Source organism: Magnolia sinica, chromosome 6 (genome assembly GCF_029962835.1).
Source record: "Magnolia sinica isolate HGM2019 chromosome 6, MsV1, whole genome shotgun sequence".
NCBI classification, from domain to species: Eukaryota; Viridiplantae; Streptophyta; class Magnoliopsida; order Magnoliales; family Magnoliaceae; genus Magnolia; species Magnolia sinica.
In genome coordinates this window covers 61,236,289-61,380,467 of record NC_080578.1, presented here as the reverse complement: position 1 = coordinate 61,380,467, position 144,179 = coordinate 61,236,289, and the positions used below count along the sequence as shown (strand labels likewise).

Sequence of the window (144,179 nt, the reverse complement as noted above, 5' to 3'; positions counted from 1 at the left end):
GTTCCTAAGGTTGCCTGCTTGGTTGCCCACACCACTTTCAAAGCTATAAGCCTTTCAAAGTGGTACCTAGATAGTGGATGCTCCAGACATATAACAGGTGATAAGGCTTTATTCACCGATCTTAAAGATATGACTGACGGGTCGGTTACTTTTGGTGATGGAAGCAATTGCAAGATAATTGGCCAAGGTACGATTCAACTCTATAACCTTCCTTTGTTTAAAAATGTTTTGTATGTTAAAGGTCTGAAACATAATCATCTAAGCATATCTCAAATTTGTGATAATAACATAGTGTACGGTTTTCTAATCAAAGTTGTGAGATTCTAAACAACAAGGGTTCAGTAATATTAACTGGACATAAAATGTCTAAAAACTGCTATATTGTTAGCGAATCCAGCTCATCTAATCAAACGTGTTACATGGTCCATACAGACGAGACTGATTTGTGGCACAAATGTCTTGGACATGTGCACTACCGAAATCTATATAGATTGAGCAAACGGGAACTTATAAGAGGTCTACCCAAACTACAAAAATTAGATAAAATATGTGGTGAATGCCAGATTGGCAAACAAACGAGGAACTCACACAAAAAGGTGAATTCCGATACCACATCAAGACCACTCGAGCTTCTCCATATGGATCTTGTAGGACCTACCAGGATGGAAAGTCGAGGTGGCAAAAGATATATCTTGGTAATAGTAGATGACTTTACCAGATATACATGGGTTGTCTACTTAGGGGACAAATCAGAAACCCTTGAAGAAGTGAAAAAGGTTCTCAAAAGGATTCAAACTGAAAAAGGTTCTCAAGTCAGTAAGATTCGTAGTGATCATGGATCTGAATTTGAGAATAGCGGTTTTGAGAAGTTCTGTAGCGACCAGGGAATATTACATGAATTCTCAGTGCCCAAAACTCCACAACAAAATGGTATAGTTGAAAGGAAAAATAGAGTGCTTCAAGAAATGGCTAATGTCATGTTGAATAGTATGAAGCTCTCTAAGAATCTTTGGGCTGAAGCAGTCAATACAGCCTGTTATATCATTAACCGAGTTTACACTAGTAAAGGTAATAATAAAACGGCTTACGAAATGTGGTTCGACAAAAAGCCTACTGTCAAATATTGTAACGCCCCATGTTTTCAGGACCCGAGTATATGACTCGTTTCCCAAAAACCCGAGTGTTAACCTTAAAGGATGGTCAAATTCACGTATTTTTTTTCTCCTTATCAGAGTAAGCAGATGAGCGTAGAATGGACAAGTAAGCTAAAAGGGAAGTTTAAATTTTCATTTAGAATATACAAGTGGTTGCCCATAATGACTTATACAAACCAATGTCCTCATTCTTACGAATACAAAATGACATAATATTACATGTGAAACAAGGTAAACTACAACAATCTTGAACTGTAAAATCATGTAGCAACCCTTAACAAATAGAATCATGCACCCTTGTCAACCATAGCCTGCTCCTCACCAATATACGGGGCCACCTACACTACCTGTACGGTTGTATATTGGATGGATGAGTGGCCAGCTCAGTGTGAATTCCCCTCAAGATTACACACTGCCGCATTAGGTAAGCATAGTTATAAAACAACAAGACAATCAAAACAATACATGATGCAATCTTTTTAAATGCATGGATGCATGTATGCACATCGGCCTGGGGATGCACATCCAGCCGGACTTAGGCTCGTCACCCATGCAAATCATCGACCTGGGAAAATCATCCAGTCGAATAGGGGTCGATAGTCGGTGGTCTGGGAGCTAGCGAAATGATACCCCAAAGATCCTAGGGCACGTGCTACAGCATCCAGATTAGCCACCCGTCATCGCTAACATGCTATGGATGCATGATTAGCCAAACCGTTATTAGTCCAGTTACAATCAATCAATTTAGGTAAGCTCAAGGTCACTACGGGGAGCTCAGAGCCCAGCATAGGCCAACAGCTTGGGCATAGTGTCCCATTACCACCATCCCTGGCTCATGAGGCTACCACCTTAGGATTTTTAATGGAAAATCGTCAACTAGTGGTCAATCATATTACAATATATGGGGCTTGCCATCGCATGGTTGCACAGTATAAAAACATTGAGCCCATATAGGGAAAATACCAGGACAAGGACACATACGGCGATATCAAAGCAAGACACATAAGGCACATATCAAAATAAGCCACATAGGGCGAGTATCAAAATCATGCGATAAAAGACCATCCTTGGAAACCGTTGGACACAACAACCCTGGATGGTAGGCCCACATCACTAGTTAATTTAAACCACCATTCAATAACCACTAAGCCGAAGGTCCATTACTATCACAACCAGTCGGGTTACATCCCAAGTATGGGTGTACACATATAGGTGGGGGTTTCCCACTGGTGTACCAATTCAAGTTCCATAAGCAATCCACAAATAATCCATGAACAATTATACAAGATGAACATTAAGTAGGCAATATAGCAATTCAATTTCCACCAGCTAACACATGTGATTATAAGAGAGAGATATCAAATATAAATTTAAATAAAAACTATAACTTAAGCTAATGAGAAGATGGAAAGCTCAAGGGGAAGAATCATCACCTTGTACTTAGAATCGCCTACTAGTGTTGCTAGAAGGTGCGTGTTTCCTTAGAATCCAACCCTATCATGAATTGTGAAATTTGCACATGAGATCAATGTTCTACCAAGTGTATATGGTTAAGATTTACACAACCTAGGGTTTGGATTACTTTTAGGGTTTTAATATAGAATTAGAACTTCATCCTAGGGTTCGGTCCTAGACTTGGATCATAGGATTAAATGCTAATGGATGTATGGTTAACCGCGATGTTAGAAATATATAAATAATTGTAAAGCCACTATTAATATTAGCAATGTAATCGATGTTAGGTACATGATAATAATAATTGTTATGTTGACAGTAAATATTTTAATCTACCGTGAATGATAATATTAAAGAGCGATAAATAGAACACTACTATACGGTAATTGAAATTTTGTTTATGCTAACTAGTCCTAGCATGAATGACTTACTAATGGCTAATCATTATTAGTATTAATAGTACTAATATTATCAATCGCAGTAATACACTAAAATGGGTAGTGAATACGGTTATTTGGGCCCACATTAGAGTGAACAGGCCCATCAAATTCTGTCCCAACAAGTGGCCTACATTGGGCCCAAAATTTCCCAACTCCATGGCCCGAACTAGGCCTAACTTTGGCCAGGTCTGGTCCAACTCCTTGCTGCCCACAGATGGCCCAAGGTCTGGGTTGGGCTCGGCCCAAGCCTGTGGTCCTAAAGGTGGCCCACTGAGTTCATCTACCGACCCATTGTTGGGCTGAGGTGCGGCACATGATCTAGTTGGGTGAGGCCCACGGGGATGGAATCTCAGGTGCAGCACACCCTGTTCATATGGTGTGGCCCACCAGATCCAAAGTGGGGCCCACAGTGATGTGTAGAGCGGCCCACCAACTGATTGCTTGGGCCAGATAACAACCCAAACTGGATAGCCATTTCCAAACCGTTGCAAGGGCCAGAAAAAGGCCTGGCTTCGGCTCATTGCACAACCTGATTTTCGGCCCATATTTCAGTCATTTACAAGTCAGGATTTCAGCTGTTATCAGGCTGATTTTTAGCTCAGATAACAACCCAACTGAGGGCCATTTTTCAGTTCAAATCGCGGTCCTGCTGGGGGCCATTTTCAGGTCCATACATGGCCCATTTTACGGGCCATATTCAGCTCATTTCAGGGCTCAGATAAAACCCGTTGTATGGCCCTATTGGTGGGATGCTCATAGTCCAAATCAAATCCTAGTTAGGGGTCTATTTTCAGCTTGAACAAGACCTGATAGAGTCTTAGTTTTATCTTAGCTTAGAGTTCCAAGAGGAGGTGGAGAGAAGGGTTACCGACTCGGTCCGGTGGTGCAGCAGCCGCACCACCCTCCTTTTCCTTTCTTCTTCCTCCTTTTATCTGCTCCTTCCTTCTTCTTTTCTACTTCTAGGAAGTCCAGAAGTGGTTGGACTTGACTTAGGGACGGCCCAACTGACGGATTCAGTGGCCACACAACCCATACGATTTCTACTTCTCACCGAGGAAGGAGATGGAGCTTTAATGGCGGATTGGAAACGGGGACTTATTTCTCCTAACTGATGGTTGCAGATGGCATGTATAAGCTCAGAGGAGCTCAAAGGATGGCTGGAGTGAAGCTCCAAGGATGTTTTCATGGTGGGTTCAAGGGAAGGAAGAAAATGGCCATTTTCGGGCTGTCACAAGAAACGGAAAGGGGATCCTGCTGTCATCCGATCCTCTCCTATATAGAGAACCCTAGTCCTTCTTAGACCGTTAGATGAAGAATACACGGTCAGGACTAAGCTGGTTTGCATCGGTCTCTAGATACAGCTGGCAAAACCAAACCGCTAGTGTTTTTTCTTCTTTTTTTTACTGTGGTTAGAAACTCCCAGGAATGGATGGTTAGGATGCCATCAAAAGGACGTCCGAGATTGCTCTAGACGCCCCTCCCGCGGATCGCTGACGTGGAGTGGCAATAGTTCCTATTTTTGAAAAATGTGTGTTTGAAGGGTTGGTTTGCAACGAAGATTGTGCGTCCACACATGCATGAAAATCTGATATGAAAGTTGGGTTTTGGCGGAGCCTAAGCCCTGGACACGATGGACGGTTCGGATCATCTCACAGAATCACCATGGTGGGCCACGGACGTCGCAAACGGATGCCCGTCCGTTGGTAGAAACAAAGAGAGAGACAGAGGGACGGCGCGGGTCAGCGCTGGTTGGCCAGCATAAGACGTCCCGTGCACTTCGTGCACGAGTGGCTTTGGTGCACGCCCACTTCATGTGGAGCCCGCTGTGATGTTTGTGATAAATCCACTTCGTTCACTGGGTTCATTTACTCGTGTAAGGCTATGATCTCGAGAATGGGGTTGACCTAACTCTTAAGTGGGCCATACATCTAAACTTCTACTCCCAACGGTGGGTTTCTGTTATTCTAATGGTCGGATTGTTCCTAAATTGAATGTCAACGGCTAAAATGGTCCTCGAAACTTATTAGATGACTGGGTTTACATGTTGTAGGGACATGGGGGTGAAAGCCAATGTAATTTTAGTTTCATCGTACACTGTTACCGCGTGCAGACAAGTTCTTTTCTATCTTGTTGTTCAAAATAGATGGGGTTCACTTGTGATGATCTTCCAGAAGATCCACTCCATTCACTGTCTTTGGCACGCCGTGTTAACCCATGGTCTAAAATTTGAAGTAGATCCAAACTTTAAGTGGGCCGCACGATCTGTTAATGTATTAAATGGTATTTACCGTCAAATCCCATGCACGTAGAAATTTGAATGAATTGAGATATTTTGTGAGAAGTCTACTTTACTACTTGTAGTTGTACGATCCGCTCTGTTAATTGTGTTTAACATGCCCTGCTAGGATTAAGGTCCAAAAATGGGGCAGATCTGTTGATCGGGTGGGCTGCACGGTATGTTTTAGCTTCAACGGTAGTATGTAATGAAATTCATAAATATTTACGATCTTGCCATTCATTTCTCAACCAGCGTCCGACGTCCATTACGTCGTAGTGCGCCGCCCGAATTTCTTGAATTTTGGCGGGCATTCTTCATTTTTTCGTGCTCTTTTTCTTGGTCCAGTTTGGGCCCCGATCTCCCTAGGATGTCTAAGATGCTTCTTTAGTGGCCTACACACTCCGTAATTCAAAATAACATTTATATACCTCCGATTAACAAGTTACCAGGTAGTTAGGACCTAAACCCTAAGATCTTCATGATGATCAATTTATTCTCATATTCGGATGACCCATTTGGCGGATCCAATCAGGATGGGTGGTCAAATGACTTGTTAAAAGTATGGAAACTTGATAGTATGCACTCCAGCCATGTATGTGGGTTGATGTACGGTTAGTTTCGTAAACGGATAGACATAAAATAGGTTTCTGGAGTGATTAGTGGTAGGGCTTATATTACGTTAGATTCGGGTGACTTTCTTACACGTGAAAGTTTCTCAGATTCTGATTCTAATGGTAGGTTAAGCATATTCATATGGTGTGAATAAGATGGACGGATCAGAATCTTGGTCTGATAAGTGTACGGATGGATGTATGGATCAAGTAGCTAAATTAATGTGATCTAAGGGCTGAAATTTGATGTGTACGGTTAATTTATAATAATTAGGCCTGGTATAGAGTTTTACATGAAACGGATCATGAGAACCTTGTGAGTTGGAATTCAAGATATATGTTGATGGCATTTTCGTAATTATTGCTGATCTAAGAGTTTTGTGAAATCTAATGGCTCCACATAATTCTAAGTACGTTACTAAGCAATTCTTACAAAAGAACGTATATTTAAATTGTTATGGATAGAGAGTTATTTGTCAATTCCTTTAAGAGAAGACACATACGTTAGATCTCATGACAGAGAGTCTTACCTTGAAGTCTACAGTCAGATAGCTTGATCCATGAAAGAAGATCATTTTCAATGGTTCAATTTTTGTTGGGGAATGGATGTAGGGTTAGGATAGCTAGTTAGTGTTGTACACATGTACGTATCAAGTTAAACTTCATGGTAACACTCGAGGACTTTCAATACTCGGGTATTGAAAAGTTCGGGGTGTTACAAATACTTTCGAGTTTTTGACAGCAAGTGCTATATTTTACGAGATTGTGAAAATCTGGAAAAGTTTGATACGAAGAGTGATGAAGGGATCTTTTTAGGATACTCTTTAAACAGTTGAGCTTATAGGGTTCTAAACAAAAGGACCGGTGTGATTCAAGAGTCTATCAATGTAGACATTGATGATCACTTAAACACACCAGTCTCAAGTTCAGATAATGATGAAGTTCTAGTAATTAATAAATTTGATACCTCATCTAATCAGACTGATTCTGAACTGAGGACTGTTAAAGATCATCCAACCACACAGATTCTTGGAAACCCTCTCACTAATGTTCGTACTCGTAGACAACCTAAGGATATATGTAATTACGTATGTTTTACATCCCAGATAGAACCATCTAACGTAAAAAAAAGCTCTTGTTGATGAAAACTGGATGTTGCGATGCAAGAAGAACTTAACCAATTTGTGAGAAATGATGTTTGATATCTCGTACCTAGACCTAAAGATAAACACATCATTGGAACCAAATGGATTTTCAAAAATAAGTCTGACGAGCTTGGCAATATAATTAGAAACAAGGCTAGGATAGTGGTACAAGGTTACACTCAAATTGAAGGTATTGATTTTGATGAAACCTTTGCACCAGTAGCACGTCTTGAATCAATTAGACTCATTATATCCATTGTATGTTTTAGAAAGTTTAAGATTTACCAAATGGATGTGAAAAGTGCATTTTTAAATGACGATCTGCATGAGGAAGTCTATGTTGAACAACCGATGGGTTTTGAAGACCACAAAAATGCTGATCATGTGTATCGCCTTAAAAAGGCACTTTACGGTTTAAAACAAGCTCCTAGGGCATGGTACGAGAAACTAACAAAGTTTCTATTAAGCCATAATTTTCAAATGGGATGTGTTGATAAGACTCTGTTTATTAAAAAACATAATGTTCACATTTTAAAAGTACAGATTTATGTTGATGATATCATTTATGGATCTACCTGTACTAACATGACTATTGAGTTTGCAGATTTGATGAAATCTCAGTTTGAAATGAGCATGATTGGGGAATTGAATTATTTCCTTGGGTTGCAAGTTAAGCAAAAACCTGATGGAATGTTCATTTCTCAATCTAAATATGCTTTGAATTTGATTAAGAGATTTGGATTTGAGAATGGTAAGAACTTTGATACTCATATGAGTACAACTTTGAAACTCTCAAAAGATTCTAAAGGTAAAAATGTGGATCCGAAATTATATCGGAGTATGATTGGCAGTTTACTGTATTTAACTGCTAGTAGACCCGATATCGCTCTAAGTGTTGGTATTTGCGCTAGATATCAGTCTGATCCTAAAAAGTCGCACTTGACTGCTATCAAGCGGATTATACGATATGTCGCAAGTACTATTAATCTCAGTCTCTGGTATCCACATGAGACTAGTGTTCAATTAGCTGGGTACTCGGATGCTGACTGGGCTGGTAATCTTCATGATAGAAAATCAACCAGTGATGGTTGCTCTTATATTGGAAACTGTTTAGTTTCTTGGTTTACCAAGAAACAAAATTCTATATCACTTTCAACAGCTGAAGCTGAATATATCGCAGCTGGTAACGCGTGTACACAGCTTATTTAGTTGAACGTATGCTAAGTGATTATGGAATTAAATAGGATTCTATGTTATTATATTGTGATAATTCCAGTGCCATAAATATTTCAAAAAATCCAATTCAACATTCTTGTACTAAGCACATTGACATTAGATTTCATTATATTCGAGAATTAGTAGAAGAAGAAAGGGTTATATCTTTGGAATATATCCCTACCGAGAATCAACGTGCTGACATTTTCACTAAACCGATCGATAAAAGCAGGTTTACCAAAATGAAATTTAATCTTGGCATGTGCATTTAAAATGAGTAATTATGCCGATTTGTATTATATTGTATATAATTGCTTGATTAGATTTCAATTTTTGTATATAATGCTGAAATTAGATTTTTGACCGGTACTCGACCAGTCGTGGGTATACACGACTAGTCGTGCTACGACCGGTCGTGTACATCCACGACCAGTCGTGAATCGAGTGAATCACTTCAAATTGGGAAAAATACTTCATCTTCTTCATTTCCTCTTCACTCTCCAGCGGGCCGACGCACGACTAGTCGAACCCTTCCTTCAAAATCTTCAAAGTTAGTGCTCCATTTGCATTTTTCTTGTAGATTTGAGTCTAGATTTCTTCTATTTTTCTCTTGAAGTTATCTATTTCAAATTTCTTTGAGATTTGGGGTTTTTCTTGGGTAAAATCTGATTTGAGAAAATCCACTTCTCAATCCTTTGCAACTCTCTATTTCCTTTAAATCCTTGTTGCAAATGGCATCTAGAGGGAGAAAGACAACATCCCGTGGTCCATCTTCTTCCTCCAGATCATCCCCTATCACTAAGCGTCATTTTCGAGCTCCCGAGAACGATCCATCTTATGTTCGGGACATCAGATTGCGTAACGTTATTGTTGAACATCCTGTTGATACTAATCATGTTGCTCCTTTTGATATCCTTCTTATGCTCCAAGCTGTAGGTTGGGATAACTTATTACATTGGGGTGGGCCAACATACCGGTCCATTGCCCAGTCCATGTTCGCATGCATATGTGATTTTTCATTGGAAAATTTATCTTTTAAGATAGCCACAAGAGAAGGACCATTTGACGTTGATCGTCATTTGATTTCAGCTCTTATGAAAATTCCTGTGAATGATGAGGGCATTCCTATCCATACCTTATCTGAAAAATCCTCAGTATCTGAAAAACATATTCTCACTAAAGATTTATGCAATTTGGATGTACAATGGACACATAAAGGTAATGCGCTTCCCTTAAAATATCTATTACCCAAATACAGAGTTCTTCACAAAATCTTTGTGTCTAACTTGTATCCTCGATCGGGTAATAAATTTGAATTGACTTCCTTCATGATCCGTGTTCTTCATGTTGTTGCTAGTAGTGCTCATGTTTGTCTACCATCCTTGATTTGTTACTCCATTATTCAGTTTCGACTCCATCCAGGTCACAGTGACATTCCTTTTGGTTATTTGATGACTGTGTTGGCTACACATATGTTAGTCGATATGCCGGTTGGAGAGGCCCCAATCCATCATCTGATATTTAACAATTCTAATATCAATAAGATGAAGCTTGATTTCCTTCCTGGTAAAGGTGCTGGTGTTGGCAATGCTGAAGCTGAACATGAGGAAGAAGCTAGTGATCTTCCTCTTGATGATATCAACATGGATGATATTTTTTACGAACTTGAATCTGACTCTGCAACTGATCCAGATTATGAGCCTTATGAGTTTGATGCACGTCTGCGTGCATTGGAAGATAAGGTTGAGAATATGAATGTTAAGATGGAAAACATGTCTGTTGCTCATGATTTACAATTCAAGTATATGCGCAAATATCTTAGGCGCTTAAACAAGGGCATGCATCAACTTGATCCTTCCATCCCCACTCCTTCATCTGGTTCAGATTAGTTCTTTTAAGTTTGCTAGTATGTTATAACTTTATTACTCTTGCACTAGCTTAACTGTTTTTGAAATTGTAGCTCTCTTTGACTTAACTCAGTTTATGAATTGTGTGAGTAGTTTTTGCTGGTTACTCACATATTGTCTTGTTATCTCTCTTTACTTCTGTCTCCACAGTCATCTGTTCTGTGCTTCCTTTGTCCTCTTGTGACAAAAAGGGGGAGAATGGATATGGATGTGTCTAATGATTATATTATGAGGAGGGAGTAGCATTGCATTGCGTTTAGGGGAGTTTAATGTATGTTACTCAGGGGGAGTATGTGCAAAGAGGTGGACTGTATGTTATGTTGAATATTGATTTACAGGTTTGCAGGATCATGTTAGTATGTTGGTTGATAACAACTGGTGCATGATTCTTTAATCAGATATTCTGCGCTATGTAACATATCATGGAAGTGTGTTTTGTCACTAATTTGACAAAGGGGGAGATTGTAAGTGCTATAGTTGATAGCCCCTTTTTGTTGTCAAATTTGTGGTGCCAAAGACACTGTTATGAAGCTTGCATATGTGAATAACAAAGCTCTACTCAAGAAGCTTTCGAGTTCAAGTCAAGATCTCAAGAAGCTTTCAAGTTCAACCTCATGATCTCAAGAAGCTTTCAAGTTCAAGTCAAGATCTCAAGAAGCTTTCAAGTTCAACCTCAAGATCTTAAGAAGCTTTCAAGTTTGAGCTACATCAAGACTTTAAGCTTCATTATTTTTAAAGGTCACTCGTCTCTAAATTTTAATCTCCTTACTTCACTATTGAGGTATGACTGACCTTAGGTTGACCTTTAGAGTAGGCCATTCTGGATACATAATTCATATGTTTTATATAAGTGAGTTTAGGTTGTTCTAAGACTAGTCCTGGACCTTGTTCGACTAGTCCTAGCACTGCTTCGACCTATCTAAGAATTTCCTAGATCAGTCGCAAGTTTGTTACAAAATTCAAAAATTTTCTGTTAGGCTTCGACTAGTCTTAGGGTCTGTTCGACTAGTCGTATGAATAGTGTCGAATGTTGCCTTCACCAGTCGTACACCTATGACTCAAAATATAGTATTGAAATTCGGCTATCTTCGACTAGTCGTGAGCAACCTACGACCAGTCGAAGGAGACCTACGACCAGTCGTGAAACCGCCAGATCTTATCGCGCCCGAATTTTCAAATATCTGTTGGTTCTACGACCAGTCGTAGAGTTCTTTAGACCAGTTGAAGACATGATTTGTTCACCTATAAATAAAGCACGAATCTCAGAATTAAACAATGAAATTCAAGCTAATTTAATTCGGCCTTTTGAGAGATAAGTTTGTGCTCCATTTTAAGCTAAGTGTGCATATTTAATATTCTCTTTCTTTAGCTTTTCTTATTTGATTTTGTTCCTATATTCCAATCTTATTTGAAAAGAGGAATTGCTATATTCCGTCTTCTTGGAATCAAAATTAAATAGAGCTATGCCCCATTTGGTTTAATTTAAAATTTATTAGAACCTAGAACCATTATAAAGTGAGTATTGGACATTGAACTTTGACATTCAAATCTCTACTCCGACTTAGTTCTTATGGGCTGCTACAACGAAGGAGAAATTCAGGTATTTTACGTTTAAGTAATTTACTGTCATTTGGTTTTCTTTTGGGATTTGCCAGAAAAATCTCATTATATTGGTTATCTGAGGAGAGCTAGGAAAACTCAGAAGAGGGGTTTTTTTAATTGTGTAAGCCCATAGAGAAAGACACAATTGTGAAGGTTTTGGGTGAACCCGGAAAACCTATCTTTGATAGTGAACGCTGATATCCCCTGTGTGAGGATATTAGGAGTGGAGTAGTGTTGTGTGGCTATTTATTAACAGTTGGTGTACACACAGGCGAACCACTATAATCCCTTGTATTTTGTGGTTGTGTGATTTATATTTCATATATTTAATTATTCATTTGTGGGATGTATATGTGGATGTGAATGTTGTAATCATTTTATTTCAAGCTCAGTGGGGAATGTTGTAATAGTTTAGATTTATATTTTTGTAATTTATTCCTTGCTATCTCTTTATTAGTTTTAGCTTTAGTTTCTATAATTGTTCTAGTAAGGTTGCCCTGCCATTTTTATGGTGCATGGTTGTCCTTAGAACAATCAATATTTTGAGATTGCATTTCGCATTTGTGTATTGATTTATTTGGCTATCTCTCTTTCTTTATTTCTGCTGTATTTATCTTAAATTTGGCATAGTCCTATTCACCCCCCCCCCCCCCCCCCCTCCTCTAGGACATAAAGCTTGGCCATTTCAGTATCTAACTAAAAATTGAATGATCATTCACTCCTGAGAGATCATTAGCAACTTGTAACAAAAGACTATTCCTAATCTAGTTTAGAGATGGAAAGCTCAAGGGGAAGAAAATCATCACCAGACAGATAACAATGCGTCCCTTGATCCGAGTCCTTACGTGTAATGGGTGACTCCAAGTTACTCAGGCAGCTACCTAGAGAACCGATATACATTAGACCAAGAATAACTAGAGAGTTTGGGCCTAAATTGGGGCGAATAGGCCCACCAGCCATGGCCTACCCAACGTGGCCTAGACTGGGCTGTTTCTGGCCTAGCAGTTTTCTACCCAAAGGCCGGTTGGGTTGGGCTCATTCTGGCCTAGCTAACCAAACGCTATACTAGGACTGGGCTGGTGTAACACCCCATACCCTCAGTACACGGGTGTTACCTCTTAAACCCAGGTTTATGAAAAATTGAAACCAATTAACTAAGTGCCTTGAACTTAACACGTGCAGGATGGGACTTCCAAGCAACATTAAGGTCATTCATCACGAAGTCTAGGAGCTAAAAGGGGCCCTACATCAGTGCTGAGGGTAAGCCTAAGTAAGCACTTCAAGTTAAAGATGCCATAAATCGCCTATACCGGCACAGTACACTTACTATCAACCCACGAGGGTTAAATTAGTGACCAACTAGGCACTAGAAACCTCTCAAATCCCCGTTCAATCGTCCAAACAAAATCTTGGACCCATCAGACCATTGAATGGTGATGTATGGGCCAGATAAAGCCCCAAAGAGTTTACTATGGCCCACTTGGGCCTCAGTTGCACCCCAAACTGGGCCAGGACCCCTGGGCAAGGCCCCCAAACCGAATGACAGAGTGGATTCGTCACAAATGTTAATATGGACCATACGCAGGGTGCATGTGCACCCAACATACCCGTGCACGATGTGCACTGAACTAAGCTTGTTGGTCAAATGACCTTTGACCAAGCACTCATGCGAAAACAAGAGGAATCCCTCCCGCCATTTTAGAATTTGAATATGATGAGCTACATGCCCCAAAGTGGACCACCTAGGGTGTTTTCTGGACAATCCAAACTGTCCATTTCACTCGTGAGGGTCCACTGATCAAAACCGTATAGGTTCTTGGACCCACGCAAAGGGGCGGGGGAGATCGGTCTGAACCGTCCAATCCCTTCATGTGTGGCTGAGATCCAAGGGAGGGGACATCAGGTGGCTTCTCTTACAAGACAGCACCTCCATTAACCAAATGATTTAGGCCTCCCACAAGCCAACTGGAGAGAGTCCCTTCATGGCAAAAAAATGGCTAGGAAAGCCTTAATGGTGGAAAAGGTAAGTTTTCCATTTTCGTCTGAGAGAAGTTGGCACAGTCGTCGGAGGCTTCTTTCCCTTACTTATAAATGGTCACTATTGCCCTTCATCTCCCACACAGAGAGAAAGGAAAGAAGGAAAGAAAAAAGGAGAGAAACAGAGGGAAAGAAAAGAGAGAGAAATAGAGAGAGAAATGAGTGAAACAAGGGGTGTGATTCCGATCAAGTGGGCTTAGTGCACACTGCCCCAACTCAGCCCGTAATAAGTCGGACCAAGTCAAGTCAGTGTGGGCCAACAGCTCCACAACTAGAGAGAGAGTGAAAGAAAGGAGAGTGGGTGCATGTGTACCAACCCAAGCTCAAGTCGAGCTCGACTGAAGTAGGTAGACCCTTCCCCTCCATCCTTTTTGGAACTCCAAAACAAGCTTAGACCGAAACTCCATTGGGTCTTGTTCAAACCGAAAACAGCCCCCTACACAGAGCTCTGTTTTAGGCTGCAAGCGCCCCACCAGCAGGGCCATGCAGAAAGCTAAAAACAGGCTCTATCTGAGCTCTAAAATGAGCTGAATATGACGGTAAAGCAGACCATGTATGGAACTAAAACAACTCCCAACGGGACTATGGTTTGGATCAGAATGTGGCCCCAACAAAACCCTGATCAGGGCTGCTGAAATCGAAGCCGAGTTTGGGGCTGTGCATTAGACCATGAACAGTCCTCCAACGGGACCGAAAATGGCCTGCAAATGGGTCGGGTCTAAACCAAAAAAAATCAGACACCATAAGGCTGTGCAAACAGACTAAGGCCCGACCTGCATCAAGTTATGTATTGGGGTTGGAAACAGGCACTCACCAGACCGTGGATTGCTAAAAAAGGGTCCTCAGTTGGGCCGGAACTGTGATAGGAAATAGACCCTTAGCTAGGCTCTGTGATGGGCCAAGAACGATTTCCAGATTGAGCTGGGATCAACTTCTGATCAAGCCAAAAAAATGGCCACTTTGATGGACCGTGTGGCTGGGCCGAAACTGGTTTTTTCTCAAGGCTGAAAGTTGGGCTCAAAACCACCTTAGGTGGGCTGTAGACATGACCTGCACGCTGGCTTCAAGCCCCAAAATGGGCCTTGTCCAAAATCAGTGGGCTGCGCAACATCTAGTGGGAGGGCTGTACATGAAGTCCAGCTCAGTGGGCCACCCTGAAAAATAGGTGGGCCACCCTAAAAAATAGGTGGGCCACACCAAATATCAGGGTGGGCCGCACATGATCTGTGGGCCTCACCAAATATCAATGTGGACCGCACCTGGCCAACGGGCTGCACCTGTTAAACAGGTGGGCCGCACCACACAGTCTAGTGGGCCCTGCACGTTTGCAGGCTGGCCGCACATGATAGCTGTAAGTGGGCTGCACCACATACAAACCAGGTGGCTTACACCCTAGCTGGATGAAAGTAGGCCGCACCCTATAAAGAGGTGGGCGACATCCCATGAATCTGGTGGGCCCTTAGACTTGGTCGAAGCTATTGAAATGGGTGTATAATCATAGTGAATTTGAGCAAGTTATTGCTACCTATATGGAGTCTGGTGGGCCGCACCTTGCTAATGGGCTGGCTGCACCACATTCAAAATAGGCGGGCCACACCACACTCAAAACAAGTGGGTCGTACCTCACTAAAGGTGCAGTGGGCCTCACCATAAACCTGGAGGACCTGGTATAGATTGAGCCACCCTTGGAACCACCAGGCTAGTAACATGTGGGCCTGGTCACGCAAGTGCAAACCCAGCCTCCACTTGAGTGAGCCTTACTTATTTTGAGCCTTGAAAAGTACGTACCTAACTCAAGCCTTTATTTGGGAATGGTCCTAGGTGGTTAATCATGTGGTGCCGGACCGTAAACTAGCCACGAGAATTTGGATCAAGGAGGATACGACCCCGCAAGTGATGATTTTCTTCCTCTTCAGCTTTCCATTACTAAACTAGATTAAGGGTAGTCTTTTATAACATTTGTTAATGATATCCAAGGAGTAGATAATCATTCAAATCGTTGGGTTAAAATATATGTTCTATTTAGCCATTGGCCAACTAATGCTTACAAAATTTAGTAGTGATTAAGTTCTGTATTTATCACATGTCAGGGGGTTAATCATTTGAGTTGTTTACTCCACTATACATCTTGGATTCCGTTAAATTGCTGATTTGCTTAACTTGAAAACATGAATCAAGCTTATTAAAATACCAATTGCTTACTTTATGACTTGATAAGACAGGAATATATGATTCTTGAACCAACTGTATACATGAGTTTTACTTCACATATCAAAGCATGCCTGAATCCTCATAAAATTGTATTGATCGTAAGTCGTACATCATTTGAAACCTCTCTATGGAACTCCTATTAAAAGAGAGTCCGAGCTTAGGGTGTAATGGAACAGATGTGATGAATAGACCCTTAATATGGAGGTTATGCTTAGTGAAAGTTGAATTATGGGGCTCACCATCTATGGAGTGATTTCACTTACCTGACTGAGGAATGATCCACGCCATGTTATACTCACCTCTGTTTACTCGCATTGATCCATACACACCGTCTTGCTTAGTCATGATTTCTATATTTTATTTCAAGTTAGCATACGGTGGTAGTTCCCTAACATTGAGAGTTGATTAGCCCCGTGTTGATGGGTTCTATACACACCCTAAGGCAGTAGCCTCATGAGCCCAGGATGGTGGTATGGGACTTATGCCCAAGCTGTCGGCATATGCTGGCAACTAGCCCCGTAGTGACCTTTCAGCTTATTTAAATTGGCTGATTGTAACTGGACTAATAATGGTTTGGCTAATCATGCATACATGACACAAACCAGTATCTATTGCTATCGTACCTGATGTACGTATTTGTCCGACTGGATGTTTTTACCAGGGGCACAGACCAGCATCTATTGCTATCATATGTGATGTACATATTTATCCGACTGAATGTTTTTCCCAGGTCGATGATTGCATAGGTGACGAGCCCAACTCTCGCACGGATGTACATCCCCAGGGCGATGACTGCATTCACGCATCCATGCACATAATGAGACTGCATCTGCTATGTTTTGGATTGCTTGTATGTTTTATGCTATTTTTTGTCTAGGGCAATAGTGTGTAATCTTGATGAGAGATCACACTGAGCTGGCCACTCATTCATCAATGTTCAACCGTACATATGAGATAAGCACAGGCGCTGAAGAACGCGGGGCGAACCCGGAACCTGCTTCCGCTAAGGAGGAGAACGATGACGAGGAGTTGGAACAGGAGGCGGCCGCCTACTTCTGTTTAAACGAATAGTTTAGTTATCATGGTTACTTTTTGAGCAATTATATTTTTGGGATTTTGTATATAGCCCTAGCTGAGTGGCCCTGAATATTCATTTGAGTTGGGATATATTTATGCTACGCTTGTTTCCACAAATCGCAGTTTAATAAATTGTCTAGTTTGATCATTAATTAACACCAGGTTATTGAGAACGAGTCGAGTACTTAGGTTTTTGAAAACCAGGGCATTACAGCTGGGCTCGTCCTGGCCTAACCACAGCTCCATGTACACAGCCTGGTAGGTGGGTTGTTAAAGTTGATAGTGGCTCAACTCTAGGCCCATAGACTGAGTGTGGCCCACTGAGATTTATCTCAGGTGCGGCCCACTGTGGCTTAAGGTAGGGCCCATTAAGCTAGGTGGTGTGGCCCACCTGAGGTTCAGATAAGGTGCGGCCCGCTGCAGGTGAGGCCCACTATTAAGTGGGGTGTGGCCCTCCTGAGTTTCATACCTGGTGCGGCCCACCTGGCAGTGCAGCCCACTAAGAACTTTCTCAAGGGCGGCCTACTGTAACATGGTGAGGCCCGCTAGAATGTATTTCAGGGGTGGGCCACCCTGATCAATGTGGCATGGCCCACTGATGTGAAGTTGGGACTACGTATGGGCTGACTCTAGCTGCATTCAAGGCCCAACTGCTGGAGCTCCTGCGGCCCAAGAACAAGACCTCTCAAAGGCTTGTTTTCAACTGGGTTTTAGAGCCTATTTAGGCCGATTTGAGCCCATTGCAGGGCCTAGGTAAAGGGCACCTGCAGCTCAGTTCAGGTCCTGTTATTAGCTGAGTCGAAGGCCCGATTTGAGACCCATTTACGGCCCACCAGAGGTGCGGTTTCTGCCATGGTTTTGGTCCAAAACGCCGGCATTTCTTGGCCCCGTCTCGGTCTGGAACTAACTTGTTACCTAGCCTCTATTGTGATCCAAATTACAGCCATTGATTAGCTTGTTCTCTACCTGCAACACGACCATTACTTAGCTTGGTTCCAGCTCAAAACGAAGCTTCTATCTTACCGGGTTTTAGCCCGAAACACCGCCATTTGTTTGGCTCAATCAGAGGCTGCCTTCCCTATGGATTATAGCCAGATGTTCGGCCCAAAACACAGCTACGATGTAGGCTAGCTTTGGTTCTTAACCTGGCTAAGATGAAAGCTAACTTCGGCCTAAGACACAGCCATTATGGAGGTTGGACCGGACCTTGCTTTGTTGTTTACATGTATAATAGCCGGGTGTAGCTGAAGGGTAGATGGTTACCTGGTAGTTTCGGCTCTAGAAGGAGGCACAGTTCTTACCTCCTCTCACTTAACTGAGTCGACCCACAGACAGGCTGAGTTGTCCCACAGACTCAGCTCTCCCTCTCCCCTCTCTCTCTCTTCTCTCTCTCTCTCTCCTTTCTCCTTGATGCGAATCCCAAGGCTACAAGGCCCTTGCAACGGTTAGGAAAGAAGGGTCACCCTTGCAACGGTGATGATAAAAAAAATGGCCTTGCATGGGCCCATCCACATGCTAGGATGTGTAGCTGACACCCAGGCCCACCAGAAAAGTAACTTTCTGATCTGGTGGGGCCCATCTCGTGGTTGGGTTCGAATGGTTTAACGAAGAAGTTTAGGGAGCCATTAATGGCAACTCCTCAGATGTAGTATATTCCTAAGATCTGGTCCGTTTGAATGGACCACATGAGATCTCTGATTAATGTGGGGTCTACTTTTTGGACCCCAAATGTTAGTTTCAATATATCTCACGAGAATCTCCATTTCTCGTGAGATGATACGTTCCCTCTTCTCTTTCTCATCTCGTCTAGAACCAGCGGCAGGGATGGCACCACATGGCCCCAGGAATGGCTAGAAATACACCAGCACTCCCTTCCCAAAGAGGGAAAACTTTTTTTTTTGCTTTATCATGGGCAGGCCTTACTCGGCCATTTTCGAAAAAGAGAGAGCACGACTCTTCCTGGCATTGGATGGTTGGGATGGCCTGATCAGGACGATCAGGAGTGACCCATGGGGTCCCAGATGGGTCCCATCTCACGGATATCCGCCACGTGCAATGCATTGGACGGTTGCAACCTATCTTCCTCGTCCCTTTGCATAGGCTCAAAAGCCTATACCGTTTTGTTGAGTCAGGGCCCCTGAGTCGATTAGAAGGCTCAAATTGCTCAGAAAGGGGCTGGGGTGGGCCACTTTGGAGCTCAAAGATCAAAAGTTTGAATTTTTGAACGGGCGAGAATGGTCCATTTTTCTCTTTTTCGTTTAGGCTCGGTGAAAGGGGCTTTGACCGGTCCTAACGTCCCAGTGCACATCGTGCACCATTACGTGGAGTGCATACGCACATTGTGTGGGGCCCACCAAGATGTTCGTGGCAAATCTAATCCATTCATCCCTCTGAGGATCCTTACCTAGGGGTTCCTGCCCAATTTGGGGAGGAACAAGGCCCAGGTGGGCCATATCGTCCATCTACACCCTCTTTTGGCCCACCTACTTAGATCTCAAGGTTGGATCGTCTTGAAATCAGGTTTCAATGGTTAATATAAGGTCCTGGTCACAATGAGGGCTTGAGTTGACACCAACTGATTCTCAAGGGTTGGTTGTAGGGGCGGTGCTCCTAATAGGTTCAACTAAATGACATAGAGTTTCCATAAGCTAGGGTTTTTAGTTGATCTTACCTTCCCGGCCGTCGTGAAGCTCATCTCAGCTACTAGGGCCCCCTGATGGATGGCTTTAACGTTGACTGGAACTCCCATCCTGCATACGTTGAGTCCAGACTATCTAATTAATCCATTCTGATTTCGGTTGATGCAGTTTTAAAAAGGGTAACACCTGTGTACCAAAGGTACGGGGTGTTACAAAATCCCATAATCCAAAATGAAATATCTCCAAGGAACCTAGTCCCATCCTCTCATCATTCCCTGAAAAGGGTTGGGCCCTGGCTTAAACCCAAGGTCATCTATCAAGCTAGTAGGGTCCGCCAAAAGTCTGGAAGTATGCTTGCTCCTCTTCATCGTCGACACCGGCATCTTCCAACGTGTCCCGCTCCAGTGTTCCTGCATCTATGCCAGATTCTGGTTGGTATTTTAGAACACCGTCCCAGAGTGGGAGTGAGTAGCTAACTTAGTGGTACCATTAGCAATAGATCGCACAATCATCATACATAGAATAGATTTAGTAAACAACATTCATCATAAAACCCTAAGTACTCTTAGTTAATGAAATGCATGGTTTAATGAAATGATGCATGCCCTCACCACCAACTCTCCCTCGAGTGACGACGTCTAATGATCGCAATGACCAATCCTCCCTCAGTTGCGACCTCAACTGCTAAGTCACCACAATAAGTAATGCAATGTTATGAGAATATTAGCTAAGTTGATTAATTAGGTTCATTCATCCAGCAAGTTGGGGAAACCGGAATACCCTTATCAGAAACATTGCCCTAATCTGATCGCGTGGCTCAAAGCCGTGGTCATACGGCTCTCGCGATCCGTCTTAGTGCTCATTGGTCACTATGGGGAGGATCGTCACCCTAGCGCAGGCCGACAGCATGAGCATAGTGTCCTATATTACTGTCCACAGCTCATGAGTCTTGTGGGCCAGAATTTATAATTAATAGTGGGCGCAAAGGTCTCAAGGTATCTCGGGTTCATACAGAGGTGTGCAACCATGGTTAACATGCAAGGATGGCCGATTGTGGGCCAATATGCCCCCACTAGCTGCACCATAAACTAAACGGCCTGAGAACAGTGTCTCATGTAGTCCAACTACAGCCGACAATATGCAACTCAACTGGTCGGGCCAAATTTACTCGTGGGCTGAACCAATGAAGGGTTTCCCAAATAATTCTGATTGATCGGCCAACCCATGAGAGGACAATTTCGCAGGCAGACAGCATAAATTCAACAATTTCAGGAATAATTACATAATGACAATAAAATCCAGCATTCCAAGTACATGAACAGCAATACACTAACCACCACCAAGCTACGAGAATCATGTTCGCACATTCCAATGATTTCTACAAGTTGGACAGTCATACACCTATTCACATCAATTCAATTTCGCATATGCCAACATGAAGTATGTGATTCAGCAATATCAGAAATTTGGAGCAATTAATGCAGAAATTTAGCAAATTAACAACAATGCACTTCTCCCATGCCTAACAGATTTCACATGTAACTAAATTCGACTAATCAATTCAGCAATGTTCGGGGAAATTGAGTGTATATGCTCTAATTTAACATGTAAATAGCATTTCATATATTTGGGGATGTTTGGACCTAAACCCCTTTCCACATTTGGGGAAAATTCTAAATTCACAATCCCAAATTAATTAATTCAAAATTCAGCAACATGCAAGGACAAGACATCATGCACATTTACTAAAAACTATGCTAGGCATGAAAATCGTCCATCTAAAGGTAATGGTCCGCACCTATTGTTGACCGAAGGCCTTCGCAATCGACCTAACGTCGCCGGGTCTACAAACTCGACTCACCGGGGCCCTGCATTACATGAAAATGGCGGTAAGGTGCATGCATGTGGTTGGTTGCTAAGGAAAGGTAGGTTTGAGTTTGAATCTCACCTTAGATCAGACGTATATTGGTTCTATGGCAATCGGGTCAGAATTCCCGGCAATATAAGAACGTGGGTGCGGGAAATTTCAATCCCCAAGCACCACTTCCACTCTCTCTCTCTCTCTCTCTCTCTCTCTCTCTCTCTCTCTCTCTCTCTCTCTCTCTCTCTCTCTCTCTCCCCCTCCCTCATATTTCAACTATTGGAATCTCAGCAAATGAGAGAGGGTTTGGCATTAAATACCCTGGAATTAAATCCTTTGGCCCTGAGTTTCATAAGGTGCCTTCAATGGCTCTGTGGGGCCCATTTCTGGCTATTGGGGACACTCTTATGGGCCCCTGGCCCATCTAATTAACAGATAAGGTGCCCCATGGCCAGATGAAGGGTCAGATAAACTTTGACGGCAAATGTATGCGGGGTTTTGTCGTAGTGGTCCGGTTCGCGATTAACGATTACCGGTTTTTGATCAACGGTGATATTTTATGAGCGAGGGCAGGGAAATATTTCTAGCCTTCAGTGTAAATTTAGAAGAGATCTGATAGCTGGAATGCCCATATTCACTAACTCAAGAAATGGGGCCAATTAATTTTAAATTTCAGATTTTCACTCTTTAGGCCCGGTGACTTGCGTTTTTCAAGCGCCGATTGGACAACACAATTCATCCATTTCTGGGCACTGTCCGAGCCTGACACCCGCGATGGACTACAAGCCCAATGAGGCCTATGCCCCCCCCCACCCCCCCCCCCCCCAAGAGTTTTAGAATTTTTTGTTCTTCCTTGGGCGGTGCACGGCTCGCACGGGCAGACGCCAAGTATAATTTGGTCGTCTGGCTTTACGACCCATGTTCGGCCCGAACATAATTGGATCTGACCATATTAGTGGCTTAATCAGGATTAATTTATCAAAAATAAGTCCACACGTGCATTCGAATCGTACGATCCTACGTCAATTCACACGTGAGCGTCTCAGGACACTATTCTGACTTGGGTCGGGTGTTACATTAAGTGTGATTTGTACGGGTACGCATGGTGTATTAAAAAATCTGCAAATATGTATGAAAAAGATTTCTTGATAATAGTAGTTGGAGCATAAAAAATGGTACCGCGAATTATTTAAGCAACCAATGAAGAAGCAATCATGTGAAAGTAGTTACAGGACAAATGACAAGAGGAGAAACAAAGAAGTTCAAGTAATCGTAAACGGTTATGGTAACCGTCAGAACGTGAGAAGGATCTAGATAAGTAAATCGAGGATATAAATAGAAGAAGAATGCAATAAGAAAAATCGTCTCATATCAACCCAAACAAACAAAATCTATCTTTCAATTATCCTTTCAATTTACCATTCAAATTACATCCCATAGTGTAATCTTTATTTTTACTGTCAAGCAAATTACATTTTTTAGTATAATCTTTTACTTTCAGCCTATTATTTACATTTCGTAGTGTAATCTGTAGCGGTAATCAAGTAGCTAGTAAATTTTAGCTGTAATTTGAGTATATCTCGCACGCTAGATTCAATTCTTCAATCGAAAAGGTGCTTTGCAACTACTCTTCGCGATTAACTGTAAGAATCCCTTCCTCATTTCATTTTATCAGTATTGAAAAATCCTTTCATGTGAAAGGCAAAGGTGCAACCCATCATCAAAGGATGAACCCCACCCTCTGAATATTTTCTGATCCAATTTTACACATTAAGCGAGTAGCTGAATAGGCGACTGATCTCACCAAATCTCAGTCTTACACTATGTGTTTACTTATCTTGGCGCTTGGGGTCATTATTGTTTGGTTTGAATTAAAGTCGTAGTTTCAATTCTGGCACGCCCACACACCAGTGGTAAAAATGACGGCAACAGTACTATCATTTTTTCTATATGATCTGTGCATCTAAGTTAGCCATGAATGAAAGCTTCCATCTTTTTATGAGTCCCACAAGCATCTTGGATGGCCATACAATGGTTGGACCACCCCAAAGAAGCATATTGAAAGAATTTTACAAGAATCACATATGTGCATTGCATAAAGGTCTACGTATGGGACTACATTCAATGGCGAAGGAAGTTCTATCGACAATGCATCTCCGCTACCACCCATGCCGCCTCTGCAATGGAATCCACTACTGGTCCCCATCCAGGAGATAAGAAACACTCCACCTCCTGGGGAAGTCAGGCAACATGAGCGAAAGGCTAAGAACTTTATACCTAAAAACAAGAAAAAGGAGCTGTTAGGAGGATTCAATCCCCAACAGTTTCCTAGATTCTAGGATAATGTGAACTAATTTGGCCCATACCACCACTAGTCTTAAAACCTCAGCGGATGGATTGCGAACAGATTATACAAATTGTCCAAGAAGTTGTTGGTTAAGTACTCAACCACAACACTATCCTAGTGTATCATAAATCATACCTCAAATGTATAGATCAAAAAGAACTATCAATGACTATCATTGCGAAAGAACTATCAACCGGATTTTGCCTTATTTTCAGGCGAGCTCGGTCAATCGACCATTAAACATGTTAGTCGTTTTACAATGCAATGTGGAGAATTGGCCAACAATGACTATCATAAATTATAATTATTTGGTCATTCACTAATGGTAACGGCCTTCACATGGTATTCAAACCTATTACGGATTCAATACACACTTGACAAAGAGATGGAAGAAAAGTTCCACACTCATTTCTTTTGAAGGAAGAAGGGTTAGAAGCCATGAGAGCAAAGTGGAACTGTGAAAAGAGGTTAGTATGAATTCAAGTAAGATTTAAGTCCGTTTAAATAGGTGATTTCAACACCTACAATCTAGAGCGATTAAAGCCAGAAAGTCAATGCATGTTCTAAGTAATCAGGAACGTGTAGAGGTTAAGGCTTTAAATTTGAAATAAGCCCACGATGTACTGAGTTTTAAGGGCCAAGTCAGCAATTAGTTACAAGCACAAAAGAGTGGGAAACAAGTTAAGGCATAACAAAAGTACAAAATAGGCTTGACGGCAAATTGTCTTAATAAGTTAATACAAGTTACAACTCATAAGATGAAAAGCGTTGCATCGACCCCATCATTGTCTCTAATTGGTTTTTAGATGCTTGTAAAGTAGCCATCTGTTTAACCACCAATTGATGTAGTCGACCGATGGTAACTGTTTGGGACTTAACAGACGTAGCTAATTGCTTAACCGATTCCTTTCAATGTATGTGTTTAACATGTGCCTCTATGAACTCCTTCTTTAGAGTAAACAGCTCTACCTCGAGAGCTATAATTCTCACCTCCATATTCTTGTGTAACACCCTGAACTTTTCAATACTTGAGTATTGAAAGTTCTCGAGTGTTACCATGAAATTTAACTTATTATGTACATGTGTACAATACCAATCTATCTATCCTAACCTTACATCCATTCTCTGACACGAATTTGACCGTTGGGAATAATCTCCATTCATATATCATGCCATCTGACCGTTGATTTTGAGATAGGATCATCATATACCCAAGTATTCTCACTTGTCCATCATAACCAACCGTTTAGTCAACTATTTACCGCTAGGTAAAGATATCTGACCGTCCACTCTGAGTTTGGACCACCTGACCATAATAAACTAGCTACTTGATCTCAGCATCCACTCGTACATATATCAAATTGAGATTCTGATCCGTTCATCCTGTCCACCCCTATAAATATGCTTAACCCACCATCAAAACTACAATCTGAGAAGCTTATACATGTGAACAAGTCACTTGAATCTAATGGTATATATGTTCTACCTCTTGACTACTCCAAAAACCTACTTGTGATCATTTGTTTACAAAACTGACCATACGCCCACTTACATACATGATCAAAGTACCAACCATCAAGGTTTTCTATTTTTAACATGTCATCTGATTATCCATTATGTTGGTTGATATATGTACATTCCCTTAATTAGTTTGGTGAATAATTACTTATTCATAATAATTTAGATAAAAGTTCTTTTGTAGGAATTACTTAGAAACGTGCCTAAAATCATGTAAAACCATTAGATTTCCCAAAACTCTCATATCAGCAATAATTATGAAAATGCCATTAACTTTGACTCCTAAATTCTAGATCACATGGTTCCCACAATCCGTATGATGTGAAATTTTATATCATTCCTATGTATTATAAATTAACCATGCATGTCAAATTTTGTCCCTTAAATCATTGTAAAAGTGATCCAATTAACAAATCAGCCCTGTAACCATTGATTTTCGTGTCCATCGAGTAAAGAAACCTCGTGGGTAGTCGTACTATGATATTTTTCTTCATATAAATGATTTGAATTGCCCATAATATGGACCAAGTATGAAATATGAAGACCTCACTTTGGTAGGCTTTTCCTTAGGCGCGAAGTTATCCTTTTAAAACATACCAACTCCCTATAAATATGGATCTTCCGATTTAACCACTTCCTTTCGTCTATCACAACTCAAATTTGGACCACACTCTGGTCTCATATGACTACGAGGTTATACAAAATTTAGTCTCTGATTTATGATCCGACACCGTTGAAGGTTGAAGTCAGTTCCTTTTTTTTGGTACAAAAGGTAAAATTTTATATTTAGAATGTTTTCACCATCGATTAACCACTAAATTTTGTCCAACCATTTGTCTATCCTGACTACATATTTTTTCCAAAATTAGGTCATGATCATTAAGTGTGGACCGTTAATTGAGATTAAGTTCGTTTTGGCACCCGTTAGGAGAATTTTTAAGATAGGCCTATCTAAATTTTAGATCACCATGAAAATCATATACCCTACCTCTATTCGATAACCCCGACATAATAGACAAATTGGATTTAAAGAAAGATCGTCAAAAAAGAAAAAATTGGAAAAACACACCCCTCTCACACGCCTGCTCCTTTTAAAAAGGAGTGTGCTTTCCCCTCTCCACTCACATGCCCAATCTCCCAACGCCCAAGGAGGAAGAGAGAAAGAGAAAGAGAAAGGGAAAGAAAGAGAAAGAGAAAGAAAAAGAAAAAGAAAAAGAAAGGAGAAAGAGAGAGAGAGAAAGGGAGAGAGAAAGAGAAGGAGAAGAAGAAAGAGTAGGAGAAGCCTAGACGCCCTCTTCCTTCTCCATATGTATGGTGTCTCCCTCTTGCTCAAGCGATGTCGTGATTCATGTAGAAACTTTTCATGTATAAGCTTTTCTACATGGATATCTACCTAAGTTTAGATCTAAGGTAATGGTGAGGGATTCCTTTAACCTTACCTTGATTTATGTTGCCTTTTTCATGCTTTGCTCTCATGTTAATATGATTCTCTCTTTATAATTGTTTAATTTACCACCAACAATTATTTATCCATTGGGTTATGGTTAAAGTATAATTTTAATTATGCGTGATCCTTCTTAATTTATGTGGGGCGATGGATACAAGCCTTGCCCTTGCCTTTACCAATTTTGTTGAGTTAGCTCTTGTTACTCACCTCTTTGTTGAGTTAGTCCTTGCTACTCTTTTCTTTGTTGAGTTAGTCATTGCTACTCTCCTCCTTTATTATGTTAGCCCTGTGCTACTTCCCATTATGGCTTGGGCATGTGTCTTAGAATTCTAAAACTCTCATGATTCAAACTATTTCTCTATCAATGTAAGTGATGTGTTAGGGGTATCACCACTAGTGATTCATATATATTATGGCTTGGGCATGCGTTTCAGGTAGTGGCCCTCTTAGTTGACACGTAATTTCATGAGTTAGTTGGCGTGGTGCACAATCGATGTAAGTAAATCACCATACGTGTTACATCACTTTTCGGGATTAGATGTCACAAATAGTCACTCCATGAACATATCATGTCACGTAAATCCTCCAAACGCGTTGTTTTGTCGCCTTGAGATGTTCACATAAATCCATATTAACGTTTAACATACCAGGAATCTTCGTGGCTATGGGATGCGGGGCGAGTTGGATTTTCTATGAATTATATTCCACATTGTGATAATCACTACGTATGATGAGCCGCACACTTTGCCAGGCATGTATTCATGTAGATTGGTTGCTCATGCTGATACCTCTCGTAGTGGTGGAGTACGTGACATATCAGAACCCTTACATTCCTTTATAAATCTCTTGAATTATTATTAATCTTAAAGGATAACCATCACTATGAGTAGGGTGTTGACCCTCTCTAACCGTACAGATGATATAGGTGATGCACAGATCGAAGACCCAGAGGACTATCTCCCTATGGAAGATTATACTAAAAAAATAGGAAGATAGTTTTTAAGATTTAATTTTATATTTCTGTTACAAACTCGATAATGTAATAGGCTTCTATTGAGAGGGCATTTGATAATTTGTTGAATTCTTTTACCCTAATGAAATAACAAATATAGTTTATTTTATTCTCATGAATGGTTACCTTCATAAATGTAATTGGATGTGATTATGATGAAAAAAATAAGGTGTGATTTTTGAAGCATCTAATTTATACATTATTAACACTTAGAATTCTCGGGCACGAGTATGGACTCGGGCTGCAGAAATTTTCAAGATGTTACATCTTGAGCTTGATCTTGAAAGTCTTTAATTCAGCGCTCCTAATAGGAAGATCCTTGGCAGTGTCCTTTGCAGATGTCATTTGGGACTTGGCTGCGGAATGCCCTGCTTCGATCCGATCAATAATGGCACGAATGTGGTGGTGTGCCTTGATAAGTCCCAAAAACTCTTAAAGACTTGGTACTTTATCTACCAGATCGAGATCATACCAAGAGCAAACATGGTATGACTCGATCAACCAATCGAGTCTATCGACCATCTCGGCATTTAGGGATCTGGATAACCCATTTGTAGGAGGCTTTAGAGCTCTGTCTTAAGATCCTACAGGCTACTTAAAAGAGAAGGCGATTTAGCCACAACAACCTCTCTAGCAAGAGTCTCTTGAATGAAGAAATGATATCATCGTATGAAAGGTCACCCTCGTTAGGAGCAACATGAGTCGAAGCCTTATCCATCGATACTAGTATTGGAGCGCGCAACAGATGAGAGTTGGATTCCGTTACTACGATTGTTATGGCTCCCTCAACCATGACAATAGCTTCTTCATGGACTAAAGACTCTTTAATCGTTGGAGAAGCCTCTTCCTCACGAGGGGGGACTATTGGCTAGGAAGATGGTTTCTCGGTTGAGTAATGAAGGAGTGGCACTTCATCTTCTCCCTAATCGGCCGCAACAGGAGGACTCGAGTGTATGATGATCATGTATTCGGTATCAGTGGGAAGAGTTGTAACTTTAGGTGGATTGTGAGAAGGGAGGGCCTCAGCACTGACCGTTGTTTTAGAATCAACGGTCTAAACCTCGATAATCTCAGGAATGTCGGCTGCTGGTGGGCACTGTTGCAGCGGCTGTGCCACAGTTATCTGTTTGTCGACAGCTGTCGGTTCCTGAGTAACTACAAGAAAAAAATGGATAGTCAACTAATGTGAAAATAAAATGATTTGAAATAGTATATAGGTAAGTAATTTCCACCTAAGTTAGATTGGATGACATATGTGATGGATCGTTTATCCACAACTCAAGGATTTTTTATTATCATCGCCGACACTTGCCTTGAAGTAGGGATGCTGATGGATTGGAATGATAAGGGGTAAGGTACCTTTCATCAAAAGGGAGATCAGGATCATTTAACCTTTTCTTATCCCGCCACAGTTTATTCTAACATTTAGTATAATGAGCCTTCGGGTGATGTTTCAAGCCTTCTTCGATTTCCTTTGAGTAATAGGTGATGGAGAAATCTAGCTAGTACTTGGTTTTAAAATATTTTTCAAAAGAAGATACAGTCTCAGCCGAGAAAGCACTTGATTCCCATCGAGGCCCTGAAGAAGCTGGCAACGGTCGATCCTCGGTTGTTGGTGGAGGAGGATCGACAAGTCAGAGAACCAAGACAAGAGGCTTTAGAGGTGAACTAAGTGGGGCTCGTAAGTCCAAAATTCTCTTTGGAGCTAGTGGAGGTTGTGGAACTGGTGAGGATGCAGGAGTGGTAAAAATCCTCGTCACAACCTTCTGTCATGTTGGAGCAGCAAGAGCTTTGATCGATGGAGCTTGAGAAGGGGATGTCGTGGTTGATCTTGTCTTCAGTTTGCTTATTTTTCAGCTCGGTGTGCAGGTCAATGAGGGTGTTGCCCTCTTCTTTCCTTTTAGCTCAAGCTTTTTGAAGAACACTAAATTATAATCTCCTTTGGAGATTTCTTCAACAACCTTTTGTAATGATTCTCCCACTAAACAAGGAAACTATCCATCACTTGTGATCGATTTGGATAACAGGGGAGGTCGAGAGCATGATTGGCTTCTCGGAAAGAATAGAGAAGAGATCAGTAGAGTTCTGAATTGTTTGCAACCTGCTGACTAAAGGGTGGTTGGTTGCAGGACTTCTGAGTAAGGGGGTAGGGTATACATTGAACAAGATCGAGATGTCGAGTGAGCAAGTTCGGATAGCATTATTCGATCTCAACCTTGGCATTCTTGCCACACTTGATCGAACCTCCATAGGGAAGGTCTCGACTGATGAGATAGCTCTCATAGGCCAGGAGTGTTTGGGATGCTGCATCATCATCCTCTGATACATATCGGCTGGTGAGCCAACCGGGATCATACTCTCCCTTAGAGAATGGCATGAATGAACGATTCCTCTTACCCTTGTCAAAGAAAAGAATAGTGTATCCATGTACATTGCAAAGGGGTGGGTTTTTTGGGAGGAATGGATGACGTGCTCGCCATAAGAAGTATAGATGGCTTCGGAATGGATGGAGTGGTGTACAAGAGAAGGGCGAAAGTATTCATATATCCACATCTGAAGAAGCCACTGCGGTCCTCCTCCAAAATACAGACTTTTGTTGGTGACTTCATAAATCCCCCTGTATAGATGGTCGAGCACGAAAGGTGTTAAAGTAAGCTTTCAATAGTGAGAACGGGCCTCGGCTAGTGACACATATTCTGTGGTGATTTACAGGGCATTCACACAAAGTAGATGTCGATAGTAGGAAGGCAGCATGCTCTTTATAATTGACTGGTCCACTGTGGTTACGGTAGGCTGTTATGAAGTGAGAATAGGCTTTGTCAGCCTTGTTCGTGAAGCATTTAGCCTCTTTTTGCGCAAAGCTTGAGTAAACGGCTTCACTGAAAGGGAGTAGTTGGGTCAGAGCCGAGACATCAAATACGATTGAACTCATGAGACCGCAGCCGAAGAAGAATGTGTTGATCGATGAGTTTTAAAAGGTTAAAGTTGTAAGAAGAAGAGTCGGATCTATTGGATAGTCATAGACAGAGAGTTTAATGCCCTCACAAATGCCCGATTCTCTCAATGATGCCTCATGTTGAGAAGATACAAGAGCAAACCAAGCCTCCCATTCCGAGAGTGGTTTCAGCCAGGCCCGAGGATTCTTCAAGACATTCGCAACGTCGGGGATGGAATAAGACTGGATCAATAATGTCTCGTTGGGACACAGAGGAAAAGGGGATCCATCATACTGACTTCCTCTACTTCCGTCGATGGTGAGAATGTTGGACCTAAACAAAGATAATCACCGATGTGTGATTGGAATACTGACTTATTGACGCACTTATCAGCAAATGCATCCATCACTGCGATCAAATCTTTTTGGTGGAATGGAGTGGAAGATGAAGATGCAGTCATTGCTTGAGAAGTAAATCGAAAGTTGGGATTTGCTTGGAAGAAGAGTAGAAATGAAAGAGTAAGAACGAAAAGAATTTGAAACGACGCTTATATCTTCTGAGGAAAGGGAGCATTTATTAGGGCATCATTACAATTTTGTTAGAAATAATGTAAGAACACGTGTCGGCACGGGGTTCATCCCCTATTTTGATAAAGTGCAGCATCACTGACGTGTTGCAGTGAATCGTCTGAAGTTAGTTATTGTCTTGCTACCACGTGTAGACAATAGATGCCACATTAATGAGGGGTCACACATCGTTTTCACCTTTTCCTAAAGGCGAAGCGACGTGGGGGCAATGTTCATCCCCATTATTGTCATTCCCTTCAAGAACCAATTAGGAAGGATTATATGTGATCTGTACGAGTTCGCATGGTGTATTCGAAGATATGCAAATATGTACAGAAAAGATTTCTTGATAATTGTAACTAGAGCGTATCAAATGGTGTTGTGTATTGTTTGAGCGACCGATGAAGAAGTAATCGTGTGAAAGTAGTTACAATACAAATGACAAGAGGAGAAACAGAGGAGTTCACGTAATGGCGAACAATTATGGTGACTATCAAAATGTGGGAAGGATCTATATGGGTAAATCACGACTATAAATAGAAGATGAATGTAAGAAGAAAAATCATCTCATACCAACCCAAACAAACCAAATTTATCTTTCAATTATACGTTCAATTTACTAGTCAAATTATATCCCATAGTGTATTCTTTACTTTTCCTGTCAAGAAAATTGCATTTCTTAGTGTAATCTTTTACTTTTAGCTTGCTGTTTACATTCCGTATTGTAATCTGTAGTAGTAATCAAGTATCTGGTAACCTTTAACTATAATTTGAGTCTACGCTTGCATGCTGGATTTAGTTATTCAATCGGAAAAGTGCTTTTCAGTTGCTCTCCGCGACCGACTATAAGAATCTCTTCCTCATTTCATTTTTCAGTATTAAAAAGTCCTTTCGTACGGAAGGTAAAGGTACAACCCATCATCAAAGGAAGAACCCCACCCTCTGAATATCGCCGATGCAATTTTACACATTGAGCGAGTGGATAAATAGGCGACCGATCTCACCAAATCTCTGTCATACGTTACATGTCTGCTTATCTTAGTGCTTGGAGTTATTGTTGCTCGGTTTGAATTAAAGTTGCAATTTTAATTGTGGCATGCCCACACACCTAGTGATGAAAACAATGGCAATAATATTATCATTTTTATATGATCTGTGCATCTAAGTTAGCCATAAATGAAAGCTTCCATCTTTTCACAAGTCCCACAACTATCTTGGATGGCCATACAACGGTTGGACCACCCCAAAGAACATACTGGAAATTTTTTACAAGAATCACATACGTTGCATAAAGGTCTACGCATGGGACTACATTTAATGGTGAAGGTTCCAATTAATGTCTAGGATTGTGATATTTGATGTAGTGGATCATCCATTGTAGGGCCCAAGCAATGAACAGTTAGGATTTCGCACATATGTATTGTAAGATCCGTAACCTAGCGTGTACTGTTTCGTAGCCTTCTGCGGTCCTCTCGGTCGAATTCTGGTGACCCATGATGCGTAGACAGCAATTGCGCACAATCCCGAGTTGTATCCCGTATTATAGAGTCGGTTCGACCCGAAACTTGTACCTCAGCGATCGCGCCGTCGCCGCGATTCGCGCACCGATCCGATACCCAAGCCAAGAGATGTGGGCCGGCGTTCATTGCGAAGAAACGCTGCGCGTTGGGAATTCTGAGAGAATCTTTACAATATGTCCCATCCATCAATCAATCATTCAAGTGAAGTACACACCATACCTCAAGTACAAGCAACCCTTACTTTTTTTTCCAAAGTCAACTCTCTCTCTCTCCACCCATCCCTCTTTCACACAAATTTCAACCTAACCCATACCTTCCCATTCCCAGCCCTTACAACAACCATTCCATTCATCCATTTCATCCATTATTTCCCTCTCTCTCTCTCTCTCTCTCTCTCTCATTTCTCAAACCTCCCAAGCAACACCCAACGTCCAAGACCTCTCTCCCAAATCCAAGTGTGGCCCACTTTCCCACTCTCTCATCTCCTATCTCAACCATTCATTCATCATCTATCTCCATTAAAATTGAAGATAAGGAGCATAAGAGTCAAAGGGACCAAGGAGGAGTATAATAGGTGGGTGATCTACCGTTGATTTTCAATGTGATGGCCCACTTATAGTGGGACCCATCTTGATGTATGCATTGTATAGGGAGGGCCCATAGTGGCGGGGCCCCTCCCGTAACCGATCTCTATCTCTCTCTTTCTCTCTTTTCTTTTATTGGTGATGATGATGTGTGGCCCACCTAATGTACACAGCACATCTCGGCTGTCCAAGGCCAATAGGCCCACCGTGATGCGTTTTATCCATTTTGTCTGTCCAGCAGTGGCCAACAACGACCAGCAGCTAAGTAGCTGATGGACTGGTGTCACCTAGTTCTATGGGTCTCACACATGAGGTATGTGATTTATCTACACCATTCATCCATGTGGGACCCACTAGATGTACTTTATCCACCCGTCCAACACTGGATGGTAGGGGTCCCATTTGATGAATGTATTCTGTGCACACCGTCCGTCTGGACGTGGTGATGCATGTGTTGTCCGTCCGTTTGGGGACCCACCATGAAGTATGTGTATTACCATGTTGTCCAGCACGTGGATTCCACCCTGATGTATGTGTACCGCCCAGAGGTGGTGTCCACTGTGATGTATTTGCTCCATCTACACCGTCCAGATAGTCTGGACGGTGCCGGACTGTTTGGACCATGCTAAAATGTCCCACCACGATGTATGTGATTATCCACACCATCAGTCCATTGTGTGGGGCCCTACACGTGTGGTGCATCTGCACCATCTAGACCTTGGACGGTGGGACCCACCCTACACGTGGGGCCTGGGATGGAAATGGACTAGCTCGTGTACCTCTCACAACACCTGTTGTGATTAATGGCAGCAATTTCTATGGGACCCACCCTGCACGTGTGAGGGTGGGGACCACCTTGATGATGTGTTGATCCACCGTCCAGCCCATGGACGGTGGGTCCCAACCTTAATGTATGTATTCTATTCTCACCATCCATCTGGACTCGACGGTGATATGCAGGGCTTACCGTGATGTATTTGTCCAGATGGTGGGATGCAACTGATGTATGCGTTGTATCCCGATCATACAAACTACTAGACCCCACCTCCTATATGCATTGTATATTCATACCGTCCATCTTTTGGTGATCCACACCGTCCGTTTGATGGACGGTGAGCCAGCAGCCGCAGATTAGCTGCCATGTTGATGCCTGCAAGTTCTGTGGGCCCATCACGATGTATGTGTTAGATCCAAACCATCCGTCCATTTTTAGATCATGGGTGTGTGGATCCCACTGCAATGTATGGGTTTCACCAAGACCGCTCACGTGAGGCCCACCTTTGTTACATGTATATGATCCACACCGCCCATTAAGAGTGGGACCCACCTTTGCTGTGTGTTTATACACACCGTCCATCTAGGACCCATGTGCAGCATAACTGCTTCACCACGTCAGCAAGATCCATGGGTCCCACAATGATGTATGTGTTTTATCTACATTATCCATGGGTGGTGGACCATGATGTATGGGTATATCCCTACCGTCTATCCATTTTGATGGACGTATGACCCACCTTGATGCATGTATTTTAGCCACACTGTCCTTCTATTTCATCTGCGCCATACCCAGCCTCGTGGGACACCATGATATATGTGTTGTGCATCTATGCTGTTCATTTGGTGAGCCCATTTGGAAGGTGTAGGCCCACCTGCTGGCTATGCAGGGCCCACCCAATATGATATAATTAGGCCCATGAGATGCGGCCCACTTGATGTAATGAGGGCCCATTGATATATACTTGAAGGCCATGTGCAGGGCCATCGGTTGTGTATTTTAGGCCCATGTGATAAGGCTCATTGTGATGTATTTTCGGCCCATATGGCATGGCCATTGTGATGTTTTTGTAGCCTATTTAATGAGGCCCATTATGATGTGCATTAGGCCCATGGGTTGTGGCCATACGATGTATCTGAGGCCCATGTGTAGGGCCCACCTGTTATCTATGTAGCCCTTATATGAGGCCCATTACGATGTATATTAGGCCTTTGTGTGAGGCCATGGGCCCACTTTATGTTTGGCTTTATGTGGGCTACTGCTTGGGAGTGATGTTGGTTGAATGTCCACATTGATGGGCAATGATGGTTGGATGTCTACATTGTGACCTTCCCTTAGGCCTGGTTAGGCCCATTCTCGTCATTCTCTAATGAGTTACCCCAAACGATTGGGCCCTATTGATATTGCTTGGTCCATTATTGGCTGTCCATTTATGGATTCTGCCTTGCGTCAAGGCCGATTCCGATTCCGATTGCCGAGGCTAATTATCGAGGCCGATTCCGATTGTCGACACCGATTCTGATTGTTAAGGCCGATTCTGATTCCAATTGTTAAGGCCGATTCCGATTGTAGATATCGATTCTGATCGTCGAGGCCGATTCCGATTGTTGAGGCCGATTCTGATTATCGAGGCTGATTCAGATTGTCGAGGCCGATTCAGATTGTCGAGGCCGATTCTGATTATCGAGGCCGATTTCGATTGTCGAGCTGATTCTGATTGTCGAGGCCGATTCTAATTATCAGGGCCGATTATCAAGGCCGATTCTGATTGTCGTGACCGATTCTGGTTGTCGAGGCCGATTCTGATTATCAAGGCCGATTCCGATTATCGAGGCTGATTCTGATTGTGAGGCCGATTCTGATTGTCGAGGCCGATTCCGATTGTCGATACCGATTCCGAATATCGAGGCCGATTGTTGAGGATGTATATGCGACCCGTATGTGAGGCCCATTGTGATGCGTATTCAGCCCGTGTTTAAGGCCCAATGTGATGTATATGAGGCCTATGTGATGAGGCCCATTGTGGTGCATTTGAGGGTATGGCGATGGAGCCCATTGTGATGTATATTAGACCCATATGAGAGGTCCATCGTGATCTGTATTAAGCTCTTGAGTGAGGCCCATGGTATTGTATATTAGGCCGTTGTGTGAGGCCATGGGTCCACTATATGTTAGGCTCTATGTGGGCCATTCCTTGGGGGTAATGTTGGTTAAATGTTTATATTGTCGAAGCCGATTGTTGATGCCGGTTATTAATACCGATTATGAGTATGTGACAGAATAACATCATAATACATGCCCATACGCATCATCTACATGTTTGGTTATGAGATGTGGTTAACCATTGCATATGTCATTGGGCAGGTAGTTATGAGACTCCCTGATAGGCGGAGGTTATCTCACATGAGCGCACGGTATGCGCAGGATTGATGCGTGACTGGATTGTATGACTCATGCATCTTGCATTGTGTGTTGTGACTATTATACGCCCTAGCGATATCAGGGCCATAGCCTCCACAGACATATCGTGGATGGCCAGATGGGACACCAGAAATGTTTGGTTCTAGCATACGGGTGTCATAGATGTCCTTGGGTGAAAATTCCTAAACCTCCATGGCCAGGAGATGCCCCAACGTCGAGACTGAGTGAATATATATGAGCGTATGAGGGCCGAATACCAGGAGGCCCCGTCTCTCACTATGTCGTGGTCGGTTGGGAGGGGGTGTGGCCTTACCCGCCCGAGAGTAGGGGGCATTGCTAGGCTAAGTTTGACCAGCTCGTGAATGGGTCCGCTATCAACGTGCCGGGTAGATATTGGCTGACTACTGGCTAGGCGGATGTTGAGGTCTCTTCTACTTGCATGGTCACGTATCAGTGGGTAGCGATTTGCATGTAGAGTGTACTAGACCCTGGTGATGATCCCAGAGAGAAACCGTACTGATATGTGGACTTATCGAGTAGGAGTTACATATTCATTCATTCATTCATTCACTATCCACTCGGGTTGGTGGTGCGCAACTAATTATTGTGTACCTTTGTAATGACAATGATTTCGGTTGGGCGCGTGACTAACCTGAGATCAAGAGTCTACTACATTGAGTCTGGCTATCCGAATTTAGGTATGGGACTAGTTTGGATAGAAGTCCTTTGTGATGGACCCCATAGCCTGCGATACTACGTACTATCATCCCGACTTCACTCTAACTTGGTCATTTCATTTGCACCGCACATTGCATTGTACCATCAGCATCTGATATTTGGCTTACTGTCCCCACATTACATAGCTGATCTACATTGCTTCATCAATTTATAATATTGTTTTTATTATATTTTTACATCGCATAGCCTGGATAAGGCTGATGGTATTTATAGGCCTATTAGCATGTTTTCGCACTACTCTGATATTGTATGATTTATGATCTTGTCAGTATTTCTGATATTGTATGATTATGGGCTTATCGATATTTCCGCTTACTCTGATTACTCTGATATTGCTTACTTGGCACTTACCTTGTGTACACACTTTCATCACCTACTAAGCTTTTTATAAGCTTATGCACGATAGATGCGTGCAGGTGGCGTTAGGTTGCAGTAGCATTGAGCTTGGAGCATGTAGCTGACCTCTGGAGCTTTGATTTTGTCATATGTATTTCTCTTTCAGCACTGTATTCAAATATTTATATTAGTGGATATATGATGATGATGTTGCCTTTGTGATTTGGGTAAACTTGTGGTTATGCTTATTATGAGTTAAATGTAAGTTGAAAAATCCTCCTTGTAGGATCCTAGAATTGGAATCTAACGTATGGACTGGGACCCGAGAATGGGGTACTACGGAGGCTGTTGGCACCGGATTCGGCGATCGGGAATTTTGTGAGCCCGGTTTCCGTGTTTGGGGCGTGACATGTGCCATGCATTTTACTTGATGAATGTTAAGTGAGGGTTAAACCAGTTGCATATTTAAGGCGCACATCTTGCACACATGGCAACTAAGTATACTTTTGAAAGATTTGATAAGCTTGATAGCTTGACACAATAGGTAGATGCATTGCCTAATTTCAACATACAGGTGTGGCCAGATTCATGATTAGTATCTTCAGTTTTTTCCCCTTATGAGGATAGAAATGGTAATGCATCATACTTGATGAGCCGCTTGGATGATGCGAATGTAGGCCACATTGGCAGAAGAGATGCAAGTGGAGAAAAGAGAACGGGAATGCAAGGGTAAGATGGGATATTTTTTCAAATTCAAAAAGAGAAGTGCATGTACGTATGTATGTGTTATGGGTAAAATGAAGCTAAATAAATGAATGAGACAGATGAGTCGATCGGCCAGACTTGATGACTATAAATTGCTTGAGGGCAAGAAAATCACCCCAACCTTTGGTGTTAGCTACTTTCTACATTGGCTTCAGTTGTCATTTTGGCCCTTAGGCACCGACCTCAATCTCAAGGGACAACCTTGAGCTCAAAGGTCGGCCTTGGATACCAACACGACCTCGACCTCAGATACTGGCTTCGGCCTTGGGTACTGACCTCAACCTCGGATATCGACCACCACCTCGGGATAGAAATATCCTTACCCTTCAAGATCGCCGTTGAATATCACACCAATCAAGGTAAAGTCAGACATATTCTTGAAGTTAGAGTCTGACTTTAATACGACACCTCCAACATGTCCAGCAAATTAACTTGGATATGAGACCGCATAGAAAGCATATAAATACACCCCCACCATGTAACAAGGTATAACAAATATCTCGATTCTATGAGTCAATAAGCCTGACTTAGGCATCAGAAGGTCCTCAACCTTAACCAACACCCCTAGTGCATTCTATTGTTCTTCATTAATTGCAGGTACTCAACGGCTCGTAGGAGGCGAGGGCATGATCGACCAGATTTTTGCATAAATAGTTTGGCGCCGTCTGAACACATTGAATCTTCCAGGTCTTTGATGGAGCTTTACGGTGCATCCAGCTCCGTAATGTGCCAAACATTCTCCTTGACTCTATTAGGAGAAACGCGAAAGTGGTATAGACAACTGAAGCCAAAGTCTATCAATTCTTTCATCCAGCTCAGTAAGGCTTTCATCACTCAATTCATTGGTAAGAAAGATAGGAGAAATCCATCAACCCACCTCCTAATGATTACTCAAAGGAAGGACAAGCTGTTGAAAGACTATATCATTTGCTTCAATGAGGAAGTAGTACAGGTGGATCACTATTCCTACCAAATAGCTTTCATCGCCATGGTAGCCGGTCTTAAACAAAGAAAGTTTATCTTCTCTATTGGTAAGAATCCCCTGAATACCATCGTCAACCTACTTAACCGAGATAAAAAATATTCCAATGTCGAGGAGTTCTTTAGTTCATGAAGAGCTACCCGAGAAGGAAATAACTTGGCTAAGGACAAGAAGTGAAGGGAAGAAGGGGAGCCCTCTGTCACTAACGCCAAAAGAAAGAAGGAGGATGACCAAAACCGAGGCTAACGTACCAACCAATATCCAAAAAGTCAATTCCATCGATATACTCCCTTGAGCACCAAGCCAGAGCAGGTACTTAAAGAAGCTGGCAAAGCAAGAAAACTTGATGACCGAGCTAAACTAGTCAACCAAGCTTCGTAATAAGGCTTGTTGACCAACACCGACCTTGACATCAAGTACTGAGGGACGTATCGACTAAAAGACATGAATGATAAGCTCTTACCTCACCCATGGAATGCCGATCATCTAAAGATCTATTACCCATGAGGAACTCCGATGGGTGAAACGACTGTGCTCAATTGATCGTCTCGGTAAAAGAAGGTTCTCCCCTTTTATTTATATTGTCTTATCTACCATTTTTATCTACATGTTCGACTGTAAGTGACCTTCCTTTGTAAAAATGAAAAAGGCACTCGTGATACTACTATCGTTTCTCATCTACTATTTTATGAATTTTACACAAGGAAAGACCTTCCCCAAGTCAGGGGAAGATAAGTTCTTTCAAATCCTGACTATCTGAGTTGTATGATCGACCATAATGACTTCCCTCAATTTAAGGGAAGAAAGTCCTTCTTAGTGCTTGGCTTACTACTACGTCTACAATTCGACAGTCAACCTATTGATTCTACCGTGCACGACCTATCACTAGATGCTCAACTTCATGACTAGAAAACTACATGCTTGACTATCATATCTTTTAAGTCCTCATACACGACCACCTACATATAAGGTAACAAAATTGAGGAACATATATGGAACGATTTGACCTTCTCATTCATTAGTTCAAAAGTTACTTCTCAAGCTTATAAAGTATAGAGCTCGGAAGTATGGGGCCAACGTTATGGGTAAACATAAAGCTAAACAAATGTATGAGACAGATCAATGATCCGAGCAGCTAGACTCCATGACTATAGATTGCTTGAGGGCCGAAAAATCACTCCAACCTTTAGTGTCGGCTACTTTCTACCTCGACCTCAGTTGTTACTTTGGCCCTCGGGCACCGACCTCGGTCTCAAGGGACGACCTCGACCTCAGAGGTCGGCCTCGACTATATACATCGACGTAGGAGTCGGCCTCGGATACCGACCCGACCTCGAGTACCGACCTCGACCTACCGGCCCCGGCCTCGGGTACCAACCTCGACCTCGGATATCGACCACCATATCGATATATAAATATCCTTACAATAGATAAAGATATGATAATTTTATGAGATCTCCACCGAAAATCATGTCGATCGAGGTAAAGTCGGATATATTCTTGAAGTTAGAGTCCGACTCCAATACAATACCTCCATCATATCCATCAAATCAACTCGGATACGAGATTACTTGAAAAGCCTATAAATACATCCTCCCGCCATGTAACAAGGTATAACAAACATTCCGATTCTACTACGCCTACTGCGAGTCAATAAGTCTGAATTAGCATCAGACGGTCCCCGGCCGACGCCCTTAATACATTCTTCGGTTCACCATTAATTATAGGTACTCAACAGCTGACCGGAGCTGAGGGCAAAGATAGACTAAATTTATGCATCAACAGTGCGTGTGGTTTTCATTAGTTGGTTGATTGACTGAGAATGTAGTAAAAATGCCAGGTGTGGAGTACGCACACCTCTCATCACAGGCGATGGTTGCAACTAGGAAATCTCCTCTTTTATTAACAGCCCCCTCTTTCCCGGTTTAGCCGGTTACCTCATCCCCACCTCATCACCCCTTTTCGGCGATCCTCACCCTGCCGTACGCCGCTCGCCCTCCCCTCCCGGTAACCAAACGACACGAGAGGGAGAGAGAGGGAGGGAGGGAGTCTTTCCTTCTCGTATTTCCTCTATTTTATTTTTCTTCCTATCTGCTAGCTCGGTGGCTTGCTCGCTCGACGTGGAAGAGAGAGAGAATCCGCCATGGTGACGCGGCACCGTAGAAATGCTGCTCCCTCAGAACGGTAGCCGTCTGTCCGTTCCGATCTCGACCGTGGGCCCCACGGCCGCCGCCTCATCACCATCAACGACATGGATTTGGATACGTCCATGGTGCCGGAATCCACCGATCCCGATCAGACACCAAACCAACACGACACCTCTGAGGTCGCCTCCCCCTCGATCTCCGAATCCGATCCGCCCCCTCCGTCCGACCCCTCACCGTCCCCACCTCAACAGCCACAGCAACCTCAGGCTTCCATCGCAGGTCCCCGCCCCGCTCCCACTTACTCTGTTGTCAACGCCATCATCGAGAAGAAAGAGGATGGTCCTGGCTCCCGATGCGGCCACACCCTAACCGCCGTCGCAGCTGTTGGTGAGGAGGGGACACCCGGTTACATTGGCCCTCGCCTCATCCTCTTTGGTGGTGCCACAGCTCTGGAGGGCAATTCGGCCGCTGCGGGCCCCCCATCATCTTCTGCAGGAGGCGCTGGCATCCGTACGTTAATATCCCCATCACTTTCCCAATCTTTTCATCTCAAAGGCCATCTCTCTCTCTCTCTCTCTCTCTCTCTCTCTCTCTCTCTCTTCTTCCCTAACTTTTATCGGAAACTGGAATAATTCAACAATATCTATAATTCATACATAGATTGTTGTCAGCTTTGAATTCAATGAAACATGATAGATGGGAAAACACAGGGCTCCAACATGATAATTCTTTGTTTTCTTGTGTCTTTTGAATTTCAGGACTGGCCGGTGCTACTGCTGATGTCCACTGTTATGACGTGTTGTCGAATAAATGGTCGAGGTAAAGTCACAGATAATGCTTAAATTTGAAAGTATTATCTATCTTTTTCCTTCCTATTGGGTTTCCTTGTTACTGCCTGCTGCTCTTCATCTTGCAACTTTTAAGTCTACATTTGGATGCTCAATTGAAAGAAATTGAAATAACCGTATTGCATAAAGAGGAAATGACTATTGTGGGGCTGGTCCCGTTCCCTTCCTGGTCAGGGCATACCCCCAAGTGACCATTTCAGGCACTTCAACTCCAGCTGAAACACATGAACTTGCCATTGAGGGTTTTGGTCATTGCTGTGAATTAAAACTGTTCTGTCCCAGTTCTATTTGTTTTGGTCATTGCTGTGAATTAAAACTGTTCTGTCCCAATTCTATTTGTTTCCATTATATATATATATATACACACACGGAAACGCTCACCTGCGAACCAGTTCGTACGTACTACGTACGAACTTTTTTGAGAAGCCATCATACGTGATGTGGATCCAAAATCTGAACCGTTCATGTGAAGCAGCACCTCCTGAAACCCCCCGGGCCTAAGTTTTGCTTTGATCTAAAACCTTGATGGGCCATGAAAAATGGAAACATTTTCCTCCCTTGATTTGTATTTCTCTTTGCTATGGCCCACCAGAATATTAGATCGGGGTGAAATTTTGTCACATGAGGTTTTATGGGATTCCGCATCACATGGACCGTTCAGATTAGACACCCATGGCACGTGTGCAAAGGTGCGCATGTGCGTAGGTGCGCAGGGGAGCATGACTCTATATATATATATATATATATATATATTGAAGTGCAGGGAGAGAGTCCTCAATTAACATCATTTAAAAAAATAAAAAAAATCCTCAGTTAACAATGATTGGAGCTGGACTTCAAGCCTCTCTAGTCCTTCAACTACCCCATTTCTGTAAGGGCGTCCACAAAAGAAACTGAGAGAACCTTGTTGTTCCATAGTTTCATTTGCTCATATTGCCAGTCTTTGAGGATAGCCATCCAGAATTGATACTCACCTAATCAAATTAGAGTAGGCTCTAATAATATTGGGTAGCAGTTATACCTTTACATTCACTAATATCGACACACAGAGCCCTCAGTTGAGTTTCATTCCACAGTTGAAAACTTGGGCATCTCTTATGATCCGCTCAATCCCAGCTGAGCTTGGGTTCCATTGAAATGTCATGTAAATTGATCTTCCACATGCTAGTAGGTGGGGGAGCCCAAGCTGCAGGAATGAGTGAGGCTCCTCGAACATCTTCAATAATCTCCAACCGAACATCTTCTGAGGTCGTCAGTATAGACTCAACGAATTCCTTCCACGCTAGAACCCAATGTTACAATACTATCCCGTACTCTTTCTGCCCCTTGTCGGTTGTCCTACACTTCCATTCTTGTTTTTGAAGGCCCTATTGTTCGGTTTGTATTTTATTGAATTCATTTATTGTAATGTCTATTGAATAATATATCGAATCATACCCTAAAGAAAATGGTGCAAACTCAATTGCATTGCAACATCGATTGTTATCATCTCTACTCTCTCTCTCTCTCTCTCTCTCTTTATATATATATATCCATGTGCGCACACACAGAGAAACATAATGAGACAAACATAAGCACACACACATGTAGACAGGGAATGATCTCATTGAGTTAACGATACCATTCAATCAACTCAATGTGGGGCCTATTGTGACAAGTGTCAGACATCACAGATGGGGGAAATGATCCCATAAAGTTGACTATACCATACAGTCAATTTTGTGTGGAGCCCACCATGAAGTGTGTCAAACATCCAAAACATGTTTTAGATGTTTCCTGTCTAGATAGCCCAAAAATTCATGAAATTGAAGCTTAGGTGACCACATCATCAGGAACAATGTAAAATCATGCATAAAATCATGTGGGATATGATGCATAAACCGCTAAATCATGTCGCCCACCTGAGCTTTGGAATGACCTACCTAATTTTTGAGTTCTTCCTTCAACCATGTGGGGCATCTTAATGACATGGTGGACTCCAAGCTTGTCAAAATCGTAGCCCCAAGTCACTAATTCACATGAAATCATACGATTATTGTATCGAATTGTATGATAATTTTGGACTACGTAACTGACGCCCAAAATTTCTTGAGATTTTGATATTCAAAAACCTAAAATAAAGAAATCAAGATATCTTTTCATTTTGTTAACAAAATCAAATGCCGCTTTTTCCAACTGGGTTCCACACTTAGTAAAGGTACAAAGAACAATATTATTAAAGGATTCTTGTATGTTTTTTAAGGTGAATTTCTTGAAAGATAAAAAGCAAAGGATAAAAAGGAATCCTTTGCCATCATGATTAGGGCTGAAATTTGGACAGGTTGGGTCGGTTGGTGCTCAACCCTAGCCCAACCCAAGGTTCCTATACCTCAACCCTAACCCAACCCAACCCAACCCAATCTCGTGTTGGGAATTCTCACCTCAAGCCTATTGGTCAGGTGGATACATGCTAATATTTTCGTTATTACATTAGTCTATTATATTTTCAATACATGTCTTATTTTTTGTACCAATGATGTTATTAATTATATATGTAGTTATTTATCGTAAAGAACTTCATTTTTTCTAAACAAACAAGCTAAAATATGGGACTTCTCCTTTAAAAGTTGTGTTGTGTAGCATGCAATCTATTTGGGAGAGAGAAATCTAGTGTATCTTGTTAGCTTGAGTCATCGGAAATGATGTGGACCAATGAAACCCGATGGCACTGGAATTTCCTGTGCCTTCAACACAGACGATCCGCACTCAATTACAATTATTAAGTAACTTATATATCGATCGGGTTCGGGTTGGGTCGGGCAACCCAAGACCTCAACCTGAGCCCGACCCAAGTTTTATTGGGTTGGTGTTTGTATAGCCCAAGCCCGAGACCGAACTTGATACATTCTACCCGAGCCCAACCAAATGTTGGGTCAGTCACGGGTCGGTCGGGTTGAACCCGCTCGACTTTCAGCCCTAATCATGATATGTATTGCTTTCTTGGTGCATATTGATGGCAAATGGATGATTGATGAGTTTTTAATGTTTTTGATGTTTTTTTCATTTTTTAAGCAAATTAGAAAAATCTTACGATTGCAATTCGATGCGATTTGGCCCCTATTATGATTTTGTGATATGATGATGATTTTGAAAACATTGGTGGGCCCACAGACAGTTTGACAACTTTAGTGGCCTTTACCTCTCCACTGTTTCCTGTGGTGTGGCGCACTTGAGTTATGAATTCTGCTGAGTTTTGTGCTCTAAGGCCTAAAAATGTGGGCATAATTGGAGGACAGGTTGGATTTTTGGTAGACATGATGGTGAGGGTCCACAATGGTCAACACTACCATAACTTATAGTAGTGCCAACATCGTGTGATCATTCCCCATGTAGATCATCATCATCATCGTCATCTAGTTTTATTTCAACTAATTGGGGGTCATTAGTCACGTACACACATGTACGGTAGTGTCAACATTGTGTGATCACTCCCTATATATATATATATATATATATATATATATATATATATATATATATATATATATATATATCATCCAAGTCTTATTCAACCAGTTGGGGTCACTAATCGCCGCACAGACATGTTGACACCACACATACTCAGAGGAAAAATGGCCCCATGGTGTCGATGGTACCATGAGCTATGGCAGTTTCAAATTACGTGGGCCCCACGTGATGCTTGCATAATATCCATTTCCTCCATCGGACGTGTCCTTCTGCGGTGGGCCCTAAGCCTAAAAATCCGGCCAATCCGTGACTCTAGTGGGCCAGCCCACCATTGATTGCGTGTGGGGTCCATAGTGCTACTTATATGTCATCCAATCTAGTCGAGTGGTGCATCTCGTGTGGATGAATGAAATGCTAAAAACCTAGCCATTCACAACTTAGGTGTGTCCCCATGGAATCAAGGGTGGGCATCCCCCTGCCCACCCCCACAACTGTTTCCCTGTGTTGTGACCCACCTTAGTCATGGATTGGCCTGATTTGTGGTCCCCAGGCCCAACATAACAAGCGTGTTGAATGGACAAAGTGGATTTCATACCAACATCACAATGGCGTCAACAAAACTCGAAGCTACCATAGCTTAAAGTAGTGTTGAAACTACTGTTTTTTTTTTTTTTTTTTTTGGGGAAAGATGACTAGATTCCATTAAAACAAAGAACCAAAATAGCTTAATATAGCGTAAGAGGTGCTCTACTTATCACCAACTTGAATAAAAGGAATTGAACACAAAAACGTGAAAAACAGAAACAGGCCTTGCTACTGACATAAAACATCAGCTGGTATCACCAAAATCTCCATCTCAATCCTTCATCAGGCCAAAAAATGAGCAGCCGTTGAAATTGGCCTCACTAGGGCCCAATTAATAATCGTTTTGATATGTTTCTTTTGAAAATTATATTAGGAACCAAGGTGTTCCGTAACGGTAACGGTAGCCATAACGGCCACCACCGTTACCTTTACGATACGGGGTATAACGGCTGTTACGGCCCCATAACGGTCATTACGGTCTCTCTTATTTATTTATTGAAAACCCCCCCGAAAAACTTGTATATGCCTCATAATGTTGATTAAAAAGCATGAAAAACCTGTATCTGTCCCGTAATAGACCATTACGGGGCTATTATGGCCTTTATAGGGGACGTAACGTGCCGTTAACGGCAATTACAAGTTATTTTTTCCCATAACGGCTGTTACGGCCGTTACGACCCCATTACGTAGCGTGTTGTGTAGTGTTCAATCCTCTATAACATGTTGCGTAAATAGCATAGCGTGAGCTACAAGATACTTCTATTTTTTAATTTAAAAATGGAAAAAACATGATAAATAGTAAGAAAAAAAGCAAAAAGCATAAAAATGTGTAAAAGATGATTCATTTTTCAAGTATAAGCATGTTCAAAAAAGTTATTAATTATCACTTATCAAAAGCCAATCTAGATATATAAAGTTATAAACCAAATCAAATAATTATCACATCAATAACTTTCTAAGCAGACCACTTTAATTAATAGTCTAATCAAAACTACAAGTCACAACTCACATGTATAAAAAAGAAATAAAAATCCCATAGGTTAAGAGTATTAAGTTGAATACAAATGTCATCAATATGAAGAGGGGTTTTAAAAAACCCTCTTTCAAAAGCTTTTTCTTTTAAGTTTAGTGATGCAAGACCAATGCATGAAATCAAATAAGGTGTGAGATCAATCAATAAAATTAAATTAATTAATAAAAATCACAAATCTTGCTAAAATCATCACAAATATCAAGATTCTAAGAGGAAAGCATGCATAGTTTAAGCCTAAGTTGTCAAACATCGTCCTACATGATCATTAAACATGGAAAACTAGGATCTAATGGATGTAGAGACATCCAAGTAGTATAGGGTTACGTCTATTGTAAAGGGAAAGGTTAATACTACCTAGGGTTTACTAGATTTGGGTGTGGGTGAAGCTAGGGTTAGGGAAGTTTGGGGAAAAGGGTGAAATTAAGGCTAAATTGGGGAATTGGATGAAGGGATTAAATGATTTAGGTATTATGAGATGGGTATTGGGGTTTTTGGATATAGGGAAATTAGGGAGTTTAGGTTAATTGAAGTATTTGGAGATACAGGGTTCAGGAATTTGGGGAAATTGGGAGATTTGGGGGTTTAGGGTTAGGGTTTTGGACAAGGGATGACATGGTTTTGAGGGAATGATCAAAAGATGCAAAGGGGAAGAAAAGGTGGGCTGTATGGACCAGTCGTGGGGATCGCACGTGTGTGGCCCAGACGGTTAGGGTTTGGCCCACGGTAAAAGGGTTTGATAGGAAAGGGTAATGGGAAGAAGGGAAGATGTTTGGAAAAGTTTTGAATGGCTTGGGATGAAGAGAAGATGAGATTTCTACAAAATACTTCGAAGGAAGAAGAACGAATCAATGGTTGATAATTGGAAGCCTCGTACTCCCGCAATTGAAGATGGGCATTGCATCAATCTTCGTTTCAAATCGCATTGAATAAGTCTTCACATCGCATGAAGAAGAAGAAACATAGGAGCTTTGTTGTTTCTTTAGAAATCTACCATTAGACAGCCCCCCACCCCCCATAGTCTTAAGAGCTTTAAGAAAAATTACAAAATAGTCCATGCTTTGTCTTTTAATCAAAATAACCCTAATATAAGAAAAAACATATAAAACTACTCATAAAGTGTTCAAAAGCATAAATCAAACATAAAACTAGATCCTAAAATATGTCCTATGATGAAAAATGGTCCACGATCAACTTTCTGATCATGTGCTCCATGCGATGCGACGGTCTAGATCACTCCTTAAAGCAACCCACGTGCATCTTCTCAGTGTGGGGTCTTCCAGATGCTCGTTCATGCACTATGGGATCTTCAACACAGATACTCGCCTAGCCATAGAGAGATTGGAACCCACCTCCTCAGATATGTGTGCAAAGGCATACGTAATGATGTCCTTATTATTTAGTTTTAAAGGTTGTTTAATGTGTGAGTTTCACACCAACTTTAACAAAGGATTACCACCATTTTAAGTAAAAGTAAAACAAAGAAAGGTTTGATTTTAACTTTACATTTTAAAATTTTCATGATGTGAGTTTTAAACCATTTTTAACAAAGCTAAAAAATAAATAAAATTGTACCGTGCGCTACAAATGCCACACGCTACGTAGTTGTAGCGTATGTATGACCCCCATAGTGTACGCTACTGGGGATTTAGATTATTTATCTACACGACGTAGCGCTATGGCTATGCTAAGTAGCGTACGCTAATGCTACGCTACAAGTGCTATTAGAAACACTACACACAGATTACTGTTGTGTTGACCTATATGGGCCTCATGATGTAGGACAGCCTAATCCAACCTTAAATGAATGTGGTATTTGAAAGGGGCAGATTTATGCAATCTTTAAAAGCAAATAAAAAAATTCAGCCTTATACATCATAAACATAAGAAAGAAATAAGGTTAATGTAGCAATGATTATGGCCATCCATTACAAACACAAAGTATGGAATCTTAAAATCTGAATTTAGTAGGATCCGGCGAAAGATAGAACTTTCGTCTTGCAATGGGTTGTCTAACGATCCAAGTGGATTTTCTAATCCAGAAAATATGAATTTTCTGGATTAGGAAATCTGAAAAATTCAGAAAAAAATTCGTAATTCTTCAAATTTAGGCTTTGGGTGATGGGTCTTGAAGAATGTTAAAATATGTAAATGTAGGGATGAAAATCTTTTAAGATCTAATGATTTAGATAAAAAGAAACAGGATCGGCTTCTAGATCTAAAGATTTTAGGAAAAAAAGAAGAGAATATGGTTAAAGAAAAGAATACCTTGCGAAAAGAAAGAAGGAGAGAGAAGTAGAGGATGATAAATCACTTCCCTGGGGCCTCACGCCCTCTTCTAATAACTGGAAGTCGAAGACGAAATCATTAGAAGCAAAAGCTCTCTTTTTTTTTCTTCAAACATAACATAACATTCTTTAGGTTTATGGTAAAACACCCATATAAATTCGTAATTATATGAAATTATCAAAATACCCCTACTAAAAAAGTTAAAAAAAAGAAATTCGCACAAAAAATTGTGCGCAAACTGTCTCAAAACTTAAATAGCTCAATTTTTCATAAACTAAATTCAAATTCAAGATGCCCAATGGGCCCCGATGATAACGCCGTGAGGGTGGCGGAATGAAGGTGGGCCGTAATGATCCAACGGTCCCGATCACACCATCCTCGTGATCCAATGGTTCAAATGTCTCCTTTAAGCAACTTACACATGTCACGAACACATGTGTAAGGTCTTCAACCTCTAGAGACCCGACCCGTACCCGTTATCTAACCACATTGACACGGGTTACATACTTTGAATGGCCTGGTGTTTGCATCACCCCACCACCATAAATGTGTGTTAGATCCACCCGTTCACTAGGTCACCCATTGATGTTAGGCCATGGCGTAAAGCATCTGCATGATAAGGAACTCAGGTGGGCCACATCACATGGAAGCTGGGAGGGGAAACCTAACTAATAAAACCTAGTAGATTGTTTGTGGGGCACACTGTTGCATAAATGCCATCCAACTGGCGATCTGGTGTTCGGCGTGTGCCCCACAAGGATGAAGGAACACACCAATAATCAAGCCATTCAATGACTCAAGTGGCCACACCACGTGATTCTAAAGGTTTTAGGCATGATTTCACATTGTTCTGTTTGGTGTAGTCCACCTAAGTCTTTTGGATCGACCTGATTTTTTTGAACCCTGTTCAAATCTTTTTTTTTAAATTTTTTTTTATTTTTTATTTTAAAATTCCCAAAAAAGGACTATTTCTATTCTAAAATGACTTTCTAAGCTTCCTCTATGTTTTTAATGAAAAAAGAAGAAAATAAAATTTAAAAGAAAAATCAAATTTGGGCCTTTATGGTTGTATTAGTGCCGATACAGACAGTATTGGTGGATACGGCCTGATACAGGACATTTTTTTTCTCTCCCCAGGCTGTTTCAACACATATCATGTTCCGTATCGAGCCAATATGGAAACGAAATGGCTGTATCGGCCAATATGATACAGATATTACAGACCATGGTTGTGAACATGTTGATTGCTGGTTTTCCTTCGCATGTGTGCTCTAGTGCTGTGATAATGCTGACAATGTGCTTCTCTGCAGGCTGACACCACTTGGAGAACAACCCTCACCCAGGGCCGCACATGTGGCAACTGCTGTGGGTACCATGGTGGTTATTCAGGTAAAATTGGAGCTAATATGCCCACGCTTTTTGGTTCGCCAATGATGCTTTCTGACAGAGGTAGTCCATCCAAGCTATATCACATTCCTTGATGTGACTCAGGGTGGAATTGGTCCTGCTGGTTTGTCTGCTGAAGATCTTCATGTTCTTGACCTAACACAGCAACGACCACGATGGCACAGGTAGTGGTAATATCTAACAGAGCTGCTTGTGTTCTTTTTTACTTCTCCTTTTATATGGTTGTGGTTTTTATTAAATAATACAAATTTCATTCATGTAGGGTAGTTGTCCAAGGCCCTGGTCCAGGACCACGATATGGGCATGTGATGGCACTTGTAGGACAAAGGTTTCTTTTGGCAATTGGTGGAAATGATGGTAAATACCCTCTTGCTTATGCTGCTGCGTGCATATCAATTGGATGCTGCATTGTTTTTGTTTAAAGTACTTTCTACAAGGATTAGGACAGTGACTTTTTTGATGTTTCCAGGAAAGCGGCCTTTGGCTGATGTTTGGGCCTTGGACACTGCTGCCAAGCCTTATGAATGGAGGAAGTTGGAGCCAGAAGGGGAAGGCCCACCTCCATGCATGTGAGTGCCCTTGGATTTTCTTTCCCATTTCATCCACAATTTAAATGCGCTGTTCTTCTAGTTTATCTTGTGGAACTTGTATTTGTAGTCCATGCATTTTTAGCACTATTTCCTTATCTCAGTTAGACCCTGTAGTTGTGCCTCCATAATGTTGTGCAGTTAAGGAAAAACATATTCATGGGACGGGTGTTGCCAAGACGAGGAAGGATAGAACTAGAATTGAATGCATTCGAGGGAACTTAGGAATAGCACCAATAGGTAATAAGATGAGGAAAAGCAGACTAGATGGTTTGTTCATGTGCAACGGAGATCAAGGGTTGCGCCAATTAGGAGTGGGTGGGTACAAGTTGAAGGCTCTAAAAGGGCAAGGGGAAAGCCCAAAAGGATACGGGTGGAGGTAGTACGAAAAAAACTTGATTACCTATGGTCTAACTGAAGTTGTGGCCCTTGATTGAGTGGAATGACGGAACATGATTCAAGCAGTCGATCCCAGTTAATTGGGATAAGGATTAGTTGATGACGATGAGTTATTCCTCCATAATGTTGACTGCTTGTTCTACTATTGCCTTCATGTGTTATTTTAAATGACTAGGGTGGCATCGCATGTGCATAAGCATGTGCCAAGAGTAGTTGCATGGAGCCAAAGAAGTTTTGGACCAGGCTGTTTCCCTTATGATTGGGTTGAATGGCATATAAACATCACAATGAGTGCTAGGACGGTTTCATTGATGGGCATTTCCATCCCCACTGTTTTCTGTGGTGTGGCCCACTTGAGCTTTGGATCTGCCTCATTTTCTAGCTCATCATTTCTTAATGTAAACTGCTAAAACTAATGGATGGAGTAATATCACACGGACATTGTGGTGGAGCCCACAAAGCTTTTGTTTACATTGGCTCCCTGTAGTACGGGTCACATGGGTTGTAAGAAATTTGCGTCGGAGATTGAGAGCACAATAAGTGGCATGCGTCTGGATGAGTGAGAAAGATTGTAGAGATTTCAGCCCCACACGCACTTATACTTGCAGCACACATACCATTTGACAACTGTGGGGAACATCTGAGTGGTAAAAGTATCTGATTTTCAAGCAAAAAGATCTAAACACTTCCAAACTAGATAGGAAGCTTAGTTATTGTACACATGCTCCACATTCACACATGCCCCTTTGTGTGATGGGCAGGACCCCACACGCCCATGGAATAAGCAAAACTTCACGCCAGTAGAGCATGAAGTTGTTATGGCACGTGTGAGGTATCAAGGCCTTGTATCGAGTGGAGCTATCTGTGAATAAGTCCTCTCCCTCATGTGCTTCTCATATAGGCTGTTGGTGATTTTATCTTTAACTTCTCATCTAATAAGTATGGCACAGCTCATGCTTGGAACCATATGATTTAACATTCTTCGGATGATCGTAGTTAGTTCCACCTAATGATTGGACATGATCACACATTCAAGTGCCATGTTGATGGAGTGGATGTCACAAAGACATCTTGATGGGTTGCAGTTTTTTTTTCTTCGTGGCTTGCTGTAACAGTTTCTGTAGGAAAATTGCCTCCCAACAATGCTACACATGCATCAAAAGAGGTCAAGTGTCATATGGCAAGGGAGTGGGCACTTGCAAGTCATCATGCTGGCTCTACGACTGCCATTATTGTAAGGAAAACACATGGGGTACCTTGTGTGTTTTTTTTTTTTTTTCTCTGTGGCTCGCTGTAACAGTTTCTGTAGGAAAATTGCCTCCCAACAATGCTACACATGCATCAAAAGAGGCCAAGTGTCATATGGCAAGGGAGTGGGCACTTGCAAGTCATCATGCTGGCTTTACAACTGCCATTATTATAAGGAAAACACATGGGGTACCTTGCACTATGTGCCTGCTAGGTTGACTTTCACTAACGTGGGAGAAATGACTTAACGTGCATGAAATCCATGCAATCCATCACATACACCCCTCTTGTTAGTACTTGATCCCAAAAATCAAGATGATTTAACACTTAGGTGCCCCATCCCAAAAAAATTATACCTAAAACCTCTAAATTCACATGGCATGGGCCACTTGAGTTTTATAATACTGTGATTTTTGGGGGAGTCTTTCATCCAATGAGACTTGTATGATGAATGAATTGGATGGCATATAAACACCATGGTGGGTCCTACACAAAATTAATTGTAGACGTTCCATCCAACTGTTTCCTATGATGTGGCCAATTAGAGTTTCATGATTTTTGGGTTCAATGGTTAAAATGAGGCAGCACACCTGATGGGGTGGATCTTATGAAAGTTCCACCCATGTGGCTCTTGGTTTGCAAAAATAAGGCTGGTAGGTACCTAGCCCCAATTACCTTAGCGCGGCTCTTATTAGTTATTATGAGCAAAACTCTCTTGTTAGTTAGCATTATAGTAGTGTAGTGGTGTTGTGTCCTTACTCTTGGTCCGGTGGTAGACTCTCAGGAGTTTCAACGCCTGGTCAAGGGTTCGAGTACCCATAGGTGGTGAAATTCCACTACGGTGTGAGTGTGTGGTGGTGTTGTGTGCATGTGTATTTAAAAAATAATAATTTAGCATTATATTATGAATGGTGGTGACTCATCCTCGTCACACGTGGCATTAATGTGTTGTTGTTGTGACCATCGGAATTATGTGGGTCCCACAGTTGATGAAACATATATTTAAAATCATACTGATTAAGTAATCTTATAAATGCAATTAACAGATATCAAATGGATATTCAAAAGTAAAATGGTGAGTGGTCCAAATTTGGAAAAAAAAATCAGATGGTTAATATCATCTTCACAGTGCAATTTTCCGGTTACGCTCTATCCATAGTTGAGTCATCCATTTGAATGGATTGGATTGCTGTACAACTATACATGTGTACTATTGAAGAGTCATCACCGTTTTTTAAACTGTGCATAACTAACATAAGCTGGAACAAGTGTAGAGGGTATAGCCATATAGGCCATGTACACGGCCAAGCAGCATGCACAAGATATGAAACCTTAACCGTCATCCAGTAGGTCCCACGGTGCAAGACAGGAAAATCAAGACATTCCTCTCATCAAGTGGTTCACAAATTTTGAAAGAAATGGATGGCAGAGAATTTCCTAGTCAAATTTCTTCATGTCATTTGTTAGTTTCCAAGGGGCTTGTTTGAATTTGTGAGAAACATGAGAAAGGAAATACTGTTTCTTGGGAAACCTTACTTATGGGAAACTGGGGGGAGTGAAACATTGTTTTCCTTATTTGTTTTTTGACAAGATTTTCATATAAATTTGGGACCCGTTTCAAAATTTGTTGCTTGGAACAACAAGATTTTCCTATGAAATTGGTACATATTTCAAAATTTGTTGTTTGGAACAACAAGATTTTCCAATAAATTTGGGACCTATTTCAAATTTGTTGTTTGGAAAAACAGAAATTTCATAGTGCTTATTGGCATGTGCTAGCAGATGTGGCACATGTAGGACGCTTTAAGATGGACAATTGCACGTGGCATACTGCATATGTGAGGTGCTAGAAGCTGCATAGTGGCACATGTGGCACAAGAGACACATTGGCACATTTGACTCATGTGGGCACTTGAAGCTAGAGCCTAGATGGTAGCACTCACGCAAATTAGCACTTAGGCACATGTGGCATACGTGGAGCAATTGAAAATAGACGATGACACTTGTGAGGCTTAAGAAAGGATGGATGGTGGCACATGTGGTACATTAGTTCATGTGGGTCACAAGAGAAGATGGATGGTGGCACATGTGCCACATGTGGGATGCTTTGCACATTAATGGTGTGGGATGCTTTGCACATTAATGGTGTGGGATGCTTTGAACATGCGTGGCATAGGAAGAGATGGATCGTGGCGCATGTGGCACATTGGTACATATGGCATGGTGGCACGTGTGGCATAACCAAAGATGGATGATAACTCATGTGACACATTGGCACTTAGGCACATAAAGGTGCTTAAAGATGGGCAACGTCGCATTTTGATTTAGTTCTTGAAAAACCCTTTTTCCTTCCATTGTGGGAAAATGCCTTTCTTAAGGTGGAGGTAGGAAAATAAATTTATTGATATTTCAACAAAATAAGAAAGGTGGAAAAGGTGTTTCCCCCAAATTCCCACAAAGGAAGGCTTCAGAAACAACAGAAAATTAGTTTAATGGAAAATGGTGTTTCCTTTCCTTCACTTTATATGAATCCAGATAGGCCCTAGGTTTATCGGCCAAGGCATTGTTAAAGTTCGGGCCATCCAATGGAGGACATCAAGGGGATTTTACCCTAAAGTTGCACAATGCTCTTTTAATGTAGTGTAGGTTATAAGTGCTACTAATCTACCAATTGCAAATGGAGGCTACTAAACACATACTGCCCTAATTTTCTTTCACATGTGAGGTTGCTGGGTTTTAGGTAGGGCTGGGCATTGAGTCGAGTTGGACCGAGTTGGGGCTGACTCGACTCGATCCGATTTTGAAATAGGCCTGACCCGAACTCGATCTGACTCGATACCGATTCCAGCATGCCTGACTCGATCCTAGTTCGGTTTGGCTTGGACTGATCTGGACCGAGTCTGATCCGGTCAGAAGTACCGAGTTGGGTTGAGTTGGCACTGAGTCAGATTGAGAGATGAGGGAGGGAGGGAGGGAGGGAGTGGAGAGGAGGAGGAGGAGGGTGATGGTGGTGGGTGGTTGCCAGGCTTGGAGGAGGAAGAGGAGGAGGTGGTTGCCGGGCTTGGAAGAGAAAGAGGAGGAGGATGAGGGAGGGAGGGAGTGGAGATGAGAGAGAGGAGGAGGGTGATGGTGGTGGGTGGTTGCCGGGCTTGGAAGAGGAGGATGATGAGGGAGGGAGAGAGAGAGGTTGGGATCGGGTTGGGGTAGGGTTAGAGAGTCGGGTCGAGTCGAATTTCGGATCGAGTCGAGTCTAACCGGATCAAGTTACTGGGGAACTCGAACTCGACTCGGTTTGTGTTTGGATTGGGCGAAGCTTTCTCGGTTCGGACCGACTCACCCATTCAGTTCGGGTTGAGTCGGATCGGACCGAGTCGGACGAGTCGAGTTAGCCGGATCGGGTCGTCCCGTGCCCACCTCTAGTTTTAGGGGATGAATGCGTGCGTAACAAACACATTATAATTTGTTCTAATGGGGCCGTCTAGTTGATGTTATCTCTCGTACCTCTAAGAAATGCGCTTTTGTGGGTCTTATTAAATTGAAGAGCTGTTTAGCTGTGCTATTTTTGTCCAACTTATATTGATGGGGGCTGACTCAAATGGTGGAGGGAGGTGCATTCAGTCCATTTTGTTCTTAGTGAAATATCAGGGATGGGGGCTGACTCCATGTACATTCAGTCCATTTTGTTCTTAGTGAAATATCATGGATGTGGATATGAGGGAGTGAAATTTCAAATATTTTTATGAGTTATGACACGTGAGGGCCTATAGTTTTTCTTTTGTAACATCTCTTTTGGCTCGAGTCGTGGAGCCTAGCCCCTTATCTAGTTATTTCGATTTGGTTGTTGATAAATCAAAACTACCAATAAAAAAGAAAAAGAAAAGAAAAAATGTACAGCTTCTAATTCCTTAAGTTTGGATGGTGCTCTTGATAAATCCCTAACTTCAATCATGTTATTAAGGCTCATATTCCTAACCAACAGCATGTCATTGTGGAGCGGAAGAGGTTGTGAATGACCTCTTGATTCACTGTCATCTGTCTAATCTAATTTGGTTGTATTTCCTAAAGCTTTATGAGCTGGACTGGTTATGCTGAGCTTGGTTCCCAAGTTCTAGAAGCTTGGCGGGTTGGTCTTTATCTGACATTGTTAGAATTTTGTGGGCCATCTCAGACCATGCCATCTTTTGGGATATTGGGTTGCCCCATGATTAGACTATTTTATCTTGAGCAATGTAATTCTAATGAAGTTTTCAATTGGGATCAACGAGCCACAAGGGCTGACTTAACTAGGAGTTAAGGTTCATTTTTAATATTGTTCCAAAAAAAAGAAATCTTGAATATTACTCTTTCCCTTAATTCGAAAGCATGCATTAATTTTTTTTTTTTTCACACCAATACACACTTAAAAATAATTAAAAAAAATCACAAAAAAAATGCACGTAATAGGTTTCCTTTGTATAGGGTCCTAATCGATGCATTGTCTGACTAAAGTAATGCAACTATATTCAAAGTCAATTCATAAAATTTATAAATGTAGGAATATGTGTATGGAAACACAAGTATTACATTCAAAACCAAAAGAAGCAGAAAACTAGAAATATCACTGTGGATCTTGAATTCTTTTTCTAACATTTTTTAATTTAAAAAATATTTTTTTCCAAAAAATTTCCAAATTGCCAAGAATGTGTAAATTAGGTTATATACATGTTCGATTTTGTGTTTGGATACTAAGATTGCAACCAATTTGGGAAAAATTGGGGAAATTTCAATTTCTTTTTTTCTAATTTTCTGTAACTCGGCCCATCTCCCCCCAAATCTCGAAATCGAAGCTCCAAATCCTAAATTTTCATGCACAACATGAAGAATCATGGATTTCTTTCCATCTGATACTATTTGCAACATATAAAAACGATTCAAAATAAATAATACGCACATTTTAGAATCCGGCCCCATGAAACTTCCGATCGTTATTTCAGAGAAATTTCAGAGATTTTTTTTTTTTTTTTTTTTCCCGAGATACTAGAGTGGACTGGTCAAAATCACCTTACAATGTATTAGGATTTTCTAGATAAAACAACGTTGGTTTCCTTTTATCCCTTTTGATATTGCACGATACATTAAGAATTTATAAGGGGGACTGTGGATATATTGCATGATATCGCGATATCGTGCGATATATTCCACGATTCCATGAAAAATGCATATTAAAGTTGGGTTTCGTTTCGCCAACTAACACAACAAATATATTGTGGTATATCGGTGATATTGCAAGATATTGAAAGCACTGCATTTTCCCTTTTTAACTTTGTGATGGTGTGATTGGAATATGTGAATAATTCAGAAGATCCTTTTGAGGATTAAAGTTGTTTATTTCATCATGAACCCACTTCCAACTTGGTATTTTTGTAGGTATGCGACTGCAAGTGCACGCTCCGATGGCCTTCTTCTACTTTGTGGAGGGAGGGATGCAAACAGTGTGGTGAGTTAACATTGTTTCATTTGAAGTTTGTTTAGTATAAGTGGCTATCAAATGTAAGTATTTCACTAGTGGCTTTAAGCGTGATTTGTCATTTATAAAAGATGGTAGTTGATTTGTCACTTGTGCTATTATTTATGTTTCTTGGTCCCTTAATATTCACCTGCTTTACATTGATAGTTATAACACGGTATAGTATGAAAATTTGTCCAAGTTGTGGCTAATGTGGAATGGGTCAGTTTTGCGTGGCTTCTAAAGAAACCATGTATGCCACATGGGAGTGCAGGAACCTTGATGTTGTCATTTGCATAATTTCTGCATCAACATCCTGAAACAACAGATTAATATTCGAAGTAAGGAGAGAGGTCGAGAGAAGAGACTAAGAAGTGATCTTCATTCATTGCGTTGGTTGACCAACCCCATATGACATAATGGCATTTGAAACAATGAAAAATTTCCTTCATAAGTAGAGCATACAAATAAGAACATCTTTAGTGACTTGATTGTCCTTCATCTACATAAACGCGTGTTTAAACGTAGGGTTATGATGATTTTGAAAGAAAATTGAGTTATTGAAGATGGTCTTCTTTGTGTAGTAGAATAATGGAAGTTTATTTTGGTAGCAGATCAATGGGCAATTATCTTATTTTGTGCATGCATTCTTGTGGGTGGATGTTACTGGTTTGTGCGGTAATTCTGCAATGTGGTATGCTGATCTTCTCAGCTGCAATTATCTTTCTTTGTTTTGAAAACTAGTTGCATTACCATGTTATTATCCATTACCACGTCTGCAACTCACATTAAGGCTGCAACTTTTGTGGGTTCAAGATCTATGAACCTTGATACGGACATGGACATGAATATGTCATTATCCATCACCACGGCTGCAACCCCCCCCCCCCCCCACAAAAAAAAAAAACTAAAAAAAAGAAAAGAAAAAAAGAAGCAAACCTTGATACGAATATCAGCATAAGGCTTAGATGATGAGGTGCGAATTCCTTTGGAAGGGCTCTAGTGGAGGGAAGAGGTTCCATCTTCTTAGATGGGATCAAGGTGTCCTGTATTGGTATCGGTTGGCGTAACGGTGCCCTCCGAAACCGATACGGATACAGGGGCATAACGGCCCGTAACGGCGCAATTTTTTTTTTTTTTTTGGCCAAAAAAATATGAAAAAATATGGATTAAATTCGGAATATTCTAAGCATTCTAAATATGCATTCATTTATAAATTGGAACATGTTTATGGTGGTGTAACGGTCCACTCTTTGGTGAGAAGTTGTATCGGACTGTCTGATTAATTTTTTAACCAGGTAACTTGAATTTGACTACAAAATTCATATATTTAATTTTTTAAATATGTAATTTATATACTTAACAACTTGATATCATTTCTCCCAATAGTTCTTTAAAAAAAATGAAATTAAATTCAGGTAGATGGCGTTGCCAATTTGGGGCTGACTTGGAGGACCAATCTATTCTCCAAATTAGCCTCAAAGTCATGCCATTTATTGTCATTATCCCACTTATAAATTGGTGGACATTTATTGGATAGTGAATCATAAAAAAAAATAAAAATCAAAAGGCCCTATTTTAAAAAATAAAACTTCACAAATTAACAATTAAAACTATTCAAATAATTTGATTTTGGCATTGTGAGTTAGCAATTGCAGTCCATAATTTAATTGTCAAATTTTAAGTTAATATATGTCTCGTGTACAATTTTTTAAGGCTTGAATTAGGAGGGACTCGGATGTAAAGTGCAGCACACGTGTCAAAGTTTTTTGGGCCCCACCCATGATGAATGTGTTATATCCACACCGTCCATCCATTTTGCCAAATAATTTTAAATAATTTTAGGGCATGAGCCCAAAAATGAGGCACATCCAAAGCTCAAGTGGATTGCACCATAAAAAACAACAATAATTAAACGTTCACCGTTAAAATTTTATTGGGGGCTAGAAAAGTTTTAGATCAAGTTGACATGTGTGTTTTCCCTTCATCCACGTCAATGTGACCCAATTAATAGGTTAGATTGAAAATAAACATTACAGTGGACTTTAAGAAAAATTTAATGGTGAGCATTCTATAACCACTATTTCCTATGGTGTGGTCCACCTGAGATTTGGATATTACTAATTTTTTTGAATCCTGACCTAAAATGATGTGGCAAAATGGATGGACGATATGGATAAAATATATACATCATAGTGGGGCCCACTTGGGTCTGATCAGATTGGATGGAAAATAAACGTTACCGTGCGCCCTACGAATTATTTAACCGTGAAAATCATTATCTTTGTTGCTATTTTTGGTGTGGTCCAGATGATCTCTGGATATAATTCATTTTTTGGGTGGTGCTCTAAAATGATCTCTGAAAATAGATGAACGGTGTAGATGTAATAAATACATCGCTGTGGAGCCCATATAACTTTGATCTCCTTTGAACCGTTCGTACAACTCGGAGCTCGAGGAGTGTCAGCACTCGTCTTTGCGTGACACGTACCTACAGCAGTCAGCAGCTAGCTGCTGCAAATTTAAAAAAAATGGAGAGAGAGGGAAACGAAAAGAAAAAAAGAGGGAAAGAAGAGAGAAGAAAAAAAGAGGGAAAGGGGGAAAGAAGAGATTGAGAGAGAGAGAGAGAGTGAGAGAGAGAGAGGAAGAAGAAGAAGAAGAAGAGGAAGAAGCCGCAGCAGGGCGCAGCCGTAGCCGCTCGAGGAGAAGAAGAAGAAGAAGAAGAAAGAGAAGAAGAAGAAAAAAAAGGTAAGTTTTTTTTTTAAAGGGCCCGTAACGGCCGTTACGGCCACAGAATTCCGTAACGGACGTTTCGACCTCGTATCGCATAACGGGTCCCGCCGTTACCGTTACGTATCGACCGTTACGGCTGATACGTAACCGATTTGGGATACCCTGGATGGGATGAGGTGTGTAGGTTGATCAAGGAGGTAGGGCAGGTTTTAAATCTCTGGGGGACATGAATACAACTCTGCTTGGGAAGTGGATTTGGAGATTTGGAGTGGAGGAGCGAAGAATGTGGAGGGAGTTGGTAGCCCTTAAGTACAATACTAAGGAAGGTGGGTGGTTCCTTAAGAGCTCTTCGATGTATAGGGCCTCGACTATTTGGAGAGTGGTTGCAGCTACTGAACACATTGTTCGCTGGGGAATTTCTTTTGCCCTTTAGAACGGGCACCACATCCATTTTTGGGTCGATGTTTGGTGTGGTGATAATGCACTTCAGGTTCTGTTTCCGAGAATCACCCACCTCGCTCCCGATCGCTTTGTCGATGTAGCAAAGTGTTTCTTAATTATTGTGGTTCAATAGTGCGTGCTCCTTATCGAAGGAACCTTTTGGAGGTTAAGATTGTCAAGTTTGCAGGCATTCTCGATGTCCTTTTGAATGCTAAGTTTGTCGACCAGGTGGATGATTCCATTATTTGGGCTAGAAATTCTTCAGGGAAGTTCTCCGTCAAGTCGCTCTACAATTTGATTTCGGAGCCTACGAGCCACCTTCCTCTTCATCCGTTTCATCACTGGTTCTATGGGGCTCCCCCTCGGGTGGCTATGTCTGTGTGGTTGGTGTGTCGCAAGAGAATTTTTACAATTGACAACTTGCAGAGAAGAGCCATGATCCTTCGTAATGTATGTCTGATGTGCATGGACAATGAGTAGTTGATCAATCATCTTTTTATCCACTGTTCCAAACCAATTGGGTGATGCCGTTGACGGTGAAGGACCTTCTTTGGGCATGTCATGGTGGAGTGGGGAAAAGTGGCAAAGCTATCTGGAGAATTCTGATTATGGCTGTGTTTTAGGCTATTTGGGGGTCTAGGAATGGGTGCTGTTTTAGGAATATCCATGTGGGGATGGAGGAGGTTATTTTGAATGTCATAAACCTTTTAGAGAGTTGGGTTATTTATGTAAAGGTCACTTTGGCCGTTGTTCGTTCTTTTTTATTTCGTTTGTTTCGCATTGTTGTTTTTCATTCGCTTCCGGCAAGCGTCTTAACAAAGTGGTTGTTATCTTTAAAAAAAGGCTTAGATGATGATGATGGCAAATATCAACATGCCTTCTATCTTTTGGGAAACCAGTGTCACCATCGATCTTCAAGTGTCCCACACATGTGCAACATGTGCTACAATCCATATTAAATCGCCACATGTGCAACGTGTGCCATTGCCATCTTCAATTGCCTCACGTGTCAATGTGCCACATGTGCAACACGTGCCACCATCATCTTCAAGCACCTTACATGTGCAAATTTGCCACATGTGCCATTGTCCCTCTTCAAGAACTTTGCATGTGCCACCGACCATCTTCAAGCACTCCACATGTGCCACTGGCCATTTTCAAGCAGTCGTGCCAATATTTCACGTTCCATTGTTCATCTCTAAGGCCTCACATGTGTCACACTTGCCAACATGCCACATGTGCCACTGTCCATGTTCAAGCGCCCCACATGTGCTAATGTCCTACATGCACGCATTGTTTCGAGTCTCGGTATCGCCGACTCCGCGACACCAATAACACAGAGTATAAAAAATTCCAGTTATCGACGATATATTGTCAATATATCGCAAAGTATTGCCAATGTATTGTGATATTTTTAACTGTATAAATTCTAGATGTTGCTTGAATCGCTAGTGTATTGGCGATAGTCCAATGTTGTTAAATCGCATATGCAATCATGTGCAATTGCATATGCTTGTGCGCATTTGCGATCGCACAATCGCATATGTGGTCGCACATTTAAAAAATAAAAATAAAAATTTAATTTATAAATTTTTTCAAAAAATTTAAAAAAAATCAGAAAAATAGGGATCAATTAAGAAAAAAATGAATAAATTATTATATGCTATTGGCCCTTCCAATTCATTTAATTTAAGTAAAATAAAACCAATTACATAATGAATTAAATATTAAGTCACCATTCATCAACAATTTTACATTCTACAATATAGTTAACTTAACATTTAACAAATATGAAATATCAACATTCAACAATCAACACTACATCAACAATCAACATCAACACACTTAGTAAACAAAATGAAGAAGTTATTTATTTATTATTCATCTAATCATATATTATATACATTGATCTATTTGCCATTGTGGCAGATCACCACCACCATCATCATCACCACCATTCGAGTCATCTTCTTCTTCCACATACACTTCTTCCGTTTCTTCATCATCTGTATGTATCAGTGTATCAAATAGCATTGTAGTGTAGCGTACAAAAAACGCTATGTAGCGTATGAAATAACGTAAATATGCAATAGTGTACGCTATAATGGCTGTAGCGTATGCTACACATACATAGCGTGTAGCGTACATAGCGAATGCCTCAGGACTATCGTAGGGTTTTTAAAATAAAAGTCCTTTTAGTTGAAAAGTTGTTTTTAAATAGTGGTGACTGGGCCATTTTTCCCTTTGAGTAGGTGGTTGGAGACTCATATTATAAGAGTTTTGTTTTTTAACTTAAAACAATCGAAATAGGGCTTTCGAACAGCCCTATTGCAGTGCTGCAACAGCCGCAGGTGCTCTATTTTTGAATCTTTGATTCCAAACTTTCGAATAGCCCTTTCTCAGATCCGATTTTTGGTGTTCAATTGGAATTACAAGAGCATCATCTTGCTGGATTTTCAAGAGCATTGAAGCCCAAATAAGGGAGAAATCACATATCCCTCTTTTCGCAGCCGTGCGGACACGTAGCTCCCAAAAATCCATTTTCAGTTGATTAAATCTCTATTTAAGGTATGTTTTGGCCCTTTAATCATTGCCAATGAGTTTTCTTTTTATTTATGCTGAAAAGTTGTGGTTATTTTTTCATTTTTTTTTCTTTTTTCTTTTTAGGAGGTCAGTTCTCATGTATGGGGGTTGTGGTGTGCATGGCATGGATTTGACCCATCCAACCATCACGTGGGACACATGTGTGGGGTCCACTGTGTTCTATGCCACGGCCCACATGTGTGGGGTCCCCTGTGGTGTTTTATGCCATGGCCCACATGCGTGGCCATGGCCCGCATGTGTGGAGTCCATTGTGGTGTGTGTATGGCATGGCCCACATGCGTGAGGTCCACTGTGGTGTGTGTATGGCATGACCTACATGCGTGGGGTCCACTGTGGTGTGTATGGTATGGCTTACCTGATTTGTTTGTGACGTTTTTTATTTTTATTTTTTAGTTAAGTGAGAAGAATGTTTGAAGAAAAAGAGAGATTTTGCATAGAAATATGTGGCTGCTAATCTACTTGGACAATCTCATAGAAATTATGTGCAATGCAAATTTTGTGGTCAAATGTGTACGGGAGGCATGACTCGCCTAAAGAATCATTTGGCCGGAACCTACAATAGGATAAAGCCTTGCCAAGTGATGGAAGAAGCCAAGGAGGAGTGTAGAAAGGCTTTAAAGGAATACCACGACGGAAAAAATAAAAGAAATGAGGTATTTCGAGATATTGGGAGAGGGGGATCGACATATCTTTCTGGTTCTGCAAGTGATAGCGCTAGTGTGGGTAATGATGCTTTCAGTGGCAGCCAACTTGGTAGTGGATCTTCTGGTAATCAACCAATGGCAAGAGCAAGGGGTCCTATGGATCAATTTGTTAGCAGTGAGCAACGTCAATCCACGTTGAATTCAAGGTGGAAGAAAGAAAGAAAAGAAGTATGCAGGGTGATTGGAAGAATTTTTTTTTTTGGGAATGCTTTGTCGTTCTACCTGTGTAATAGCCCGTACTTCTCAGCATTGTGTGAGGCTAATAGAAAGTTTGGACCGGGATTGAAGCCACCATTCATGCATGAGATGAGAACATGGATACTAAAAGAGGAGGTTGCTAATACTGATAGTTTAATGAAAGCATACAAAGATTCTTGGAAAAATTATGGATGTTCAATTATGTCTGATGGTTGGACGGATGGAAAGAATAGAAGCATCATTAACTTTTTATTAATTCTCCGATCGGAACAATGTTTTACAAGTCTATTGATGCTTCAAATTCAATAAAAGATGAAAATTTGTTAAATATCTTGATGAAATTGTGGAAGAAATTGGGGAAAAAAATGTGGTCCAGGTTATCACGGATAACCATTCAAGCTATGTGAGTGCTGTGAAGAAGTTGATGGATAGGAGCAAAAGGATATATTGGACTCTGTGTGCTGCACACTACATAGATCTAATGTTGGAGGATATCGGAAAAATGAAAATGTATTCTGAAACGCTTGAAAAGGCAAGGACAATGACCAAGTTTATTTATGGGTGTGGAATTGTATCAAGCATGATGAGAAACTTCACGAATAATAATGAGCTTCTACGGCTGGCAGTGACACGCTTTGCAACATCATACCTCACCCTCCGAAGTATTTACAAGCAAAAGAATGGTCTTATAGCCATGTTCCCATCGGAACAATGGTGCTCATGTTCTTGGGCTAAAAAACCTGAAGGAATAAAGGTACGGGCTATTATAATGTTTGATCAGAAGTTTTGGCTGAATGTTGCCTTATGTGTTAAGAGCACCATGCCTTTAATAAGCATTTTAAGAGAAGTAGATTCGGAAGAGAGGCCAGCAATGGGGTTCATTTATGAATTGATGGACTCAACAAAGGAGAAAATTGCATTTAATTGCAATAATGTAAAAAAGAGATATGTTCCAATTTGGAACAAAATAGATGAAAAATGGACTCCTCAGCTTCATTGTCCTCTTCATGCAGCAAGGTACTATTTGAATCCTCAAATACAGTACGCAGGTAAGTTCTCTACACACCCTGAGATAAAAAGGGGGTTGTTTTATTAAAGTGCATGGATAGAATGATCCCCCATGAAGAGCATGCTGATGTTGATATTCAGTTGGATGAATATGAGAAGAGAAGAGGGGATTTTGGCTCTCGCCTTGCACTCGAAACCATGACAAAGCGTTCCCCAGGTAATTTATAATTTTATAATTTGATATTTTCATTTTTATGTAAATTATATTTTTATAATTGGTGAAAGTATTTCATTAATTTATAAATTATAACTAATTTGTGTAGCTGATTGGTGGGAACGCTTTGGAGATAAAACTCCACAGCTTATGAAGTTTGCAATACAAATTTTAAGCCTCACATGCAATGCTTCTGGCTGTGAGAGAAATTGGAGTACTTTTGAGCAGGTGACTTTTGTACCATTCAATATTCTAAATTGGCTAATTTTTATTTAGTAGATTAGCAAGTGTTTGATAATTGACTGACATAGATCATCATATGATCAGATCCACACAAAGAAGATAATCGGCTAGAGCAACAAAAGCTCAACTGTCTAGTATATGTGATGTATAATATGAAACTGAGAGAAAGAAGCATGAAGAGAAGGGCGGCAATGGATCCAATAATGGTGGACCACATTGAATCAGATGATGAATAGATTGCTGAGAAAGAAAACCCTATTCTCCCAACTGATCCATCATGGCTCGAAGATCAAAATATGGCCTTTGATATTAGTGCCATTACAACTATTCCGGAGTCTGATGATCCAGCTGACAATAATGCACCATCAACATATAATATTTTTTAAGGAGTTTGCCCCCCCACCTTCCTCACACAAAAGGAAGGCAACTAATTTAAGTAAGTGTTTATAGTTATAAACTAAGTGACATGAACATTTTTAACAAAGAAAGTAAAAGACCAATGAATCTCTCTCTCTCTCTCTCTCTCTTTAAATTTTTTAAATGTGTAGGTGGTCCTATGGGAAGATTTCTTACTCCTATAAGAGTGGAAGGAGATATAGGAATGATTGTTCATGGTGTGGATGATGTACATGCAGATGTAGCTGCTAATGCTGATGATGAAAGGCCTAGACCTGGTGACGAAGTGAATGAGGATGACGACGACAATGATGATCTATTAGACGTAGATGACCTTTAGACATTGGAGTGTAGAGACTATCAATTGAGAATTTGAGATATTGATTTATGAGGAATGTGACATTTGTATTGTAGTTGATGCTCTTAACTGTGGGATTTTTATTTTGAAGAATGTGACATTTATATATTTTTCTTTTTTTCTTACTATTTATCATATTTTTCTTTTCTTTTTTAAATTAAAAAATAGAAGCATTGTGTAGCTTACGCAATTTTGCTACACGCTATGGAGGGTTGAACGCTACGCAACACGCTACCGCTATTTAAAACACTGGTATGTACTAATATTTCATAAACATCCAATGGTGGATCTTCATCTTGATCATTATCACTATCTCCTTCTTCCATGTCCTCAATCTCTTCAATGGGTTGACGGTTACTACTCGCTCTCGGCTCCCCCCCATCCTTCCCCTTGGTGGTACCTTCACTAGGTGTCGATCTGTATGCGGTATCTTCAACTTGCGCCCCATGTCAGGTCCTCTCCAGCAAATATCGGGTCCTCCGTCTCTACGAGCCGCTCGTTATCTGCATCCAACTCATCTAAGCAAATAGGGTCAAAGAAACGACGCTTTTCTTTCCTAGTTTGGAATTGTTCTCACAATTTTTGATTGTATTGAATGAAAACCAAGTTGTTGAACTTTTTTTGCTCAAGGCAATTCCTTTTCTTGGTATGAATCTGTATGAAAGAAAGCGCATTTGGCATTAGCTATTTAGGTAATTAATTTAGCTTAAGCCTTACACTAAAAAATTGAAGTTTACAATTACTAAACTTACCGCCTCGAACGTGCTCCAATTGCACTCGCAACCACTGACAAAACACGTGAGTCCAAGAATCCTCATAGCCAGCTTCTTTAGAGTTAGATTCTTCCTATTCGGGTCCACTCCATAGGTAGCCCACCAGTCAGCTGAGAAAAACAGTTTAAGTAGGTTAGAGACACTTTGTAGAAAAACTATTTGTAAGACACTAAGACTGACATTCATAGTAGTACACTAGTACTTACTTGATAATTTCATTGTCCGATGCCTTATTACGATATCCCTTGAGAATATCCTATCACTCTTTGTATAGAAGTCCAGCAAAGTTGAGATCTTGTCCCGTTCTTCTCTATCTGGAATCATTCTTTTCAAGACATCAATAAATCCAACCATATGCATAGTAAGTACTTCTGCTGGATCAGCAGAAGTGAATAAACAGGCTGAGTTAAGGATGTAAGCAGCCGAATATAATGGAGATGACATTTGGCTGCCCTATCTTCTATCTATAATATCTATAATTGGCTTGTAATCACGGTCTCTATAGTTAAAATGGTCCATGATCTTATTTTTCGCTCTCCATCGCATCATATATGTAGCCCATTGCAAGCTTCTCATCCCCGTCCACCAATCACAACACAGTGACTAAGGGCTCAGATGCTTTTAGCGTCTTTACCGCTTGTGTTTAAAAACTTTGTGAAAGGATTGTTCGTTGAACCTGTTTCCCTTCAGCCTTCTTTGACCAAAGCCCACTTGTAAAATCGGCCAACACTACAAAGCTTCTAAGTTCTGATTTTTTTGCATGTAATCTTTGTAGTGTTAAAAAGGTTGTAACGAAACGGGTGACTGCTGGACGTAGCAAGTTACCCCCAATGTGTTTTCTCATTCGACTGAGAAGAAGGGCGTGTTTGTACATAAAGACCGTGAATTTTCTAGCCCTTTCAATCACACTTATAACCTACCTATATCTTCTAACATAAAATCAACACAATGGGCCGCACAAGGGGTCCAAAATAAACGACACATCTTCTCCATAAGAAGACGTTCGACCATTACATACGAGGTTGCATTGTCTGTAATTACTTGTATAACATATTTCTCACCTATTTCCTCAACTACATTATCTAGTAAATTAAACAAGTATTTTCCTGTGTGTGAATGATCCGATGCATCTACGGACTTCAAGAACATTGTCCCAGCTGGACAATTTACTAAAAAGTTAATGAGAGACCGACCGGATTTATCGGTCCATCCATCGGCCATTAGTGAACACCCATATGTTTTCCACGATTCCTTATATTCAATTATGAAAGATCGTGTATATTCAACTTCAGTTTTCAGGCATGTCTCCCTCATTTCATGATATGAAGGAGGTTTTAAGCCCAGGTCTAAATTGACCTATAGCATCAACCATTACTTCGAAGCTTATCGATTTAACGGCGTTGAAAGCAATGCCGGTTTGGTAAAACCACTTAGCAATATCTTGAATAGTGGTTTTCCTATCTTTTTGTTTATACTGGTTCTCTAAAGTTGTTTGAGCCGGCCTTTGCCTCGACCCCATTGGTCGATCACATCCTCGGGGTGTGGTCTACACCATCCATCCATGGGCTCATGCCCTCGATCTCCTTTTGAGACTGTTGGTTGTACTTGTGGTCTAGACCGGCTTGTCAAAGTAGGGGGAGTGAGACTAGCTTCATCTACATTAACTACGTTTATATCTTCATATGCATCTTGTTCCAAATATTCTTCCTGACGTAGGGCACTATCGTATATCTTTCTTAACTGTTTTTCCATATACTCCATGATCTCCCTTCGGATTTCGAGAGTAATTTTGTTGCATGCCTTTGCATTTGACCCCGGTAAATGTGCAAGGTGTTGCTTGTGCCTTGCAATGCCACTAGAACCTACATACCCACATAACTCACATACTATGTGAGTCTTATCTGAAACACTACGGTAGTGCCCATACTTCCAACCCGGGTCATTCGACTTGGGTTTCAAAGAGTAAGATTGGGAAGAAGAAGTTATATTGGTGGTGTGTGTGTATTGATTTCTAGTAGCCTAGTATTAAAAAGTAACTAGAAAATAAAAACTAAAGTAAAGTAAGAGACTAAGAGTGAAAAGGCTATAGAGAGAGAGAGAGAGAGAGAGAGAGAGAGAGAGAGAGAGAGAGAGAGAGGTTTGTGTGTAAATCTCTCTCCCCTCTCTTTTACTACAAGTGTAACTCAAGTTACAATTACAAATTTAAAAAGAGGTTCCAAATTCTTCAATCTTCACTTTTTGTCTAAGTTGTCTTCACTTTTGCCTTGAGTCCTTGACCCTTGAGTCTTGATCTTGATTCGTGAATTATGTAGAATGTAGACTTGTAAAGTTGTGTTGTTGTAAGTTGTAACACTAAGTCACTAACACAACACTAACTTGTAACTTGTAACTTGTAACTTAGTAACAAACTAAAAAAAATGTTAGAAGTTGTTAGAAAACTTAGAACTTGGATATGATTATGAAACTTTAAGAGAGAATGAGATAGAAAGAGAGATAGAAACTAGAAAGAGAGAGTGGTGGGTATGTTGTGTGAATATGATTATAACTTGGAAAAATTAGAAACTAGAAAGAGAGTTCAATTCAATGGATGGAGAGCTTGGTTGTCTTGTCTCTTGAATCCTTGTAGATGTATGTACTTGTCCCTTGATTGAAACTTCAATCTTGAAAGAAATATGGATGGAGGAGTGGAGCTTGGGGCTTGGAATTGTGTAAGAGAGCAAAATAGAGATAGAGAGAGAGAGAGAGAGTTTGAGCTTTGAGTGCATATAGGAGTGCTTAGAATCCCTTTTTATAGAGAAAAAAAAATCAAGATTTAAAAAATAAAAATAAAATTCCAACAGTCAGAAAATAGTCAAATTTCTGACCGTTGGCAACTGTGAACCTCCGAAATGTGCTTGACTTGGTCCAAAGTTTGGACATGTGCCCATGGAAGGCATTTGAGCCTTGTTGGTACGACCTTTCTGGCCCGGGACTTATAGCTAAGCCCAAAGCTAACTGTGAACCTCCGAAATGTGCTTGACTTGGTCCAAAGTTTGGACATGTGCCCATGGAAGGCATTTGAGCCTTGCTGGTACGACCTTTCTGGCCCGGGACTTGTAGCTAAGCCCAGAGCGTTGAACATACAAAATTAAGGCATTACATACCCAAGCGGAAATGGTACACTATCAATCCAAGCCGGATAGGGTTTACGATACCGATAAGATGGACGAGACACGTGGTGATGGAAATCTTGAACGTTCTTGAGAATGAAATCTCGCAGCTCCGTAATACTATTCGGCACCTACATCACTCAGAAGGCGATCAAGGGGCAAGCAGTGGCCGATTGTTTGTCCAACCTCCTAGAGCCATCGTACGAGCCAGTTCGTTCGAATTTTCCAGATGAACCTCTTCGCCACTGAAGGAGAGGAGAAAGTCCTTCTCCCCTGCCAAGGGTTAAAAGGCGGAGAACCATTAGGAATTTCATTCCATTCCCTTCCTCCGACGCCTAGAAGACAAAGAACGGGGAAAGTCAAGCCTGACTTCCGATTCCTTCCATCAATTCCTTCCCAGAAGAGTGGAATATGAGATCACTGCACATGTGATCGCATATGCCACATGTGCGATGATATGCGATCACATATGCTGTATGCGATCGCATACAGCATATGCGATCGCATATCATCGCACATGTGGCATATGCGATCACATGTGCAGTGATCTCATATGCCACTATCGCATATGCGATCTGTGCACATGTGTGCGCATATGCGAATGTGCGATCGCTCATGACAACGTTTGATAACATTGATAATATTGCCATTGTATTGATATAGCCAAAAATCTATTTATTAAAAAAATTCCATTTCAATTTTTTTATTAGTGCATGGTTGTATGAGTATGTGCATGTATGTATGTGTGTATATGTACGCATGCATGGATGGATGGATCATTTATGTATGTATGCATGGATGGATGGATGGATTGATGCATGTGTATTTATGTATGGATGGATGGATGATCATGCATGAGTGTATATATGTATGTCATTTTATGTATATATGTATGCATGCACGGATGGTTGGACAAATGGATGCATGTGTGTTCATATGTTTGTATGTGCATGCATGCATGGATGGATGGATCCACCATTTCCCCCATGTTTCCCCAATGTTTTCCTGAGTCCACGATACATGCTTTTAGTCCCCCATTAAACGAAACTTTTTATGTATGCATCACTTTTGCTATTATTTGGTTTCTAAATATGTATATTTTAGCATTTTTTGTAGTATTATTGAGAAATTCCACCATTTTCCCCATGATTCTCCAATGTTTCCCTCAGTCGGCGATACATTTCCGAGTACTGGCGATAGTATCAACTATATCGATACATGTTTCTGTATCCCTAACTAACATGTAACGATACTAATACTGTGAACTTTTACATTGTTCTGACTTTTGAGTATCCCTGATATTATTGATAATATCCTCGACCTTATCTTATCGCCAGCTCAGCGATACTGGTAACACTGACAGTATTAGAAATTCTAGGTATTGGCGATATATCGCCAATGTATTGCCGATATTTTCGATTGTGTAAATTCCAAGTGTTGCTTGTATCGCCAATGTATTGGCGCTATTTTAATAATATCGCCAATTGTATCAATATCGCCAAAAATTTGTTTATTAAAAAAAATCATTTCAATTTTTTTTTATGGGTCCTTGGTTATATGATGAAATGCATGTTTGTATGCGTATATTTATGCATGCATGTATTGATGGATGGATCATGGATGTATGTATGTATGTATGCATGCAAGGATGGATGGATGGTTGTGTGTGTGTGTGTGGATGGATGGATCATATGTGTGTGTCTACATATATTTGTCATTGTATGTATGTATGTATGCATGCATGCATCCCTGGATGTTTAGATGGTTAAAAATGGGTAGATGGATCATGCATGTGTTCTTGTATGTATGTATGTGTATGCATAGATGGATGGTTGGATGGTTGGCTCAACCATTTCCCCCAGGCTTCCCCAATGTTTCTCTAAGTCAACAATACCTGCTTTTATGCCCTGATTAAAGAGAAACTTATTATTTGATTCCAAAATATGCGAATATTCTTATTTTCGCTATTATTTGATTCTAAAATATGCAGATATGTGTATTTTAGCATCTCTCGAATTACCATTGAAAAATTCCACCATTTCCTCCATGTTTCTCAAATGCTTCCTTGATTCAACGTTACATGCTTTTAGACTCCCATTAAAGAGACTTATCTTGTACGCATCTTTTTTGCAATTATTTGATTCCTAATGAATGTGTATTCATCATCTCCTAAAGTTTCATTGAGAAATTCTACCATTTCCCCATGTTACTCCAATGTTTCCCTCAGTTAGCGATACATTTCCAGGTATTAGCGATAATGTCGATGCATGTTTTCATATCCTTAGCTAGTGATACATGTAACGATACCAATACTATGAACACTACTTGCATATGACGTAGTTTTGATTGACAAGACGAGGGAGGGCATAGACACAAAGCCAGATTGAGAGGTTCTTCAGAATCTAAATTATTTAAAATTAGTCAGACTAAAACAGAGTGTATGAAGTGCAATTTTAGTACAATAGGAGTGGGAACGAGGAATTAGTAAGGATCGCTGACAAAGGAGTTTCCCAAAATGACCACTTTCGATATCTTGGGTCGATAATTCATAAGTTGAGAAATTGAGAAGAATGTTGCCTATAAAATTCAAGCGGTGCAGAAGAATTGCAAATATGCCTCTAGAGTTTTATGTGATCGTTGCGATGTTGAGATGGATGAGTGGCAAGATAAGGAAAGATAGAACTAGAAATGAATGCATTCAAGGGATTTTAGGAGTACCACCAATAGGCAACAAGATGAGGGAAAGCAGACTTAGATGGTTTGGTTATGTGTAATGGAGACTAAGAATTGCTCTGGTTAGGAGTGAGTTGGCATAAGTTGATGGCTCTAAAAGGGCAAGGGGGAAAGCCCAAAAGGACGTGGATGGAGGCTTAACGCAATTAGTTGGGATGGGGCTTAGATGATTATGATGTATCGGGTATGAAATAAGTACATTGAAATAGAAAATTGCACTCAGGGTTTTTAGGCTTGTGCCTAGGTGTTTCCAAGCATAATGCATTCATCTACACTACTAGTGATGGTGTTATAAGCAATCTGACGAGGATATCACTTCACGTACACCCTTGCGTACGTATCAGAGGAAGCGGGCCACACCAATTTCCCTGTGGCTGGGCGAGTATCCGCGATCATGCTGAAGACCCCATGTGCATGTGCGAGCATTTGGAAGACCCCACACTGGGAAGATGCACATGAGGTTCTTTATGGAGTGATCCAAACCGTTGGATTGAAGGGACGCAGCGATCGGGCCATTGGATCTCATGGATTGCATGATTGGGCCATTGATCATTGATCGTCCACATCAGTTTTAGACTTTATCATATTTTAGGATTTAGTTTTTGCTTATTTTATAATTGGACACATTATGAGTGTTTTGGTTGATTTTATTTAGACTAGGGCTATTTTCGTTAAGATTCACAAGACATGCAGATTATTGTAATTTTTGAAACTTTTTGGATCTATAAAAAGAGGGGGACGTGTGACCTCTCTCCCATTGGATTTTGTGATAAAAAAGAGAGAAAAGCTCTTGCTTTTTTCTTCCATCTTCATGCGATTTGAAGATACTTCCATGTGATTTGGAAGGGAGATTGGTGCGAGGCTAATCTTCATCAACGGAAGTGCGAGGTCTCCCTCTATCCCCACACCATCTTCTCTCTTCTCCTCCATCAAGGTATTTTATTTGAATCCTTCGATTCTCCCATCCTAACCCTTCATCCTTTCATAAAACCATCTTTCCTTTACCTAGTGTTCAAAATATCGGTATCACTCAATGTATCGCACACTTGGGATATAGATACGTATCGGTTATCTCACGATATATATTGTTTGTATCACGTAATTTATCGCGCTTTTTGGGAAACATAGGGAAACATTGGGAAAATGTTTGAATTTTTCAATGAAACTTCGGGGATTATTAAAAATGACCTTAATATACTTTTAAATCATAAAATCTAAAAAAAAAAAGTGCACATAATAGGTTTCCTTTGTATAGGGTCCTAAGTTATTCGATGTCTGATTGAACTTAAACAACTATATTGAAATATGTTGCATAACATTTATAAATGCATCAAGACATGTATATCCAACACCGTCCATCTGTTTTGACACCTTAATTTACGGCACCATACCAAAAATGAAGCATATCCAATTATCAAGTGGACCATGCCATAGGACACAATATCGATTGAAGGCCCTACCATTAAAACCTTCTTAGGGCTCACCTTAATGTTTTCATAGTGTTTATTTACCATCCAATCTGTTGATAAGTTCACATAAGCTTGGATGAAAGGAAAAGACAAATATCAGATTGATCCAGAACTTTTGTGGCCCATTAATAGTCAATCACAACTTTTTCCTTTGGTATGGTCCACCTGATAATTGGATGTGCTTTGTTTTTTGGATAATACACTAAAATGATTTGGAAAAACGGATGAAGGACATGGATACATAAGACATACATTAAGGTGGGCCTTGCATTAAGGGCCGCACCGTCTTGGGTGAGTATTGGGTCTCATCGAATCCGCTCCCCTATCCCCACTTAGATATCATTTCTTTTTGATAGGTCTTAGCTCAAAAAATGAGGCAGATTGTGTGGGCCCCATGCATTGTATCCATGCCGTCCATTCATTTTTTTGGATCATTTTAAAGCCTGAGAAGAAAATGGGGCAAATCTAAAGATCAAGTGGACCACATCAGAGGATGTACGTAATATAGTGGGACCTTGACTGTGGGGCCGCCCCAACGTAATATGGTGTATATACACTGTCAATTCATTTTGGCATATTATTTTAGGGAATGGGCCAAAAAATGAGGCAAATCCAAAAATGAGGTGGACCGCACCACATGAAAAAGTGGTCATTGAATGGCCACCATTAAATTTTTTTTTTAGGGGCTACAAAAGTTTTGGATCAAGCTAATATTTATGTTTTCCCTTCTAGGTCTGTCAGACCTTATGAATAGATTGGATGACAAATAAACATCACAATGGGCCCTAGGAAAGCTTCAACGGTGGATATCATTACCTCCACGACTTCTTGTCATATGGTCCACTTGAGCCTTATATTTAACTAAATTTTAGGCTTATACCCTAAAACGACCTATCAAAATGGATGGACGGTGTGGATAAAACACATATATCATGGTGGGCCCCACAGAGCCTTTGACAGGACCGTCCATCTCCAACGCTTTCAATCCGCATCGGACGCGGATTTCCTGCAAAAGGCTTCGCAGGAAGTTCCTGTGCTTGGATGCTAGGTGGGGCCCACTGTGATGTTTGTGAGAAGAGGGAAAACTGGGGAAAGAGTTTCCTACCGTTGAAACTTTCCTGGGATCCACCTTGATGTTTATATGCCATCCAAACTATTTATGAGGTCGTTCCCACTGGGATGAAGTGAATACATAAAAAGCTTATCCTGATACTAAACTTATGTGGCCATAAAAATGTTTCAACGATGGTCACTGAATCCCTACTGTTTCCTCTCGTGCGGCCCACCTGAGTTTTGGATCCACCTCATTTTCGGTCGCATGTCCTAAAATGAGCTTGCAAAACAGATGAACGTTGCGGATTTCTCACAAACATCATAGTGGGCTTCACCTATCATCTCTGCGCAAGTACTTCATGCGCGGATATCTTTCGCATGAAATCCACATTCGACCGCACGATAAAAAAAAGAGGCTTGGAAGCCCTATTTGGAAGCAGAGAGGGTTTCAGCCCCTAATACCCTAATTTCTCTACCAAATCTCCGGATTTCTCTGGATTTTTTTCACATTATCTTCCGATATCTTCTGAAATCAATTCCCTACAAACTTCCAAAATCAATTCCCTACGAACAATGCACTTCGATTCGAATGGCCCACTAAATGCAGCTTCCGATCAGCGCAAACTCTTCTACATGTGGAAATCCACATTGTTGTAAGTTTCTCTCTCTCTTTTTTTTTTTTTTAAATTTTTTTTTTTCCGATATTTACATACAATAAAAAAATTTCTTGGTATCTTTTGACGGGTTTTGTATAGCTGGATTACGATACCGATAATATCGGCCAATAGTATCGATATTGTGAACACTGCCTTTACCTATCCACAATCCCAAACCATAACTGACCTAACCCGTCCATCCCACGCCACACGTGTGACCGTACGACCACACTTGTGAATCCTTCGGGTTGGCCGTACAGCCACACCTTGCCCCCTTTGGCTTTCCATCATCCTTATGTCAAAACCCCTTTCTTCCATTCATGATGTTCTTTTAGTTTTCATGGGATTCGTGATGATTATGGCAATACTTGTGTTTTTTTTTTTTTTTTTTTGTTAATTATCTTAATTCTGCTACTTGATCTCACATGTTAATTGGTCCATGCATCGGTCCTACGTCACAATCTTTGAGGGGAATTATATTGGTACAAATATATGATACAAAAGTTTAAAATTGCTTGTATTTGTTTTAAGCATCTATGGAGTTTCAAGACTTGCCTAGAACATCTATTATTTAAAATTGGTTTTCAAAGTCCCAGGTAATTTCTATGGTTCATGAACGCATGGGTTGGGATAGATTACAGCAAGAGTCTTAGCATATTTCTGAGAAGAATCACAATAATTACAATCTTGCCTTGGTAATACTATGTATATATGCATTCACTATCTCATGTATGAGTCACCGACTCACATGAGTCAAGCCTTCTGATTTTTTGTTGTGTTCTTCTTTTAGCCATTGTCAAGCGCATATGGCCTTGCAAAGCACAGAGATGGTCGTTGGGAATGGGCAATTGCTCCTGGTGTCTCGCCATCTCCTAGATACCAACATGCAGCAGTGGGTTTTGGTTGCATTTCTTTTCCTGAGATTTCCTTCCTTAATCCATATAAGTTTTTAATTTTTTTTTTGTCTAAATGTTTTATTCATTTTAGGTTTTTGTCAATGCACGGCTCCATGTTTCTGGAGGGGCTCTTGGTGGTGGCCGCATGGTGGAAGACTCCTCAAGCATTGCAGGTATTTTCTTTTGGTGCTCACGAACATGAGACTAATGGATCTTCTTTATGCCATGGGAGCTTATGACCATTTATGTGAAATTTGGTCACAAGGACAAAATCACTCTTTACCTTCCCAGAAAAAAAGAAAAGGAAAAAGAAAAGAAAAGAAAAAAAATCAAAGGATAAAATCACTCTGTCACAATCACAAATAGACAAATGATAATAATAATATTGTTAGTGTTTGTACATTTTTTTAACATTAGTGTAGGATGGAGACATCAACATCCTTGAGAGGAAGTATATTATACATGACCCACATCTTTCAACAGTACACAGAATTACCATTTCTGACAAGTGGGGCCATGGTTCGGTAAACCTGACAATTGATTTGTTATATATCATCATGTATGGACTGTGCTGTAGAAATCTCCTCGATAGGACAATCTTAAATATGGCCTACAGATATTGTGGGCTGTAGGAACTTTTTTGTTTCTCCGTTTTTCAGGTTTGGTTGGCTGTTTTTGTTTCTTGTATTCTTTTTCGCCTGTTGGCACCTTGTCAATAAAATTTCTGTAACTTCTCCAAAAAAAAAGAAGTTAGTGTTTGTACATTTTTTTAAACATTAGTGTAGGATGGAGACATCAACATCCTTAAGAGGAAGTATATTATACGTGATCCACATCTTTACAGAATTACTATTTCTGACAAGTGGGGCCATGGTTCAATAAACCAGACAATTGATTCGATATATGTCATCATTATGGAATGTGCCCTCGAAATCTCCTCGATAGGACAATCTTAAATATTGCCTACAGATATTGTGGGCTGTAGGAACTTTTTTGTCTCTGTTTTTTGGGTTTGGTTGGCTGTTTATGTAACTTCTCAAAAAAAAAAAAAAGGCCTACGGATGGTTACGAAGAGACATATGACAGTGATTTACATTCAACTGCAAAAATTTCCAAGATTGGTGGTTAGGATCTGTGAATCTATGATATTTTTCAGTCATGGTCCATCCACAGAGGTAAAGCAAGTCATGCAACAAGCCAATGATCCAGAATTGAAAACCTGCAGATACCGAGCAAAGAGGTGGATTCATGTGTTATTACTTCCTTCTTTGAAGTATGAATAGAATTCCTTCGTATTTTAGAATTAAACTAATAAAGAGTTGAGCTGCCTAGGGAATGATGATTTCACAAGGCAACATGATTGCTGGTTTTGTAGAATGTTTTAGGTAAGGACCCAGGGTCTTTGAGGGTCTCCATGAACTGCTTTGTTTCCGGCTAAAATGCTACAGTAGGCTTCTCTTGTAGCTGAAGCTTCTAAGAGACTTCTAATAGAATACTCCACATTCTGGACATGTATTTTAGATTTAAATTCTCATATATAGGCATATAAGTTTTGAGTTCGACATGTGATACTTTTGGCACATCTTGTATGGTGAAAGGAACCAAACCAATTAATGAAAATTTCTCTCTGTTATCCTTTGCACCTGGACTCTTATCAGACATATTTTGAAGCATCCAAATGGCTGCTTTACACAATACAAGGAAGCGAGACCATGCAACTGAGTAATCAACCACCTCATCTCCCTAATGCTTGGAATGGCATGCATCCAAAAATGAAAGGATAAATCTTGGTGCTATTCTGTTGCATTTTTCTGGTTTTTTAGAAATTGTTCTCTCAATTAAATAGTTAATGGAAACTTTATAAATCACAATCTGAATATTCGATGTTTTATTGATTAAAAGCCTGTCTTGTTCTGTTTAATTATTCTTGAAATTGAGATCTTACAATTGCATTGTGTATCTGTATGTTTAGTGTTGGATACTGCAGCAGGAGTTTGGTGCGATACCAAGTCAGTTGTTACAAGTCCCAGGCCAGGCAGATACAGTGCTGATGCAGCTGGAGGAGATGCTTCAGTTGAGTTAACAAGGCGCTGTAGGCATGCAGCTGCTGCAGTTGGTGACTTGATCTTTATTTATGGTGGATTACGTGGCGGTAAGACAAGGATCTGCTTTTGTAACCCCACATTCTCAGTCCATTGCTTGTTGCAATATCTGTTGAAGTTTCCAACCACTTCGCTTGGTGCATTGTTTCCACTTTAATGGCCAATCACAATCTGATTCTCTGGTTGGAAATCATATGCTTCCAATATCTTTTTCATGAAACTGGGAGATCATCATGCAATTTAAATATGCCATTTGATTATGCTTAGAAGCATTTGATGCCCTCAGTTACTGATGAATTTACTGGTTACCTACTCCCAGTTCTATTTGAAATCCATGTTTGAAAACTCAAAGAGTCAACTAGGAAATACATCTATTGATTTCTGAATTTGATTTGGCTGAGAATGAAATCTTGCTGTTTTTTTTTTTTTTTTTAATTAAAAAAAAACCTTTTGGACTGAAATCTTGCTGATTTCCGTGCTGAATTCTTCCATTACAAAATGGAGATTGGACTGGTAGTTGGAACTAGTGTTCGAAATATTGGTATTGTGTTACGTATCGCATCCTTGGGATACAAATATGTATCGGTTATCACACGGGATACATCATTTGTATCGGGTAATTTATCGCACTTTTTGGGAAACATGGGAAAACATTGGGAGAATGGTTGAATTTTTCAATAAAACTTCATCGATTGTTAAGGACCTTAATACACACTTTTAAATCATAACATCTCAAAAAAGAAGTGCACATAATAGGTTTCCTTTGCATAGGGTCCCTAAGCTATGCGCTGTTTGACTGAACTAATGCAACTATTTTCAAATTGAATTCATAACATTTTAGAGTGTATGTGATGATTATTTCATCAAACACTCCTAGATACTTCGAAATTAGTATCAATTGACAGCTGGTTGAGGGAAATTTTGAAAAAAAATTAATATTTTAATATTTTTTATTAAATTTAATTAAAAATGAATATTATTTTCTGAAAATTGACAAGGACTTAACATATCAGTAGATCAACCCTCATACATGCTTGATTTCATGTTTAGAGTGCAACATTGTAAGCAATTTGGGGAAATTTTGAAAATTTCCCAAATTTCCACAAATTGGACCACCTATACAAATTTTGAAATTAGAGTGTATGTGATGATCATTTCATCAAATACTCCTAAATACTTTGAAATTAGTCTCAATTGATAGCTGGTTGAAGAAAATTTTTTGAAAAAAACACGGAGAACATGAAGAACCAATGGATATCGAAATCAAAGTGTCAACTCCATGATATTTCATGCAAAACATGAAGAACCAATGGATTAGTAACCATTTGACACTGATTTAACATAATTTCAACAAAACAAAGGGGCTCGGAAGTTGAAAATGCTCACCGGATCAAACATGTGGGATATATATCAGCACTACTTGTGCGTTTTGTATTGCGCAGGTGGGATACAAGATATATTGTGGGATATATCGGCCGATATCGTTGATATTAAAACATGGGTTGGAGCTAAGCCAAAAAGAGTTAACAGAGCCAAGTTCTATCTATAAAGTTTTTGAACATTGGTGAACCTTGCCACAACTCGTCTTCTTCCTTGTTTCTCATAAGACTGCTTTCTAATTTGTTCTTGAGTTCCAAAATCTGAATGCCTGGCCATATGCCTCAGTGAAATGAAATTAACTGCATCACTGTCAGCTATACATCTAAAAGAGAAAAGAAGATCCAGAAGTTTTTAGGGTCATGCTTCACTGTTAACTTTGGTAGCCCACAGGAACCTCTATACATGCACTTTAGAATGGCCCAAAATTCATGCAATCTGTGGGATTCATCCCACTAATACATATCCCTAAGCATTTGGTACCATTTCCTTCAGGAAATTTAAGGAAACAATTTAAAATTAAATTCAAATGAACATTGGTGGGGCTACTTTGGGTTCATGAATGACTTCAAAATGGCCCGAAAATCATGTAATCCATGTGATTCATCTCACTAATGTATGTACAATATACCTAACCATTTGACATCATTTCCTTAAGAAATTTGAGGAAAGAACTAAAATTAAATTTGGGTGAATAGTGTTGAGCTGATTTTGGTACACACTCGTATGCACTCCCAAAACGGCTTGAAATTTATGCAATCTATGATGTTCATCTCACTAATGTGTATCCCAAATCATTTGACACCATTTCTCTCAAGAAATTAAAAGAAAAGGCTAAAAATTAAATTTGGATGAATAGTGTTAGGCCAATTTGGGTAACACTCAAATGCCCCCAAAATGGCCAATTTATATTTATTGTAGGATTCATCCCACTAATGCATATTCCTAACCATTTGACACCATTCCCCTCAAGAAATTTGAAGAAAACATTTAAAAAAAAATGTGACTGTTTATGCCCAAAGTTGCCAAAAATAGAAAACAGTAGAAAAAGAGTTTAAAAACACTGATGGTAGTACATTCATGTGTAGATCTAAACTCCATAGATATAGTTGAACAATCTAAACTCCAAATAATTCACAGAAAATAAAAAATCATGAAACTTTTGGAAATTATAAAAAATCAGCAAAAATACAAAAAATAGAAAAATTATACAAACACTGCCAAATCAAACACAAATTTAGCAAGATTTGGTCATTTGGCAATATTATTTTGGATTGATACTTTTAAAGCAAGAAAAAACAAAATAAAAAAAGGAATTTTATCCTTTTTTTTTTTTTTTGAAAATTCCCAAATCCAGCTTTGGATCTTTGATTTGTTGAAATGGCTTAAATTTGGTATTTTAATTTTCAAAAATGGCACAAATGCGGTCGAAATGGCTTGAAAACAATCTCAAGACGGGAAACTGTTGAAAGAGGGGGAAAATGGGTGGGAAATCGATGGCAGCCCCCATTTGGGGCTTATATATGTGTAACAACACTGGGCAATGATGCTGTTACGGGTAGAGGTGGGCATCGGACCGAGTCAGACCGGATTGGGTCCAACCCGATCCGATCCTAAATCTCAACAGCCTGACCCGAATTCGATCCGATCCGAGACCGAGTCCCGGTCACCTGACCCGAACAGATTCGAAGTATATATGGCCTGATCCGATCCAGGTCCAACTCGGTCAGAAAAACCGATCGGATCGGATTGGGCAAGGTTCGGATATCCTCGCTGCTATTGTCGGTGTGGTCCATTTAAGCTTTAGATGTAATTAATTTTTTCTTCAAATGCTCTAAAATGATCTCTAAAAATATATGAACGGTGTAGATAAAACATATACATCAAGGTGGGCCCCAAATGGCTCTGAAAGCACTCCCCATTTCGGTATATATATTTTTACTGGATATATATTTATGTGCACTGCACGAAAGCCGGTGAATTACGTTTCACAAGAATCACAACGATATACTAGCTGTAACCACGTTAGCAAGTTCCGTGGGTCTAATCATGGGGTATGTGTTATATCCAAACTGTCCATCCTTTTGGCAAGCTCGTCATAAGGCTTGAGATGAAAAATAAGACAGATTGAACTATCAAGTGGACCACACGAAATGTTAAACGGTGAAAATAATTCTCTGCTGCTATTTGCGGTGTGGTCCAGATGATCTTTAGATATTATTCATTTTTATAATAATGCTCTCCAATGATCTCTAAAAATATATGAACGGTGTAGATATAATAAATACATCACTGTGGGGCCCATATAACTTTGATCTCCTTTGAACCGTTCGTACAACTCGGAGCTCGAGGAGCGTCAGTCTCATCTTCGCACGTAACGTTACAACGTACTTGCTGTAATGTTGTTAGCAAGTTCTGTAGGTGTGATCATGCTATATGTGTTATATCCAAACCGTCCATTCTTTTTTCGAGCTTGTCATAGGGCTTGAGACAAAAAATAAGACAGATATAACAATCAAGTGGACCACACGGAATGTTTAATGGCGAAAATCATTTTCTGTTGCTATTTGTGGTGAGGTCCAGATGATCTTTTAATATTATTCATTTTTTGGATAATGCTCTCCAATTATCTCTAAAAATATATGAACGGTGTCGATATAATAAATACATCACCGTGGGGCCCATATAACTTTGATCTCCTTTGAACCGTTCGTACAACTTGGAGCTCGAGGGAGCGTCAGTGATCGTCTTCGCACGACATGCACCCCAGCTATGTCGTATAGCCTGCATCAGCTATCCCATCTTACAGCGGTTGTATAGCTGTGTATGGTACTCTAGCAAACCTCTTAGTATTATACTAAGTAAACTCTGTTGGGGCCCACCGTGAATGCATGTGTTTTATCCAGGCCGTCCATTCGTTTTTCCATAGCATTTCAGTGGTTGAACCCAAAATTGATGGGTATCCAAAGCTCTAAGTGGACCATACTACCGGAAAACGTAAAATTACTGATATGAACCACCTCGGATCGGGTCGGTCCGAATTGACCATGACCCAATCCTGATCCGAAAAAGCGTCGGATCTGAATGGTCCTACCCGATCCGCACCGATCCAGGCCGTTGGTTCGGTTCGGAACAGGTCGGATCAGGTTTGATTGGGTCGGATCTACCGGATTGGGTCAGATTTGCCCACCTCCAGTTACGGGCCTGTGACGGCCGTAATATAGATGGTATAGGCCCGTTATGGTCCATAATTTCTGAAATGGGCCGTTATGCCTTGTATAATGTAACATTTCGTATTGTTACCGGCAGTGTTCGAAATATCGATATCGCACTATGTATCGCACCCTTGGGATATAGATACGTATCGGTTATCGCATGGGATATATCGTTTGTATCGCATAATTTATCGCACTTTTTGGGAAACATGGGGAAACATTGAGAAAATGTTTGAATTTTTTAATGAAACTTTGGGGATTGTTAAAAAAGCCCTTAATACACACTTTTAAATCATAACATCTCAAAAAAAATATGTACATAAATAAGTTTCCTTTGTATAGGGTCCTAAGCTATGCGATGTTTGTATGTACGGATCATCGGATGAACCGTAGATTTTACATTTACAGCATGTTTTACCCTATAGAGCTGTGAGTGTTTTATTCCCAGCATGTTTTCACTTCATATAGGTGTGTATATGAACATATCAACAAGTCGGATGGAAAGTAAATGACATGGTGGACCCTGAAGTGACGCACCAAGTTCTGTGGGGCCCACCATGATGTATGTGTTGTATCCACACCGTCCATCCATTTAGAGATATCATTTTAGGCCATGAGAAAAAGAATGAGTCAGATCCAAAGCTCGAGTGGACCCCACTACAGAAAACAGTGGAGAGAGTGACGCTAACCATTAAAAATTTGTAAGGGCCACGAAAGTTTTGGATCAAGCAGAAATTTGTTTTTTCCTTTCTTTCATGTCTGTCTGAACTTATAAACAGGTTGGATCTCAGATAAACATCATAGTGGACCTTAGAAGGGTTTCAACTGTTGGCGTCCCTCTCCCCACTGTTTTCTGTGGTGGGGTCCACTCCAGATTTGGATCTGACTTATTCTTTGTCTCATGCCTTAAAATGATATGGCCAAATGTATGGACGGTGTAGATACAATATATACATCATGGTGGGCCCCACAGAATTTGGTGCGTCACTTCAGTAGCCAGTTTGGCTAGGCAACTTGTCAGTATCTTCTACGCACGAGGAGACGGATTGGCTACTCCCCCTGACACCGGCCTCATGGCTAGTGGTCGGTGCTCTATGAGCACCACCATAATGTATTTGTTTCATCCATTCCGTTCATCCATTTCTACGGATCATTTTAGGGATTGATACAAAAAATCAAAGGGATATAAATCGCAGATGGACCACACCAAAGGAAAACAATAATGATTGGATATCCACCATTAAAATCCTCCTAAGGCCCACTGTATTGTTTATTTGACATCCAATCTATTGATTATGTCCTAAATACCCAGATGAAGGGAAAAAATAAATATCAGGTTGATCTAAAGCTTTTATGGCTCCCAAAATGTTTTTAATGGTCAACGTTCATTCAACACTGTTTCCTGTAATGTGATCCACTTGAGTTGTGGATATGGTTCAATTTTGGGCTCAACACCTAAAATGATCAGTAAAAACGGATGGACGACGTGGATAAATACGTGTAATCACGGTGGGCCCAACAAATAGACGCTGCCTTTTACCCAGCGTGATTTGGCGACGTCCCAAAACCTTACGTTACGAAGGTAGACTTTAGGACGAAATTGCCCCTGTTTTTTTGCAAAAGTGAGTAGAAAGTTGTTAAAAGCAGGGGTATTTTCTTATTTCTGAATTAGTCCGTACGAATGAGGTCTGCTTTCGGAAATCGGATTGCGTACTGAGTTACTCAGTACACTCTTATCGTACTAAGTAAACTCTGTTGGGCCCACTGTGAATTCATGTGGTTTATTCACGCTGTCCATACGTTTTTCTAGATCATTTTAAGGGTTGAACCCAAAATTGAAGTATATCAAAAGCTCAAGTATTGATTTCCACCGTTGAAACATTTCTAACGCCCCCTAGTGATGTTTATTTATCATCCAAACTGTTCATAAGATCACGCAGACATGGATGAATGGAAAACACAAATCTCATCTTGATCTAAAACTTCTGTGGGCCTCCAAGAACTTTTCAATGGTAAACTTCAATTCACACTATTTCAGGTGGTGTGGTCCACTTAAACTTTGGATATGATTAATTTTTGGCTTAAAGCCCTAAAATTATATGATAAAGCGGATTTACGGCGTTGATACAATGCATGAATGATGGTGGGCCCCACAGAGTTTACTCAGTATGCTTAGCGTACTAAGTTACTCAGTACGCAATCCGCTTCCCTGCTTTCGTGCTTAAGGTTTTTTTGCGTCCGATGAAAAAAGGTGGGTAGTATGTTCGGTCTATATGACGCAAAAGCCTTTACCCATCTGCGCCCCTCTTTCACTTTCCCTCTCCTCTTTTACCCCCATCCACGCAGTCCGATCCGTCTTTCACACATGCAGGGGTTACGTCCCCTCAAATCTCGTTCCGGAAGGAAGGGTTCATCGATCCGGCCTGATTCCTCGCTGGAATCTCCGAAAAAGAGGGAAGTTGAAGAAAATGGCAAGAAAATCGTACTTACCTGTCGAATGGCCCACCTCTGATCACCGCTATAGCCAGGTACTCTCCGATTTCTTTCTTTCTTTCTTCTTCTTACGATAATATCGGCCGATATATCGGCCGATAGTATCGATATTTCAAACACTGGTTACCGGTATGCCATGATTGTTGCTGCTATTAAATTACAGTTTTTTAATACCTTGACTCCAATGCTTTTATATCTTTGATGACCTATGTAAATCCTTGTCCTAGTTTCATTTTGCACCTTGTTATTCTTGACTGAGTTCTCCTTACTAGGTGGTGTGGCATGTGCAGCGCACATGGAGGGAGTATGGGGGAGAGAGAGGGAGGGAGGAAATCTGGCCCAACAGATGTATGGTGCGGATATTATATAGTCATACAGTGGGCTGTATAGAGCCTTTGTTGCATGGTCCTCCTTGTATCATGCTTTTGCGTGGGCTATACGTGAAGACGAAGAGAAGTGGCAGTGGGTTACTCATCAATGAATTGAAAAGGCTGTAGTACCCCTCTCAAAATCAGTAATTAACATGTGTCCCCGCTACTAATTGCAGAGGCAAAAATATAGTTCGTTGACTTGAAGGCCTCATGCAGATAAAGTCTCCACTGTATGACGGACACCAGCCACACTTTGATAATGATAGAAATAACCTCATGCTTTTTAATTCCTTCCCTTGTCCTTGGCAAATCAACCACTCGGACGACTAAGTGTGGGGGGCAAATATGTCCAATCACTGCTTACATTATATATAGTAGAGATTAAATGCTTCCCTTTCATAGGTGAACAAAGTTTTAATGCTAGCCAAGAACACACAACACATGCTAACAAGCATATGCATGCGTTAAGTCTTACATGAATTTTCCAAGTAGGATGCCACACTAATTTCAAATCTAGTGGGTTATAGTTGCATGCGTCTTCCAAGTAGGATGCCGCTCTCATTTCAAATCTTGTTGAACTCCCAGGGGACCTTAATGTATCTTATTCTAATTTATGTGGCTTCTTGTTTACCAACTTCCACTTCTTGCTGTTTCTGGTAAATGAGATTTATACTTTGTTTCCATAATAACTGTTTTCTTTAAGGATGTTTTCAAGGTTGTATATAACATGCTAATTCTGTTTAATTAACAGAGATTAATTTGTAATTTTTGTTGCTGCTTTGACACCAACTCCCTCTTCCGTTCTTTCTGGTAATTTAAAATTTATGCTTGTTCCATGGTACATTTACTTTGAGGATGTTTTTGAAGTCATCAATAACTAGTGTTCGAAGTATCGGTATCGCTACAAGTTTCGTTGACTGGGGATACAGAAACAATATTAATAGGAATTGTTGGGAAACATGGGGTAAATGGTGGAATTTTTCAGTGAAACTTCAAGAGATGCTAAAATACACATATTGCATATTTAGGAATAAAAAAATTGCAAAAATAATGCATACATAATAAGTTTCCATTTAATGGGGGCCTAAATGCATGTGTTATTGTAAGAAACCAGTCCAACCATCCAACCTTCCATCCAAACATCCATTGATATTTCATAATATCGACAACACATGATATTTTACCGAGAAATCTTCGACAATTAGAAAGGAAACAAAAGATTATGGTCTCGATATCGCCCATGTTGCGATAACAATAATATTGCGACATGATCGATATTATCATCAACAATTTAAACATTGGATACAACCATGCACCCATAAAAATTGAAATGGATTTTTTATTTTTATTTTTTATAATAAACAGATTTTTGGTGATATCCAATGTTTGAATTATCTCCGGTATTATTGAAATATCTCCGATATTATCTTTATCTCCAGCTTAGCGATACCAATAACACCGGTAGCGATACTGATAACGCAGGTAGTATCCGAAATTCCAAGTAATAGCAATGAATTGCTAAGTATCGCCAACGTATCAATATTGCTAATGTAGTCGCCAATATTTTCAACTTTGTAAATTCTAAGTGTCGCTTGTATTGCAAATGCATCAATATCGCCAATATTTTCGACTATGTAAATTTTAGGTAATGCTTGTATCATAAGTGTATCAACGATATTTCAATAATATTTCTAACGTATTGATATCATCAAAATTTTGTTTATTAGAAAAAAATTATTTCATTTTTTTTTTTTTAAAAACTTTCATGGCCACATGGTTGTATGTAGTGTTCAATTTGTCATTGATAATATTGATAATATCAGGATATTATTGATATCTCAACATGCGCGATTTAGAGACCACAATCTTTCGTTTCCTTTCCAATTGTTAATGATTTCTTAGTGAAACACAATATAGATAGATGTTTGGATGGAAGGTTGGATAGTTAAATAGGTCAGATGGGATGGTTGAACTGATTTCTTACAACAACACATGCTTTTAAGGCCCCATTAAATGGAAACTTGTTATGTATGCATTCTTTTTGCAATTTTTTTATTTCTAAATATGCAAATATGTACATTTTAACATCTCCTGAAGTTTCGCTGAAAATTTCACTGTTTTTCCCATGTTTCCCCGAATTTCTGGTTATCAACGATATTATCGGCGATATCGATATTGTTTTCGTATCTCTAGCTAACGAAACTCGTAGCGATACTTCGAACACTGGCGATATCGATACATTGGTGATATTATCGACATATCGTCGATATACTAGCGATACAAGCAACACTTGGAATTTACATAGTCAAAAATATTAACGATATCGATACATTGGTGATACAAGCGACACCTAAAATTCACACAATTGAAAGTATTGGTGATACAAGCAACACCTGAAATTTACACAATCGAAATTGTTGGCGATACTTAGCGATTCATCGCCGATATCCGGAATTTTTTTAGACTACCAATGTTATCGGTATCTCTACCAGTGTTATCGTTTTCGCTATCAGGGATACTTCGAACAATGTCTATAACATTCTAATGTTGTTTAGGACCTTTATTTTTTCTATTTTGGGATTAGGGAATTATTCTAGGCATAATTTGATTTGGTCACCTAGTTATCCACTTTGGATGATGGTGAAGTGCTTATCTTTTCTCTTTCTTTAACCAATAATGATGAAGAGCTTATTGATTAGAAAAAGGATGATGAAATGCTATACTCAATTTCTTGTATGCTCATTATAGATTGTGTTTGTGCTACAGGGGTGTTGCTTGATGATCTGCTTGTCGCTGAAGATCTGGCTGCTGCTGAAACAACCAGTGCTGCTTCACATGCAGCCGCAGCAGCTGCTGCAGCTAATTTACAAGCCGGGAGATCACCTGGAAGATATGCATTTATTGATGAAAGAACGAGACAAGCAATTCCTGAAGCAGCTGCTGATGGTGCAGTTGTGCTGGGAAGTCCTGTTGCCCCTCCTATAAATGGGGATATGTACACCGATATAAGCACCGAAAATGCGATGCTTCAGGGACAAAGGTAAGCTTTAATTATAATTATGGGTATCTGCCTCTTGATAGACAAAGCTTCATATTGGCTAATTTCTAATGATGTATTGCCCCCCGAGAAGTTGATGCAAGTTTTTGAATGGTATCTTTTCTTTTCTTTTTTCCCCGGTATTTGCCTGGATGCAAGTTTTCTAGATAAAGGAACTTAGCATACATTATGCTGCAGGAGACTGAGCAAAGGTGTGGAGTACCTGGTTGAAGCCTCGGCAGCAGAAGCTGAGGCTATCAGTGCTGCATTAGCTGCTGCCAAGGCACGACAAATTAATGGAGAAGTTGAGCAACATCCTGATCGGGATCGTGGAGCAGAGGCTACACCAAGTGGAAAACAGATTTCTACCCTGATTAAGCTGCCAGACGCTTCCTTGTCAAATAACATCCCACCAGCTGGAGTTCGTTTGCATCACAGAGCTGTCAGTATTAAAATGCCATCCTTATTTTGATCTTATGTTTGTATTCTGTGTTCTGATCAATTGATTGAACGACATAATCCTGCTTCCGGTACTGTATATTGAATTTGAAATCTGACTCCATTCTTTTTATAAATATCTGCAGGTAGTTGTAGCGGCAGAGACAGGAGGAGCTTTGGGTGGTATGGTTAGGCAGCTATCCATTGATCAGTTTGAGAATGAAGGCAGGCGGGTTAGCTATGGTACTCAGGAGAGTGCAACTGCAGCTAGAAAACTATTAGATCGGCAAATGTCTATCAATAGCGTGCCTAAAAAGGTAGATAATGAACTCTTTGAATTATGACAATAATTATAATCTGCATATTTGTGTGTGAGTATGTGTCTTATATCCTTCATTCACCTTTGGAAATGAAATCATCTCCCTTACTGGTTTTTGTTTCAAAGGAAGTTTGTACACTGATAACATACGGCAAGTGTTCTATAGAAAGAAAAGGCTAGATCCTATCTAATGGTGGCCTATCATTTTCTTTTCTTTGTTAAGAAACTACAAATAAGAAGATGGATGTCCAACATATTGTCATCATCATTGTCATCTAAGCCTCAACCCAATTAATTGGGGTCAGCTAGATGAATCCTGTCCACCATTCCACTCTATCATGGGCCATACCTTCAGTTAGACCGGATGTCTAGAATATGTATATGAAATTATACTAGTGGCTTTGTGTGGTTAAAATATGGTAGAAAATAAGAAAAGATTCAAACAAGGCAACACTGTGATCTTAAGTTGCAGTACTCTGGTTTTCTTTGGGTTTTGGAATTTAATTCATTGTTTGTTAAGTTCTCCAATACACAATTTCACCCCTAACTGTGGTGTGTGGTGCTTGTGGATTATCCATCTTCTATTAAACTTATTCATTGGCTTTTCTATTGCAACAATAGCATTCATTACTTGTGAGACTACCATTCTCATGTTCCCAATTTTTTCAGTGCCCTACTAATCATCCCTATCAAATATCAGGTCATAGCGCATCTTCTGAAGCCTCGTGGTTGGAAGCCTCCCGTCCGCAGACAGTTCTTCTTAGATTGTAATGAAATTGCAGATCTTTGTGATAGTGCAGAGCGAATATTTTCCAGTGAACCAAGCGTTTTGCAGATTAAAGCACCTGTAAAGATTTTTGGTGATTTGCATGGTCAGTTTGGGGATCTCATGCGTTTGTTTGATGAATATGGCTCTCCTTCAACTGCCGGAGACATTGCGTAAGTCTCTTAGTTTATACATCTTCTTTACATCACAGACTTCATGCAAGTTTTGTTGCTCTGCACATGCTTCAGTTTGGAATACTGGGTTCATTCCTGTACCTTGATATTTCCCTATGTGCTTTTTCCCCCCCTCTTTCATTTATCTTTGTAAGATTGTGAGTTGCTAGGCATCCTGGTAACTGTGCTGGTGGCTCTGTATTATCTGAGAAAACTGAGTACTGAATATTGCAGCTGTTCATGTTTCTGTTGTTTGTAGAACTTTCTGGTCCCTTTTTTCTGTGGTGGGTCTATTTGCATCAGACATTCTTATTACATGCTTTCCTTAACAAAATATTTCTGATATTCTGTTGCTGGCAGTGGTATTTGCTCATTTTCCTTTTTTCCAGTTGCCTCATACACTTTAGACTTATGCATGTTGTTGTCTATGGTTATTGATTGACAAATTAGTTTATATATTCAGGATGTATGCCTCAAGTGTCATATTATGCTGGCATCATTGCTAATTCACTACTTAGCTCTTTATGTCAATTTTTTCTTGAAGATATTTTTTGTTGCCACCATTCTTTTGCGGTTTGATGCATGTCACGTCATGGCTGCATTGTACCTTGCATTAAGACTGAGTATTATAACATCCATGCTGATTTCATGTATATGATTTCAGTTATATCGATTATCTCTTCTTAGGAGATTATGTTGATCGGGGCCAGCACAGTTTGGAAACTATTTCTCTTCTGCTTGCATTGAAGGTACCATTTCTCAATGACTGCTCAGATTATGTCATTTATCATTCTGACTAGCCTATCCTTTTCCTGAACCTTAGCCTAGTTTTTTCTTTGCATTTGTTTGATGTTCCAGGTTGAGTATCCACACAATGTACATTTAATTCGTGGGAACCATGAGGCCGCAGATATCAATGCTCTATTTGGTTTTCGGATTGAGTGCATAGAGCGCATGGTATTGCATTTGTTGTTTTTTTAATGTTTATTTTGCTTATTTGGTTTATTGCAATTTATGAATTTAACCCTCTTGGGAGCAGGGAGAGCGAGATGGAATTTGGGTGTGGCACCGCATAAATCGATTGTTTAATTGGCTTCCTCTGTCTGCCCTAATTGAAAAGAAAATCATTTGCATGCATGGCGGCATCGGTCGGTCCATAAATCATGTGGAACAGATTGAGAACCTGCAACGCCCGATTACAATGGAAGCAGGCTCGGTCGTTCTTATGGATTTGTTATGGTTAGTTTATGTCCTTCATGTGCCCAGTTTACATTTCTTCTCTTGCATCTTTTTAAAATTTTCTGTCATTCTGATTGTGTTTCTCTTTTCTATAGGTCGGATCCAACAGAGAATGATAGTGTTGAAGGATTGCGGCCAAATGCTAGAGGCCCTGGCCTAGTGACATTTGGGGTGAGCTTTTTCTTTCCATTTACTAGTTATTTTTGTCCTTGTTTTTGTTTGGTCAGAGAAATAACATCATCGTTACCATATATTTCAATGTCAAAAGTAGGAAATTCATATGTTTTCCGGAAGAGGGAGTTGGGGGGTTTGACCTGGTTTGCCTTATGTTTAGTATTGGTAAACGTGCAGAATCTGCTCCTTTTGTATTATATTGATTGCTCCCTGTTCTGCAGTAGGGTTTTCCTCTTGTTGGGTTTCTACGAGGGGCATAACGGGTAAATTGGAAAGGGAATTGTATCCCCATGTTTGAGGTTCTTATCTGAAATTTGTGAGCCTTTGTGATTGCTTGTTTCAGTTGTATTGCCAGAGTTTCTATGCTTTCTCTAATATATTGAAACTGCCTCATAGAATTTCTTTAGTTGAATATTTTTTATCGCTTGTTCTTCTTTACTCCAAACCGAGTTGGAAGCAGGGACATAACAAGGGATGTCCAACTGGGATCAGCGACTCTAACAAGGTTGACGTGGCAGTGGTTAAAGGAACTTATTCATGCCCAGCTCCCTCATCTATTATTGAAGGTGACTTGGCCAATGTTATTTGTTGGACAGATTCTTCAGGTGCGTAGCATTGGCCCTTTTCAAGATGGGTGGGGGAGAACATAGAGTTGAAAGGGACTATTTTAGTGACCTTTTCTAATGTTGGTACAAATGCTAATGTTGTAGTGGATGATTAAGCCAAAGAGGGTTTTAGTCTCCATAGCCTTGTTTTGGGATCTCCTTTCCTTTGTTGTAATTTCTTGTTTTCTCTTTCCAATTAAATTTAACATGATCTTCAAAACAAAAAGTCACCATGTGTTTGTTTAGAGTTAGACTCACACTTCCCTGCCTCAATTGAGTTCTCTTTGTTGGGTAGCTCGGCCCACACCTATTCCAGTGATAAGATTTTCATCATAAAACACCGGCAACCTCCATGTCCCCTTTCCTTCAATCCTTCCAACCCCTCCAACTCCTATTCTAGAGATGCCTCCACCTCTATCGTGGTTCATCGTAAATGCGGGCTAAGCCATTCAGGTCCCCCCTTTTGCTTTCTTTTACCCGACATTGAAGCTCCTTAACCTCGCTTTAATTTGTCGCTTTCCTCCAAGAACAAAAGTTAAGCTTGGTATTAGGATTTGGGAGGATAAAAATAAAAATTAGGCTTTGCTTGCTAAAATGGTGGTGGAGGTTTGGTGTCAAGTGCAGTGATCTTTGGAGGAAGGTTATTGCTTGCATATATTGGTAAAAGAAGAGTGGATGGACTCTAGGAGATATGGTTAAATGGGGAGGATCTTAAATTTGGAAGATATTGCCAAGTTTGGGGATGGGTCGGGACCAATGTTTTAAATATCGACGATATAAGCCAATATATCCCACGATATGTCTTGTATCCCACCTGTGCGATACGAAACACATAGGTAGTGCCAATATATCCCACATGTTCGATCTGGTGAGCATTTTTAATTCCCGATCCTTTTTTTTTTTTGTTGTTGAAATTATGTTAAATCAGTGTCAAATGGTTACAAATCTATTGGTTCTTCATGTTTTGCATGAAAAATCATGGAGTTGGAGCTTCGATTCGATATCCGTTGGTTCTTCATGTTCTCCATATTTTTTTTTTTCAAAATTTTCCTTCATCCAGCTATCAATTGAGACTAATTTCGAAGTATTAGGAGTATTTGATGAAATGATCATCACATACACTCTAATTTCGAAATTTGAGTGTGGTTGGTTCGATTTGGGAAAAATTGAGGAAATTTCTAAATTTCTCCAATTTCTCCCAAATTGCTTGCAATGTTGCACTCCAAACATGAAATCAAGCATGTATGAGGGTTGATTTGCTAATTTGTTAAGTTCTTGTCAATTTTTGAAAAATAAAAATCATTTTTAATTAAAATATTATTTTTTTTGGAAATTTCCCTTCAACCAACTGTCAGTTGAGAGTAATTTAAAAGTATTTCGGAGTGTTTGATGAAATTATCATCACATACACTCTAAATGTTATGCATTCAATTTGAATATAGTTACATTAGTTCAGTTGAACAACGCATAGCTTAGGACCCTATACAAAAGTAACCTATTATATGCACTTCTTTTTTTGAGATGTTATGATTTAAAAGTGTGTATGAAGGTCTTTTTTAACAATCCCAGAAGTTTCATTGAAAATTTCAACCATTTTCCCAATGTTTCCCTACGTTTCCCAAAAAGTGCGACAAATTACCTGATACAAACGATATATCCTCGTGTGATAACCGATACACATCTGTATCCCAAGGATGCAATATGTAAAGCGATGCCTATATTTCAAACACTGGTCGGGACAAGTGGGTGAAGTCTTTACCAAGGTGATGATACTTGAGATTGGTTCGTGTGATAGAAGCTGGTTCCATGATGGGGACATCTCGCGCACACGCATGCCCCCCTACGCACGTACTCAAGGAGGGCCGCACCTTCTATCTGGCTCGATAACGACATCCATGGAGGGCCTCCTAGTTAGAGGACTGTGTTTTGGTTCCTTGGGGTGGACCCGATCATCATGTGGATCCCATCAATGGATCTCATAATCGTGGCCCACTACCCTAGGTGACCTAGTACTTTGGGTTTTGCTTATTATTGTTATTAGGAATATCATGGACGGTTTAAATTGCTTTGATTACTTGTTATTTTTGATTACTTGGTCTCCAAGTAATAGGTTATGCACATGCCGCGAGTTTTGGGGTATAGGGTTTTATTATAAATAGGCACTCCTTGTAGTCTTTTTCCGCATTGAAGATTAATAAAATTGCTACGTTTTTCTGCTCCTCTAAATTTCTGAGTTGTGGAGATTCAATTGGGTGTGAATCCCTTTCTTCCTCGAAGGGCTAACTACCGTGGTGCGAAGCCACACCTATCCCGATTTGCCCCCGTCTTCTTCCATCCATATTTCTCTTCTCCTACAATCATCTACGCTTCAAATCCATCCTCTATTGCAGCCGTTTTTCTCTCTACAGCAGAGTTCCAGAATCTGGCTCTGCAGGAGGGTTGAAACTTCGGCGGAGTACCACGCATAAACCGTTCATCGGATCGAGCTGAGATTTGCGGGTTTTGGAGTCCATCCCTGGTCAATTAGGGCCAAGGTGGTCTTTTTCTGAATAGTGGGCCCCACACACGTGCGGCCGGGATCATACGTACGTGCATCTAGGCCATTGCTGTTGTCCACACCTGCGGTACTTCTTTGGTTCGTTTCTCTTATCTCTTTCACTCTTTCACCCAAAATCCCTAAACCTAACCCTAAATTACTCGAATCCCCAATTTCGTACCCTTTCTTCAACCTTAGGGTTCCCCGAATTGAAATTTTTGAATCCCTTGGATTGGGGGAATTATTTCTGTGCATGTGTGGATGAATTTACCCTCATTTGATTCTTGTTTGGTCTATAGTTTTGATTGATCTAGCCCTAGCATGTGTAGGCCTGAATCCGCATAAGATTCCCCTTGATCGAGTGTTTGAACTTTTGTGTGGAATGTGGAATTTTGTGTGATTGTTTCTAATTTAGTATGATCTTAAGCTTGAATTTTTTTATTTTTTATTTTTTTTACATATCATGTTTAATTTCCATGTCCTGCATCATTCCAGGAGAATGTTTGGGTTGGTGATGCTACACTTCCGGTGTGGTTTTTAGTATAGTTCTCTCTTCCAGAGAGGAACATCCTTGCTCAGACTGTTTTGAAATTTTGGTTTATCAATTGGTGTGGAGTTTGATCTTCAGCCGGAACTTATGGGATTTTGAGCTTGAGGCTTTGTAAAACCTCAAGGAATTAGACTAGGCAAACCTTCCTTGAAATAGGGAGGATATATGATATATGTGTCTGGCTGTATATGCCCCTCACAAGAAGTTTCTACTAGGAGTTTCATCCCGCTCTACATCCTTGTAACCATGCCAAACCTCCATGCTCTAAGGTTTGGAACTTACACACTCCTTGAGTTGAAGTTTTCTGCTGGAGAATGGTTGCGAATAAGATTCTCCTGTTGGATCGCTTGCAGTGGAGGAAATTTTCCCTTCTTAATGTGTGTAGTGTACCTTGAATCAATGGATCACTTGTTTCTACACTGTGATATGGCTAGGGATACCTGGATTGTCTTTTTCCATCTATTCATTATATCTTGGGTGCTGCCCTCGATGACAGTTATCATGTTAGGATGTTTGGGCGGCCCTTTAAAGAGGAAATGATTTTTTTTTGGTAGAGGTCACATACCCTCGCAATTATGTGGGGTACGTGGAAGGACAAATCTTTGTCAGCTGTTCGAGTTCTCAATCCCTGGGAGAGCATATTAAATTTCTTGTAAGTTGGTCATCATCATCATCGTCATCGCTGTCATCTAAGCCTTATACCAATTAATTGGGGTTGGCTACACGAATCCTGTTCTGTCATCCACTTTAACAAGGGCCAGAATTTTTCTTACTACCATCCACGTCCTTTTTGGTGTTCTCCTTGCCCTTTTAGAGCCTTTAACTTGTACCAACTCACTCCTAACCAGTGCAATTTTTGCTCTCCATTGCACATGACCAAACCATCGAAGTCTACTTTCCCCCATCTTATTACATTTTGGTGCTACTCCTACTCTCCCGCCCGTTAGATGAGCTGGTAGAGACAATGTAGTGTGTGTGAGTGATCCAGGGTTCAATCACTAGTAGTGTTACCTTTCGGAAAAAAAAAAATGTTGCTACTCCTTAGTTCCCTTATTCATTTCTAATCTATCCTTCCTCGTCTTGCCCCTCGACGATCTCAACATCTTCATTTCAGCTACACTTATCTTGTGAATATGTTGTTCCTTAACTGACCAACATTATGTCCCATAAAGCATGGTTGGTGAATGGGCTATCGAATCAAAGGCAATCGGGGAGGATCGGCTTGGTGAAATTTGGGCTGATTTGTAATTTCTATTTCCCTTTTCTTTTGTGTTATTTCTTGTAATTCTTTAGGCCTTTGGCCTTTTGCAATAAAATTTATCACCGTTAAAAAAAAAAAAAAAAAAAAAAAAAAAACACAAAAAGAAAACATGGCTGGTCTTATAGCTATCCTATAAAATTTCCCATTCAATTTGACTGGCACACAAAAATCACATAAAACTTTGGAGGCACATCTCCATTTCTTCCTTATAGCTTGAAATCTATGGGCAACATCCTTCTCAATCTCTTCGTTCTCATGAAATATTGACCCAAGGTACCAAAAGTGGTCATTTTGGGAAACTTCCTGGTCAGCAATCTAAACTAATTCCTCACTTTCACTCCTGTTGTTACTAAAATTGCACTCATATACTTTGTTTTAGTCCGACCAATTTGAAATCCTTTAGAATTCTAAAGGGTGAGGGGAACTAACCTTTGAAGTAGTTGGGCTGAAGTTGTTTAGGGTGGTCTTCAAGCCTTAAGAGGTTGGTCTCCTGGATCTCTTCTCCCATGCAGTTAAAGTTAAATGTTGACGGAAGCTCTATTGAGAAACCTGAAAGTTCTAAAATTGGAGGGGTCATTCAGGAGCATCTTGGTGACCAATGGCGATTATTGATACAAGCTATATGTAGATGTTTGCAGCTACAGTGGGGGTGGCACTTTTTAAAGAGTACTTTTGTGGCTCCTTCATTGTTGGGGTGATTTTATGCAATTGCTTGTGTTTTCGGAAAATGTTCTGCTCCTTAGAAGCTGCAATTCCTAAATGATATCTTAAATAACTTTTTCTTTAAGACTTGGGTTTTAGTCATATTGCGAGAGATGCCCCACCCTTTTGTGAACTTCTCTCGCAAAGGTGGATTTTTGTATGTGCTGCCTTTACCAATTGGACCTGTTTTTCCGATAACATAACAAAATGATGATGAGGATGATTTATATATGTATGATGTATATGTTTCAGATACTCTCAGCCTTCTGTTTAAAAGATGAGAAACATTAGGTACAATTATATAAACTGATTATTTTAGAGAAAATGTGTTTATTCTAAGAGTAGAATTTTCTCTGATCATTTGTTGTGGCCTTTATGAAGGCGTGAACTCCAACAATCCCTTTGTCTTGAGGATTTCCCCTGATTTCCTTGCATTAAATTTTTTTTTTTTTTTTCGAACTATAAAAAAGAAATGATTGTTACCTCTAAATACAATTTATTGCAGTAAACTGCTTCTTCTATTGCAATATGACTCGATAATTGATATTTATGCCAAATTGATGGGCAAAACCTTTCTTCCATTTTTACTACTATATTAGTACTTGAAAATTGGAAGTTAAGTAAGGCACTAGAGTAGAGTGTTGAGGCTTAAAATAGTGGAACTAAGGTAGAGTCTGATATGGAACACAATTTTGCAGGAGATTACTTGAAGTGATTGGTTTCATTATCTAAAAGGTCCCAAGATCTCAAACAGAAGGAAAAAAAAGGTTGGAGTTAAGAGGGGCATCATCATGAAACCTGAGGAAGCAGTGATGCCAAAGAGATCAAAGATGGCTAGACCATGGTTTGTCCCTGAATGCTCCTAAGAAGTTGGAGGTGTGACGAGTACCGTAGGACAGTCATAATTGTATTCAACATTGACCCCATATGGCAGAAATCTGAAGCCTTATACATTTTCAAGAATTATGGAATGTTGTTTAGGATTGTGATGCAAAGAAATTAAGTTACAAGCTAACTATGAAGGTTTGCTTTTGTTTATTTCATATTTAGGGATAAAGCAGAGAAGGTGGTTGATATCTTGAATGGGCAAAGGTCAAACGGTTGAGACCAATGGTTCATTTTTGTTGTGTGTGTGTGTGTGTGTGTGTTTAAGAAAGGAAGATTGAAGCTTTGTCTCACTGACAGGAATGACTTGTCAATCTTCATGATCGATGAGTTTTCTAGGTTGGTAAATTAAAATTGAGGATTATAATGGTACTAAAGGCTATTATGTAAAGGGATTGTTAACCCTGTTATGTGATATGGGGTTCTATCCATTATAAAGAAGTGGGTCATAATGATCCCTATCGAACGATATAGGCTGATATGCCCCATATTGGCATTGTTAGAGGACTGATGCACCGTTATCGGCCAATATGACCATAAAAGCCCATTTTGATTTTTTTTTTTTTAAATTTTTATTTAAACCCGGTTTTCCACTTTATTTATTTTAATCATAAAGGAAGCTTAAAAATTAAGTCTAGAACTAGACGTAGGACTATTTTGAGGATCAAAACACAAAATTTGAATGGGATTGAATGAATGGAAGCTGATTGGACTATTTTTGGAAATATTGGAAGCAAGGGGTAAACTATAAATTATTATTTATTTATTTATTTTTTCATTTTTCCATCTTTGTGTTGTACTTATATGTAATGGGCCCTAATGCACTAATTCATTGCTTGACTTGTGTTCAATTAGGGCCTATTTGGTCTATTTTCAGCATGTCAAGTTGACACTAACCGACAATTAACATATTTACTAAACAATGGCCTGTTACACCGTCAGTCAAAAAAAAAAAAAAAAAAAAAAAGAATATATATTTGGGACCCTAATATTTTTTTAGAATTTTACCAATAAATTTTGAGATCTTTTTCCCAAAGAAAAACAGTTAAGGCCATTACAAAGCCACGTTGTCCGATACGACTTGTATCATATCGACCATTTGACTGTCACCATTACTAAATACCTTGAAGGCTATTCTCCTAATGGGAGTTGAGAAGATGGATTAGGAATATTTCTTCCGATGTTGCTATTGAAGTTGGAGGTCGATAGGGTTCTACAAGATAATGGGAGAAAGGCAGATGGACCTCTTCTCGATATCGAGTGCAGGAAAGTATCATTGGATTCTTAAGAATTAAATAATGTGGCTTACGGTGTTGATAGTACCACTTCAATGCATGGGTCATCTAAATGTTTAAAGTCATTGGATCATGCTATGGGGTTGTGCAGGAGATGGATTTGAAGTTTGTATGCAAGGAGATCTTGGATGTGGGAAGGGTTGGAAGTCCTCTTAGATGGTGGTTTGCCAGCGGAGTTTACAGTTCCATGTATTGTTGAGGGTTGTGCTTACTCTATCAGGATTAGAGGACAAAGAGGAAGCATCTGGATTGATGAGAGGAAAGCTTTCTGGGGAGGGAAGGTCATTGTTCTCAGTAGGAAGTAAGGGGGAGAAATGGATCGATTTGGTCAGTTGAGGAAGATGATGATGTAGAAAACGTATTCTACCCATAATTTATTGTAGTAGTGTGCTATCAAGGGTAAAGATGGTGACTTTACACAACTGAAAGAGGAAGATCGATCCTGAGGTGGCCTATGGGACTAGCTAGAGTGGAGTTACCAACAAATGGTCACCTCTCCATAATGATAGTGTGGGGATAATTGAGTACTCCCAAAAAGGTGATGGTACAATTGGTTGCTTTTACAAAATTTAATTTTTTTTTAAAAAAAAGGCTATGAGATTTTTACGAGATAATTCGTGAGTGAATTTCATCTCATGGGTTTCAAAACCTACGAGATTTTTACGAGATAGTTCGTGGATGAGTTGTGGCTCATGGCAAGATTATCTGTTGCTTTTACAAAATTTAAATTATATTTGTTTAAAAGCCTACGAGATTTTTCCGAGATAATTTGTGAGTTTCACAACTCATGGCAAGATTATCTGGAAATCTCTATGGTCATTGCATTATGAAAATATCGTCAGTGAGACAATTCTTTGAACCGAGTAGGGATAAGAATGTAATTTTGGCAATAGATGAGGGAATTGATGGAATCTTGAAAAAGGCATCCTTTTTATGCTAGATGTAGTTAAGTTGACAGGGTTGACATCAAAGGAGTATTTTTCATCTAAGGTTCCAATGTTGAAGGCCTCATTTATGGCGTTCAAGTGGAATTGAGCTAGATGCTTTGCAAGTGGGGCTAGAGATAACTAATTGTAATATCTCAAGGACTTTGGGGAGATCAATCGGTTGGGGGGACTCGGGTGTTGGAGGATTACTTCAGGAGAGTGAAGTAGACATTGAGATTTCTTAGGTGCAAATGAACTCGCATGGTTAGTGAACTCTTTCATCTCTTCATCCACTAAGACATGAAAAGTTGGAGGTTGTGAATGACAGGGCAATCTTGTAGGTTTGACGCCTTGTGCACATAGGATTTATTGTTTTTGGCATGGGGTTTGGTTGGTGGAATTATGGGGAATAAGGATATGATCATGGTGTAGATGATTTTATGGAATGAATTTTCGGTGACACTTCAATACTCCCTTGTGTGTTTGTGTATGGGTGAGATAATTTTCTTTGGTCTTCAATGTCGTACATGGGTTGATTGAGTCAAGGAAAAGGCCCAATTTTTGGGTAGAGCTTAAGCGACTGATGGAAGGTGAGATTTGCTATGTTGCATGGGAGGTGATTTTAATGTGTTTCAATTATCCCAAGGCAAACTGGTGGATGTAGATTGAATATTAGTATGATAAGTTTTGTTGATTTTACCTTAAAAACAAGATAAGTTATCATTGATATTGTCTTTTCTAATGATCTAATCGATCTTCCTTCTTGGGTAGTGTGGTGGGGGAGGGATTGTATACTTGGTCTAGTTATCATCGAAAGCTGATCAGGTGTAAGCTTGACTGACTCTTGATTTTTATCTAGTGGGAGGCATTATGATGAGGTGGATTAGATGGCTCTCCCTCGTTTTGCTTCCAATCATAGCCTGGTTCTTCTTGAGGTTATGGCTTTGCCTTTTGGCTAAGTTTTATTTTGATTCGAAAACTGGTGTGTTGGAAAAAGGATGAAATTTACCATGAAGTTGCTAATGTCAACAAGGATGAAGAGATGCAAAATCTTAATGATAGTCTGAAGAAGGAAAGGGAAATGCTAAAGGAGTTTATGGAGGATTTGAGGGAAGAGTTGTTGTGGCAGTAAAAGTCTAGGTCTACTTGGTTTAAAAAAAGGGAGAGGAATTTGATTATTGTGGCTTTCCAGAAATGGTTAGTTGGAGGTAGGGGAAAAGTAAGGTGTATCGAAACAGTTACGTAATGGCTTGAATTTACACAGTCGGCGATATTATTGAAATATCGCCAATACACTAGCGATACAAGTGACGCCTGGAATTTACACAGTCGAAAATATTGGCAATTCATTAGAGATATCGATACATTGGTGATACAAGCGACACCTAAAATTTACACAATCGAAAATATTGGTGATACATTGGTGATACAAGTGACACCTAGAATTCACATAGTCGAAAATATTAGTGATTGGCGATATCGATACATTGACGATACTTAGTGATACATCTTCAATACTTGGGATTTCTGATACAGCTGGTGTTATCGGTATCGCTACTAGTGCTGTCAGTATCGCGGAGCCGAAGAGAGAAATAATATCGAGGACACTCAAAACAATTGGCGTAATGGCCCAGGGTCATTATGCATAGTAATCGAAGAAGGAAAAAAGCATACATGTTGCAACTACTCCTTTCATTTCCCGTCTTTGTGCTCTATAAGCAACAAACTAGCAATACTCTTCTCCAAAGGGGTAGAAAACTCTCTCTCTCTCTCTCTCTCTCTCTCTCTCTCTCTCTCTCTGTGCCTTTCCAAAAGCATATGATAACATGGCTTCTTTATGTCCAAGCATTTAAAAGAGAAGGTTCAACCTGTTGGACCATAAGTTACAGTGCAATGGCGGATAATTCTAACCTTGTATGTGTGTGAGACATCCAATCCATCCAATAGGTTGGCTCTATCATGAGGATCACCTTTTGCAAAACTCAGGCATATCCACTTATCGAGTGACCACACTTGTACTTTTTGCTATTTATCACTGGCTAGAAATTTGTCTATGGTGTGGCCCACCTAATGACTAGATATGGATGATTTTTGCATTAGGTGACCCCCATTTTGGGGCCAATCTATTGGAAATGTTGGATTTCACATGCATTTAAACGGTTAGAAGTTATATATGCTGGGTGGACCATAGCTTATGATCTAACCTGTTGACCTAAGACCTTTATTTTAAAAATTATATGATACTCTAGTGGTGTATGAAACTTGATACACTTGTAGTCCGAAATTTGTGCATGTAGCATTTATTAAATCAAGCTAAACCCATTAAAATGTGGGTCCCGTTGTTGTTGAGTTACAATCCCAAAATTAGATTGTTTGAATGATCGTAATCATTGATTTGCGGACACTTGTTTGTTGACAGAGGACCATTGGGTATTTTTATTTCTTCACCATTCCAATAAATGTCCTTGATCTGGTAGTTGAATGATGAAATAAGTATAATTTTGGGTTGATTGCACTAGTGGGATGAGTGCCATAGATTGCATGAATTTTAGGTTGATTCGGGGGCATTCAAGTGGTCTCCCAAATCGGCGACACTATTCATCCGATTTAATTTCAATAATTTTTTTCCTTAAAATTTCTTTGGGAGAATGATGTCAAATGCTTAGGGATATGCATTAGTGGGATGAATGCCATAGATGCATGATTTTTTTGTTGATTTGGGGGAACCCCAAATCAGCGACACTAGTAATTTAATTTAATTTTTTGCTTAAAATTACGTAGGGGATTGATGTCAAATGCTTTGGGATGTGCATTAGTGGGATGAGGGCCATAGCTTGCATGATTTTTATTTTTATTTTTATTTTATTTTTGCCAATTTGGGGTCAATCTAAGCCTGTCATGTTAATAAAATCATCAGATATGCCAAGACAACATTCTTACTCAAGAGTGGACCATTACACCGTCATAAACATGTTCAAAACCACAAAAGAATGCGCATTTGCAATTCTCTCAATATTTTGTATTTTTCCAACTTTTTTTTTTGGATTTTTTTAGCGTTATCAGTTGTTATGCGTATTAGTAATGGTGGGGACCATTATGCCCACTATTGGTGTTGTTTGAGATGGATAGAGAACTCTTAGGGTATGATGAATTTACCTTGTTCTTTTCTCCCCTCAAGAATGTCAAGATGTCATTAAGTGACTTGATGAAGTTTTTGATGAAATTCCATGCTTGGTCGAGGCTTAATAAAATTTTAATGCTTCATTACTTTTGTTCTAAAAGTTGAAGAGCTGTGTGCGCAAGGACTTAAAGCCTTAATTTGGAGTGTGCTCATAAAGTTTTTGTGAAAACCTTCTTTGGAGAATAAGGGAGGTTTTTGGGCTTTGTTATATCCCATTCGTAAGGTCCTTAATCATTCATCAAGGACCGCCAAATTTTTGGATGGTGCACTTGTGGCAAACAAATGCATAAAAGTTTGCCATTGCAAATGGATATGGAAATGGCTTTTGACCACAATGACGAAATTTTTTCTAATTGCAAATGGCTTGTAAATGGAATTGTTAGTGGGAGATTGAGATTCCTCGAATACCCTCTACAAAGGCATCATGGTAACTAGAATTTTCCCACCTAGTCCATGGGTTGGATGGGATTTGGGCCGAGGTGGATAGGGTGGATTATGAAATGCATGTTGATGGTTTTTTTCTCCATCATTGTAAATAGGGCTTGTTGTTACTTCTATAGCCTTAGATGGTTAAGAAGATGCTTTTCACCGTTACTATTCTCCATTGTGCCAAAAGCCTAAGCAAAATTCTTACCTAGGCTCCAGATCTTGGTCCTATTAGGGGATTCTTAGTGGGTATTTAAGGAATCTCACTCTCACTCACAAATTTTTGGTGAAACCTTATTATTTGAAAGCTTCCTTTGAATGAGTTGAGAATCTTAGAGGTGTCTTGTGGTGCTTTGTAGCAATTATAGACTTGGTGTTACCAAAAGTTCCATGGCTCGTGTGGCTTCTATGAAAAGGATTGTTAATTGTCGGTGCTGTGGATGAATGTAAAATGGCTTCTTTCCCATTTAATTATCTTGGGCTGCCTTCAATTAGAAATCAGAAAGCAATGGCCTTCTGGGATTTTGTAGCTAAGAGGACAGGGAAAGAAGTTGCCTCATGGAAGACAAAATGCCTATCCTTGGGAGAATGACTCTCATCAAGTCAACCCCCCTGAATCTCCCGATCTTCCGCTCTTAAAATGACAATGAAGGTGATGAAGATGTTGGGATCCTATTCAAAGGAATTTCTTATGGGTAGGGAGGGGGTGGGTCCTAAATCGAAATTCATGAATTGGAAAGAGGTTCAAAAGCTAAAAGAGGAATGAGGGATTGGGATTGGTAATACGAAGGAACGAAAATGGTAGAGCTGCTTAGATGGTGACCAATCGTTGAGGAATTTGAATTTCTTTAAATGGATGTCATCACGAGGAAATGTGGTGTTCTGGAATGAGGTTGGTCTTTTGGGAGCTTAGATGGTCCTAAGAAAAGATGGGTGAAATGTTTGGTTTTATTTATTTATTTATTTTTTATTTTTACACACACACACACGCACACCCCACACACTCATGCTAGTGGAATTTCACCACCTATGGATACTCGAACCCTTGATCGGGTGTTGAAACTCCTGAGAGTCTACCACCCGAGCAAGAGTACGGATCCTGAAATGTTTGGTTTTGATAGATACACACACACACACACACACACACACACACACACACACACACACCATGTGCATTGGGGGTTTTGTGTGTAAAGATGCCTGATTGGGGTTTAATACTATTTTTTGGAAGATGCTTAGGTCTAAGATGAACCCCTCCTTTTTCATTCCCTCATTCTATAGCTCCCATTAGAAAGGAGGCCTTGTCAAGAACTTCTATGATGGGGAAGGGTGGAAGATACCTGATTGGGTTTGGGAATTGTTCTTTGGAAGATGCTTGGATGTGAGCAATGTTTTTCGTATCGTTATTGCGTAATGTATCACACCTTTGGGATATGGATACATATCTGTTATAGGATGGGATTTATCGGTTATATCGTGTAGTTTATTGTTGTTGTTGGGAAACATGGGAAACATTGGGAAATTGGTCAAATTTTGCAATGAAACTTCATGGATTGTTTAAAAAAACACACCAATATACTCTTAGACATAAAAATTAAAAAAAAAATCACAAAAAACAAGTGCAAATAATAGGTTTCCTTTGTATGGGGTCCTAATTTATGTGTTGTCTGACTAAACTAATGCAACTATATTCATAGTCAATACATAAAATTTGTAAATGTAAGAAGACATGAATACCTGTGGATATTGATTTTTTAAAATATGTTTAATTATTATTTTTTTCCGAAAAATTCCCAAATTGCCAAGAATGTGTAGATTAGGTTATATACATGTTTGATTCATATTTAGACATTAAGATTGTAACCGATTTGGGAAAATTTTGGAAATTTTCGGTTTTTTCTTAATTTTCGGCAACTTGCTCAATCTCCCTCAAATCTTGAAATTGAAGTCAAAATCCATAATTTTTCATGCAAAACATGAAGAATCATGATCATTTGCTACTATTTACAACACACACACATACATACATACATACATATATATATATACATACATACATATATATATAAATAGATATATATATATATATATATATATATATATATATATATATATATATTATATGATATGTGAGGGTGGGCCCTATGTGGGACCCATCCAAAATACGTAACCGTAACGGTGGTACCCGTTACGCGATACGGGGCCGTATCGGCCGAGTCACTTTTTTGTACACGTAACGGCCGTTACGGGCCCGTTACGGGTGTAATGGCCGTTACTGACCCGTAACGGCTGTTACGGGCCTTGGAAAAAAAAATAAAAAAATAAAAAAATAAAAAACCCTTACCTTTTTCCTTTCTTTTCTTCCTTCTCTCTTCTTCTTCTTCTTCTTCTTCTTCTTCTTCTTCCTCTTCTCGGCCTGCTACGGCCCTGCTGCGGCTGCGGCTGCGGCCTCCTCCTCCTCCTCCTTCTCTCTCTCTCTCTCTCTCTCTCTCTCTCTCTCTGTTCTTTCCCTCTTTTTTCTTCTCTTCTATCCCTCTTTTTTCTTTTCAGTTTCCCTCTCCTTACTTTTTTTTTTGGGCAGCGTAAGCTGCTGTCGGTACGTGTCACGCTGAGACGAGCGCTGACACTGCTCGAGCTCCGAGTTGTACGAACGGTTCCAAGGAGATCAAAGTTATATAGGCTCCACAGTGATGTATTTATTATATCCACACCGTTCATCTATTTTTAAATATTATTTTAGAGCATTACCTAAAAAATGAATCGTATCCAAAGATCGTCCGGACCACACCAAAAATAGCAGCGGAGGTGATGATTTTCACCGTTAAACAATTTGTAGGCCCACCGTAACATTTATTTTCCATCCAATCTGTTCATAAGGTCAAAAAGACCCGAATGAAGAGGAAAAACAAATTTGATATTGATCTAAAAGTCATGTGATCCCAAAAAAGTTTTCAATGGTAGACGTTCAATCCCCCATTGCTTTTTGCAGTGTGGTCCACTTGATAATTAGATCTGTATTATTTTTCGTGTCAAGTCTTAAGACAATCTCGTCAAATGAATGGACGGTTTAGATATAACACATTCATCATGCGTGGGGCCCAAAAAACTTTGACATGTGTGCTACACTTCACAATCCAAGTCTCACCTAATTTGGGGCCATAAAAAATTGTACCAAAGACATATTAACTTAAAATTTACTAATTAAATTATAAACTGCAATTGCTAACTCACAATGCCAAAATCAAATTATTTGAATAGTTTTTAATTGTTATTTGGTGTACTCTTATTTTTTAAAATAGGGCCTTTTGGTTTTTTTCATGATTCACTATCCAATAAATGTCCACTAATACATAAGTGGGATAATGACAATAAATTGCATGAATTTGAGGCTAATTTGGGGCATAGATTGGTCCTCCAAGTCAGCCCGAAATTGGCAACGCCATCTACCTGAATTTAATTTCATTTTTTTAAAGAACTACTAGGAGAAAGATATTAAATTGTTAAGTATATAAATTAGATATTTAGAAAATTAAATATATACATTTTGTAGTCAAATTCAGGTTACTTGGTTCAAAAATTAATTAGACAGTCCGATACAACTTCTCACCAAAGAGTGGACCGGTACACCACCATAAACATGCTCCAATTTATAAATGAATGCATATTTGGAATGCTTAGAATATTCCGGATTTAATACATATTTTTTTAAATTTTGTTGGCAAAAAAAAAATTTACGCCGTTACGGGCCGTTACGCCCCCGTATCGCTGTTACGACCCCGTATCCGTATCGGTTTTGGAGGTCACCGTTACGCCAACCGATACCGATACGGGACACCTTGATGATGACAGGGTGTCTCCGCCCCTTTTAAGGTGAGACTATTCCCTGCAGATGCAAGCAATCACCCACCAACCACATGCCTTAGGTAATCCATGGGGAGGGGAATCGAACTCATGTTTTTGGGGAGAAAACCCACTACCAAAGCCGTTCGCCCAAATTGTGACGGGTGATACTATTTAAAACATATAAAAATGAAAAAAAATGAATCAAAACTAAAAAGTATGCACTGTTCAGAATCTGGCCCCAAGAAGCTTCCAACCACGATTTTCGATAAATTTTGAAGATTTTCTTCCAAAAAACCAAAGTGGACTAGTTGAAATTACCTTATAATGTACTAGGAGGAAGTTATTATTTTTTTTTTTAGCAAAAAAAAATAGAAGAAAAAACTAATTTTGTGACTTAAAAAAAAAAAAAAAGACAATAGGCTATCCCCGCCCCTTTTGAAGGAGAGACTATTACCTACGGTTGCACGCAATCATCTGCAAACCACGTGCATCGGGTAAGTGTGCGGGAGGGGAATTGAAACCGTGTATGTGGGGAGCACACCCACGACGCTGGCCGTTCGCGCAAACCCACGTTGGAAATTTTTGAGGATTTTCTAGGCAAAACAGCATCGGTTTCCTTTTATCCCTTTTGATATTGCGTTCAGTATTGATATATTGCACAATACATTAAGAATTTATAAAGGGGGAGTGGATACATTGCATGATATCGCGATATCCATGATGTATCGCAATATCGTGTGATATATTGCACGATACCATGCAAAATGAATATTAAAGTTGGGTTTTGTATTTGCCCATTTGGGATAACAGATATATTGTGGGATATATTGGTGATATCGCAAGATACTGAAAACACTGGGTCTGAGATGACCCGCTCCTTTTTCATTCCCTCATTCTGTAGCTTCCATTAGAAAGGGAGCCTTGTCAAGCACTTTTATGATGTAATTGGGAGTGTCCTGGTGTGAACCTTACTTTTCGAAACCTAGATGATGATGAGATCCAGTTTTGAGTCATTGATGGGTGTTTTGTATGAGGTTCATGTGAATGTGATGTGCTAGATCTGAAGATTTGGAGGTGAAACAATTGCTTTTTTTGAGGTCTTCTTTCTACAGTTGTTGTAATTCAGTTATTTTATTTCTGTTGCCAATATGTGGAGAATTTCGTACTGTGGAGTGGATTTGCTTGGACGGCCCAGTAGGTATAAACAGTGGCTCCTGTATCTTTTTTTTTTTTTTTTTATAATCAAAACATCAATATCATCTCATAGATGGCAAAAGCTGTCACTAAAACAATATATAGTTCAAACAAAACCCAATATCCATCACATCAAACTAGAACTAGATTACCATGATACCTTAAATGACAAGTTCTCCCAACAAAAAGAAATATATCTAGAAACAAAACCATTGATGCCTCATTTCCATTTAGAAACAAACCCCATGCTCAACTCTAAAAATGTTCACACCCTCAATCTCCCTTCCTCCTAAAAGAGCATCCCTCTGTCAGCCTCGCACGCCCTCCAGTTGGCTGACACAACACCGTCTGGCAGTTCCCACAGACCACAACAGTCTGCGAGTGGCTAAAGACAGTCGTGATATTGAAGCATCCCTGGCACTTCACATCCATGAAGAAAGAGTTGGGAGACTGAACGAGGCGCTTGAGCTTGTGCCTCTTCTTCTCGAGCTCTGCTGGAGGATTCAGCAGATCGATATCGTTTGGCAGCACCATCTTCGAGAGGAATGAAAATGGCAGTAGCTTGAAATGGCAGTGGCTCCTGTATCTATCACACAGGATAGATGCAAACTGTGGGCTCCTGTAGATTTTATTCTACACTACACAATTATTATCACGCATATGCATCATTTTTTTTGGAAGAGATTCCTTCTGTGTGCATTCTCATATGTTAATTTGTATAAAAACTGCTTGATACTACAGCCTGATCGGGTCATGGAGTTCTGCAACAACAATGACTTGCAGTTGATTGTACGGGCACATGAGTGTGTGATGGATGGCTTTGAACGTTTTGCTCAGGGACATTTGATCACTCTTTTCTCAGCCACCAATTACTGTGGTAAGTAACATTTTCAGCCCATGCTGTCCTGGAACTTTTTTGCCAGCTCTTTAATCTAATTTAATTCCTCTGTTTACAGGGACTGCAAATAATGCAGGTGCGATTTTGGTTCTGGGAAGAGACCTAGTGGTTGTTCCAAAACTCATTCATCCCTTGCCACCAGCCGTTACATCACCCGAAACATCACCGGAACATCATATTGAAGATACATGGATGCAGGTGCTATACATTGTAGAGTCATGCTCATTTCACTAGTCTCTACCCCCAGTTCCTCTACATGTGACCACGTGTTGAACATATGAGTTGTCCATCGGGTGGGGGCATCCTGTAGATCCCTGGCAAAATAATAATCAGGCTGTCACTCCCATTAGGTACACCAGTGTACAAAACAAATGGACGCCTGACCATGCTTTTAAGCCATCCACTTGTTTCTTGCATCATGGTCACTGGTTTAACTTTGGATGAGGTCACCAATATGGTGGAACCACCAGATGGTTAGATTGCAGCTCAAACATGTGGGCCATGTGGCTAGGGATTGGGAAATGCACACAGCTGGAATTAGCAAACTCTTTTTCCCAACAGGCAATGATTGCATTTTTTTTTTTTTTTAACACATGCACAAACACCCCACACACTCACGCTAGTGGAATTGCATTTAAAACATTGCATCTGCTCTGCAATTGATCTATTTGTTGATTTCATGCATGATCAGGAGCTCAATGCCAATAGACCACCCACGCCAACCAGGGGACGCCCTCAAGTTGCAAATGATCGGGGTTCTCTTGCATGGATTTAAGATCTCCACTGGATGTTGATATTCACTGAAGCTAACTGTATACTGCCCGAGGGCCACACCACCCGCTGGAAGTGCTGCAGTCGTTTTCATTAGGCACAGGGTGTTGGTAAAGAGGAGTTGACATTTCTGGGCCTGCCCTTGGGTTGTACCACTTTCCGGGTTGGGGGACAGATGGATCCAAGGGTATATTAATCTCTACAAAATAACCTGAGATGCAGGTGTTGAAGTACTAAAGAAATGGGGGGGGGGGGGGGGGGTGGGCGGTGCTGGTTTGGAAATGACGTGTCACTCCAGTTGTTGCGTTGCCTCTGTAAATTGAGCTGCAGGCAGATAGGCTTATGGTCTCCTGTTTTTCCTGTTGCAATGATGATACTAGGTAATCTTCTTCTTCAGATAATTCTTTTTTTTTTTTTTCGTTGTTTAGATGTTCTTATCGAGAACACATATGGTGGAGCCTCGGTGAGACTATATATGTTTACATAATTAACCTTTGATGGGGTAATGAATCATTAATCATGTATCATAGACGGTTGCCATGTGCAGCACATTTATGTTTATGTAATTTGGATTTTTTCTGTTTCTACAATGTAAGTTTTGTGTGAAGAGGAGGACAGACATTCAGAGGTTTGAAAATTTTGCAGAAATTTGTTTTGTGTGATTTGAGAGCTAATAAACTTTGCATATATACTCTGTTGATGGGCTTATGCTGTCAAGTTTGAACCCAACACTTGAGATTCACTGTGTTTTTTTTTTTTCCCTGTCTATATATTACAGGAGAAGGCTGGTGTAAAATAAATAATTTAATAAATATATAAGGAAACATTCAAAAACTCAAAAGAGGGTTTTAAATCATGTGGCTTTGATTATAGCTAGTGGGGACATGTAAGTTGTGCAGGCCGAATTAATGCCCGTTCGGGTGGGAATGTAAAACTACTTTGCATCATACCCCACCATATTCACAATGGCTGATCTTGGCACAGTATCGACTGTACACCTGGCATGCATATGTCAATCCCCAAATAATGGTAAGCTGGTCATTTTCTTAGTGGCCATAAAATGGATTGAACGGTAAGGATTGTCTCCTGTGATTTTTATTTTCTTTCTTTCTTTCTTTCTTTTTTGTTTTTATTAGTCCAATTCACCATTGATAATGGGGACAGTCTGGACTAGGGTGCAGGCGAAGATGTAAGCGGCACATCTGGCAGATACTTGATCTGTCATGTGGTGCCAAAGAGTAAGGTATCTTACATATTTTAATTGATAGAATGAGAGAAAATAGTCATTTAGTCCATTGATTTATTTTAATCCTTCTGTCCGCTTCTCCTAAGTAGGTCCCTTTATTAAACTTGATACAACCAACCAACCGACTAGGCCAAAATAGGGAAATTTTCCGTCTGAAATATGTTTCTTGGCCAGGATTATATTTATTAATTCGCCCCCCCCCCCCCCCCCCCCAAAATAAATAAAAATAAAAATCCCATAGCACATCCTTTACATGCCTCATGCGCTGCACACGTGAGTGAAATAATCGGAGCCACAATGATTAACTCGCCCCACCATGAATGTGATGATAATGCGTGCGCGCACACAATATCAACCTCATGGGTGCTTTCCTTGAGGTCGAGCTCTATGGTCCCACTATGATGTGTCTGACATCCACTCCATCAATCAGATGCATACTTCCATGGTGAGCTATGGGCCTAAAAATCAAGCCAATCCACACACCACAGATAACAGTTGAGAGTGGACGCTCACCCATTGAAACATTCCTGATTGTTTATAAGGCCCATTAATATGTGGTTCGCACATCCAACCCATTCATTGTGTGTCCCACTTGGATGAGGGGTCACACCAAATTTTAGGCCATTCCAAAACTAAGGTGGGTCCCTCCAAGTGCTTTTTACATGTTTTAGTAGTGATTTCACATGGTTTCAAATGGTGTGTGGCCCGCCTGAGTTCTGGATACCGCTGATTTTTGGGATATATCCCATAACTTTTAAGAGGGGACTCACCAAATGCAAAGTCTAACACACATTACGGTGAGGCCAGCCCACAGAGCTCGACCTCATAGAAGCTTCCCCTCTCTCTATTGGGCCCCACCGTGATGTGTGAAGGATATCCATCCCATCAATTAGATGCACCATTTCATTTCATGGTTATCTATTGGCCTAAAATCACAAGATTGTGGTCGGATATCAAAGGGACCGCTTTATCTTCCTTTTTAACTTCTCTTTGCAACAAGGTTTTAAGGCCTTGTTTGGATCAAGGAAATTAAAATGTTAATTTCCTAAATTCATTAACCGCTAAAATCAAGCTCATGAATTTTGCATTGGATTTGGATTTGATAAATATTCTCAAATCCATAGATTTGGGAGCATCTCTCTAATTGTAATGAAACGTTTTTTTTTTTTTTTCCCCTTTTAAATAAGTATTTTGATTAGCATAGGCTTTAATTTTATTTATTTATTTTTGGGATTTGGATTTACCCCAAAATCCATGGATTTCACTAATCCTTTTCCCAAATTCCTCACCACCCTGGCGATCCACATTTTTGTGAGCGGATACATATGTTCAAAATCAGATTGATCAGGCGATCCAATGGAGGCCTTAGCTGGTAGAATTTGGACGGGTTTACTACTCATTTTACTTGTCCATTTGATAGCCACACCACACATATTCTCAATGTGATTTTTAGGTTCTGAACCATGTACAATGGGCCCACTATTTCAACAGTTTTAGTTTTGGATTGAAGTTCATCTGAATTACCTGCCTATGAATCGATGGGTTGCCATACCAAGCTATGAAAAAGCCTTTCATTACTCTAATAGAAATAAATAAATAAATAAATAAAAAAGTTAAAAAGAGAAATTTCATGTGAACTTTCAATACAACCATTTCTTCCCTGCTAGGTGTCACATCCGGTCCATCGAAAAGGTGGGCCACACTGTAACGATCATCTGGTATAAAAATCAGGCTGATCCACTCGTCAAGTCAAACAGGACAATATCAATGGATAGCTGATGATATGATTCACCCAATAAGTTGATCGGTTTGATTTTCATACAACTTGATCATCATGGTGTATGATTAAGATTAAGATAACGTTCATTCCATATATGACTAAAAATGAATAAAATAAAATAAAAAAAATAATATTATGAAATAAATAAGACAGTATAGAGTATAAACAATGCATCAATCAAGCAACAAACAGAACATTTAAAAAAAAAGAAAAGAAAGTATAATGAATTAGATAGTAGTAATTCTAGAGGGCTACTTTCGAAGGACGATCGGTAGTATGACGATGAGGAGGATAATGAGGAGGATGATTATCGCGTAGCACGTCCACTTCCGTGTGTTCCGCTGATGCTTCTTGGCAATCTGCAGTTGATGGGTCCCACCACGGACATAGGAATTGGCACGAGCCAACTGGCTTTCTATGTCATCGACCTGCTCGCCCTGCGCTTGCACCAGCACTGACATGTCGAGGAAGATCTGGTGCAACTCCATCAGGTTCTTCTCAATCTCTTTAGCTGCATCGTGTCGTTCTTTAATCTCAGTTATGGTGTCCATCACCTGTCCCCTCCCTTGCTCCTGTATAGCCTTTTGCAGGAAAGTCTCACTTTCACCCGTTGATATGAGAATCTCAACTGTCCGATCGTCTGGTTTTTCTCCTGTGACAGTATAGTACCTCCTCTCAATAGTATCCTTGTATTCTGAGGCAATCTGCTCCCTCAACAGGCTAAACTTCTCCATGGTGTCGATCAGTTTCTTGCGGAGACCGCCAACTATAGAGGTGCGGGTGCGGTCAGAAGAGCTGCCTGGGCCACAGCCAGGCAGGGTTCGATTAACGGCGTTGGCACGTTCGAGGGCCTCAAGCTTGACTTTGATGAGTTTGGCACGTTTAAGTGCTTGTGTGATGTCGGCGTCCATGCGGGAACGGAGTTCCTTGATGGCCTTAGCTTTGTGGATTGTCTTGCTCGACTCGTTGGAATCATGTAGGCGTTGGTGGATCTTCTCCACCTCTTGAAGCTCATCTTTGATCCCTTCCACGTCTTCAAAGAACTTGTTAAGGTTGACGCCTGTCCCCATCTCTACCGTTCCATCCCCCGATTGTGGGTTGCCTTCCCGATGTTGGGAGAAGGACCTTGATAAGAGATCATTCATCTTATCTGATGGTGGTGTGGTGGTGGGTTGAATTAATGGAGGGATGGATGAATAAATAGATGGTTGGATGAGAGAGAGAGAGAGAGAGAGAGAGAGAGAGAGAGAGATGAATAGATAGATGGCTGGATAAGAGAGAGAAAGAAAGAAGAAAGACAGATAAAGAGGTGTTTTAGGGAAGGAAGGGAGAAGGAAGGAAGAAAGTAGGAAGGATCAAAATCATCAAACGCGGTTTTCTTCCATTGCCTGTTCTATTCATGGGTCTGACTGGTCAAAACACTCGTCCTACATTTTCAATTTGAATAACCCCATCTATTCGAAACATGCTTTTATATTGATTCAGCTGATCTTGACCATCTATGCTCTGTCCATCACACATAAAACTATATTTTTATCTTTAAAATCAACCGTTTTTTATTCATCTTACCCAAAAGTACATTGACCCTCCAACAGGCTTTTCATGTCTACCGCCAGTTTAAAGGACATAAATCCCACGGCTAGGATTATGTGTTGGCTGTGGATTTTCTTTCATGGGTCATCTATCGTATTTTCCACCAAATGAATAGGCTGGATTCACTGATCTTATAACCGATTTTACGTTGGCCGGAGCAACGAGCTAAAACAGATTCATTATGCGATGGACGTAGTGGTGGTCTACAAATCCTTGGTCATGGAACCAAATTTTCCTCCTACATATAGTCATACGGGAACGCGGAATAGGCGAGTCCGGTGTAATATGTTAGTGGGTAAGTCCCTCACCGTGGGGCCCACCTCTGTATTTGTTGTATATCCACGCCGTCCATCAGTTTTGCAAGCTATTTTAGGGCATGGAACCAAAACTGAAGCAATCCAAATCTTAGGTGGATCACACCACAGGAAGAAACAGTTGTCATTGAACGTCCACCATTAAAAACTTTCCAGGGCCTACTCGCTCTTCAATCAAACGCCAAGCTACGTGTGTTAATAAAGGCCGGCCTATATTTATAAAAAAAACGTCTGTGATTAAGATAATGCGGGTTAAGATTGGATCTATGAGATCGCGCACTTTACAGCTATTGATTGTTTCAGTGATCAGGTAATTTAGAAGTAAAGAGTTAGTCCTTTTAAATGAAAACTTTTTTACATTGCGATAACAACTATTTTTTCAACAGTGATCATCCTAAGACTCCTGTTTCTTAATAATATAATAATAGATGGAAAAGATTAAAACCAAACACTAAAATACAGATTTTATTGATTTGCATTTGATGCTCAATACAATCAGTTAAAAAATACAAGCCAGGCAAATAAATAAATAAATGATAAATACTTGCAATCGCCTACAAGGACAAACAATCGAGGTACATGGTCAGCAAGATGTGATCGGAGTGTAGGATGGGGATCAAGTAAATTCCTAACACGCATATACCAAAAGAAGGAAAATTGACAAAATTCAGCATAGTTTCGACATGTCGACCTTTGTGGTCGATAGGTCGAAATTCCACCAAAACTTTCAGATTATTTGCTGGTTGATTTTTGCTAGTTTAGATAGGTCAAAATACAATTCAACAGGTCAAAATACTGTTCCAGATTGCTCTAGGGATTTATCCATTAACAACGACAGCTTTCAAGGCAACGCAATGAGAATATCGGCAAGTCATGCAAGGGGTGTAACTGTTGTTGATTGCATGAGGGACGCCCTAGGGCAACTCCTGTTCGTGATAATGATTTGCCCCCTTTAAGCTCTGAAATTTGTACTCACGTTGATCGTAGGGCGATGCCGGTAATGAATCGTAGAATCACACCCGATAAGGTGGGATCTATCAACATAATTCCCCAACATCTCGAATGAGGCATTGATCGGATAAATCAGACAGATCAAGAATTCTTGATGAAATTTAATCTTCATAGTTTCAATAACCAACTCCACATCGAAGACTTCCTCAAATGGCTGCTTGAAGTTGAACGTTGCTTCGACTACATGGACATCGCAGACGAGAAGATAATGAAGCAATCATCACCGATACGAGAAAGCATTAGGGTTTTGAGAGTAAGGAAACATGGAAGAAAGCTTGAGGAACGGGAGAAACATGTTGAAATGGGATATATATCAGCTGAAATTGAGGGCATTAATGAGGATGTAATAATGATCTCGTATGGTATGATGCTCATACACGTGTTGCCATAGGATTAGCTATCTGTCCAAAAAAAAGGAAAGCACAATTGTCATTCGAAATTATTTCGGTCATGCGTGGTAACTGAGGCATTGCTGTGTGTTCTACATAATAGTTGTATTTATGAGGGGTCACACGTTGCTTTCACTTTTTTCTAAAGGTGAAGTGACATGGGGGTTAATGTTGTACCCTATTTCTGTCCGTTCTTATAAGAGTTAATTAAATAGAGATGTGTAGTTTTGCACGAGATATGTAGTGTATCTAAAATCTGTTGAGATACCCGAAGAGAATTTTGTGGATATATGGCTAGCGTCTATCGAGTGATGCCATGTCATCCGTAAAGCAATAGTGGCCGAGCAAAATATTGTCGAGTCAGTAAGAAGGCTTGGAGCGGTCATCAGACTACTTAAGCGATTATAATAACCGTCAGAACATGAGAAGCATCCGAAGGATTAGTTTAAAGCTACAAATAGCAATAGATTTCAACAAAACAAATCATCTAATACCAAACCAAGCTAAACCAAATCTATCTTTCAATTATTAATCATTTACATTCCTTATTTTAATTTAATATTTATCAGTCATTTACATTCCTTAGTATAATCTTTACCTTTAATCGTCATTTGCATTCTTTAGTGTAATCTTTATCTTTATCAGTCATTTACTTTTCTTAGCGTAATCTTTACCTGTCATTTACAATCCTCAGTGTAATACGTAAAAATAATCAAGTAGTTGTTAACTTTAATTGTCATTTGAGTTTACGTTTATACGCTAGATTTACTTCAAGTATCAAGCGAAGTTTTTCATCTAGAGAAGCATTCTGCAATTGTTCTCCACAATCTATTGAAAAAATTTCTTTTTTCATTATCTGTATCGAAGAGAAAAAATCATTTCAGGTGTGATCCATTTTCAGATGATGAACTCTATCCTCTGATTATCGTCTGATCATCTTAAGCAATGCTATGCAAGTGGCTAAATTGGCGACCAAATCTTATTAAAACTCAATCATATACGGTCGAATTCGAGATGTATCTGCTTATCTTGGCACTTGGGGTGTAGCTATTTGGTTTGAATTGAGTTGCATATTTAGTTCCAATACACTGGCACTAATCACGTAACCGATATTAAAATAACAGCAACAAATGTCATTACCCCCACTGTTTCATGGGGTGTGGTCCAGGCTGATAAAACGGATGAACCGCATGGATTAGACAGACATGACAGTGGGGCCACGGAGTTTACTCAGTAGGTTATATAACTCGGTGTCACCTGGACTAACCAATCCACGCCCGCTTCGACGGCCGAGCGCAGGATCTTCCCGCGGTCGGAAGCTAGGTAGGGCCACCGTCATCCTGTGAGAAATCCACTCCGTCCTCGTTTTGCCACCCTCTGTTAGGACATGAGCCCAAACGATGAGGTGGATCTAAAACTCAAGTGTTCCACTACCCGGGAAAAAGTGGGGAGTGAAGTGCTAACTGTGGAAACCTTTCTAAGGTCCACCTTAACATTTATATGCCATCCAAACCGTTCACAAGGTATTTCTCGCTGGGATGAACTGAAAACACAAAAATATTAAGCCTGATACAGAACTTCTGTGACCTTACGAAAGTTTTAATGGTGGGCGTTCAATCCCCACTGTTTCCTGTCGTGTGGCCCACTGAGATATTCTAACATGATCTGAAAAAACGGATGTATGGAATGGATTTCTCACAAACTGATTTTTGGGCCTCAGTCAAAAGAGAACAAGGTGGCACAGTTGATGGATGGGGTGGATCTCATCCAGATCAAGTATACTCTCTTTCAACGCTCCGATCGAGCTGAGCCGTTGTTCGTCATTAGAAATGTAATTCAATTTGACTTTTTTTTTTAAAATTTTTTTTAAAATTTTTTTTATAAATTATAAATATTTTTAGGGAGTATCCATTCAATTGACCTTTTCACACATTCCTCTTAATTAATACCATATGGTAGAGAGGGTCGAACCTGAAAATATTAAGAGCCCCAAATCTACTGTACACATCTTTAATGAGGTTATGTCTGAAGATGGGCCATCCATCCATCAAATGGTTCCTATCATACATGTCAATAATCATACCTTCCATGGCGTTTCTAGCATCACCAGATTGATGGGGTTATCCGAACTGTCCACTAGATGGATTAATCCTTATTCAGATAGTGGGCCCCACCATATTCTTGATTATAGTAATACGTACGCGCATGTAAAATGTGCAGAGAGATGATAATAAATAAGAAGCTTCCATTTTACGCGTTAGTCCGTCGTTTTTGCGTCTGCTTTTCCCTCAACATCACATCTGGAACCTTCCCTTGCATGTCTTATGTTGAAAAAGGGTTGAGAGAGAGAGAGGGTATAGGATTGGGCCATGCTCCCTTGGAGATTTTTATTTCATCGAGACACTTTGGACAGTCCAATCAATCCATCCAGACCGTCAATTAGGTCCAGCATATATTTCGTGATATATCAAACCATGAAAAAATCACGTGGATGGTTAAGATGCCTAATTAAAAATGTATCTGGACCTGATGGACAGTCAGGATCAGTTGATTGGAGTCAAGAGATGATCATTATCATAAATGCTGGATTTCAAATAACATTTTTATCTAATTATGATAAAAAGGGTTAAATAATTTTCCATCTCCTATCAAGTGATGAGTAAATTAGAAAACCATCATCCTTGCCTATTTACTCTCATGACAAGACTACTACATCCACCATAATAATTTCTCATAATTAAATTCCAATATCTCATTTGACTTGACAAAATCAATTCCTGCCACTGCCCCATCATTCATGGACCTTAAGGAGAGACCCAAGAAATGAATTTCAGCCACACATGCCAACTTGGTACAAAATGTATGAGATCCAATCCAATTCATTGTCAGATGGGCCAACCAACATCTGTCTCACCCAGTTATTACTACATCATGACCCTGCACTTTGGTTTTTTTTTTTTTTTAAGGATATATATATATATATATATATAGAGAGAGAGAGAGAGAGAGAGAGAGAGAGAGAGAGAGAGAGAGAGAGAGAGAGAGAGTAATGGTCTCCTACGAACCATACTGCAAAGACTTTATGTGCGAGCCTTTATATAAGCTATAAAATGAGGAGAGTGGCCGAGAGAGGGAGAATCTTAAAACAAAAAGACTCTCTCTTACACTCTCATGGAGAGACTCTTGGAATTGCAAGCGCAAAAGCCTTTCATTGGAAGATCCTGTGCAAGGATTCTGTGTGGGCCTTACTATGGTGTTTGTGATAAATCCAACCCGTCCATCCGTTTTTCAAAATCATTGTAGGACATGCGACAAAAAATGAGGAGGATCCAAAAATTAAATGGGCCGCATGAGAGGAAACAGTGGGGATTTAGTGACCATCGTGGAAAGATTCATATGGCTACAAAAGTTTTGTATCGGTTTATGTTCCCGATGCTTTCATTTCATCTTAGTGAAAATGACCTTATAAACGGTTTGGATGGAATATAAACATCAAGGTGGAGCCTACGAAGGTTTCAATGGTAAGCATTCCTTTCCCCACTGTTTCATCTCGTATGGCCCACTTGAATTTTGGATCCTCCTCATTTTTGGTAAATGTCCCAAAATGATATCTAAAAATGAATGGACGAGTTGGATTTCACACAAAGATCACAATAGGCCTCACACAGAATCCTTATATGGAAAGGATTTAACAGGAATTCTACTTCCCTGGGTTTGGGAAATGGACTGGCAACTCCCTGTAACCGGCCAATGGGGGGTGGTCGGTGCTATGTGGACCCACCATGATGTATGATGTGTTTCATCTATGCCGTCCATCCGTTTTTCCATCTAATTGAAGGGGTTGAGCCCAAAATTGAAGCATATCCAAAGATAAAGTGGATCATGCCAGGGGAAAAAGTGAGGATAATGATTTCCACCGTTGAAACCTTTTTAGGCCCCATAGTGATGTTTATTTGTCATCCAACCTGTTCATAAGATCATACAGACATGGATGAACGGAAAACAAAAATATAAGCTTGATCCAAAACTTAGGTGGCCCCTAAGAAATTTTCAATAGTAGAAGTTCAATTCAACTGTTTCATGTGGTGTGTTCCATTTGAACATTGTATATACCTGATTTTTGGGATCAAGCCATAAAATTATTTAGGAAAATGGATGGACAGAGAAGATAAAATACATAAATCATGGTATACCTCACACAGTTTACTCAGTAAGCTAAGCAATCCCCTTCTGTCTAGGAGGGAAGCGGATTGGCTAGTGTACCACACACCAGCTATATAGTTGGTGTAGATACGTGTAGCGTGAAGACAAGTGCCGACGCTCCTCGAGCTCTGAGTTGTCGTAACGGTTCAAAGGAGATCAAAGTTACATGGCCCAACAATGATTTATTTATTATATCCACACCATTCATCCATTTTTCAAGATCAATTTAGACTATTAAACAAAAAATGAATCATATCCAAAGCTCAAATGGACCACACCAAAAATAGCAGCGAGGACAATGATTTTCATTATTAAAAAATTCGTAGGGCCTACCATAACGCTTATTTTCCATCCAATATGTTAATAAGATCACAAATACATAGATGAAGAAGAAAACCAAATTTCATATTGATCAGAAACTTCTGTGACCCCCAAAAAGGTTTCAATGGTAGACATTCAATCCCCAACTACTTTTTACAGTGTGGTCCACTTGATCTTTATATCTGTCTTATCTTTCGGCTTAAGCCTTAAGATGAGCTTGCGAAATGGATGGATGTTTTGGATATAACACATACCTCATGATGGGACCCACAGAACTTGTTGACGTTAATACAACGAGTGCAGAAGAAGAAGCAAGAGAAGAGAGAGAAATCGTGGCCGGGTTTGAGTTTTTTTTTTTCCCTTTTCTAATTCTGTTCTTCTTATTTTTAAGAGACTTTTGCCTAACCATGGCTATGGCTAACTAAACCTCTTAGCTAGGGCTAAGAGGCGAAGCTTGTAGAGTAATGGGGGACCCTTTGTTTATGCCTTTTGTTTGAACTGAACAGATTTTGATTTTGGTTTGATTAATAGGAATACTTTCAGTTTTTAATGGTTTGCTGTGACTGAAATTACAATAGATCTGTGATGGCTTTGAGTATTTCCTTTCCCTTATTTTTTATTGTGAAATTAGGAAGCCCTGTTGTTCACCATTGCCCCTTGGACATGGTTGGATGACGGAATCCTTCCTAGCATTCATACATCTTCTGATTAGTTGTGGATTGGTTTAGTTCTGTTGTTTGCTTTGTCTCATGGGCATGGTTTTGTGATGGAATCAATTCTAATTCTCATACCTTTCATCTCTTTGAAAACTAGATCAAAAGAAGTTCAGATTGTGTTTTAGTACTATATCTTCCAACTAGATGAAGACGGGACTCGAAGTCCAGTTGAGTTTATGAATCAAGCGTAGATCTCCCTGATCTCTACAAGTAGATCCTCTGAATCCCTAGTTTCTCACCTTTGATTTCTACAGATATTAGTTTCCTATTTCACCATTATTCACTCATATTCACCTGATTTAGGTTTCTACAAATTTTAGTTTCCCAGTTGTGGATTGGGGTCTAATATGCAATATTTCACCTTTAAATTTTACAAGTTTTAGTTTAAGATTTCACCATTATTTTTCCTGATTTAGATTTCATCTTCTTCTAGTTCTAGTTCTGGTCACTTTTAGATTGCGTACAAGGTTCAGTCCCTGTGGATTCGACCTCGGTCTTACCGAGATTATTACTACATCACAACCCTTTACTTGGGGTGTGAACAAGTTTTTGGCGCCGTTGCCGGGGATTAAACCCGGGTCACCCGCGTGCGTGGTACACTAGCCAATCCACTTCCGTCTCGGAGTGGGACGCGGACTACCTAAGAGAGGTTGAGTAGCTGAAGTGATGTCGCCAAGTTCTGTGGGTCCCACCATGATGTATGTATTATATCCATATCGTCCTTCCATTTTGAGAGATCATATTATGGCATTATCCAAAGAATGAGATGGATCAAAAGCTCTAGTGGACCCCACCACAGAAAAAGTGGGGAGAGTGATGCCCACGGTTAAAATCATCCTAAGGCCCACTGTACTGTTTATTTGACATCCAATCTGTTGATTTGGTCATACAGACCCATATGAAGGGAAAAAACAAAGATCAGCTTGATCCAAAACTTTTATGGCCCCTAAAAAGGTTTTAATGGCTGACGTCCATTCAACACTGTTTCCTATAATGTGGTCCACTTGAGATTGGGATATACCCCATTTTTGGTCTCATACCATAAAATGATCTAGAAAAACAGATAGACGGCATAGATGAAACACATACATCATGGTGGGGCCCACATAGCACCGACCACCCGCTATTAGCCAGTGGCGGGGGAGTAGCTAGTCCGTTTCCTAAACCCAGGGGACACGGATTTCCTGCTAAAGCCTTTCCCATGAAAATCCAATGGAAGGATTCTGTGTGGGGCCCACTGTGATCTTTGTGTAAAATCCAACCCGTCCATTTGTTTTTAGATATCATTTTAGGACATTTACCAAAAATGAGGAGGATCCAGAATTCAAGTGGGCCATATGAGATGAAACAGTGGGGAAAGGAATGCTTACCGTTGAAACTTTCGTAGGCTCCACCTTGGTGTTTATATTCCATCCAAACCGTTTATAATGTCATTTTCACTGAGATGAAATGAAAACTCCTGGAACATAAATCGATACAAAACTTTTGTAGCCATATTAATGTTTCAACGGTGGTCACTAAATCCCCACTGTTTCCTCTCATGTGGCCCATTTAATTTTTGGATCCTCCTCATTTTTGGTCGCATGTCCTAAAATGATTTTGAAAAATGGATGGATGGGTTGGATTTATCACAAACATCATAGTGGGCCCCACACAGAAAACAGAAGGCTTTTGCGTGAAATTCGCTTGCAATTCCAAGAGTGTCTCCATGAGTGCAGGAGAGAGTCTTTTTTTGGAAGACTATCCCTCTCTCAATGCAGTTGAATCCCAACCGCTCTCCTCATCTCACGGTTTACATGAAGGCTTGCACATAAATTCCTTATGGTATGGTTCACAGGAGACCATTACTCTCTCTCTCTCTCTCTCTCTCTCTCTCTCTCTCTTTATATATATATATCATAAGAAAAACTATTACAAACTTTCAAGCAATCCGAGGGAAAAACAAAAGCATCCACATAGATCGCCTATCATATCCATGTACAAAACAACCCGAAGAGGAGGTTAGGAAGCCGACTTAGATTCTTTAATCGCTCCTAGCCCAGTTTTATCTAACATGAAGAGACCTCTAATGTTGGCAGGGAGGTCCTTCGCCCTCGTGAACATGGTATATCCTTGTCTGTCGTGAACAGGGATGTTGCAGAGAACGTGATTTATCAATGTGCTTCTACTAGCCTGCGACAGCAATCTGGCTTTCCAGCCTCTAATTATGTCTTCAATCTTGATAGCCAGCGGTTGATATGCGGCGCATTTGGCCCTGCCTCTAATCAGAGGCACCCCCAAGTACTTGAGAGGATTCGCAGAACTTGGGATCCCGAGAGTCCTTTCTATAGATCAAACCCTGCCGGATGGAAGCTTAGAGGAGAAGTAGAAACAACTCTTGCTACGGTCTATCTTTTGCCTTGAAGACTTTTGGTAGGAGGAAAGAAAGTCTGTTGTGGCTTTGAGAGACGCTAATCCTCCATTGAGGAAGAGGATCGTGTCATTTGCATAGAGGAGGTGCGAAATTTGCTTACATCACTGTTTTAATTTGAAAGGCAAACACTTACCGCTGGAGACCAAATCAGCGAAACCTCTGCTCAACACTTCGTTCGCAAGAATGAAGAGGCTAGGCGAAAGGGGATCGCCTTGACGTAGCCTTCTTGACGACTTGAAAAAACCCACTCCCTCACCGTTAATTAGAATAGAGAACCAATTGTTGTTCCAGCATTTCTCGACCATGGTTATCCAGGAGGAGCAGAATCCGAAACGAGACAAAACTTTCTTTAAAAAGGCCCATTCCAACCTCTCATAAGCCTTCTCCATATCTAGTTTGAGGATGATGTTTCTGCCTTAAACCTTTCTATTGACTTCTCTAATCAGATCTTGGCCCAGGGCAATGCTCTCGGCAATGGAGCGGCCTTTAACAAAGGCCTCTTGCTCTGATGAAATCAGATTGGGGAGGATAGTGGCCAGCCTGTTGGATATGATCTTGGAGAATATCTTGTAGATATAGTTACAAAGGCTAATGGGTCTGAAATCGGAGAATTTCTTAGGAGCTGGGGACCATAACTTGGGGTTATGAACAACATCTTGGTTGGAAATCTTTCCTTATGTAGATGGACCATAACTTAGTCGTCCACCTCAAACACCTTTTGTCGCCGATGCTTGTTGGTTTGCTCCTTGTACTTGTCGTTCGAGGCATGTAACTTAGCTTGCACCTCCGTATGACTGCCATGATTTTGTCCGCTATATGATCTGTTGTAACGCTCATGCCTGGGAGCTCGGACGTCAAGTGTGTGGTGAGACACTCGACCATTAATAATCTAGAACGAGGACTTTCTTGTCGAGCTGTTCACCATGTTGTTGAATGGAAACTCCGCTTGAGATAAGGCCAAATCCCATTGCTTTGGTTTTTCACCTGAAATACATCGAAGAAGGTTCCTCAACGTGTGATTCACAACTTCAGTTTGCCCATCGGTTTGTGGATGATAGGCATTACTGAACTGAAGTCGTGTATTAAACCAATTCAACAAAGTTTGACAGATATGGCTAATGACCTTTATATCATTGTCAGAAGTAATAGTCTTGGGAACCCTGTGTAGCCGCACGACCTCTCTGTAGAATTATTTTACCATGTGTGTTACATCAAGGGTCTTCTTACATAAGATAAAGTGTGTCATTTTTGAGAAACGATCTACCACCACGAACAAGGAATTTATGAAATGCTGTGTTTGTGGGAGACCCAATACGAAGTCCATAGATAGGTCCTCCCAAGGGCCGTCAGGGACGGGTAATGGGGTGTAGAGACTCATATTCTGAGACTGCCCCTTAGAGACCTGAAAAACATGATAGCGCTGATTGCTCTACCCACGTCATGTACTAAATGCGGCCAGTATTACCGTTCTTCAACAAGAGCTTGCGTCGTATCCTGTCTAAGGTGTCCACTAAGGCCACTTCCATGTAGCTCTTGGATGATCTGCTCCCTCAATGAGCTTTTAGGGATGCATAGTTGATTCCTTTTAAAAAGGAACCCATCTTGCATATGTAGGCTATTGGAGTGACCTTCTTGGCATCTAATTCATACGTCCTTGAAGTCGTCTTCTTCGGCATACATGTCTTTGAGGCACTCGAACCCGACAACCTCATTGCTCATGGTGACTAACAAAGTTGCACGGCGGCTAAGTGCATCAGCCATCTTATTTTGCTGCCTAGACTTATGTTTCAGTACAAATGTGAATTCCTGCAAGGATGAAATCTACTTAGCATGTACACGATTCATGTTAGTTTGGCTATTATTGAATTTGAGAGCTTGCTGGTGTATGTAAAGAACGAACTCCCTCTGAATTAGGTAATGTTGCCAATGTTGTAATGCTTGGACCACCATATACAGTTCGAGCTCATAGGTCGACCACTTTTTGCACTCATCACTAAGCTTTTCACTATAGAAGGCTATCGACTTACCTTCTTGAGACAAAACTCTCCCAATTCCAATATATGAAGCATCACATTCGATTTCAAGTGATTTTTCGAAGTTGGGAAGTATAAGAACTGGGTTGTAGACAACCTGTGCTTAATTTCAGCAAAGCTCCTATCGGCTTCGTCAATCTACTGAAATTGTCCCTTATTCATGTAGTCTATAATTGGTGATATAATGGTGCTAAAATTCTTCACAAACCGACGATAGAATGTCGCCAACTGTGAAAACTCCGTACCTCATGGATGTTTGTCGGAACCGGTCACTCATTAATGGCTTTCACTTTTTCATCGTCCACCCGGATTCCCGTGGATGTCACAATAAAGCCTAAAAACAATAGGCTACCAGTCAAAAAGATGCATTTTTTTAAAATTGAGATATAATTTATTTTTGGTGAGCACTTGAAGGACCTTCCTAAGGTGTTCCATGTCTTTCTTCATCTTGACTGTATATCAGAAAATCATCGAAGTAAATCACAACGAACTGCCCAATAAATGGCTTCAGAACTTGGTTCATCAACCTCATTGAAAGACCGAAGGGCATGACCATCCATTCATACAACATTTCCTTGGTCTTAAAAGTCATCTTCCACTCATCACTCGACCATATTCAAATTTGATGGTAGCCGCTCCTTAAATTCAATTTAGAAAATAATTTCGCCCCCTCAAGCATGTCCAACATATCATCCAGCCTTGGTATGGAAAATATGTACTTTATGGTAATTTTGTTGATGGCCCAATTGTCGACACACATGCACCAACTCTCATCTTTCTTAAGAGTTAATAAAGCCAGTGCAGTGCATGGGCTCATGCTTTCTAGGATAAGACCCTTAAGGATTAGTTCCTCCACTTGCCCTTGCAGAATATTACACTCCTTCAGACTCATCCGATAGTGAAGACGATTGGGTAAACTGGATTCAGGGATAAGGTCGACATGGTGCTGAATATCTCGCATGAGAGATAACCCATTGGGAAGGTTATTGAGCCAAATTTCTTTGAATTTATGCAACAATGGTTTTAGTTTATTAGGGATGATGATGGGCTTGAGTTCCTTCCCCTTTACAATTAATGCATAGGCCTGTCTCGTTTCTTCGGATTCCTTCATGAAGTCTCGTATGGTTAAGAGAAAATGACCCTCCACTTTAGAAATTTTAGGTGACATCTTTAGATCCATAAGGGCTAATATGGTTTTTTGGTTGTCCTTAATGAAAATATACACATTATCTCACCCTTTATGAGTTGTGTCATGATTAGATTGCCATGGCCGACCGAGTAGTATGTGACAGCCTCCATGTCAGCTATATTGTATACTATTTCATCTTTATAATGTTTACTAATTAAAAAAGATATAGTTGACTGTTCAGTTACCTTCGTCTCACTGACCTTTTTAATCCAACCGATCATGTATGGGGAGGGATGACATTCCATTTTTAATTATAGTTTCTCCACCGTGATTTTAGAGATGATTTTCTTGCTGCTCCCACTGTCGATGATCACATCATAAACTTTTCAATATACCGTACACCAAGTTTGGAAGATGTTATGTTGTTGTGGGTGTACTTCTTTCCTTGGCACATACAACAGTCCCCTCACGACAAGCAACTCGCCATAATCCTGCAAAACCCAACTTATCTCTTCTACTTCGTCCTCTGTGGTATGCTCCAGTCCCTCAACATCGGGGTCTTCATCGGCCACATAACCATCATTGATGGCGAGGTTCACCACTTGTTGTTAGGGACAAGTGTTTGATAGGTGACCTAGCTGGCCACAACGATAGTAATGGTCGGGCCTCGGCCGACCATAGGGGTTTGGGATCCTTCTCGGACTACTAGCAGTCGATACACTCCTTTGGGTCCTGGCTTGCCCACTTCCTTGATCTCGGTTCGTGGGTGTAGGAGGTTGAGTATGCTCTCCTACAGGTTATTTCCCTCTGGGCTGTGGAGCTCCCTAAATGGACCTACCGCAACAACCCTGGTGGTAAGATATGTTTGTGTGTTAGGAAGTTCAAGCCGTGCTTTCACTTGGGCAACCAACTTGATTGTATTATTCATCGTCCAAACAGACTGCATTTGGTCTCGATCTTAGATCGTCATACGCAATCCACCGTTAAATTGTATGACTTGTTGTGATTCAATCTCGACGAAATCGTTACACGCCACCAAACGGTAGAATTCTTCTACGTAATCTCTCACTGACTAACTTCCTTGCTGACAATTTTAGTGTTGTTGGTGTTATGGGTAAAAATGAAATGATTAGAAAGATGAGATCGTCTCGGATATCTGTGTGTGCTACGTGGTCGGTCGGCACGTGGTTGGCTGGCGTCGACCGTAACCAAGGAGCTCCTCAACAACCAGCAAGGGTTAGCTAGATTTCTGTATCAACAGTTTGACGCCGTATGTGGGAACGGCATTAAAGATGTTCTTACCTCATTAAATCACTACAATGGCAAAAGGGAAGAAGAAAGTTCCGACCGTCAACGATGCAGCTCTGCTTGCTCCACCGAAGTCATCCGTCGATTAAGGTAGTCAATCCTCTCCACAATGAGTTGATGCTGCTCTAGCGGTACTTGCGCTTAGATCTCATAACTGGGGAGGTCGGCTCATCTCTCTGAAAAATCAAGTTAAAACTCTGAACAACAATATGAACCTACTGATACAAATTTTAGAGAGACAGAACCATCCCCCTGGTCATGAGGCAGAAGATGGTGCTGCCACTGAGCAATCCAAACCTCCACTTGACCCTCCAATCCCACAGGAGGTTAGGCTATAGTCAAGGCAGCCCAATCAGATGCCTGCTCGTACCGCAAAAGGCCACTATCGTCGCTTCTGACCTGCGTCACACGTTGGAAAATTGAAGGTGTGGAAAAACTCCTGTGGCGGTAGGAGAAAATGAAGTTCCCTGGGAAGTGGAACTCAAGGAACTACAAGGTTAGATCGACGACATATGCCAAACCTACTGTGTATAAGCTCCAACCTTGATAGAAGCTATGTTGGAGGAAATTGAACCACCATTTACCGATTATATCATGAAAGTTCAACTCCCGCCTAGATTCAAGATGCTACAAATTATCCCTACTCCGAGTTTGACGACCCGGCCTAGCATCTGGAATCCTTCAGGGCGTGGATGAAACTTCATGGCGCCTCGACCTTGGTGTGTATAGGGGGTTCTCCTTAACTTTGTCAGGAGAGGCCAGGAAGTAGTTTCGACAGTTAAAATCAATCGGCTCTTTCACGCAACTCAGTAAGATCTTCATCACCCAATTTATCAGGAGAAAGACAAGCGAAAACCAGCAACTCACCTCCTCACTATCACTTAGAAGAAGGATGAGTTGTTGAAAGACTACATCACTCGCTTCAACCAAGAATCGATGCAGGTGGAGGGCTATTCATATCAAATATCCCTAGCTTCCATGATGGCCAGTTTGAAGGAGCGAAGATTTCTCTTCTCGATCGGCAAGAATCCTTCGACGACATTGGCCGATCTCCTCAATTGAGTACAAAAGTACTCTAATGTCAAAGAACTATTCAACTCTCGCAAAGCCACTCGGAGCGCATGGAGTTCGGCCAAGGAAAAGAAACGCAAAGAAGAGCCCCCTCCTAACAATAACAATAAAAGAAGAAGAGACGACAACTCGTCTAGACAACGTCCGAGCCGACGACTTGAGAGCAGGTTCCATTCTTACACACCCCTGAATGCTACGCCCCAGCAAGTCCTCATGGAAGTTCGGGACAAAAGGCTCTTGAAATGGTCGAACCGAATGAGGACTGATGCCGACAAGTAGGACAAGTGAAAGTATTGCCACTTCCACCACGACCATGGTCACACCACCAGTGATTGCTTTGATCTTAAGGTGGAAATCGAAGCCTCATCTGCAACAGACATCTCCGAGAGTATGTTGACAGAAGAGGGAAATGACCAGATTAAAGGAACGAACAACATGGCAATGAGAATGACAACGAAGCTACGGGAGAGATCTGCACCATATTTAGAGGTCACGTAGGGAGAGGAGATTTGAACCGAGCCCGCAAAGCCCACACCAGAAGCTTAGGCAATAGAAGCACGAAACATTATATCAACCTCACCTACAGACCTCCTAAAGAGTAAAACATGGTCCCCTACAGATTAATGGTCATTGAAGAAGACGCCCGTGGAGTCCACCACCCCCATGACGATGCCCTGGTGGTGGCCATGACTGTAGCTAACCATAAGGTGTTTCAGATTTTGGTGGATACTAGTAGCTCGACAGACATTCTCTTTGTCAATGCCTTCGACAAGATGGGAATCGAAAGGTCTTGACTCTAACATATTTGAACCGCTCTTCTCGGATTCGCAGGAGAAAAAGTCACCTCCAAAGGGAGTATACTACTCCCGATAACTGCAGGAGAGGGGCAAAATCAGATGATGATGATGGTCAACTTTCTGGTGGTTGACTGTCCTTCCATCTACAACATCATCCTTAGACAACCGTCCCTTAATGCCATGAGAGCAGTGGTTTCGACCTACCATCTCATGATGAAATTTCCAATCGACCACAGTGTCGAACAAATCAAGGGAGACTAGCATGAAGCTTGTCAATGTTACTCCATAGCTTTGAGAGTAGGGGCACAACACCGTGCCATGGCCATCACCTCCCTCGATCCTCGGGAAGAGTCACTTGAGAGATGATCTCCCGTGGAAGACCTTATAGTTGTACCCCTTTGCAAGTCTGACCTGACTCATATTGTACAGGTCGACTCATTGTTATTCCCAAATCTATGGAATGAGATCATGAACCTTTTGCAATGTAATGCCAACGTCTTCGCATGGTCCCATCAGGACATGTCCGGCATCAACTCAAAGGTAATGGTCCACAAGTTAAACGTTAATCCCAACCACCGACCAGTGAGGTAGAAGCGATGAACGTTCTAACCAGAACAATACACTATCATTGGATAGGAGGTCGACAAGTTCATGGAAGCTGGATTCATCGGGAGGTCTACTATCCTGACTGGATCGCCAACATCATCTTGGTGAAAAATTCCAACGAAAAATGGTGGGTCTGCGTTGACTACATAGACCTAAATAAGGCCTGTCCTAAGGATAGCTTTCCCCTCTCGAGGATCGACCAGCTGGTCGACAGTACAATATGGCACGAGTTCTTGAGCTTTATAGATGCATATTCGGGCTATAATCAGATCGTCATGCACCCATATGACAAGCAGAAGATGACCTTTGTTACAGACAAGGGGCTTTACTATTATAAAGTTATGCTTTTTGGATTGAAAAATGCTGGGGCCATGTACCAGCGGCTCCTTAACAAAATGTTTGCCCAACAAATCGGATACTCCATGGAAGTGTACGTTGACAACATGCTTGTTAAGAGCATCAGAGTAGCAAGTCACATCGTCAACCTCAAGGAGATGTTTGCAATCTTGCGAGAATATCAAATGAAGTTAAACTCGAGCAAGTATGCCTTTAGCGTTAGCTCGAGGAAATTCCTTGGCTTTCTGGTAAATTAGAGGGGAATTGAGGCAAACCCCAAGAAAATACTAGCTCTGCTAGACATGAGCTCGTCTAGTATAATGAAAGAGATTCAATGCCCACCGGCAGGGTCGCCGCCCTCAATAGCTTCATCTCCCAGGCTATCGAAAAGTGCCTTTCATTCTTCTAGTAGTTAAAAGGTAAAATAAAGACAGAGTGGATTGAGGAGTGTGAACGAACGTTTTAACAGCTTAAGCAGTACTTGGGTTCACCTTTATTGCTTTCGAAGCCCGAGCAAGGAGAACTGCTACTGCTTTATCTAGCAGTCTCTGCTGCAACAGTAAGCTTGGCCCTCATTCGGGAGTAAGGGGGGAAGAAACTCCCAATTTACTATGTTAGTAAAACACTGGTCTTAGGCGAGACCAGATATCCCAACATCGGGAAGCTTGCCCTAGCTTTGGTAGTGTCGTCTTGTCGTCTCCACCCCTACTTCCAGGCCTACACAATCATAGTCCCGGCCAATCAATGTCTTTGCCAAGTGCTCCAAAAGCCTGAGGTGTCAGGAAGGCTCACAAAATGGACAATCGAGCTCAATGAATTCAACATCAGTATCAATCTCGAACAGCCATCAAAGGTCAAGCAGTGGCCAACTTCATTATTGAATTTACCAATGGACAAAACCTGGAAGCTCTAACTAATTTGAATAGTGAAATCGATTAACAGGTCTGGACATTGTACGCTAATGATTCTTCCAACTCTAAAGGCAGCGGGGCCAGGATAGTCCTCAAGGCACTCGACCAAACTTGCACACAATTCACCTTGAGATTTGAATTTTAAACGTCAAATAACATGGCTGAGTACGAATTATTGCTCGCCAGACTCAGATTGGCAACAGTAATGGGGGCTTATACTCTAAAAGTCCACTGTGATTCTCAGGTCATCGTCAAACAGGTTATCAGTGAATACTAACACAAATAGAAAAAAATGATCTCTTATCTTCAGAAAGCCCAAGAACTCATCGGGAAGTTTCGTAAGTGTGAAGTCGTCCTGGTCCCCAGAGTGGAAAATTCCAAAGTGGATGTGCTGGCAAAGTTAGCCATGACGACTGAGGATGACATCCCAAAATCAATCCCCATCGAGTTCCTGTTAGATCCGATCATCAGCGAGCCTGAACTGGAAATAGCTTGTCTCGTCATCTTAGCCCTGAGTTGGATGGACCCAGTCGTTGAGTATCTTCGGGAAGGCAAATTGTCGAAAGATAAACTCGATGCATGTAGGATTCAGGCCAGGTCATCTCGGTACGCTTTGGTGGGAGACATCCTTTACAAAAAAGGTTTCTCCCTATCATATCTGAGGTGCCTCTGACCTGAGGAGGCTGAGTACATCTTGAAAGAAATACATGATGTAATTTGTGGTAATCACTCCAGGAGTCGAGTCCTTACAAGGTCATCTAACAAGGATACTTTTCACCGACCATTCTAGAAGATGCTAAACAGTATACTCGAAAATGTGACAAATGTCAAAGATTCACAGCGGTACCTCGTCAACCACCTGAGTATCTAACCCCCATGATCGGATCATGGCTGTTCGCCCAATGGGGATAGACATCATCAGCCCATTGCCAATGGGCAAAGTTCAGACTAAGTTCGCTGTTGTCGTAATTGTAAATCCTATTGTGTAAATTAAACACCCGTAGTGTTGTCAAATTTTTTTGTGCCAAACCATTTAGTATTTGTATCATGCTTTGAGTTGAAGTGATCAGGTTCGTTCATTTTAAAGTTCTCTTGATCTTCATCGAACTTGCCTACATGTTCAAGTTGAAGTGAAAAGTGTTGAAGTTCATGGTTTCAAGCTCAAATTCAAGAACTCAAGTTCAAGTTTAAAGTTCAACGACTGTATGCTAAAGACTCAAGAACTCAAGCGTAACTCAAGCTTAAGTTTAAGAGATCGAACTCAGGCTTCGAGTATCACAAGTAATGAAGATTCTAAAACAAATGATGTTTCAAGCGTTCCAACTCACATGGATGACCCTAGTTGACCATAGGTTGTGTCATATTCATTGCATATTTGATGTGGGTTATTTCATTTGTTTATAGGTCATTTTCTCGACTAGTTTTAAACCTTGTTTGACTAGTCCAAGTACTGGGTCAACTAGTCCAAGACTTTTCTCGACTAGTCCAAGATTTGTTATGAATTTTCAGAAATTTCTGTTGGACCCTGATGTAACGCCCTGAAAATCGAGGGTCGAGCAGGAGGCCGACTCCCGAGTCCCAAAACATCACTTATGCAACATATATGATGATGATTGAATGTTGTCTGTATTAGTGCATTAAACATGAGGGGGATTATACCAAATTAGTATATCATACTCCAGAGGCAGTTAAATAATGCAAGCGGAAGACTGAGAGATGTACATAAGCATATATGGAACATATAGACCATTGCCGGTCTCCAGAGTATGAATACATTGCTAGGTCAAATAATTACATGTATTAGTTCAAAATACAAAATATCAAAGATAGTCCAACTACAAATGATAAGCCTTATAGCCCCCGTCGATTAGGATGGTCTAAGTAAACTCACCTGATAATTGCATATAGGAGAACTCCTCATCGTTGTAGAAGTAAGGCTCCACCTCATATGTCGCATCGCCATCTGCAACTAAGACAGAGTCTGGTTGGTGTTTAAAACACCGTCTCAGAACGTGGGAGTGAGTGATCAACTCAGTGGAGCTATAAGGCAAATGTTAACATGTTATCAATTCAATCAAGTAAAAATGATAAAGCAGACAACAATCAAGCCCTAAATACCCTTGTTAATGTAAAGATGGTATGATATGAAGCATGCCCTCGCCTGCACTCCCTCTGCGAACTTCATCTCACGGTCGCGACATGCACTACTCCAGACACATGTTACTTCCTCACCAAAGAACCGTGCAATGCAATGTTATGATCGTGTTAACTAAGTTCTTACTTAGGTTTATTCATACAGCAGGGTTGGGAAGCTAAGGTACCTCCCTTATATCAATTCCCAAACAATGATCCATTGTAGGGTCGTCAGTCCTAGTAAATGTCATACGATGTTGCGGTTCTAGATCACTACAAAGGGCTCATCACCTGATCAGTATAGGCCTAGTTTATACTCTAGTTACTACGGAAAGGCTTGTCGCCTCAACGCAGTCTCAGAGTATGCTCGAGGTCATTATAAAGGGCTCGTCACCTGATTAGTGTCGGTCGACAGCTTGAATACAGTATCTCATACCACCGTATTCGGTTCACGAGGCGGTGTTGCTTACTAGTCACTACGGGGAGGCTCGTCGCCCCAACATAGGCAGACAGCTTGACCACGGTGTCCCATACCATCATGTCCGGCTCACGAGTCTTAGCAGATTGAGGTACCAAAGTTAAACGGGTTTTTCATTGGTGAGTTTGGTACCTTAGATTCAAGCAGTAGCGTCCATACATGGTGAACATACATCGGGCTAATCGGGTTACTTGACAAGCTCGACTAGTACGAGCATACGTCGAGCCGATCAACATGGAGTGCACAAGCACTCCGCGTGGCCTAACCACTGTCGACTAGCATCTTACGACTCGGATTCTTCGAACATGTCTGGTGTGGCGAAACAACCTCAGCCACCAAACCAGGACTTGTTACCGATTGCCTGGACTATACCATAGTCCCAAACACACTCCAAAATGATTCCATTCACATGCGATAGTCAAGTACAGCATGAGACGACCAAACCACATAGAGATCTCATTTGAGCATTTCAACAACCATATAGTGCACATGTTTACATACATAGGCATTTCATCCATAATTCACGCCATAGTAAGATAGGTTACGTAAAGGAAATTATAACTATAGATAAGGGGATCGAGAATCCTATCTCAACACCCCTATATCATACGTTTAAATAAGCATTTCCTCATTCAGACATTTTATCAAACACTTAGACTACACATTTCATCATACATGTATTGACTAGTTGTAACCTATATCCTGGCAAGCCCTTTTACAAAGGAGTTGCCACATACACAACAAGCATATATCCATAGATAATAATCATGGGAAGCACAAATCCAAATTCCGTACTCATTCAATCATATCAACAAACACATGGAATACACTATATTCAACAAAGTTCACATATATGTGTAAAGCGCGGGAAACATCGTATCTAAGCATGTGATAACATTCAAGTCAGTCATAAATCATTTAATGACATTGAAAGCCTTGAAAACCATAATCTAAACATTCATAGTCTGCACCTTACACCGGTAGACTCGTAACACACTCAATTTAAACACTAAGTCTTTGTCTATGGCACAACTGCAACCTACAGTATGAAATAGGTTAGCTATTTCATCTAATACACCATTTGAAAACCTAAAATAGATTAGGGTTAGGATTTCTTACCTAAGAACAAAACCAGAATCGCCAGTATAGCGACACGGTAGTGGTGTTTCAATACTTAGAGCGACAGGGAACGATCTCTGTAGCAAAACCCTAACTTCCCTCACACTTTCTCTCTCTTTCCTTCTCTTTCTTTTCTCTTCTCTCACCTAGGTTAGAAAATTTGTATGGAGTGAGAGAGAGGGGGTTTTAAGCCTTTATATAGGCCCAAGACTGATGGAAATGGCCCCAGGGCAAGGTATACTTAGGTTATATCTAAAGGGCGTCAGTTTCAGTCCAACGGAGCACTTCTGGTGGCCTCCCTTCAGCATGTAGTCGGACTTAAGCTCCCTGACATTGGATCTAGGTCAAGCTGAGTTTTCTGTCTGATCAGATTTACAGATCGACCGTGGCGGACCGGTCTCAGTTCAACGGCCACCGATACTCGATCAGGGCTACAAGTGCACTAACATGAGTTAGAAATTTTCCCTGATCTGAGGGTGTAATTGGTTCAGATTCTGATGGTCTGATTCCTTAGATTTAGCCTGCAAGCGAACGACTCAATTCACTTAAATCTGAGTTCATTTTTTAAAGATATTCGCGTTTCTCACACACTTCGCTCCGGGCTCAAGTTGTTCATTTATGGACACTGTTAGGACTTGATTTCTAAGATGGTTGTCAAGTCCAACAAAGCGGCCATAACCGTATAGTTTCGTGGTCATCAAACTTTCGACGTGCAGTCCAGGTCCGATACGGAGTTTCAAGGTGCTCCCGAGAGCAACCGGGTCTAGAGATTGATTCTAGATTTCAGGGTAAAGTAGCGCCAATGATTTTGCATGTTTTGGGTCTTGCAGATCATATTTAAAGTGATTAGTGCTAATTTTACAGGTACTCTAGAATAACACTAGGTAATTCTCGTCCAATTTCTAAAGGATTTGGTCCTGAGTGATTTTTGTCTGAGGTGATACTCGGGTCTTTGTACGGATTTTTCTGAGACATTACACTCGACAAGTCTAGGAGACTACTTGACCAGTCAAGTGAATAGTGCTCGACTGGTCGTGCAGGCTCTACCCAAAGTCTAGCAAGCTTTTCTGGTCCCACTCGACTAGTTGAGTGCATTGCTTGACTAGTCGAGCAGGCCACTCGACTAGTCGAGCAAACCACTTGACCAGTCGAGTAACAACCTTATCTTATTGTGCCAGAAAATTTAAAATTTTGTTGGTCCTTTGACCAGTCGAACCGACCCTTAGACCAGTCGAGTGAACAGTATTTTCACCTATAAATAGAGCACGAATTTCAGAGCTTATTCATTCATTGAAAGTTAAATCAAGACACCACTTGAGAGATAAGTTTGTGAATTTATTAAGCTATATTGTACTCATTTTAGATTCTCTTTAATTAGCTTTTGTAATTTGATTTTGAGATCTTTATTCCAATCTTACTTTAAGAAGGGATTTGTGTTTTCCCCTTTCTTGAGATCAAAATCAAATCAAGGTAGCCCAAGTTGATTTCATTTAAAAATCATTTAGAACTAGAACCTTTTCATTTGTGAGACTAGACATTGAACATCTTCGTCTATATCAGATTACTTTTACTAGGCTTCTTCAAGAGGAGAATTTCCAGATAAGTACATTTACATTCTGTATCTTTTTAGTTTTTGAGGTTGTGCCAGAAAAATCTCTTTTTGGTTTTATTTGAGGTAATCCAGAAAATCTCAAAGTGTGGAGTTTTTGTAATTGTGTAAGCCCAACTAAAGACACAATTGTGGAGGTTTTAAGGTGAACCTTGGAAAACATTTTTCATAGTGAACGTTTAGATCCCGAGGGAGTGGATATTAGGAGTGGAGTAGTTGTCTAGCTATTTTCGAACAGTTGGTGTACATACAAGCGAACCACTCTAATTCCTGGTATTGTGGTGGATGATTGAATGTGCTTATATGTGTGAATGTTGTAATTTATTTTAAGCATTTGTGGTGAATGGTGTAATTTATTTTATACACTTGTGGGAATGTTGTAATTACTTAGTTTATTTCCTTTACTATTTCCTTTGCCTCTTTATTGGTTTGGGTTTTTGATACTTACAAATGTTCTAGTAAGGTTGTCCTGCCATAAGCCTTTGGTTTTTGGTGTTAGGTTGTCCTTAGAACTAAGTTTGTATCAACTTCTCAAGACTAATACATTTGAGGTTGTTATTTACTTGTGCTTCTTTATTATTTATTTGTGTTATCTTTCTTTCAATTATGCATTTATTTTTTAATTTGGCATAGTCCTATTCACCCCCCCTCTAGGACGTTTAGCTCGGCCTTTTCAACAATTGATTACTTCATCAAATGGGCCAAGGCCGAGCCACTGGCCAAGATTACTGATTTTGTCTAGAAAAATAATATCTGTTGGTATGAGATTCTGCATACGATCATCTTGGACAATGGTAAACAGTTCGATAATGATCGGTTTTGAAGCATGTGCGAGGGGCTCAGAATTCATAATGCTTATTCGTCACCTCGGCACCCTCAAGCTAACGACCAAGTAAAGGCGGTTAATAAGATTATAAAAAACTACCTCAGAACTAAGCTAAAAAAGGCCAAAGCGGCCTGGGCCGATGTAACATCCCGATTTCATATAGCCAATTATACACACACCTAGACATATATATCCACCTCACGTGGAATAAAGTAAAAAAAAATTAAACCAAATGAATCAGTGTAGATGGTACAAGTAATTTAATTTCGGGGACAATTTTATTTAAGGGGGGTAAATTGTAACACCCCGAACTTTTCAATACTCGAGTATTGAAAGTTCTTGAGTGTTATCATAAAATTTAACTTATTATATGCATGTGTATGATACCAATCTAGCTTCCTAACCTTACATCTATTCTCCAACACGAATCTGACCATTCATTTTAAGATAGGATCATCATATATACCTAAATATTCTCACTTGTCCATCATAACCAACTGCTCAGTCAAATATGCACTAGTAGATAGATACATTTAACCGTCTACTTTGGTTTTGGACCACCCGATCATGGTAAATTAGCTACTTGATCTCTACATTTGCTCGTACACACATCAAGTTGAGATTCTGATCCATTCATCTTATTCATCACCTATGAATATGCTTAACCCACCATCAGAATTACAATTTGAGGAACTTACACATGTGAACAAGACACTCGAATCTAACGATACACATGTTCTACTCCCGAATCACTCCAGAAACCCACCTTGTGTTCTTCCATTTACAAAATTGATTGTATATAAACTTATATACACTGTTAGAGTACCAACCATCAAAATTTTCTATTCTTAACATGTCATTTGACCATCTATTATGTTGGTTAATATATGTACATTCCCTTAATTAATTTGGTGAATAATTCTTTATTTATAATGATTTAGATATAAGTTTTTTTGTAAGAATTACTTAGAAAAGTGCTTATAACCATGTAGAACCATTAGATTTCCCAAAACTCTCATATCAACAATAATTACCAAAATGCCATTAATGTAAAGCCTTGAATTCTAGATAACATGGTTCTCATGATCCGTTTGATTTGAAATTTTATACCATGATTATGTATCATAAATTAACCATACAAGTCAAATTTCAGCCCTTAGATCATTGTAAAACTGACCCAATTGACAAATTAGCCCCTTAACTGTTGATTTTGGCGTCCATCGAGTGAAGAAACCTCATGGGTAGTCGTAGTAGGATATTTCCCTTCATATGAATGACTTGGATTGCTCATCATATAGACCAAGTGTGAAATATGAAGACCCTACTTTGGTAGGCTTTTCCTTAGGTGCGAAGTTATCCTGTCAAGGCTTGCCAACTCCTTATAAATCTTGATCTTCCGATTTAACCACTTTCTTCCGTCCATCGCAACTCAAATTTGGACCACACTTTAGTCTTATATAACTATAAGGTTATACAAAATTAAGATTTTGATCTATGATTATACATCGTTGAAGGTTGAAGCCAGTTCCTTCCTTTTGGTACAAAAGGTGAAATTTTAGATTTAGGCTTTTTCCACCATTGATCAACCACCAAATTTTGTCCAACCATTTTCCTATCCTGACTACATATTTGTAATGACCCAAAAAATTTTGTGCAAAGACCCGAGTACTACCTCAAATTCCTTAGAAGTTAAATGTGGGTTAATTAGCGCTAAACTCGATTGCTTGTGAAATTAGCATCAATCACTTTAAATTTGATCTGCAGGACTCAAAACCTATAGAATCATTAGCGCTATGTTACTCTGAAATTTAGGATTCAACGCTAAATCCAGTTGCTCTCGAAAATTTTTAGAAGCTTTGGATCAAACCTGGACCGCGCGTCGAAAGTCCGATAGGGATGATCTTAGACAGTTATGGTCACCATGTTGGACTTGACCATCACCTCAAAAATTAAGTCCAGATGATGTCCTGGGTCGATTTGATTGAGTCCAAAGTGAAGAGTGTGAGAACGGTGAAAAATTAAATATGATTTTATGAAATCTGAGTCGTGTCGCTTGCACGACGATTTTAAGCAATCTGACCGTTGGATTCTGACCCAATTTCACCCTCGGATCAGGGAAGATGGCCCAGGCATGTCATAGTGCTTGTGGACCTGATCGAGTTTCGATGACCATTGAATTGAGAGTGGTCCGCCACGGCTGATCTGTAAATCTGATCGGTACGAAAACTTAGCCTAACCTAGATCCATGGTCAGTGAGCTTAAGTCCGACCGCACGTGAAAAAAGGACCACCGGAAGTGCTCCGTTGGATTGAGAGGCCTGATTTGGTTATAACCTAAGTACACCTTGGCCCTGGGGCTATTTTCATCTATTTTAGGCCTAT

General features: G+C 40.3%; 3 protein-coding genes across 3 annotated transcripts; 1 reads left to right on the top strand and 2 right to left on the bottom strand.

Moving 5' to 3' along the window:
• Nucleotides 1-41,520: 41,520 nt before the first annotated feature.
• On the top strand, nucleotides 41,521-114,150 carry LOC131248795 (serine/threonine-protein phosphatase BSL3). The gene is made up of 21 exons (XM_058249250.1): nucleotides 41,521-42,236; nucleotides 42,485-42,545; nucleotides 51,236-51,314; nucleotides 51,417-51,496; nucleotides 51,595-51,689; nucleotides 51,802-51,901; nucleotides 58,973-59,042; nucleotides 78,574-78,675; nucleotides 78,771-78,852; nucleotides 80,652-80,831; nucleotides 91,004-91,277; nucleotides 91,473-91,716; nucleotides 91,859-92,029; nucleotides 92,732-92,970; nucleotides 93,635-93,719; nucleotides 93,829-93,927; nucleotides 94,010-94,209; nucleotides 94,305-94,380; nucleotides 112,529-112,664; nucleotides 112,744-112,883; nucleotides 113,377-114,150. The coding sequence occupies exons 1-21, from the start codon at nucleotides 41,831-41,833 to the stop codon at nucleotides 113,458-113,460; spliced, it is 3,003 nt and encodes a 1,000-aa protein (XP_058105233.1). The 5' UTR covers nucleotides 41,521-41,830; the 3' UTR covers nucleotides 113,461-114,150.
• LOC131248796 (small ribosomal subunit protein eS27y) lies at nucleotides 111,850-112,350 on the bottom strand. The gene has a single exon (XM_058249251.1). The coding sequence runs from the start codon at nucleotides 112,319-112,321 to the stop codon at nucleotides 112,061-112,063; it is 261 nt and encodes an 86-aa protein (XP_058105234.1). The 5' UTR covers nucleotides 112,322-112,350; the 3' UTR covers nucleotides 111,850-112,060.
• Nucleotides 114,151-116,328: 2,178 nt separating the features above from the next.
• Nucleotides 116,329-117,906, bottom strand: LOC131248794 (syntaxin-121-like). The gene has a single exon (XM_058249248.1). The coding sequence runs from the start codon at nucleotides 117,625-117,627 to the stop codon at nucleotides 116,734-116,736; it is 894 nt and encodes a 297-aa protein (XP_058105231.1). The 5' UTR covers nucleotides 117,628-117,906; the 3' UTR covers nucleotides 116,329-116,733.
• Between the last annotated feature and the right edge of the window lie 26,273 nt (nucleotides 117,907-144,179).

Excerpts from the sequence above, each read along its gene's own strand:
- LOC131248795 (XM_058249250.1), top strand. The coding sequence starts at position 41,831 with ATGGATTTGGATACGTCCATGGTGCCGGAATCCACCGATCCCGATCAG. Across the intron at positions 51,902-58,972 it reads GAAGGCCCACCTCCATGCAT|GTATGCGACTGCAAGTGCAC; the intron begins GTGAGTGCCCTT and ends GTATTTTTGTAG. Across the intron at positions 94,210-94,304 it reads GTTCTTATGGATTTGTTATG|GTCGGATCCAACAGAGAATG; the intron begins GTTAGTTTATGT and ends TCTTTTCTATAG.
- LOC131248796 (XM_058249251.1), bottom strand. The coding sequence starts at position 112,321 with ATGGTGCTGCCAAACGATATCGATCTGCTGAATCCTCCAGCAGAGCTC.
- LOC131248794 (XM_058249248.1), bottom strand. The coding sequence starts at position 117,627 with ATGAATGATCTCTTATCAAGGTCCTTCTCCCAACATCGGGAAGGCAAC.